This window comes from Passer domesticus, chromosome 3 (genome assembly GCF_036417665.1).
Source record: "Passer domesticus isolate bPasDom1 chromosome 3, bPasDom1.hap1, whole genome shotgun sequence".
NCBI classification, from domain to species: domain Eukaryota; kingdom Metazoa; phylum Chordata; class Aves; order Passeriformes; family Passeridae; genus Passer; species Passer domesticus.
The window spans coordinates 108571035-108713159 of record NC_087476.1 but is presented as its reverse complement, the minus strand read 5'-3'; the positions used below and the strand labels follow the sequence as shown (position 1 = coordinate 108713159).

The 142125-nt window shown below is 44.6% G+C and overlaps 3 protein-coding genes and 4 long non-coding RNA genes across 16 annotated transcripts; 5 read left to right on the top strand and 2 right to left on the bottom strand.

The window, feature by feature from the left end:
• Nucleotides 1–9254: 9254 nt before the first annotated feature.
• LOC135298231 (uncharacterized) lies at nucleotides 9255–10473 on the top strand. Its single transcript, XR_010360243.1, has 3 exons — nucleotides 9255–9304; nucleotides 9917–10035; nucleotides 10266–10473. It is a non-coding gene; the product is annotated as an uncharacterized LOC135298231 (long non-coding RNA).
• A 25060-nt stretch (nucleotides 10474–35533) lies between these two features.
• On the bottom strand, nucleotides 35534–69921 carry LOC135297432 (uncharacterized). Of its 7 annotated transcripts, none has more exons than XM_064414953.1 (11): nucleotides 68605–69921; nucleotides 47526–47685; nucleotides 45753–45821; nucleotides 43360–43446; nucleotides 41593–41704; nucleotides 40818–40962; nucleotides 40029–40142; nucleotides 39292–39436; nucleotides 38751–38899; nucleotides 38128–38267; nucleotides 35534–36825 (listed from the first exon to the last, which is right to left on the bottom strand). In XM_064414953.1, exons 5-11 carry the CDS (start codon nucleotides 41696–41698, stop codon nucleotides 36704–36706), a joined length of 921 nt encoding a protein of 306 aa, XP_064271023.1. In that variant the 5' UTR covers nucleotides 41699–41704; nucleotides 43360–43446; nucleotides 45753–45821; nucleotides 47526–47685; nucleotides 68605–69921; the 3' UTR covers nucleotides 35534–36703. The 7 variants fall into 7 exon arrangements, with proteins under 7 accessions (XP_064271023.1, XP_064271021.1, XP_064271022.1 ...); XM_064414951.1 differs by lacking the exon at nucleotides 68605–69921 and adding an exon at nucleotides 48158–48455; XM_064414952.1 differs by lacking the exon at nucleotides 68605–69921 and adding an exon at nucleotides 48191–48455.
• On the top strand, nucleotides 39495–40272 carry LOC135297434 (uncharacterized). Its single transcript, XR_010359453.1, has 3 exons — nucleotides 39495–39561; nucleotides 39669–39775; nucleotides 40043–40272. It is a non-coding gene; the product is annotated as an uncharacterized LOC135297434 (long non-coding RNA).
• LOC135297431 (uncharacterized) lies at nucleotides 58135–62828 on the bottom strand. 3 transcript variants are annotated; one of them, XR_010359451.1, is made up of 4 exons: nucleotides 62386–62631; nucleotides 61018–61761; nucleotides 59529–59716; nucleotides 58135–59291 (listed from the first exon to the last, which is right to left on the bottom strand). It is a non-coding gene; the product is annotated as an uncharacterized LOC135297431 (long non-coding RNA). The 3 variants fall into 3 exon arrangements; XR_010359452.1 differs by lacking the exon at nucleotides 58135–59291 and having other exon boundaries at nucleotides 59535–59716; nucleotides 61172–61761; nucleotides 62386–62828; XR_010359450.1 differs by lacking the exon at nucleotides 58135–59291 and having other exon boundaries at nucleotides 59535–59716; nucleotides 61611–61761; nucleotides 62386–62820.
• LOC135297430 (uncharacterized) lies at nucleotides 62838–64314 on the top strand. Its single transcript, XR_010359449.1, has 2 exons — nucleotides 62838–62993; nucleotides 64082–64314. It is a non-coding gene; the product is annotated as an uncharacterized LOC135297430 (long non-coding RNA).
• A 195-nt stretch (nucleotides 69922–70116) lies between the features above and the next one.
• Nucleotides 70117–76524, top strand: LGALSL (galectin like). Its single transcript, XM_064414958.1, has 5 exons — nucleotides 70117–70287; nucleotides 70417–70488; nucleotides 70682–70770; nucleotides 71234–71411; nucleotides 74146–76524. The coding sequence occupies exons 1-5, from the start codon at nucleotides 70255–70257 to the stop codon at nucleotides 74287–74289; spliced, it is 516 nt and encodes a 171-aa protein (XP_064271028.1). The 5' UTR covers nucleotides 70117–70254; the 3' UTR covers nucleotides 74290–76524.
• A 22982-nt stretch (nucleotides 76525–99506) lies between these two features.
• AFTPH (aftiphilin) lies at nucleotides 99507–141925 on the top strand. Of its 2 annotated transcripts, XM_064414948.1 has the most exons (10): nucleotides 99507–99733; nucleotides 108587–110372; nucleotides 119992–120143; nucleotides 120650–120776; nucleotides 121089–121145; nucleotides 122723–122845; nucleotides 129276–129336; nucleotides 130993–131076; nucleotides 134945–135068; nucleotides 140700–141925. In XM_064414948.1, the coding sequence occupies exons 2-10, from the start codon at nucleotides 108597–108599 to the stop codon at nucleotides 140842–140844; spliced, it is 2649 nt and encodes an 882-aa protein (XP_064271018.1). In that variant the 5' UTR covers nucleotides 99507–99733; nucleotides 108587–108596; the 3' UTR covers nucleotides 140845–141925. The 2 variants fall into 2 exon arrangements, with proteins under 2 accessions (XP_064271018.1, XP_064271019.1); XM_064414949.1 differs by lacking the exons at nucleotides 99507–99733; nucleotides 130993–131076.
• The last annotated feature ends 200 nt before the right edge of the window (nucleotides 141926–142125 follow it).

Here is a 142125-nt window from a genome sequence, read left to right as displayed (position 1 = left end):
CACGTGCAGGCACGTGGCAGATGGGTGACAAGTGACAGCAGTGTGGAGGCACGGGTGGAGAAGCTCCAGGCTCCAGCTCAGACATGGAAAACCTGCTGAGTCCCGCCTGCCAGGAAGTCATGTGTCAGGCCAGGGAGCAGGCACTCCCTTTCCAGAGATGGTGGGAAAAATCTGAAGGAAATGGGATGGGGAAGAAGGCAAGGGACAGGTGGAAAAGGGCTGCAGTCGTGGGCAGGCATCCTGCTGGAATGAGCGGCTGCCGCCTGACCCCTGCGTGCCGCCCGCCGCGCTCGGAGCTTTGCCTGTAATGAATCACCCGCCACACGTGTGATGTAACACGGCAGAGGCAACAGATCTCATTATTATCCAATTCACATGGGGAAACTGGGGTGTGGAGAGGTGAATATTGTGCCTGGGGCGTACTGAGACCAGATTACAGAGGGCCTCACGCCGCCATCCCATGCTCACTTTACTAAGCTATATAGGAATTAGGTGCAGCTGGCAGAAGCAGACATGGAGCATGCTGTGGAAAGTTTGGGGGGAGAGGATGAGCTTGGCATTCACAGTACAGAGCCTTGCCCCCAGCATCTGTGTCCTGCCACAACAAATAGTCCCTCTTGCTGTGTTGAATGGGGTCCCCTTCAGCTCCCAAGAGCTGCTCCAGGTTGCTGCCCCACACTGTGCTCTTCTGTAGCATCTGTTTATCACTTTGGCCCTTGGGAGGCTCTTTCCTGATTTTCCCTGGCCATACCACCCTTCTGCAGAAGATGAAAGGACAATGAGAGATTCCCAGCATCCCAGCACCCCTGCTGCAGCCTTGTCCCAGCTGCCTGAAGGATGAGTCCCGGGTGCCGGCGATGCAAGCACTGACCTGGCCCTGTACTGGGAGAGCACCTGCAGCCAGACCAGGCTTGTGCCCCATTGTCCTCTTTTATTTAACTCTAAATTACCACCTCCTTGATGGATTTCTGTTTCATGAATTGGCCCAATCCCTTCTTATATCCATGCAAGCATTTATCCTTTGCACAACCCCCTGGCTCAGCACTGCTCCCAGTTCCCTTTTCATCTCGATCCTGCCTCAGGGTTCATTTCTTTCTCAAAGACGTTTCAGAGGAAGCTTAAGAGACAAATCAGCATTACAAAGCATTCCTCTTGTAGGAGAAAAAAATTTCAGAAAGCTTTTCTCTCCTTACTATTAAAAAAAAAAAAAAAACCAAAAAGGAAACAGCTGAGTTTGGTGACTCTTTTTGGTATTTCCTTATATTTAACACATGTTCCTTGCTATGGAAAAAGGGCAATCACCACTGACAGCTTAAAGTCCTCCAGAGGTCTGGAGAAGCTGGTGCTAAAAACTGGGCTTCAGAACTCAGCTCCTTGCTGGCAGGAAGCCTGGGGGCTGCTTTTCCCTCTGATCTTGCCATGTACCCTTATACCATAAGCTTGTACCACTACATGGAGAGACAGCAGGAAGTTAAAATATAAAATACTCAACGTTTTGGGGAAGTCAAGCTGGACTGAGGTGACCCAGTACCATGGATAATTCACTGGAGAAAGAGTAGAAAGTAGGTAGAGCATCACCTTTGCTGTCCCATCTCATTTCACACCGGTTTTCCCCCCTCAGTACTAAAACTTGGAGCTGCGACTCAGACAATTGGAGGTCTGAAATAATCTTTGATATTTAAACAGCTATTTTTTGTTTTCTGACAGCCACACACTGTTCCAGTGTTCGTGTGAACAGAATCTCTGAGTCAGATGCAAAATAAAGTGACACATGGTCCCCTCTAATGTTCCCATCAGAGCACATATCGTCCTGTGATCTCACTGCAGCAAGGAGGAAACAGGGAAGGCTCTTGCCCAGGTTTCTGTGCTGCTCTTAACTGCATATGGCCCCAACAGCAAGAGTTAATTCACACCTCACTGCCCCTGTCTGTATTATTAAATAAAATGATCCCCAGCCAGAGAGGCTTGGCTGGGCTCAGGACCATGCTGCTAAACGCTGTATCCATGAACTAAAGTACCATGACCAGACCAAAACTTCTCAGTGCATCTCCTGGCCATGCCCAGATCATTTTCCAGACTCAGGCTGCCAAGTTCAACCAGCCAGGATATTCACCAAGCACTCTTCAAAACCTTGGAGAGGCCACTCACTCCTGGGGGACAACGTGTGTCTCCAAGGGGTGTCCTCATGCATCTCTAAACCAGCTGCCTCCCTGGGTTACAAAACTGAAGCTCACATTGCCTTTCTCACCCAGCCCGTAGGACTGCAATGATTCCAAGGGATTCCAGCCCAAGCAAATTTCACTGGGGACTGATGCTGCTGGGGCTGAGCATGATGACAGGGTGCTGGGCAGGTGCTGGTGCCACAACATGCTGCAATTCCTGCCTGCGTGGGTAATCAGCGTGGCTCAGTGCCACGAGCTGTGATTAAGTCATTAGTCAGTTGCGTGAAAATATTTGAGATTACAAGTCGATGCTGAATTCCTTCTTGGAAGGGTTGAGGAAATTAATATTTAGCTCTGGTGGACACGAGGTCAGAGCTTGTCAAACACAAGACATGATGCTGTCACCCCGAGCGCAGGTGTCGGCCTCATCATCAGGTGTTGGGCTTTTCCAAAGGATCATGCTAATTCCTTGTCACAAACTCAGCCTTGGCTTCATCAAGGGCTAATCATCAAATCATCGTGGAAAAATTGAAGCACCCTGAGCCTGGCAGGTGATTCTTTCTTTCCCATGGCCAGTGGTGGGCACTGGCACCTGCACTGTGCTCAGGCAGAGTAAAGGGGGGGCTGTGCAATCATCCACAATCAATCAGGCCGGGCGTGTACACCAATTAAATTACGTTCTTCCACCAGTTCTTAGAAATGTAATTTGCTTTAAGTTAATAAGCAAACATCTACCCTCTCAAAGTGTATTTACAGAGCTGTAAAATCAAGGGGCACTTCATAACGGCAGCGAGGAGGGAGGGAGGGAGCTGTGCTACCAGCACAGTGTTTAGTCAGGATGCTGCTGGAGTGTCACAGGTGTCAGACACCTGGATGGACATGTGTCAATCTCCCTGACACAAATGAATTAATTATGTGGAACAAAAATCATAGTCCTTTCAGAGGACCTCCCTTTGAACTGCAAAAGGGGAGGTTTAAGCAGAACAAGAAGCCTCCTGCTGTCCCTTCACTGAGGACAGGATTGCACCCCATGGGCTCTGGGATATATTTTATGGCTTGTCTTAGAATGTGAGGATCTAGAGGGAAAGTTTGTTCAGCACGGGCAGTGATTTCTCCACCAACTGTGCCCTACTTGGTGCAGTAAGCAAGACCTCCACCAGCAGCTCCCAGGTGCTCTGGGGCTGCTCAGGTGGGAGAAGGTGCTTGGCTACTGCTCAGCATCACAGCTGTCCTCCCATGGACCATGTGAACACACATCCCAGCTTTCCCAGACACCCAGTCTCAGAATTAAAGTATTTCCTCCCCTGCCTTCATTTTCTTTTGTTCTTCTCTAAAACACGATCTCCCAAGATGTTGTGTGGAAGGACACACACATTTTCCCAGGGAGGGGGACATGGCAGCATCTCCCCCTCACCCAACCCACAGCACAACCCGAAAAATGGAGGAGGCAGGTGTTACTTGAGCAAGGCACATTTAAATGCCTTTAATGAGGCGAAATGAAAACACCACACGTCGCCTGTTACAGCTGCTGCATCAGTCTGGGGGGTGAAGTAGTAAGAAAATCAGTACATAATCAGCATGAGTGCCCCCAGCACCCACAGGATGTGTCCAGTTTATAGGACGGTTGAAGAAACAAAACAGATTTTGGGTCCTTAAGAGCACAAAACCCCACAGATGTATATATGTTTTTGCTTGCATTCAGTACACGCAGCCACTGCTATATTTTTTTCTTTTTTCTTTTTTTCTTTTTTCTTTTTTCTTTTTTTTTTTTTTTTTGTCTTTTTTTCCCCCCCCCCTGCCTGTCATGGGAAAAATCCTCTGCTTTCTGCCTGAGAACTCCTCTGCCAGAAGGCCTGCTTGTTGTAGCTATGATTTAAGCCACATGAGCTGGCTGCGTGGTAACAGAGTAATACTCCTTCTTCAGCTTTCTCACTCAAACAATCTGATTAACACAGTGTTTTCTGGATGGCCTAAGTCTGTCAATCCAAGGAAGAAGTTAAAGGGAAGGAGGCCACCATGGGCTCTGTCAAAACAAGGCTTGTTTAATGATTGCTCCGGGGAGATTTGCAGCCAGGACCTGATTGAAAGTCCCCCTGAGGCCAGGCTGGCACAGCCACCTTCAACCCTTCATTTTGAGGGTGGTGAGATGCCCACAGCAAGTCCCCCAGTGGCCTGGCTGTGGCTGGGCTCACCAGGTCTTTCCTGGGCAGCTCCAGCAGCACCCAAAGGGAGGCTTGGACACCACTGGTGACATGGGTGACATTTTTGGGGGAGGAACTGAAAGGCTCCTACCAACTACACAGGTGTCGGGCAATGAGCTTCCAGTGTTGTATTCTGAGCATTCAAATCTCTAATTTTCCCTATTTAACTGGGGGTTCTATGGGACAGGGCTACAAGCAGCTCTTGATATTTGTTCTCGAGACCAGTCAGTGCCCACTGTGTTTGCTCCTCCTCTAGGGCCTGCGTCTGGATCCTACCAAATGATTTGGGGTTTCTCTTTGCTTTCAAGGGTACTGCTGGATTTTGGAGTTCGTTTTTGGCCATTCATAGCCATGTTTCATTCCTGGACTAATATGACTTTGATTTGATAACAAATCCCCTTGCTCTCAGCTGAAGGATCAAAATATTTCCTGGCAATGCTCTTTAATTTGTATTTACAGTCACTGAACTTCATTTGGCATGATCTTGTCCTTTCAGCTGGGAAACCTTCCCTTCTTCAGCCCCTCAGTTTTCCTTGGGCTCTCCTGAAGGAAATCACTGGGGTGTTGTAGAGGAAAAAGTCCTGTTCTGAAGATGCTTGCAGGCTTGGGGTATGGCAGCCTGCTGCTACCCTGAATGAATCAGAGCTGTGAAAGCACACGCTTGCAAGCAGGAGCCAGCATCCCACCTTCCTAGCAAGTGCTCAGCTCTGCCTGCCCACCAGCCACGACTCTGGGGGCTCCACTGTGTCCAGCATCATCCTGAGGAAGATGCAACACCATCCAACCCACTCCTGGTGGTCTTTGCCAGAACCCCACCACCACCAAATGGCCTCTAATGGCTTGGGGATGAATGGCCCCTAATACACACTGGCTGTGTCTGTGACAATGAAACAACCCATTCCAGCACCTCTTTGAGCAGGCTGGTGAACTCAAGCACTGACCAGGCATGGGTAGGAAGTGGTGTGAGCTGGACACTACTCAGAGGCAGCACTTTGGATGGGGTTACCTCGTCTGGGGCTGCAGCAGGCTTTGACAGCAGTAGGACATTGCCAACTGGACTCAGGACTGAAAAGCCACCCACAACACACTTTATTTATTACTATTATTACTTACGATATGTTTTGTCTTTGGGGCTTGATGATGGCCCAAAAGCCACTGGTGTAACCCAAGCTCACGCTCTTCCTCAGTGCTGACAACGCTGATGCTGCTCAGGAGGAGTGACCAATGTGATGTCCACCAAGCCATCAGAAACAAGCCTTTCCCAGCAGGGAAATTAGAAAGTGGGGGGGCAAACATGTTGTTTTTTAAAACCTCATCCCCTAGTTGAGCAAAAGGGGAAGAGAAATGGAACGGCCATGGAATGCCTCGTGAGTCACTGAGACATACTGAGGTGTGGTATCACAGAGCTCAGCAGATCCACCCTTGCCTCGCTGCCTCCACGGCTGGAGCCAGGCAGCTTCTCAGGGCTGGGTGTTGACACTGTTCCTGGTACAGCAGCCCAGCCATGCCAGGACCAGCTGCTGCCCACCCTGGCCTCAGCACATCCCATCCCTTGTGTTGCTCTGGGATGGGGCACCCAGAGGCACCCGCTGGTGTTGTCTTGTACTGTCCCACAAACCAAAGGAAATGACAAAAACTGCAGAAGCAACAAGCAAAGCATCAGAGAGGAGAAAAGGATGATTTTTTTTTTGATGCAGACTCATAGCAAAGCTGGGCTTTGACCCCCGTGAGGCCAGGAAATGTAGGTGCGGTGTCCACGCCTGGTTCTGGTGGCAGCAATTTTCACTACATAGCAACAGTTGTTATGTAGCAATAATACTTGGCAAATTTCAGGGCACTTGAGAAATATTAATTAATCTGCACATCAGCCTTGTCAGGTAGGCAGCTAAATATTTTCACCTGTGCTTTATAACTAGGGAAGTGAGACCACAAGAAAACAAAAACACCAGCATTTTGTCCATAGTCACAGCACAAGCAGCTGCCAACATGAGGGTAGTGCTCAGCAACTGCCTCAGAACAGGAGAGCTGATGCAAAGGAAAACCAAAGGAAAACCAGACAGTGCATCAGGGGATTTAAAGGAAGCACCAAGTTTTCAATCCAGTGAAGCAAACCTCAGAGGGACTTCTCTGTTGCTGGCACTGGCATTTCACAGCTCTGTTTAATTATACTAATCACTTTGATGATGACTCCTGACATTCACCTTCATTAGCCACTGGCGGCCACGCTCAGCTGCTGCGACTTCAGAGCTATCAATGTCTGCTCTAAATAACCCATGAGTAAAATCAGCTGGGAGCCAGTGTGTCTGGGCTCTCCTCTGGCATAGCCTGCATGGAGGTGGCTGGGAATGCAAGACTGAAGCCAAAACTGCAGTTTAACTCTGGCTGAGCATAGGCACGATCTTTCTCTGCATGTCTTGGGGTGGGGAGCTCTTTCCTCTTTGGCACTGAGAGCAATGGCAGAGGGGAAGTGGAGAGTGGGGGTGATGTGCAAGGAAGGACTACGTGAAGTCAAGAAGTCCAGACCCTGGCACCATCTTCCCAGTTGCCTTGGGAATGGTGTCAGTGCTACACCTTCCGTGGCATAAACAAATAGCTCATGCCATAGCCAGGCTTCAGCCCAAGGGTTTTCTTGCCCCAGTGCCCGTTGTCCCCAAACAAACAGCAATTCAGGTCACGCTGAGGGTAGTCATATCCTGAAGGCAGGGGACAGGACAGCTGGAAGGGCACAGCAAAAGGCAGGAGGACACGTGGGGCCACAGCCATCCTTCAGAGCACAGGGCTGCCCAGCCAGAGAGCAGCTGGACCCTGTCCCACAGCTCTGAGGCCCTGCTGTGGCCACGCTGCCCTTGCTGGCAGTGTGCTTTGCCTGCCTTAAACCAGGATGAAATGTAGGAAAATCACAGGCAGATCGCAAAGGCAATTAGGTGTTGTGATGCAGCTGCTTCGGTTTTCCTTCCTTATGATTTGTTGTGCTGCTTCCAGCTTGTGATTCTCATTTTACTAGGAATGTAAATGGAACACGGACAGAACTTTCAGTGATCCCATTTGTCAAAACACAGGAATTTGAGCTTTGCAAAATAAAAACAGAGAGAGAGGTGAGATGTTATTGCTTTGTAGTTAAAGACGCTGCAGCAATGCTAAATGCCATTTGTCACTTTTATCTGAGAGATCTTAATTATCAGCCCCAAAAAGCTGAACAGGATGATGATTTCAACCTGCTAGCAAGCAATTTCCCCAATACTGACCCTGCAATGTTTCTTTATGAAGGTATTATTTTGCAAACTAGTGCCCACAATAAATCCACTTGTGCAGATTTTATTAGCAGGGACCTGTCACTCATTAACTGCTGCGGCGTGCAACGTGTTCAAAACACAGGGAGGCACCTGTTTATAATTCAGAAAAAATAAAATGCATAAAACTTTTATGTTGTAAAAGCAGCATCGTTTTAGCATGAGTGGAGCTGTTTGAGATATGAGACAGGAGTAATGCTCTCTGTGCCTGCATCCCTCTGAAACCATCGCTGGGTTTATGAATGATGCACTGGGCATGGCGCTCCTGCCGTGGGGTAGTTGAACACTTAAATGCCATTATAGCTTTGGTGCTTTGTCATGAGAGGACTGATGCTTTTTAAAAAAGAAAATAAGGGAGATGTGAGGCACTTCAAGGGATTTTAAGTGTTCCTTCATTCAGCATTTATAACTGGCATTTTCCTGAGTGTGAAAGTGCATTGAAAAAAAGGGTAATATTAAGACCCTGTTCTTTGGAAGGAGATTGCCCATGGCATGTCCTGAGTGCTTCCCTTTTTCCCTGAAAGTCCTTGCTATACATCAAGCTACATTTCTCAGTGCTGGCTCTGTCGTGCTGTATCTGCTGTATATTTTGGCTGGTTTCTCTGCTGCACATCTTGGCTTTTCCTGTGACACGCATCTCTTAGGAACACAATGGACTTTTGCACTCTTTGGTCAGAAGGATGTTGTCACTGCAGGCCCTTCCCATGCAGCCACAGGAGTGTTTCTGAATGCTCCTCTTGAGGAGCACACACCCTCCTTTCCAGAAAGGCCTTTTTCCCACTGCCAAACCACATGAGCAGAGCTCCCTCTGCTTCAAAGGCAGCCTTGGGCTGCCAGCGCAGATGCTGGTGAGCAAAAGCCACCCCAGCACTGGGCACGGGTGCCTGGGCCAGGCTGGCCGTGGAAGGAGGCACTTCTGTCCCAGCAGGGTCCTGCTCTGCAGAGCATCCAGCTTCCCGAGCTGGCTTTAATGCAGATTCAAAGGCAGCAGTAAACTTCCCCAGCCCTAAACCCGCAGAGCTCACGCCCAGCCCGCGGCAGGGGCGGGCAGGATGGCAGCCCCTCTGCAGCCTGTCCCGCCGCAGGAGGGCAGGGGGCCGCGGTGTTTGCCGTGTCCCCGGGGCTCTCCCGGGGGAGCAGCGGCCCTGCGGGTCCCGGTGGCACAGCGAGCCCGGCCAGCCTGAGCTCGGAGCGGCGGGGACGGGAGCACGGAGCTCCCCAGCCCCGCCCGATGGGGCTGCTGGTGTCGCGGTGGGCAGGGGACACGGCATCCTGCCGGCCTGGCACTGCCCGGGAAGGGCTGCGACGGGATTGCCGGCGCTGGGCACACCCCGCCCCACATTCTGCCGCCTGCCTTCAGAAACGGGGGACGAAACACGGGGAAAATTGAAAAAAAAAAAAAAACAAAACAATGGAGGCTCACAAACTCCTAGTTTCTGTATGTCTTCCCGAATATGTATACAGATTTTGATCCAAGAGACACACTATTTTTAGTGTCCTTTGGGGTATGTTTGGGAGCAAGCCCTTAACTGTTGCTGTGCTGCTATAGAAACCGTATCCATGTACACTGACATGTTTACAATTGTTTCAAACGCCATAAACTTTCAAGGGCAAAATCAAGCGGCTTATTTCCATTAAAGTAACTGCCCTGGTGTGGGTTCCTTCTACTTTTACATTTATTAATTTAGGACCCTTCTCAGCTTCACCCAGCCCCACGGAGCTTTTGTTTTGAGAACGGTTTGCCAGCTCTTGCTGCCATGGTGCTTGGCAAACCTGGAGCAGAGCAGTTGCAAATCTGGATTGAGGAAGAGAAATTTTTTTTTGCTGGCTCTGCTCGACCTCAGCCATAGGAGGGGTGTTTGGCAGATACCAGGGTGTCCGTGCAAGGCAGAGCCTCCTGCCTGCCCAAGCTCCATCCTGGTGCTGAGGAGTTGCTGTGGGAGGTTGTTCAGCCCTTGTGGCCAGCTCACGTCTATCTGGGACAGAGCAGCTGCTTAACTTAAAACAAAACAAAACAAAAAAACAACAAAACCAAAAAACCACCCCACTCACCTCCCCCCACCAAAAGAAAAAAAAAAAAAACAACAAAAAACCCACCAGCAAAGCATTTCGGTTTAGGCTCTGGGAAGAGAAAACACTTAAAAAATTATTTTAAAGGTTAGGCTTCCCCATCCCTTTTTTTTTTGGAAGTCACAATTTTTCTCCTATGACAAAGATTACAAAAGGGCAGAGAAAAAGGGTGGAGTTTTATCCAGCACTCCAGGTGGGCAGCAGATGTGTGAGCAAGAATTCCCTCCCGAATGTGAGATGGATGTGTCATTTCAGCTGGATGAGGAGCACAGAGCCCATCCCATCCTCCCAGTGCCAGCCTCCATCTGCAAGGTGGGTTCAAGTGCACCTTCCCTTGAAGTACCAGTCCCAAGACAACCATGCCAGGGCAAGGCAGCTCCATCCATGGATGGATGGCTGGGGACACCTCAGAGTGGCCATCACCCACATTCCCCCTGCCTCCTGCTGCCTGTATGATCCCCATCACTTGGCTGTGTTCAGCTGGGCACTCTGGCAGAGACACTCACAGACCCAACCACACCAAACTGGTTTTCCCTGTCCAGGAGCAAAGTCCAAAGAAGGATTTGGCCTCCAGGGTCCATGTCTGCAATGAGCACTCTGCGATTCTGGAGGTGTGAGCTTGGAGATTTCTCCTGTAAAGACCTGTGCATGCTTTGCTAAGGTTAAGCTGGGTTTCCCTGAGTTACCTGAGATCAGTGAAAATCAGGTCCACGTGGAAATAAAGGAAATAAGTGGAGATTTCTGCTGAGTTTGTTCCTAAACTGATTTAATGCCTCCAACCTCGGCACCACCTACTTTGTCTCTTTCTTGTGCAAATATGCCTATGCTTACCTGATTATTATTTGTCATTCAACCCTGCAACGGTCAATTATTTGTGTTTGCTGGGTCATGCAATGCAGAACAAAAAGGCAACCAAATAAGTAGCATCTGCAGTAACATCCAAGCAGCTGAATAGAGGCAATGGCTGGCTGTGGGTGGCCATTTGCCTGAGCCAGCAGTTTCACCCTCTGTGTGCCTGCAGAGAAGGAGAAAGTGGCCGTCTGACCCAACCCCTACCTTGGTGGAGGATGTTGTGCTGTGCAGAAAGCCCCAGGTGGAATACCCAACCCCCATAAGATGCTTGTGCAGCAGAGGCAGTCGCAGTCATGATGCTCTGGCCCCTGTGAGGTAGAAACTACAGTATGTAAAACTCAGATCTTAGCCCAGTGGCCAGTTTCTGAGTGGCTGGGTGGTGACAGGTTACCCTTTATTGATGTGCTCACTGCAATTAAAAGTCAGCAGCCAAAAAACCCCATAGTTTTTGTCTAAAGAACATATTATTTGCCTGCAGCTGAAGTTCCTCCTCCCCCAGAAGTCCAGGCAGAGGAGGCTGACAAAGCCTTGCAGACCACAGAATGTGCTACAAAACTCATCCTGGGAGCTGCTTAGAGAGGTAAAAAAAGCACATGGAAGGGGATGCTCCCAAAGGTCCTGTCCCAAGATGTGGTGCTGTGGGAGTCCCTTTACACACATCAGGCAATGATCTCAGCATCACCATCAGGACAAAACCTGCCCCTGCCTTCCTCTCCCTCTTCCCAGCTCCCTCCCCTGGCCCAGAGACTTGTCCTACGTGACCCTGCTGCTGTGTGATCGGGAACTCAGCAGCACTGCAGGTAAAACAGCCTCAACCTGGGGAGTTCTGGCTCCATTTCTGTTACTACCAGTGAGCACAACCTCCTCATCACCCTTTCCTGAGCTGCTTGGGTGTTCAGGCATGAACCAGTTGGGTGACAATGCATAAACAGACTTGGTGCTGCTCCAAGGATTAATTGGGTGTCCATGTGTGAGCAAGCCAGGCGCTGCTGAGTGACTCATTTGGGTGCCCATGCATGGACAGAAGGGCTTCCCATGTGGGAACTGGTCAGGCAGTCATGGGGCACGGATGTGCTGCCATGGATGATCTGGGCAGGCATTGTCTGGGGACTGATGCATGAATTAACAGGGTGCTCATGCAGGCTCTCATCAGCTGCTCATGCACGGGCCTGTTGGGAGCTCCTGGGTGAGATCACTGGAGCCCATGGGTGAGTGCAGTAACCCTGCAGTTCATGCCCAGCTCTCTCCTCTCCTTGAAGAACATCCTTAAAAGCCATTTGAACACAAATCCATTATCAACTTTCAACGTCATCACAATCCTAACACCAAGATCCTCTCTTGCTTTCAGCACAGCAGACAGAGGGGTCAATACTGAAACAATGTGTGCATATGCACTAAAATTTCACCCCTTGGCCCTGGGGACCAGAGATCCTGGGAGTTATCAGCATTACAACCCCAATTTTTTGTATGTTATGAACTCCACCCCTTACACCATGAACTAGAATACCAGGGTCAACATTACCAAAGGCCAAATATATGTACTTGTCGTGACTTCACCCATTGTCCCCGAGGACAAGGATGGAGGAATTAATGTTGTAAAAACCTGGATGCAATACTTATTGCAAACACTCATACCTGCAAAACACTTAGCCAGGAAGGCCACAGCAGTCTGAAAAATAACAAACCCCAGCCCTTGCACTATTACAAATGTCAGACCTTGTGCCTGCAAGAAAAAACCAAACATTAGGGCAGTTCAAATGCAACACTTTTTCCATCTGTGTTCTCGGAGCTCTGTTCTCCCAAGTCACCAACTTCATTCCTCCAGCTCTCCAGCTCAGTGATGGGGAGTGCTGGTTGCCCACTTTCTGCAGAGAACACTTGTTAATGACTCTTTATGCTCATGTGTAGGATGTTCAGCTGCTCATGTGTAAGTGAATTGAGCACTCAGGTGCAAACTGCTCTGGATGTGAAAGCAGGGGCTCACTGGATGCTCATGCATAAGAGAAGTGGATGCTGTTGCATGGGGGCAGGAGACCTCTCTGCACACACAAACACACACTCTGTGGCACAGCCCAGCACAGCCCATCAGCAGTGGGTGAGCTCTGACTTTGGGCTGTTTGGCTCCTCCTTCTCCCTCCCCACAGTGCTGCATCTGCAAGCACAGCCTGTGCTTTAGGTCATGCTCCTGGGGTTTCACCAGCTGCTTTTGAGTCCCAAAGCTCCTGAAATCCTCACAGACTGGAGAGGGAGGGACAAGAAGGGATTGAGGTATCTGATTGTGGGTGATATTTTCCATGGGCACATGACACTGGTGAAAAACCATTCTAGTCAAAGGCAGAGATTTGGCAATCCCAGGGCCAGCTATGAATTCCTTTAGTCATGTTAGTTAGCGCCTTGCTTGGCAGCTGTCATTGCAGGTGCTTGCAGAGTCACGACATGGAAATCCAGAGGTGCTAATGCAGCTCCAAGAAGCTGGAAGGGGGCAGGAGCTGGAATGATCCAAGTCACACCACTCACATACAGCTTCCTTCTGGAGCCTGTCCTCCATCCTGGAGCACACTCTCTAAGGGGTTTGACATGTGAGCCTCTGTCAGTGTGACATGGGGACACTGATCTTTGGTGGCTCCCCTCCTGCCAGCCATCCAAGAGTGGAAGTGTTGGGGTTGAGACACCTGGTGCTCACTGGACTTCAAAGGTGATGAATTGTCTTGCTTACCCAGAGATATCTCTGGTGCAGATCTGCCTGGCTGGGGAGGTTTGAGGGTCCTGGAGGCTTAGTCTGTTAGCAAAAGCCCGGTGTCCTCTCAGCAGGATGAGTGAGCCAAATGATGGCAGGTAGCTGCTGATGCCAAGCAAATTTGGGGCTGCAAATTTGGAACCTCCTCAAGGCTTGGTCTGCATCTTCTCATGAAATGTGCAAGGTGCCCAACACACTGTTCTCAGTGAACAATGCAACCCAACACTGATGCCCTTAATCTCACTGAGCTGAGTGCGAGCTAGGGCCTTACTCAGGGGGCAGCATTCAGCTGGCATCGAGCTGGGCACAGGGCACAGCTTCCAAATTCATCCCTCAGGTGACAGCACCATCAGGAGACACTCAACCCACCCCATCACAGATAGAAACACAGGGAACGTCTGTCTGAAAACTGGAATAATTTCAAAGGCAGGATCACTGAGCACAGCAGGAATGTGAAATTATCACCATGGAGAAGTAGACTTCGGCTTGAAGCATCCCAAAATTATTTCTTCTATGGCTCTGAAAATGGTTCACAGAAGCCATAAATACACCACATTCACAATGACACCTCGTGGCAGGGTAACTCCATGGGAATGGCCAGGGATGAATTCCTGCAGGGTGAATTGCTCAACAGGCTGCCTGTATTTATCTCCACACCTACAAAACCTGCAGGCAGAGTTTGCTCCTGCCTGGTGCCACCACCTTGTCCCCAAACCCACGTAATTCTTTGGGCAGTTTCTGAAAGCCCTGTGACACCACTGAAGGAAGTCACTGAGCAGCCTCAGACTGCCTTGAGGAGCACTTGGTGCACCGTGGCAGGACACAGCACGTCCCTTGTCCCGGGCCACCATGCCCTCCATGGAGCAGCCTCTGATTCCCTGGGAATGGGCACTTGGGGAAAACTGAGCATGGGGGATGGCTGAGCCAAACACAAAGGGCTTTTTTCACTGCGTTTAAAGAAAACAGCTTTAATGGGAAGAGAGGAGTTATGGTAATAGAGGGAAGTCTGAGGGCAGGCAGGGATCTGCCTCCCATTGCAAAAGGCAGCGGGAGGGGGTTGCTTTGCCTGAAGACAGGATTAGCTGGCATTTCAAGAGGAGGTGGCTGAAGAAAGTATTTGGTAGGAAAAATCACATGTTTCAAGTGTGCACTGAAGTTTCAGGAACCATTTTCATATGCTTCTGAAATATTTCCTGCTTGACAAAGCCACAGAGAATCCCGACAAGGACCAGAAGAGGAGTCTGGTGCTGCCTCGTGTGGCATCTCTTCAAACAGCTCTGCAGGAAGGACTCAGAGGTTGCCAGAACAGGTATTTCTTGCTGCACTTTCTTCTCTGAGTAAGGAGGCATCTTCATACACATAAATATACACAAGCATCTGGAGGCCAGGCAGGCCCAGTAGTACTGCATGCACAAGAAAGTCTGATATGTGTAAAGTCCATGAAAAGACTTACAAAGCAGTGGTGGCCTCTTACTCAGAGGCCACCAAACTCTAGAAGGTAATAGGGCTGTGGATGCCAAAATAATTCATCAGGTAGGAGGAGGAAAACTTGAGTACTCTGAGGAAGGATTGAAGAGCTGTGTAATAATAGATGAGACTTAAAAAATTGTCTGTGGCCCCAGGAAGATGGTCCCTGCACAGGCTGGTGGGTCCTGAGAGGGCCTTGCTGCTGCTCCAGAACTGTATTTAAAGCTCAAACCATTGGGGTGATCTCAGCTGTAATAAAAGGAGAGATGCTTCAAATGACTTTCACAAGAAAAGTTATCACAAACACCATCCATCATTTCACCATGGATGGGGTGTGATTGATTATCATCCTGCCCTTTAGAGAGAGACAGGATCAAGATGAGCTTTGTTCTTGCTCTTAGATCTTAATAGACTTTAAATAGATCTGTCCAGCCATGAGATGTCCACATGTGCAACTCTCCCATTCCTCCTGCCTTTGCTGAAGACTGAAACCATTCCAAAAGAGCATTTCCAGAGGAAAGGCTGCAATTCCTTATGGATTTAAGAGGGCTCATGAGCACGTGTTCCCCCTTGCCACAACTGCTGAACCACTCAGCTGGGGATCTGCTCAGCAGGAGAGGCTTCAAAACATTTTTACAAGAGTTCTGGCAACAAAAGATGCATGTCAGGACAGCAGATAGAACACTTAAAAGGCGATTGGAGTTGAGTTGATTTTGCAACCACTGGAGTTTATTGCACTGGAAAGCAACCAGCTGTGGCTGGGTGAACACTCCCTGTCTGCAGAGAAACTCAGGGTGCTCAGAGCCTCTTCTTCCTCTTCTTCCTCTGGTGCTGCAGGAAGAGAACCCACAGTTCCCATCTTGGGCTTTTTTGTTTCAGCTCAGGCAGTCATGTTCCTGACAACTCAAAGCAAAGTAATTTCACTCTGTTTCCAAGTCATTCAACTCCTGAAAATCAACTTACTCCTCATTTTCAATTAGGACTGAAGTAATTTTTAAAAGCAAAGACAATTTCAAAAGCAAAGTTATTTAGAAATATTTTTAATGTTTCAACTGTTTAAAAATGTTTTTATTTTGATGATTTGGGGTGGCTTTTTTCCAAAATTATTTTATTATGGAAATTATCAGTATAAGTTGTGCAGCATTGGAAAGAAGGCTGCTGTGCCTGTGTGGCACAAATGACAGGAGGAAGAATTTGGAGGTTTTGTGGGAGTCCTGTGCAAGAAGGACCTGCTCAGTGTGGGGTTTCCTCTGCTCCTCCAGCCCTCTGACCCCAGATGGCTTTTTCCTCTCCCACAGGAGGTATGGGCCCATGTGTACATGGTACATCACTTCACTGCTTTCTCATGGTGAGAAAGATTTATTTGTAGACAGCATTTCTGAAATTTTGGACTGAATCCTATGACCTAACTCTGGTTGGGAATGGGGGGTCTCAGCATTCAGTGGGAATTCATAGGTAAAGATGCCTGTTAAGGAGTCCCACCTAAAGGAAAATACACCTTTGCCATAGGGGCAGCTTTGCATCTCCTCAAACACAGCCCAAAAAATGCTTTTTGTTGTTCTGATGCAGGTGCAAGTCCATTTCCCCCAGACCATGGAGGGAGCATTGGAAACAAGGCAAGATTTGGACTCATGCAATAGAGTTCTGGCTATGAAAACATCTCCAGTGCAGGCTGCCTTGTGCTTCCTTTGTCCTCAGAGACCAACCCAGCCCAGCTAATACTGAAGGGATTTCAAATGGGCCGTGTGCCCGGTGCCCCAGGAAATCTCCACGGTTGCCTGGCTGCTCCCACCAGTCCATGGCAATCCCATAAAGGCTGGGTAACACAATAACACCATTCCCTCAGGCCCCAGCTCAGAAACACACTCAGACACTTGTAAAACCTTAGGCCTATACTTAAATCCCTGAGCTTTCATTCCCTTAAGCCACGTGTGCTTTCTCCACATGCTGAGCCAGGATGCTCGTGCACAGGGTAGGAAAATGCTGCTTCAGCCTGCTGAGAGCTCTGACACAGGATCAATACCTGAGCAGAGCACCTCTCCCAGAGGACACTGGAATGGATCTCCCACGTGGAAGAGAGCAGAGCAGCTTTGGCTCAGCCCTTCCATTGACACCATCCATCAGGTAAGATCAGATCACAAGCTGCCCAGACAGATGTTACATTATTTATTAGGGCAGGCTACTGGTCTGAGGCCTGAGGCCAAGCAGGAGAGGGAGAAGACAGCACAGAAGATAAAAACACAGTATTTCTTAACCTCCAGAATAAAGGGCCTTGAGAAAGAGGGAGCACAAAGCATCTGTACAATTTATGCCTACATCACACATACGTTTTTTATGAGTGTTTTCCTACTCCTTAGTGAAGGAAGGACACCCCCAAATACATGGGATTATGCAGATTTCCTCACTCAGAGGTTCTGGGACTCCTCGAGAGACAAGCAGTGACCAGTGCCCAAATTTGCCAAGCACCGAGTCACAAAAAATGGTGGGCAGATACAACTATTTTAGCTGAGTTTTCAGGCCCAGTAGCAGGATGGGAGGTGGAAGACACCCAGAGGCAGATCCAAAGCCAGTGGTGAAGCTTTCTTCTGGATGCATTGCTGATGCTGTGGTCACTGGAGCATCTTCAACCCCAGCCCAAGCATGCACACATTGTCCCATGGGGACCCTGGAGGCAGCAGCTTGTCCTCCACAGCCATGCCCAGCAAGCCCTGCTCATGGCACTGCCAGCTCTTAGCTGAGACACCCCAAAAGCAGCTCCCAGGATCCACCAGCTGTGGCAGAGGTGGCTCACAGGGGAGGGGTGAGAGGTGCCTGCAACACCAAGATGCTGTGAAGGGACAGGTAGTGAGATAAGAGTGAAGTGACATCATTCTTGGACTTAATAGTAACAATAAATATTAATAATATGTTGTTATTATTATAGCTAATAGAAGCACTCAAGCAGGGGGCACTAATTCTCCATTTCAGCAGAGAATTTGCTGATTTTTCTTGAAGGTACAGCAGCTGCTGCTGCTGCCTCCCTGCTGCCACTGCTGCTACAGGGCTTGATTCCCGTGCTGCAGCCTGGCTGAGGAGGTACTGGGTGGGAATTCGGGGCTGCAGTGGTTGCTGCCTCCTCCCAGCAGCTCTGGCTGGGTGGCTGGGTGCTGGGGAAACCTCAGCCACCGAGGTGGAGGCAAGGACAAAAGAATAGGAGCACAGGGAGAAAGCAGCACTGGGAGGTCTCGGTGTAGGGTTTCAAACACTTCTGGAGCGGCTGGAAATAACCGGAGGGGGCTGTTTCTGAGCAACTTTGTGCAACTCTTTTCTTGCATCAGTGCAAACCAGACTGGGTTGGAGAAGGAAAAGCTGGAGGAGGTGGTGTGGAGCCGTGCTCTGCTTGCTGCCACTGAGGTGGGCTCAGGCAGGGGAGAAGCCCTGAAGGCTGATTAATTAATTACCCACCAGGGGCTCATGAATTGACCACTGGGGGCTGGAAACTGGGGCAGTGCTGCAGGCACAAGGAGCAGCAGGAAAGAGAGGTGTCCACGGACCTTGGTTGTTCTATTGACCCAGCAGCTCTCTGCACACCAGGAGCCTCAGCACAGCCAGTCAGGGCAAGTTCTGGTGCAGTGTGATTTTGTAGAGGGCTAAGGCAAAGTCTTGCTTCCCCCAGAGCTGCCCTTAGCAGTGATGGGTTCTCTGCCTCATCCCTCCACCCTCGAAGCTCCCTCAGACAATGTTTCTGGTGACTTCTTCAGGTCACATTTAATCTATCCCCATTCATTTCTTTTCATGCAACAATTTTGGTTTACTCTCCTCCTTCCTCTACATGCTCCTCTTTTCCCCAGTAAAGCTTCCTGTCCAAAAAACCCATGGTCTAAGCCTGCTGATGGCTGTCTGGAGGATGGTGTTCATGACATCAACCCAAACACAGGACTGTGTTCACTCTACCCGCAGCATCAACCACCCAGGTCCCTAAAACCTGTCACTGCCACCTCCCTCTTCCTTGTTCCCATTACATGCTCATCTTCTCCTACATATGGTTATGGGCTGTGCCTGAGGTCCCACAGATCCCATGTCCCCTTGGGCACGCACAACTCACATTCTTTGTGGCCAAAGGAGTTATCCCTTCAGCTGAGACAGATCTGCTTAAGTCTCCTACCCTGCTGGGGAAAACCCTGAGTGCTCTCAGCATCCACAGATGGCATTGCTACACACCCTGAACCCCTTTCTCAAGGGTGTCACCCCCAAAAAATCACATGTAGAGAGATAGGAGGCATGTTTCAGAGGAGAAATTGCAGGAATCATGCACAGAATGGTGTGGTGGGAAGTGAAGGGGAATAGGGATGGTGCAGCCTTGGACTGGTGGCATTCCAGCTGGGATCACCTGCTCCTCCATCCACCAAAGCAGAACCTTCCCCCAGCTCCCTTTTGTCCACCCAGGGCTGGTCACCACCAACCAACTGTGCAGGAATTGCACCCACCACACCCTTTAACCAAGGTGGGATCCCTTTTATGTGCCAGAGGTTCTCTCCCTCCCTGGGTGCCTTCTCTCCATGCCTGGAGTGGTTCCAGGGCAGCAGGAGCAGGTGCAGTCCTGTCCAGGCACGACCAAAGTGCTATAGCAGAGTTATCTCTGTGCTCACTGAGGACCAGACAGCCCCACTGCACAAAGGCAAATTCTGGGGCTTTAATTAGCCAAGCAGGGAAACACTGCTCTGTCTTTAAAGCAATCCATGTCTGTTTAAAGGGAAAAACAAAGGCTTTGAAATCAGAGATTTAGAAGGAGGGAGAAAAAACTGAGCTCAAAATTATTTCATTGCTCAGCGGCATTGCTTTGAACCAGAAGTTTTTTTTGGAAAAAAATTCCATCCCTCTTGTCCCTCCTCTGAAAATCAGTCCTTGGGGGTGTCAGGGCTCCCTTTCGTTGGAGGCTTCATCTTCCCAAGGCATTGGGAACTGGAGAGAGGGTAGGAAGGGTGAAGAATCATGCCTCAAAGGAAAACTTCCTGGGTGCTGTTGGACCACTGCCTCCATCACCTCCCAAGCTCTCTGGCACCCAGATGTCTTGCACCAAAGCCATGACCAGCAAGCTTTTCTTTTTTTTTCATCAAGCTTATAAGGTAATAACTATATTAAGATCTGCACCCAACAAGACACACATCTAAAACTGAAAGCTGCACAGCAGAGGGGCTCAGGAGATCAAAGGTTTTTCTGTCTTCCTTGAAGTTGTGCTTGAAACAAACAACTATTGTTTTCAAATCCTGCATTTTATTCAAAGCTCAGTTGGAGCTGATGTCGTGCCTGTTTATTTTCAGTTGCTAGTGGTTTGTCTGCAACCAAAATAAGTCTTTTCTTAATGCTTTCTTTGCAACATCACTCGAGGAATGGGAGCCATACGTGTCCCCATGCCAGACCCTCAGGGTGCCACGGGCTCATCCTGCCCAGGACAGCCCTGAAGTCTTTCATGCACAGTCCCACACTGCATTTTGGAGATGTGCTTTGAGGTTTTGCTGCTGCAGTGTCTCAGTGCTGTTGCCAAGTGCTCACCACAGAATTTCCTCTGTTTGCAGGGCTCTGCCAGCAGTGGCTCAGCACTCACGGTGACCTTCTGCAGTTTGATTTTTAGTACCAAGTCCCATTTTATGCAGAACCCATTAAAATCATTAGGTGTTACCATATAAATCTCCATCTGCCACGTCACAAGGTGAGTGACATTTCCTGACAGCATGTTTCATCGTCACAGGACCTATTTTTAAAGCACTGATTTAAAGTTGTAATGAATATCATGAATTAGCATGCTGCTGAATTCACATCTGCCCAAAACCCCTAAAGTTTTGGACTCTTTTATTCTACTTTTCCTAGGAAGGACTGTGGCACTTTTAAGATTTGTTTATTGGCGTGTACCTGCTGGCACAGTCCTGCAGTCTCCATTGAGCAGGGACACTTCTTGTCTAATTTCAGCAAGACATTTCAGAGGGTAGAACCCTCCAAGATTGTTACTTAGACTCCATAGTTTTCTCACAAAGAATGGTGAGTGGTTATAAAATTAAAAATGTTGACGATGGCTCTGGCTGTGGGTTACCCCGTCCCATATCAGACATCAGAGAATCCACATGAGAGAGCTGATAAAAACCAGGCTTTTAGGCACACTGAGCAGGTCACTCCTGTAAAGCATCTCAAATTCAGATTCACACTTCTCCTCTGTTTTCTTTCCAAGATCAATAATAAAAATGATGGAGGATAAATTGAGAGAGGCTAAAACACAACTTCACCCAAGTGCACTGTGTTCCTTCACTCTTTCACACTCTTCACGCCAGGTCTTCCTCTTGTGTTCTTCTTCTCATTGTTGTTGCTGTTCTTCTCCTGCTTTTTCTTAATCTTCTTCTTCATTGTTACTCCTACAACTGATTTCTCTTTCAGATGCAGACCAAGCTCCAGCCACACTGGTACCACAGTGTAGCCTCCAGGTGCCCCTATGGAGCAGAGACGTGGTGCAGATGCAACAGGAGAAAAAAAAAGCAGAAAAAGGGAGCTTGTAGGATGCCCCACATAGCAAATCCCCTGAAACAGGAATTGGTGAATTCCAGGAGGACTCATTTTACATGAAGATATCACAGAGGGAAGCCATAAAGGAAAGTTTCCTCCTTGTGCAAAGGAGCAAGGCGAGACATGGAGCACTCACGACTTTCATGCAGACAGCTGAAGATGAGGGGGAGCTCTCTGTATGGGTCCCAGCCCTGTCTAGATTCCATAGGCATTCCCAAAATGAGGTTAACAGGCAAAAGAGGTGAGCGGGGCAGGCTTTTCTCCCTGAAGCATCCCAGTAACTGAGCAGAGACTTTGCTAAACCAGGGTGCTCTGACACCTCCAGGCTGCACCAGCGCCTTGTGCTGACCTGCCGTGTGGGAAGCAACACTCCTCTGGCATAACCCAGCCTGCCTTTGCCTCCAGCCTCACAGGACACAGCCAGAGGAGTCTCTTGGTGGTGTGTTAAAGTGAGCTGACACTAGATAGCACCACGGGTGTGGCCCAAGGTGCAGGAGGCAGCCACCCAGGGAGGCACCGGGGTCCCCCCAGTTCTCTGCACCAAGCTCAGCCCACAGCAGCTTCAGGCACCACAGCAAAGAGAACCAAAACTGATTCATGAGGGGCAGGTAAAAGAAATTAGTCAGGCTAAAGAGTCCTAAACTCTTCCTTGACCACCACGTTCAAGCGTGGCCTCTCCTGAAAGGCTTGCATGGGAGTCCCCTCTGGCACAGGAAATTCTAGGGGATGAGACCTCGGAATGGGGTGAAACCTGCTGCCTTTGCAATTCTGCCTAAAATCAAGGAAAATGTTGAGAGCAGCCTATTTAATGTGGTGGAAAGGCTGACCAAGAAGGAGGCTGCACCAAGAGAGGGCAAGGGTGCCATGGTGGCACCCCACAGACCTGTCCCAAGCATGGGGGGGACAGCTTGGGGTAAGGAGGAGAAGTAAGGTCATATATCCAGTACATATCAAAGCTTTGTCAACTAGGAAAATTAGAAAATTATGCTTTCCAATTTCCTCCAAATGCACTTATTGCTGTCTCAGCAGATTCCTGTCACCCTCTGGGATGCAGAAACCTATTAGTCCAGTCTGAAAGAAAAAATCAAGTGCATCTTTTGCTGTTTTGTAATATGACAGACATTTCTGAAGTTACCTGGCTTCAAATAGGCATCTCCATGAGCAGAAAATGCCCAGCCTAAAGGGATGAGCAGCCTTTGCCTTCAGTCATCACTGACTGGTGAGATTCATCATGCCCTTAACAATTTGAGGGCAGGCTCAGCTGCTAACACAAGACTCCTACTTCTGATTCAAACCATGATGTAATTTAAGTATCAATCATTGTTCCTAGAAAAAAACAGTTGAGTCTGCATGGCAAGGCTGTATATCTATGCTGCCACAAGACTTCCCCTGCGTAAAACAGGGAGGCCTTTTGACCCAAGGGACTTTGCTTCCTGCAGAGGAACTCAAGAGGGAGCAAAGTTCACCACGACCAAAATAAGCCTTGGCACAAGAGCAGATTTCCACACACTTGCCTGCATGCAAGAAGGGGGTGCACAGCCCCAGCAGCCCAGAAAACATCTGGTCCAGAAAGATATTTTCACCATGACTTCAGATGCACTCTGCCCCAAGGATGTCTCCAAGCAGAACAAAAGCCACTGTGGCACTCCATTTCAGTGTGGATCACTGCAAATCCCCAATCCCAACGTAGCTGTGGTGCCTTTGAGTGCCACCAGCTAATGGGATTGGTCAGAGTTCTTGTGGTTGGTTGGTTTTGGGATATTTTAGGAAAACTGCCTTGGTCCCTGCTGTCCTCAGCCAGCTCCAAGGCTGTGCTACCCTCAGGAGTTTCTACCATGCTGGAGTTTGGTGCCTGGGTCAGCATCTCTGCATCCCCGTATCCATAACTGGCCAGATGGGTGTCAAAGGGAAAAAGTCCTGGGAAGAAAGAGGTTTGGGGAGGGGGAAACCAGGATGTGCTCCTGTCTCTTTCCCACCCTGCCACCGACAGAGCAGAAAGCAAAAAGGCCACAGGGCGGTGGGAAAGGAAGTAAGTTTGAGGGTACTTGTTGCATTCCAGTGATGGCTGGAAGTGGGAGAGCAGCAGAACATCACCACCTCTGGGGAGAGGAACATCCACTCACCCCCCCAAAGTGAGGGCAGTTACCCAGAATTTTGGGAAACAGAAAAAAACGTGCAGGGTATCTGGCACTGGCAAGTGACTGGGGGCAGAGGTTTGTGCCCGAGTGACAGCAGAGCCCTGAGCAAAATGGGAGGGAGAGCAGCCCCTTTTATCAGCACTGGCTGCTCCATTTCTCACTTTTGGAGAAGAAAGTTGAGCAGCTGCTGTTGCTGGGACTGCAGGAAAGCATCCCTGGGCCACTTGGCATGGAGAGAGAGGAGCAGGTCCATCCCTGGGGAGTTCTGGAAGGAGTCTGGCTCTCCTTATTGACCATTTTTATTTTGCTTCCTTTAAAGGCTGGGAGGAAAGAGGGAGGGAGGACCTGAGCAATGTGGTCTGAAAGAAAAAAAGAAGAAGAAGAAAAAAAAGGCAAGTTAAAGATGTGAAGTGCCTGGCAGAGACCCAAAGCACAAGAGCACAGAGACCGTGAGAAAAATGTAAGTTTGCTGTCCAACTGGATGGAAATCAGATGTCGCTTGGGACTTCACAGGACTTGTAAATGAATAAAGGAATGGGCAGGAAGGGGAGGAAGATCCTGCCAGGCTGGAGAAGGCAAACCAGCAGGGCCTTGATCCCAAGATGGTTAATATCCGTGAGACATTCCTACAGGCAGCAGTGCTGTCCTATCACAGCATAAATCCTTCACTAACTGCTCAACCAGATCTCCCGAGAATGGAGTAGTGCAGACTTCAGGGCTTTGATGCTGCAAGTAGCTGAGGAGGAGGAGGGAGCCATGAGGATGGGGAGAGAGCCACGGCAGCCCTTGCTGGAACACAAGGGAGCACAGCTGCTCGAGTGGCACTTGGCAGCTTCCATTGCCATTCCCAGCTCACCCAGGGGCTGCTTGGATACCTGGCCTGGGAGTGCCAGGGTGTCTGCTGGGCGTGGATGGCCCAGAGGAACAGTGGCAGAAGGAGGACAGAGGGGTGGCAGAAGAGGTGGGATACTCCCTTGGGAAGATCTGCAGCAGGATGGACACAGCTGCCTTTGGAGATCAAGTGACTTTTGCTGTTGCGTGTGCAATCAGACCACAGGATATCCTTGGAGACTAATGGAAGGGGCTGCCCGTGCCCGTGCCTTTATTATACACATGCACACGCAAATCCTTGAGATACCACCCGACCCAGCATCTCCTGCAGGACCTCCTGTTTGTACCCACCTGCTAAAAGGGGAAACCCACGCAAGAAGCAGCAGGGTCAGCTAAAGAAGCCTTTGTGAGCTCTGTACCACCCATGCCAAATAGGGGAAGGCTTAGGGAGAGACTTCTGCTAGAAACCACTCAGAGCTGCTCTGGGCTGAGCACCTGGGTGGGACCTGCCCCTCCTGCACAGAGGCTGAAGGGCTCCATGGTGAGCCTGGACTGAGTGAGCAGGTCCAGGACAGGCTCTGGTTGGAAGCACAGTGTTCCTAGTGTCCCTTGCCATGCACCACGCTCAGCCTGCCAGGCAGGCACAAAAGGCCTGGCCTTGCCATTTCCCAGCAACTCGCTGTGGGAAGCTCATTCCTGCTCGCCCTGGGCTGGGAATGGAGCCCCCCCCCCCCCCCCCGAGACCCACAGGGCCCTTTCTGCAAGGAAACAAAGTTGTGCTCCTTGCACAGGAGCCTGGGGACTCCCCAGCAGCCAGCCATGTCCAGGGCACTGCTGTGTGAAGAGCTGTAAATGCCAATAAGGACGGCTGCTGCCCCAAAATGCTCCCCACCACAGCTGGCTTTGTGAAGTGCCTGTCCTCTGTAAGTGCAGTGCCCTTGGAGGCATCGTGGGAGGAGATTTCAACCCTCTTCAGGGAGGTTTAAGAGGGACAGATGCTGGAGGTGGGTGAGGAGGCATTTAGGGAGATGGGAACATGCAGAAATATTCATATGACAAGCAAGCCCACAGCTGCAACCGATGACACCATTAAAGCAGTGCGGAGCCTTGAGGAAAAAAGCCCAACGAGCAACAAACCCCCCCCAAAAGCTCCATCTGAACACGCTCAGAGCAGCTTTGTGACCTGGTGGGACCTTGCCTGGGGATGTCTGGGCTCGGGGCTCCCTCTAGAGGGTTTTGCACAGACAGCAAATGGCCACACCACGGCCTTGGGAAGGGGGAGGAACGGGATCCAGGGCTCAGCCCTTCCTTCCCTTGGGGTCCTGCTTTGCATGGGGGGGCCTTGAGAGCATCCCCAAACTGCGCTGAGCCGGCATGAGCATCTTCAGCTCTGCCGAGGGCCGTGGCAGGGGCAGACATATTAACAATAATAAATAATGTTTACACATTATTTCAGCCAAGCAGGATTTGGGGAGAGGGACACTGGAAGTGACTTTGTGCTGTAGGTGCAGGCAGAGCTGAATCCAACCTTGGAGATCCTGTGGAGGGGTTGGAATGATTCAGGACCGATATCCTGAGGTGAGGGCAGGGCTGTAACCAGGAGCTGCATAAAGGCAACTGGCTCTCAGCTCTGGGCAGCAGAGCTTGGAGCAGGGGCTGCCCCAGGAGACACATCCCACCAGGAAGATCCCAGACACCAGGATGCACTCCTCATCAGAGCAGTGCTTGGAAGAAGACCCAGCCATGGAGCAGCTCATCACGGGACAGGCTGCTCCTGGCCAGGGGTGCTGGCAGGGATTTGCTGTCACAGACCTGTCTCAGACATCTGCAACTGCTCTGGCACCAAAAGGCATTTTAACTTTCTAAAACACCTGCTTGACAGCCTTCTGAGATATTTTGTCATAAAGGGTGATTGTAAAGCTTAAAGTTTTCTTGCTAATAACTTAATTACAGCCCAGACTGCCCAAAGCAACGAGGCACTTCAAACACATCCAAACAAAAGAGATGTTAGCCATGTTAGCTCATCCCTGAGGTTTTAATTAGAGCAGCTGCAGGGGCAGGCTGGGAGGTGGGCAGCATCTCACAGCCTTTGTGAGGGGGTCTTGGCTCTCCACCTCTCAGGCCAAAGTCACAGAGAGACAGAGGTCACACAACAAAAAAGAGCAACAGGAAAGAGGTTTTGGGTGCTTTTAAGGTTTCCTAGAACAAAACAATTTGAGGTCTCAACACATGGAGCTGTAGGGAAGCTGAAATTCTCCCCAGGCCCTTTGACAAAGGGCTCTGCTCAGCTGTGGCAGCAATGCCCAGCCCAGCTGTGCTCAGCTGTGAGCAAGACTTTTGCTTTTTGTCTGCATAACAATTCCAGCTGCCCTGTTCCCTCCAGAAGGGACAGGAGAAAGCTGGAAAAAGAGCCACCACAAGAAGTTGCACTCCTTTCTAATCTCCACTGTTTCTGCTGGTGATACAAATATTCTCTGTGCAAACCCTGGGAGAAGACAAGGTCCTGCTCAGTGCCTTCCTCAGCGTGCAAGCACCTGCAGTTAAAGCCAGAAAGGGTTCTTGAAGGGAAAATCGTGTCTTAATAATTTAATATTCCCCACTGAAAGGGTGGTCAGACTCTGGAACAGGCTGCTCAGGGATCTGGGAGAATCCCTGTCCTTGGAAGTGCTCCAAAAGCTCGTTGATGTGGCACTTGGGGACACGGTTTAGCGGTGGGCTTGGCAGCGCTGGGTCAATGGCTGGGCTCGATGGTCTCACAGGGCTCTTCCCACACAAACCATCCTGTGATTCTCTGATTCCAGGACGCAGCTGGTCTCAGCTGGTGCCCAGGCTGGCTGATGGTCCCCTCACTAGATGGTGCTCTACGCCCTCCCAAGAAATCCCTCCAAGAAATCCCAGAGCCCGTTTGTCTTGTGCTGCATTTCCAGCTGCAGCCTCAGGTGGGAGGAGAAGGGATATTTTCCTGTCCGGGGGATGCTTTCCTCAGCAGCAAAGCGGGATGGGCAGTGGGCTTTGGAGAAGCCCAGGTTGTGCTGAAATGCAGTGGGAAATGCATGGAGGAAGAGGAGGCTGAGCAGATGGAGCAGAAGGCGCGATCATTCCCCCCCTGCCTGGAGGATCCTTGTTTGCACTGATTTGCCCCCACAGAGGAATCACATCCTGGCAGAGGATGCCCAAATTTCCCTGGCCGGGACTCAGCTGAAGGAGGACACTTTTCCCCTCTCCAGCTCTGTGGGCACACGGTTTGTGGGCAGACTCTTCCAAAAGCGTCCTGGGATCTTCAGCACCCGCGGGCACAGCGAGAGCCCACAGCGCTTGTGGCTCCTCCTTTGGAGAGCCGGGAGCCAGCCCGGGCAGCCCTGCCCTGCCGTGGGCTCAGGCAGGCTGAGCCTTCAAACAAAACAAAATCCACCCTCAGCCAGAGCGTGTGGAGCTCTGGGTGGGCTGGGTGACAGCTCTGCCCCTGGGGAGCACCAGACACGCTCCAGACCCTGCTGGCATCGGGAGCGAGGATGCCTCTGTAGGACTCGGCAAACGGAGCTCTTAAGCGGCGCTTGTCAGCCAAGAGATAAACACACTTCGAGTTAAAAGTGTGTTTATCACCCTCTGATGGGGAATATGGCATGTGTTTATGTACAGCTTGGAAGTGGAGAGGCTTTCTAACCGTGCAAGAGAGCTACCCAGGGACACAGTCGGGCTGCTTTGGCTGGAAAAGGGATTTTCAAGGTTTTCTTGCCTGATTATCCTGTATTTTCTTTGCAAAGTGTGTGTGGGGGTGTCATCTTGAAGCCTCTGACCTATGAGTTATCCAATGGGTTTTTGCATTTGTTGCTCTCTTTGAAGCCTGTTCAACCCCTCGTGATGAAGACAGAAACCATTCCCCAACAACAAGCCCCTCCTGAAATCCAGTTTTGCAGGACAAAACCCCCAGAAAGACCTGTACTCTGTGCCATGGATGCCTTCAGTGCACACAGCCTCTCCTTTGACAAGCTGTCAGGAGCTTCAAGAGGATCTTCATTGCTTTGCACACCCTGGTTGGGAAAGCTTGAGCAGAGAGCTTGGCTGTGCGGGGGTCAGAAGCCAGGCCTCTTCTAAACGCGGCATTTCATGCACTGCCACCCTCCCAAAATTCACTAGAATAATTTCAGTGTAACAAAATAATCAGGCCCAGCCTTAAAGCCAGATCACTGCTGCCCACAGGGGAATTGTTTTCACAGGGTTTCAGGGAGATGTTTCTTCCAGAGCAACAGGCCCCCAATATTTCCTGGGTTAGCCACGTTCTCCATGCACTCCCTTAAAGCCATGGCACCATCCAGGACTCTTAAAAAATAATTTCCTGGACATGCAGAGGAGAAACAAACGAAGCTTGGGAACCACAATCAGGATTTCAGGCTGTGATGTCACTTATCCTTGCCCAGCCACCAGGTTCAGCCCGAAGCAGATCCTGGATCTGGTGCAGAGATGGACAATGTCTGCTGGAGATGCTGCTCACAGCAAGCACTGTTCCAGAGAGTAAAGACCCAGCACTGCTTCAATTTGTGATCCATCAGTGTTGAAAGACAGGAGATCCCATCATGGCTGAGGGAAAGAGCTGCCTTTCTATCAGAAGAGGGAAGGGGTGAAAAAAAAAGATTCTTGTTTCACCAGCTGAGTTGGAGTAATTTCCCTGACCATTTCCATCCCAGTGCTGTGGAAGGCAGCGTGCTGGCAGCTGCTCCAGTCCTGCCTCACACCGAGTGTTTTTGCCTTTTGAAAGAAGTTTGAAGATCAAGAGGTTTCTAGAGGGGTGTGAGGAGATGAGTAACGAGGGAACAGCCCTTAGCAGGCTGCTGGGGCCAGTGAGGAAGCCCAACCCTTTATGCCAAGCCTTGCATCTTTCCAGAGGCTCAACCACTTCTGCATCTGGACTGCATCAGTGGAAGAGGGCGAGAAATGGAAGCTCCTTTACCCCACGGGCTTCTCTGAGCACACATCAAAGGCAACACCATGGGAAACCCCACAAGTGGGTCTCATCCTAGAGATGCCCTGGGGCCTTCCTAATGTGGACTCTCTTTTTGCCAGCCCCAAGCCCCAGTCTTGCTGGGAGTTGTTTTCCTGCCCTCAGGCGCTGGATAGCCCCACGGGCTGGCTGAGCTGCTGAAGTTGTTGCCTGCCCATTCAGCAACACATCCGCAATCCCTGAGTGGGTGGGAGCAAAGCGTTTTTAAAGTTAGCACTGGAGCTTTTTGGTAGGGCTAAAGTTCATCTCTCAAGAGCTTGAGTTTCATGTAGCATGGTGTAAGCCAGCCCCAGGACACCTCGTGCTGCTCACTTCCTCCCATTTAACAGAATGAAACATAGAAGGGTTCATTAATATTGAAAAAAAAACCCCATCTCACTGCACCCTCATGCCACTGGAAATCATCACAAATGACTGCAGCAAGCTCTCTGCACTCGTCAGTGGATGCCTACGTGCAGGCTGCCCTCAGTATCCAGAGAGCAGATTAAACCTTGGCCGGGTTTTTGCTCTGGCTCTGTGGAGTGGTGCTTCGGGCACACACCCCAGGGCCTGGGCTGCAATTCCTGACTGCTTAAGGAGCGCCCATTTGTAACTCATCACCATCTCTGCCGGGTTTATACCCTCGGGGGAAGCCCCAGGGACACGTTTTCAGGCAGAGAATGGGTGGTGGGCAGGGCTGGCATCCCACACAGGGACATGGGCACAACATCTGAGTGAGGTCACCCGGGCAGCTCAGCAGCACAAGGGCAGTATCATGGGCATTTTTGGGATGGATTTTTGCTTTTGGGATGGATTTCAGCTTCTCCCTGCCCAAGCTGATAACCTGCAGCTGATACTGCACTCAAAAACCTGCTGCAGAGAGCAAAGAAATCCACAAGCAGCCATGGCTGGCTCTGCAGGGTTTGGATTTGCTGCAGGATCAGGCAGCAGGTGCTGCCTGACATCAGCGTCCCCACTGCCACTGAAGGCTGGAGCAGCCCCAGCACTGGGGACACCTCAGTCTGGTAGCAGCTGTGTGACCAAATGTCCCAAAGGGCAGCAGGAATCCTCCCTGCCCTCAGCGGGGAATATGGGCAGGAGCACCACGTTCACCTCCTCCACACGGTGCCAGTGCTGGAAGAAAAGGAAAAAGGATCAGATGCTGCTGAAGTCCTGACCTCATTCCTACCCTGCCTGCATATGTTTTGTGGTAATGCTGTGATAATTCTCAAATGCTTCCTTTACATTTTCCCAGCCAGGCACCAACATCACTGCCATCACCCGTCTCCTTGTCTCTGCAGGAGTGTCCTCAAGGAGCACCTTTGCATTTGGCTGAACAAGATGTTCTTGTCTGAGAAACCACAGCAGTGTTTTTCCTGGTTTTCCATCCATCCATCCCACTAAACCACCAGCTTTTCTTCCTACTATTTTAGAGGAAGAGTAGAATGCATTCCTCTGGCTAGTGTTATGTGGACAGTATGTCCTTCCTATCATCTTTTGGCCAGGTGAGCTCCGGGTAGGAGAGATGGTGTTCCTGATGGAGTGATAATGCAGAGAGACATAAATACAGCGTCCCAAAGCATCTCCTTGGGCAGTGACTTCCCAAGGAGATGTCAGAAGCATCCAAACAGTGGTTTGCTGCATCAGGGTAGGAATGTGCCTGGCACGACTGGCGTGTAGGGTCTGTCCTGGGTATCAGGGAGCCATCAGACAAAAATGCCTCATGGAACACTTCCACCTGCTCCAGCAGTGATGGGGGACATGTGCAGCCCTAGGCCGTGACTTTGCCCTTGCTGCTGGTATCAGGCACACAGTGGGTGTCTCCTCATGATTTCTGGTCTTCTCAAAGTGCATCTGTGATGAGCTTCTGTCTGATGGGACTTTTCTTACCAAATACTTTGCTGCTCCTGGAGGGAACTTTCTTATACCAAAGGTAGTAGGATTGGGCAGAAACTTATTTGCAGGGTGAAAGGCACCCCATAAACAAGGGGAAACACAGTGGGTCTCCCAGGAGGCTGCATTTTTGGCCCAGACCACAGCCCAAAACAACAACAGCATGCAGGTGTTTTGTCCATGCCATTTTTAATGGGCTGAAGGTGTAGCACTAGGACAGGGAAACTCGGACTCTGCTTCCCAGGCTGGTCTGACACAGCTCTCAGATGTCTTTGCTCAATCCCTGTGCTCCTCTCTCAGCCCTGAGACCATTTCACAGCAAAATATTCCTCTATTCTGTTCCTGCAAAATAAGTGGCAAAATATGCATTGCCACCAGGGTAAGCAATGCCAGCCACAGGCCTAAACACAATTTGGTTTTTTGTGTGTCATAGACCACTTAGTCAAGCTAAATACTTTTCAGTAATGACCATTTTTTTTTAAGCTCATGTTTTAAATAGAACAGTGTTGAGGCAACCCAAGTTACCAGCTAATGTCATTGTCACTTCCAGCACTCCCTAATCAGCCCCACCCTGAGCAGGCAACAGTCAATCTCTTCTTGATTGATTAAACATCACATTTTACCAGCTTCTTGGCCAAAGGCCTTCAAGACCTTTGCTTCCCAAAGAGAAGGGAGAAAACACAGCATTCTTGTGTGCCATTCAAGGGCTTTGAGTCAAATTTCCCAGCAGGGAAGGTCCATGGTGCTATCACACAGGCAATGCATGTCCTGAGCAGTGCTCCAGCTCTGCTGGGAGCAGGGTCAGGCTCTGAGGCTGCTCCAGCAGTTTTTTCCCACATGTTCAGCCCATGCATGAGTCCTGCTGTCCCGGCAGATAAAATAAATATTTAGCTGGAGAACATCTAACAGTTTTCAAAGAGCCCGGGAGGGCCCAGCGTGTTTAGGCTGTGTGCATAGCAAAGGGCGCTGCTGGCTTTAATCATCCTCGCATGTGTTCCACGCTTTTATCTCCACAGAGAGGTTTGTCCTGTTCATCTCTGCATCACAGATAAGGAAATGGGGGCACAGCCAGCCAGGGCTGGGCTTGGGGTGCTGGGGGTGCCACCTTTGGAGCCACCTTTTGGTCTTTGTGCTCTCTGTCCGAGGCCGGAGCTCCTCTGACAAGAAGACATGAGAAGAGTTTTCCAGTTTCCATGTTTTCCTGCTGGTGGTGGCCCTTGTGGCTGGTGCCACTTGTGCCCATATCTCAGCAGCAGTCCCAGTATCCCACTGTGCCCCTTGCCCCTGGATGCAGCCAGGAGATGGGTTTGCAAAGTGGCTCTGAATTGCAGATGAAAAGCAATGCTGCTTTCTGTTCCGGTGCTTTGCATCGTGGAGTAACATCTCCTCTCTCTCAGCTTTATTTATTTATTACTCCATTTCACAGATGTTTTAATATGAAGTAATTAGTCCTGAGGGTAGCATTAAGCCAAGAACAAATTAGTCTGTAGCACAATGTCTCCCCTGCCTGGGTGCTCTGTTTTTTGGGAGCCCAGCAGGCAAGGCTCCTGCCTGGACTCTGCCTGAGCTCTGTAACCAAGAGCATCACGAGGAGGTGCAGTGCTCTGGGGTTGTGGGCAGGATGAGGTACAGGGAGCTCTGCTTGGAGCAAGCTGCTGCTGGTGGGAGGTGTCAAAGGGAAACTGCCCCCATCCCAGCCTCCCATCAGCTCCCACCATGCTGAAGAGGAGCCAGCTGAGTCCTAAGGCAAGAAACGAAGCATGGTTTTCTCTGGGAGCTGTGTGGGCTTTAATGAGAGCCTGACCCCAGGGTCTTATAGCTTCATTTTTTAAAAAGAACTCCTTTTGAATTAACACATTTGTTTTCTCCCTTCAAATGCATATTTGCCTTGCCCCACAACTTCTCCCATACAACATTCTTTTGAATCAGATTTTCACAGAAACTTTTGCTGAAAACAACAGCCTAGTAACCTCAGAAATATCCAGCCCAGCCGATATATCCCTATGGAAAAACTGTGATAAACTGATGGGTCATTCTCAGATGGAGGCTGCCTGAGCAGGAGCTGGCCCCGGGCTGGGGAAGGAGCATCCCCACACATCCCAAGACACAGTAATGCAGTTTTCTGCCCAGTGGTGTTTTATAGATCACCCTGCTTTTCCCTATTTCCTTGTAGAGGGAATCTCTGCACAGCATGAGAAGTCTAAACCCAGATTTTGTATCAGAAAGCAAAGCAAACCTTCATGTCCTGGGAACCTCATCATGCCTGGCTTTGCCAGCCCCATCCATCTTCCAGCCTCATGGATCTAGGGGGCTTGGGTCACATCCCAGCCTGGGCTACAAGAGACATTAACGTTTTCAGGACCACATTTTCACAAACTAAGCTAATTTTTCAGGCCTTGCCTTCTTCAGGCCACCAGCTTTCCAAGAAATTTTAAATCCTGTAAAATTCACCCAAATCCCATAATCCCTCATGGAAACAAAGGCTGGGCTGATTATTTTTTGCTAAAAGGTTGGCAGGCTTCCAGCTTTCTGAAATGCAGCTCTGCCGAAAGAAAAATCTTTTGTGGGCAAAATCATGTACTGGTGGTTTTGGAAAGACAAGTCAAAATAAGGCATTTCAAGAAAAACAAAAAAGCCTTTAAAAATAGTCTTGAAGCTATCTTTGTCCCCAAGTCTGGAACAGGAAGGGTCACACTAATTTTTTATCTGCTTTCCCCCCTGCCCACTGAAAGAGAAAGGGGCAGGTGGTTTATTTTTAGGCTCCTGTTCCTGCTGTAAATGCAAGAAAAGCCATTTTTCCCAAAGCTGGCTGGAGCTTTGTGTGCTGGGACTGCTGTGGGAACCTCTGTGTGCCCCAGCTATGGGAAAATGGGGCTTGGAGAGGGTTTTGGGGACCAGGAAATTATTTGTGGGTGGCCAAATGAGGGCTGGGGTAGCTCAGCATTATCATTGCAGGGCAGTATCAGGGGCTTTCTCACAGGGAGGTCTGCAAAGATTAAATGGGTGCTGCTGCAGCACCTCATCAGAAAAGGGCCTTTGGGTCTCCTCACAGCTGGTTTTGGAGTGGTGAGAGAGGGGGAAGAGCCCTGTGCCACCACATCAAGGTGCCCGTGGGGAAGGGGCTCACATTCCTGAGCTGCTCCTGAGCTTTGGGGAACAGGGATGAGCAGGGAGACATCTCATCTCACTCCCTGATGCCACTGCTCTTCCCAATCCCATAATAATCTCCTGGGAGTGCAAGGACCAGTGCTGCACAAAGCCCTCAAGATGTGGGTGCACAGCAGCTTTAGAGAGGCAGGAGGGTGTTGTAAGTTTTACTCCTTTTCTGCCCTTCCTGATACATGATTTACCTCTGCTGCTGCCAGTGTGGAAATGTCTGGGTGAGAATGGCTGCCAACACCCCAAACCCTGTGCCCAAGTGGCAGGGGCCAGGTGTCACTTGCAAGGTGTAGCACAGCATCATTTGGGACACCCCTGCAATGACTTCTGTCCTCTCTGTTCCATGACAGCTTTTTGCAATTCCCCAGTCTACCTTCTCCTTTACCATCCTAAACAGCTGTCCGTCCTGCAGCCATCCCCTCATTTTAGTGACCACCTTATCCAGCCCATGACATGTGGCTCCAGCAAGCTCCCTTCCTGGAGAAACACCCCCTCTGCTTCCCAGCTGTAATCTCCAGTGGGAGAACTTTGATTTTCTTGGCAGCTTTTGTGCCTCTGTGGAGGCCAGTGGCAGTATGGGACAGCTCACCCTTGCCTGTGCTTTTTGAGCCCTTCAGGTTTGTGAGACAGGACTTGCCTTTGCAAAAGCCCTGTCAACTCTCCCCAGATAATTAAGTGCATTCTTTGATATAGTTTCTGGTCATGTGGCCAGCACAGAAACGAGGTACAGACACCAAGAAACCTCCTGAATGCATTTTTAATGTTCTGTGGAAAAGCAGTGCAGCTGCCCCAGTCCAGGAGCTGTTTGCAGCACTCCTGCTGGGGAGGATGCAAAATCTTCCTGTGCATTAAGTGCTGCACAGCCTCACAGCAGCTTCTCACCTTGCCTGGACCCCTTAATCCCCATGCCAGTGGATTTAATACCCCTGTATTAAAGAAGGCAGCTTATGGAGAGGCTGCTGGGAATTTATTAGCTGGGCTCTTGGGAGGCAGAACCTATAAAATAGAAACTTAACTTTGACAGCATGCTGGTCAAAGGAGTTCAAATCATACCTAGCAATCTACATCCTCCAACCCTTCACCTCCACGGCTAACAATCAGTGGAAGCAGCTACATCCATGAGATCCCAGCAAGGGACCAGAGTCACTCTGGAACCCTGGGCATGGGTGAGGTGGTGGCCAGGACAGTTGCTTTAGATGATTTACAGAGTTAGTGGCAGAGTGGTAGAATTAGCTGATTTATTTGAAAATTAAAAAAAAAAAAAAAGAAACACCAGAATGATGAGAGGAGTTGCATTACACTGCTTTTGGGTTTTGCTAAATGTAAACAACAGCACGTTATTTTAGAATTTAGTTTTGTTAATAATACTGCAAGATGCACTGAAAGCACCCTCCTGGTGCAAAAACTTTCCAGACACCTGTGAGGCACCAGCAACTCACAATTAGGCACAGGAAGGAAAGGCAGTGGTCCAAAAATTCAGTCAATCCAGTTTTAGGCTTCCTAATCCCAACTCAGAAGTGGTGAAGCCACATGAGAAGGCACTGATCCAGGATGAACTCGCTCTACCGGTTCAATATTTCTCTTTTTTTTTTAAAGGCTTCCTTTGAAGCATCAGGCTTCACCCCAGATCAGGCACCAGCTCATCTGTACATCTAACCTCCTTCCAGAGTAGCCACAAACCCTCCCCCAGTGAGAGACATCCAGCCAGCCCAAGCTGTGCACAGCTCAGGGAAAGGCAACGCATTTGTGTCAGAAATCTTCAGTCACTGCCCCTGCCCCCTTGAATACCAAACAGCAGAGCTGACACTGCAAAGGTAGATGTCAAACTGTAGTGTCTGTTCCTGTCATGCCAAAGAGAAGCAGGAAGAGGAGCAGTGGCTGCCTGCAGGAGATCTGCTGACAGCACCAGGGCTTGGAGGATGCTCAGCACCAATGGCCAAGGGAATGACAGACCTCCCACTGCTCCCCTGGAACCCCAGGGACAGATCACTTGGATCTGCACTTCAAAGAAAGTGAGCTACCAAGGAAAAAACAAGAACAACTGTGAGTGCAAGCCTGCTGGGTGCCTGTTGGCAGCCCTCCTTGCACTGGCAGGAGAAGAGAGCCACAGCCCAGGCATCACAAAGGTGCACAGGGCTGCTCAGGACCTTTTCCTGAACTTTTCCAGGTAAAATCAAAGGAATTCAAGACAGGGTTGTGAGTAGCTGATCTGAGAGAATGTGGGAGCAAGACACATTTGCAGACACAAGACATCTGCATTTGGAATAGAGAATATTCCAAATATTCCTTCCTGTATCCATTTCCACGAGGAAATGGATACAGGAAGGAAGGAACCAGCACAGGCCCAATTCTTTTTTTTCCCTTTCAAGTATCAGCCACAGTGTGCCAGAGGTCTCAGGCCGCTGTGCCTGATGGACATCGGAATTCTGATGTTTCCAGTGGTCTCTTCCAGTGTCTCCATGTGACTAGTCCCAGCCGAACAACAAAGATCAAGCATGTCAGTGCCAGAAGAACAACTGGGGAAAAAACACAGAGGCATGTTAGAGCATAAAAAAAGACAGTGCCTCTTGTCATACTTTAGCTTCCAGAACAAGGGTATTCAGGGAAAGAGAAAAAAACCACAATCGTCTGTACAGGATCCATTAACCCCTGAGTTGTATCTCTCAGAGTTTTACTGCTATACAGTGAAACTTGCCCAATGCTTCCAGGTCAAGGAATGTCTAAAAAGGGGGAGGCTTCCTGGACACAGGAGTTAAAATCCATTACATTAACAAAACACTCCAAGAATAGTTGAACTATATAAAGAAACACGTACTAGTTTGGGAAAAGCACACTCGTCCTACCAGCCAAACAAGCTGAACCACTAAGAATGAAGTTTTGCTGGTAGGAAATGTACCTACTGCAGGAACAGAGCTGCCTGCCAGAGGCACCTCCACATTCCTGGTGGCCACAGCCGTCAGGAGACGAGCCTCCAGTGCCCCCATGGCTGTGGCAGACAAGCTTTGCCAGGTCCTGCCAGGTGTTTTCAGACATGGCCGGGCTCCAGCTGCACTTACAGCAGAGAGAACTGTACTAGAGCAGCTCCAGTGGTGATGCCAGTCCAGAATTTAGCTTTGGCCACTGGTATGTGGCAGTGGGAAGGCTGAAGGGTGGGAACGTGCTCCCTTCTGCTGACCCCGTGATGGGAATAGGCATCTCAAACTGTTTCAGCAGGATTCAGAGTTCACACAGCTCAGTGCCTTTCATGCCAGCACAAAACTGCTCATAATGGTACAGCTTCTGCCAGACTGTGATTGTACAGAATTTGGACAGCTTAAGCCCTTTTACCATGGATGACTACACTCAATTCTGCTACAGTGGCTGGCAGCAACCAGATAATCCCAGGAAAACTTGTTAAGGCTAGCCTGGGCTCTGCATGGGAGAGGAGAATGTGAAGCCCTCCGTGGGTCAGAAGCTCATGCCCTGCTCCAATATGTCCAACAATACAGGGCAAATGGAAGTCCACAGCCTTCATCCCAGCCCTGCTTTTCCTTTCCTGTCCTACATCAGATGGAGCTGCTGGAGGAGCCAAGTGGGTGATGGAGGATTACAGGACAAACATATTGCACTGGGAAGTGACCTTGAGACAGCACAAGCTTTGGGTTCAGCCCTGAGGCTCATGGGCAATGATTTCTGCTCTACTCTCTCCTTAGCAAAACAAATACTTTCAAATATGTCCCTAGTTCTGCTTTTAACAAATAATGCTTTTCAAGTGGCAAGTCTCTCTGCCCTCGATACAGAGGGAGATGTGTTTACAGGCCTTCTTTTACAGGACTCACCTATAAAAACATCGTTGGTCATTGGGGATGAAAACGAGCCGCTCCTGCACAGGCTGCCAGTCAGAGCTGCTATCACCACTGGGTAGACTGTCAGGTTGTAGCGCACATACTTGTCAAGAAGGTAGTTTTCTAGATAAAACCTGTGGAGAAAAAGAGTGACCAAAGTAAGATTTTTTTCTGTATTTTGTTTTCCATTCCCTAAGAAAATAATTGGACAGAGAATGAAGGGTTTTGTGGGCCAGCTGGGACAAGAGTCCAAAATTTTTCATTTACTAATATTCAAAAAGTTCATAAATAATTTATTTAAGGTAACTTCAGGGAAAAATAAAGCCATGTTTCATATGGTTTCTGTATCACACCTTCAGCTGTAAACCTACGGCAGGTTGGGCTCATGTAAGTCACAAAAACATGTTCCTGGTCCGCAATATTTATTGGCATTGCTGAGGTCAGGGGATAAAAGCTCTGGCCAGACTCCCAGTTCATCTGCCATGAATTATAACAGAGGCCTTTGTACTCGGTGTTGGGAGAGGGACAAGTGATGAGTGAATTGGAACAGCTGGTCACCACTGGTGACTGGTGGAAGGGATTTCTGAGGCTTGGTGGGGACCCTTGGGGCTGCTCACCATATCACCAGGCCGAGAGCCAGGATGCTCAGGGAAGCAGTGGTTGCTTTCTCATTGGGCACGTCCCACTTGTAGATCAGCACGACGGCGAAGTTGAGCAGCGTGGCGATGCTGGTCCATGTCAAGTACAGGGCCAGCCCGTTCTGCACCTGCCATGCAGCACAGCAGGAGGACAAGAGTGACACACTCTGTCTGCCTTTGGTGACCCCTAGGCCCCGGTACAGTTAAGCCAAACTCCTTTCCTAGCTGCAGGAAAAGTCCCTCAACACAGAGAAAAGGTGAAGCCTTGGAGTCCCGAGGGGCAGGTCCAGCTCAGATATGTGTTACACTGGTGTTTCAGGAGTGCCAAGAACAGAGCCCACTCCAGCTTGTGCCAAGAGATGTAGATGTCTTTCCAGAAGGTTTGCTAGGAACTTTTCCGTGTGTGGCAGAAATCTTTCCTTAGCCATGTTCTGCCACTGGATCTTTCACTCGATACCTCAAGCACTGCACAGAGGTTGTTTTTATTTATCATTTGCACAGCTTCTCAAAATCCACCTACCAGAATGCGGATGAGCCAGAGGTCAGCTTTGTGAGCCTTCACAAACCACGAGGAATGGATGCTCAAGGCTCGGTGGGAAACAAAAAGGGAGGCACACGTGGTAAGAGAGAGGACTGCCAGGAACACCAGGGCTGGAAGGAGGTATCTAGGACAAAGAACATGTACACACACAATAGACATCACATTTTTCCCAGTGGTGTCACAATGCCCTAATTTGTAGCTTTAGTGTTTGGCCCTTACTGGCTCTAAGTCGATCAGCCTTTAATAAAGGTAATACCACACATAGCCCTCATTTTGACATATTGCTGCTGCTGTTTTACTCTGTTAATCATGAAGTTGTTTTCCTAACTGCAAGTGATTTCTTCACCTCTTGACAGTGGTGCTCTCAAAAGCCCTTAATGTGACCATCATTATGGAAACCATCCAAGGCAAGGAGCTTAGCTGCATTAATGAAGGAGGCATGGCTCCTGTCTTACCTGTGCAGGTAAAAATGTAGAACAGCAGCTTAGAGGAGATCTTAGACTTCAATGACCAATCTGTTTCATGGGCAAGATGACAACATAATGCAAAACCTCCAAACTTATATGAAGGCTACATTTTGTCAAAGCCTGGCATAGAGTTTTACAGGCGTGATTAAGTGTTCACACACAAAGGAAAAAATCCATAGAGTTAAAAAACAGTACTGGGACGATCCCATCAACAGTCTTAAAAAGTATTTGTAACAGAAGACAACTTACTCTCGGTCCCACAGAAAGAGCCATCCAACATTGAGGCCATTATTCAGACACCATGCCACATAAAAAGGTGTTGGCAGCAAGTCTGGCTTTATGAAGACATATCCAAGTTCATTCCTGCCAGGAAAAAGTGGGTATGGAGAGAGGAAAACAATGCCTGCATTGACCAAACAAACCTTTCTGGCCTCATTTTCGTTATATTAGGAGGGACTTTACATTGGAATTAAACATTTTGGCTTAAATCAGACTATTTCTCCTCTGTGTCCTTCTCTGCTACAATACAGAAATACCTGTGGCTTTCCCTGTCAGGCAGTTATTAATCTCATAGCCCCAGGAAAAGTTTCCAGTCCAGTTTAACAAACCAAGAGACTCTTCAGTGCTGGTTGTTTGATCTCTAACAGAAAGTAAAGCCAAAACATTAGCTCTGTAATCCATTAATTTTGCCCCTGTGGATTCACAGCCTCTAGCAGTGGGTAAGTGCAGGTATGGGGTAAATCTGTCAGATTCCCTGAATTGCTGGAAATGAGGCCTCATAGAGAAGTTTACACACTTTGATAGCTGTCCACACTTTAGAGGAATTCATGTACACCTGCAACCTGCTTCCCAGCTTTGGATGCTGGACATGAGAGATGCTCCAGCCACAGAGCTTCAACATGTCAAGTCAAGATAGATGGCAATGGGCTTGCCCTTGCTAGAAACCCCTGAAAGGAAGGTAAGAGACTGAGCTACTCCAACAGAGAAGAGTCACTGTCCCTTGTCATTTACACTCTAAAGAATAAATAGGGAAAATACCTTCGACAGATCCCTGACAAGGCGTAGAGGAGCCAGGCGAGCTGCCAGGCGTAGATGACATTCCAGATGAGGAAAGTCCAGCCAGCTGGGGTGAAATCAGTGCTGTACTTGGCCGAGATGTTTCCAGGGGTTGTCCTGAACAGACCTGTGGAATGTTATTGCAGGCAAAAGTGTTATTGCATCCAGAGGATGGGGAAAGACTTCTGGTTTTCCTTAACCTTCAATATTCCTCCCTGCCTCAGTGGGTTCAAGGATGATGAGAGCACACCCTTGGTGCAAACCAGTCACGTGCTGCAGTTGGTTTAGACATCCATTTTGGGATCATTGTCCCTTATTGTGAACACCATGCACCTACTCTCTTAGACAGAACCAGAACAAACAGCTGTCTGTGTAACCCAGAGGATGGCATGATGGCCCTTCCTGGCAGATTCAGCCAGATTCAGTGCTCAAATGCAGCACCAGTGTCATCTACAAACCCACAGCAGCATCCTGAACCTCTTCCACCAGGGATTCAAGGGTGTGCAAAGACTGCCTTTCAACCACCATTAGATCCAGGTTCAGCAGGGACATTATTTGGATTTCAAGGGACTGGATAGGGTTCATTTGGCTGTAAGCCTGGAGGATGTGCCAGCTACTGCCGCCTTTCACAGAACAAGGTGTATTTGGAGAGTTGATGAGGCAGCAAACACATCTATCCCATCTAAGCCACCTTGTATCATTGCATGATATAAAGCATGAAACCCACCTCTGAATGAAGGAAATTTGCTTGCATTACCTTTGAAAGTCCCAGTGGCATTTCCAGCATTCATTATCACCATGACCGTGAAAGTAGCCAGAGACAGAAACATCACCAAAATCTTCAACTTATGTAGAGCATCCATCTTACTCTGAAACACATTAGAGATATTGTTGGCTTATCCTAAAGGAAGCCTGGATTTGTTCCACATCCCAGAGATTGTTTTAGAAATAATATTGTAAATTCACAAATTTTAACTGCCAACTTCTATTTGTGGAGTTTTCATTAGAACTAAAAAGTCCTTTGCATGGGCTAGGAGCATCTCCCTTTGACGAGATCTTGTGAGGCTGCAGAATGGAGATGAGAAGCTTTGGGAGAGCCACCTGCTCTGCCACCCTGCATTGCAAGAGCCATAACTTAGGTTTGCCTAAGGTTTTCACAATGGCCTAAATAATTAGCCCACAAAATTAGCTTATCTGGCATCACTGTTTTACTGAAGCAAACAGGCTTATCAATTTTGCCCACTCTAGGAAGCAAATATGAAAATCTTGAAATCTTCTCTTAGCAGCCAAGTGTCTTTTAGTTCAACATAACTTTTCACATTTACCTCTCTAATCCTATAACTCTGACAAATTAACTTCCTTTCATGGTGGTATTACCCCCTCATCTACTGCCTGCAAATAAGCTTTAACTGCTTTAGCATGTCTCAAGAACTTTATAGACTATAAAATCCACATTCTACAATTTTTCAAAGTTAGTAAGTAGTGGCTTGAGCTTTCCCAAGATAATGCCATTAGTCCAGCATTTATTCTATGCCAGAAAAGTTTAGTGCCACCTCTAAGAGTAAGCACACATGCACCCAGCTATAGGCAACAGCTTTATTTCTCCTCACAGCTCAGCACTTGAGCTGCTTTCTCTCTACAGTGGCACTTCAATGCTTTCCAGGGTTGGCAGGAGTAACAACTGAGTTGTTTCACATTGCTCAGTCTTGAACAATAAATTCCAGTTCCCACTTCAGTGAATTGTTTTATAGTTCCAGGCTTTGTTCACAGAACGGGCTGCATCCAGACACGTCACAAGGAAGTGGGAAGGGAGGTTCTGTTTTCTGTGAGTCTGTACAAGTTTTTTCCCTTTTCAGTTCTATCTTAACAGAAAAAACACCCTTTTAAAAAGTAAAAATTAAAATCCTATGTGGAAGAATGCAAGATATGAAATCCCAACTAGATTTATGTCAGTCAAATCACAGAACAACATGTTGTGTTCAACAGATACGCTGGATTAGCAAATTCTGAAAAGAAAATTCCACTATTGTACTATTGTATTGTACAGTTGTATTGTACTATTAGAGACATAATTTCTGGCTCAGGAGATAACTGACATGCAGATTTCTGAAAGCCATGAAAGCGTAGAAGAAAAATATCACTGTACACTTGCCAATGATCAAGGAAAGAATATAAAAATATAAGAATGGGACATTTTCCTGCTCCAGTATATGGGACTAGCTCGTCCTGTACTTCCCCGTCAGGCCAAAACTCTGACCTCCCATAGTCTTGTAGTTGACTTCAGCATCACATTTCTTTTTCATTAGCATATTTGGAAGGACCTTGATTGCACAGCTTCAGAGAAACCCGTGTTTGCTTACAGAAGTCTAGGAGGAAAGCCTTATTAAACAGGTCAATAGTTTCACTAGTGTCTCTCACCTCCTGCCTCCCTGTGACTTACTGCTTGCAATAAATGTCTGCAACATTTCCTGCCTGCAGTCTCCAGTCACAAACACCCATTAGAAGAATCAGAAATATTACTCACAGGAATCCACACAGGCTTTATGGCAGCGTTTTACAGCTGTGGTTCAGCTTCAAACAGCGCTGGGGAGTCTCCGCTTCCTAACCTTATCTAAAGAGATTTCATACAACTCTCAGCAGATTAATAATCACTTACTAGTATTAAAAGAAAAATAAAAACTCACAGAAGTTAGACATGCTTTCTGCCTGTGTGCTGCTGCAGCCTCCAATTGGCCAAAGCCTCCCAAAAACAAGCACTTATGCAAGAGAAATGTGATTACTTAACCAAAGCCTTTTATAACAGCCAGACATTTCGTATAACATTGCATGTTCCCAACTTGTTGGCAGACAGTAGCTAATGAGTGCATGCTTTGTCCTTCCTCATCCCTGCCAGGAGGAGGGAAACTGAGCACTTAAAGCAAAATACTGCACCTCCAAAATCTTAATGCTCCTGAGTGGGAAATGCTGGCAGGGGGTGCTGGAGAAACAGACTGGATTTGGAGTTTGGGCAAGATGGAGATAAAAATAGTTTGAATTGGAAAGGGGCTGAAAGATCATGTGGCTCCAACAACCCCCCTGCAACAGGCAGGGACACCCCCCACCAGACCAGGTTACTCAAAGCCCTGTCCAGCCTGGCCTTAAACATTTCCAGAGATGAGCACACAGATATAATACACAGAACCAGGAAAAGTTGGAAAAGAACTCTAAGATCCAGTCTGACCATAAACAACATAGATCCATAGTCTGGATCCTGTGAGCATCTTCAGATTTTCCTACAGCCCCAGACGGAGATTGGGTCATGAGTAAATTTTTGTTCTTTGATATAGAAAAGGCTCCTGCCCTGCAGTGCAAGCCCACCCCACAGAAGCAGTGCAAGCCATGCAAGCTGATCATCACCACCTTCACCTCTGTCTGCTACAGAACCACAGTCTCATCACATCCACTCCTTTCATTTTATATTTCTGCTTGTTTCCTCTCAAATTAAAATTTTATGGCAAATTTAAAATATTCTTCAGCATCACAATGTTATTTACCTTGTGCAGCCACAGTGCTTACCAAGCAGACAGTCTGGCTGGGAACTGCCCCATGTCAAATATAAAGGCAGTGAATTAACTAGCAACTATCTTCACCCTTTGGAAACAACATCATGGGACTGGGAATTAACCCAGCTGGAGCCTCCTTGACCACATTGAGATAGGGGTGGAAAGCCCACATGAACATGGATTTTGCCAGCTGCGGGAAGTGCAGGGCATCCAGCCAGCACTGTTGCTGTCTATTTATCTGTGTAGGTGTGAGGTCCACCCTTTGAAGGCATTCTGAGGTCCACCCCTTGGAGGTATTCTGATGTGGAAACCAGTGGTTTAAGTATGATTATTTCTTATTAGCCAGAGAACATGTTGTGCTCTACACATGGATCAAAACCAAGAGCTGTTTGTGCATAGCATGTTCCTTGAAGATGACAGAGGCCTGAGCTCACAGCATAGTGGCATTGGCATTTTTCTCTCCTTTTTTCACTTTGTGAACCCCCCAGATATGTACACAGTGACTCTGCCCATGTCCTAGAAACTGCCTTCAAGTCACAAGTTTATAAGCACTTGTTGCAGCAAGCCTGGGCTGAAGTACAAGCAGAACCATTACAAGCACTGTGTGGCCTTTGCTCCTAGTAGATAAAAACCTACAATGCACCTTTTTCCACACTGGAGCATGTCTTCTTTATGGCCCTCTTATACAGGTCTAGTGTGTACAGGCATATATATGTCTTTACTCATCAAATAGTCCAAATGACCTCAGCATGATGTCAGACATTACATTTTCACCCAACAAATGGGTGGCCTGAAATTCTTCACTGAATACAGGCCACTTTATCAAATATGCACCTGTTAGGCACAGCTGGTCAGCCAGCTCCATGCCGACCTAAATCTAGGGAAAGTTCTGCATGCAGGAAACACTGGAGAAGTGGAAGAACCAAAATACACCCACCTCCCCCCACACACACCTTGCTGTGCCATGTTCTTGCTGGTTATTCCAGAATGCATCTTTTGTTGCAGGGAGACAAGTGGAAGCAATGCCACCACAGTGGTGGCCTTGTCCTCTGGCCACACTCTGCAATCCAGGCAGAAACTTAAAGCCCACATTCTGGGTTTCAGAAGATTTTGGGGTTTTTTTTCAGAATAAATCACAGCACAGGCCTTGGATAAAATATTCAAAATTATTTTATCATGCAGCTCTACAAAAATCCCCTCAGGTACATTCATAAAATACAGAGCAATGTACTTAGTGCTTATAAAGTTATTAAAATTTAATGTCTCTTGCTTCACTAAGCTGCACAGCATTCCCAAAAGTGGGAATGCTCAGGACAGCTATAGCTTTAAGATACCAGAATTAAACTCAAAGGAAGCTTTTATGGAAAGTCCCTACCTTTCTCTAGTGGATTTTCTCTGAGAGAACTTTTAGGCTTATTTCTTCAGTTTGAATATCTTTGCTGGCCTGTTGAGGAAATAAAATTATATTGTCACAGGAGTGGCAAATGCAGTTATATTAATTTCAGACAAGAAATGGCTGCTAATGTTTGGATGCACAAAGAGAAGCGTAATAAAATCCATATTTACAAGAGGATATGTCTTGAAATCCAGATAATGCTGCTGAATGAAATCACTGGAACCAATTCCATGACACAGACAGTGGTTGGTACTTTTCAAGACAAGTTGCTTTGAATCAAATATAAGTTTGTATTCATTTGGCTCATGGTAGAGAAAAGCAGTTCCCAACTAACAGTTATTTTACTATCAGGACAGTTTTCCACTGATAAACAGAGGAAAATTCAGGCTTCTCCTATATTACCAAATATCTTTAAAGGGACTATCTTTAGACTCTTCAGAGCCCTCATTTGTTTTAACAGAAGAAGAAAATAAATAGGAAAAAAAGCTGCTTTTCAAGAAGGAGAGCTCTACCACGCCCATCCCTCCCCATGCACACTCTCTGCAGCACCAAGAGGTGCTGCACAGCACTCAGACACCAGCATACACCAGAGCAGGACTGGATGCACTGGGACCACAGCTCCACTGTCACTCCCCCATGCACTGGAAAGCCATGTAAGCATTTACAAGGTGATGACCTAGCATGAGCAGACTTTGTGCTGTATTAGTGCCCTGCTGACAAGAGGAAGATCCTATATTTTAAAGAAACCCTCGACATGAATCCTCCTGCCAGCAGCTGAAATAAAACATTATGAGCACAGACAGTTTGAGTCCCAGAACAGAAAGTGGAAGCCAATTGCTTTCTACCTAGAGATGCCTCTGTGGAGGCCCTGTCCTCAAAATAAACTCATTTTGCACTGTGCAGGAATTGAGAAAAGTTCATCTGTGGGCAGCTCACCCACCTAATGGCACACACTGCCATCAGCAGGAAACTCCAGAAAGCAAAGCCCCAGAAACACCTCCCCAGCAAGGCAGGAGCTCAGATATTATGATCAGTCTGCCATAGCATCCTGTCCCCACCACCAGCCACGACGGGTTTCATCCTGAAGATATTCTGCACACTCAGTGCTCCAGTTTAATCCTCACAGCCACTTGCTTTAACTCCAGGGCTTTCCCAATGTGCTGGGCAAACTGGCACCCATGAGTCAGTGACCTCTTTGGAAATCATTTTCAGGCCAAGTGTTGACAACCAAATATACTAATCTTCTAACAACAGCTCAAGCATCCTAATCCTGCAGTGGGTTAATCTGGGTGCCCTCAATGCCAGGGATTTGCTTTTCCTTGCTGCTAGAAGGGATGGGATTTGGCTCTGCACATGAGGATGGGCACACAGAGAAGAGGATCTGTGTTAGCAATCCCCTTTGGGTATTTTAAGAAGGAAAATCATCTGCTTTTTATTGTTGGAGAGCAGAAGAGATCCACCCTTTGGCAGCAGGGAAATATCCCTACGTCTGAGGGAGCAAGAAGAGTAAGGAACTCACTACCCTCATATTTTCAACTTGACTTTATGCTGCCATGTTAAAAATCACTGACTGATCTCCAAATCTTTTCATTGAACTCTAGACTAAGGACATTATTGCAAACATTTATGTAACTCAAACTAAGCCCTGCCAGCTCTTGTGAGAGAAAGAGGGTAAAAGACAATGCACTGTTTTCTCTAAACTGAACTTCTAAGAAGCAATAAAAAATATTCTCCCCAGATGTTCTCACTTACTGGTTAAGGACTGGTGAGTTTGCCTTCTTCAAAGGCAGCCCAAGAGTCTGCCTGCAGCAGTGTCCAATGTCTGGCAGACAGCATCCACAGCATCAGACCAGGAGCATGGCACAGGGAACCAGAAACTCCCCTGCACAAGCCACTCCTTCAAACAGGATGGCTGTGAAGAGATGAGGAAAACAGCAGAGTTGAGCAGCAATTAACAAAGACACATTTATATGGCTGGGTATCTTCAATTTATAAACTTCTTAATTGCATAAAGGTTATTTTATTCAATCCCATGGCATTACTGCTGCTCACAGGACACTCCCATGTCCTCCTCCACCACTGAAGGAATGACATAACCAAGAGCATTCGTTCAGCACCCTGTTTGCTCAGTGTCACTCCTCTATCCTTATTGATTTTAAGAGCACAGACATATTATCCTCCTGGATACCTAATCACTATCACCCGGGAATGTTTCACAAGCAATTAATTGTTTCTCTCCCCACAATTCCATGAGAAAAGCAAATGCCAGCCCCTTGCACTGACAGCAGTGGAGCTGTCCCCAAGCCCTCACTGGGTACAGGTGGCTGCTTTGCACAGCTCACATGGCCAGGAACAGAGACAGGGAGGAAAGGGAGAAAAGGCACCTGGACCGTGGTCAGAGCACCAGTTTTTCTTACTTCTGTGGGAGCAGAGAGCTGCCTTCCTTTATAGCTGCAGCATCCAGGTCAGCCAGAACCTCTCATGCAGAAAGCCTGCTTGAGAGGTAACTCAGGTGGCCTGATTTCCTTTATGGTGCTTTTTTTGTGGCACTTTATATGCCTCAGTGCAGTGGTGTCACCTATAATTGGCAGCATTCAATGCACCTCTCAAGCCGAGCATTTAGAAAATGAGAAACATTTGGATGGCAGCAGCTTTCCTACAAGAGGGCAGCATGAAGATTAAACAGATGACTTCCATTCACAGCAGCTGAGTGCCTCACTTTAGTAGGAATAGTCCTTTAACATAGCAACTATGCAATCTAATTATCTAGGTATTTTTTAAAGGCAACTGGGGTTTATATTAAATGTATGTGGATATATATCACCTCCTACATGAACTACTAGAAGAACTAGAACATTTAGTCTCATTACTGTGGGAAATTTGTGGAACAAAACTCATTGCAAGGCCTTAGAGGTAGGGAAAGTGACTTTTTATTACAAAGATTCCAGTAAGTTGATCCTACCCACTCCCATTCTCCCATCAACATACTCACATGCACAGGACTGGGATGGGCTCTTCTTCATTTTTGTATGCACCTTTTATACCTTTCAGCAGTGGATATGATGATCTTGTGCCTCATCCTTCAAGAGTTTCAGGCAAAACTGAGTCTTTTGTTACCCTTATCTGGGCATTTCACAGTTTTTCTGCTGTGGGTCATAATCTTGTCACCTTATCTCTAAGGCTCCAGTTTGGGTTTTGTCCTCTGCTTATTTCTTTGCATGAAACGCATGGTGTGGTTCTGTAGCAATTAATACATGCCACTCCTCTAGCCCTTCATCTGCTGTTTTTCTGGTGTCTTCAGGCAGGCGTTTCCATTCGCACCAGTGTTGGTATTTCTGCTACAAAACCTCCACAACAAGCATGTCAACCACGTGAGATCCTGGCACAATTTGGAAGCTGTTAACTTCCTGTGAACCAGGGCAGGGAACAACTTTGGCAACAAATTACGCAGCTTCTGGCTGGCCATAAAGAAATGCAGAGGCTGGAAATGTCTGTGTGTTGAGGGAAATTTTAGGCAGCAGTCCCTTTAAGTGATTCTCTTGTTTATATCTTAACCACACAAGCTTCATTCACCCTCCTTTCCACATCCTTATCCTTGCTTCTACATCTGCTCATCTGTCTCGTTCTCAGTATTCCATACATTTGCTCCCATCCCTTTTCCCTTAGAGGAAATACCACTTCCAAAGGCTGGTTCTTGCCAATGTCTAACCTCTCCTCTCCCACGAGGATGTGCAAAAGTATTTTCAGACCCATAACTCAACAGAATCATTTGGCTACTTCCTGAAGGCAAAAAAAGCACACCCTTCACTCCATGTGCATCTTCCAGACAAATTTCCAGGCTGCCTTTCAGAACGTGGAAGTGTTCAAATTATGAAAAAAATTATTTCAGACAGAAGTTTAAGACAAAACATCAGTTCCGTTCTAAACTTAGTCAGAACCATTGAGACCTCTTTTACTGTAACTTCATAGAAACAAACCAAGCCTGAGGCAAGAAAGAAACAATGGAAAATTGCAGCAACAAGGGAAAACTGCAGCCAAAGTGGAATTTTGGAGAAGTCAGAAGAGAAAAAAGGGAGCTCTAGCAGGAAGAATAAGGAACTGCAAACAATGGTGTAATTCTTGCCTACAGTAAATGCATGTTACTGAAGATGTGCATGCACACCCATATATCCAGATCCACAATTTGCGGCCTCCCCAGAGTCATGCAGTAGGTGTTTGTATTCCTTCAAGCTGGAGACCAGGTATGTCCATGGAAAGCCAGCTGAACACAAGGGCTTTACATCCCAAGAAGGTGAAATGCAGTTTCTCACAGAAGCCTTTTTCAACGCACAAAAGCTCCCAGGCCCTGCCACCCACCACTGGAGTCCTGCCTGCTCCTGCAGATGAGGACCTACCCCCAATGCAGCTGGTGATTTGGGCTACCTCTGTTTTGGACCTGAGATGCTCTATCTTGTCCTTTGGCTTGTTCTTCAGAGGGACTGGAATCCTTTCCTTGGGCAATGTAGAACATTAGAATTGTTTAGGCTGAGAAAGAGCTCTAAGATCATTGAGTCCAAATGTTAAGCCAGCACTAAACATGTTTCCAAGTGCCACATCTACATATCTTTTAAATACATCCAGGGATGGTGACTCCATCACTTCTCTGGGCAGGCTATGCCAGGGCTAGGGCAATGCTTTCAGTGAAGAAATGTTTCCTAATACCCAATCTAAATCTCAGAACACCAGAAGCATCCAGAAAGGTCAGAAGCATGATCAGCCCCCTCTTTCAAAAACTATTAGCAGCAGATTGATGAGGACTGAGCTCCCACGAGTGTCAGAAAAAGCCAATAAGAGTCCAGACCCTGTGCACATTGGGAGGTGCCTCTTAACATATTTTCCACATATTTCCAAACCTTATGTTGTTCTAGCCCAAACACCCTTCAGAGTTATCATGGTGCTACTTTTTGCAATTCAATCATCAAAGCAGTGTCCGCCCTTCCTCCTTTTCCTCCTTCCTACTAATTAATTTTTAAGCAAAGCTTATGGTGTTAGCAGTTTTGATCTGGTTATTCTGTTGAGGCTTGCCTGCAGTCAGAATCCACAAAGCCTCAGTAGTGCCATCACTGTCAGCTTGCTGTCATGCCCAGGAAGCCAGATGAACTATCAGCTCTCTGGATAATAGGACAACAGCCTTTTCTCCTGCATTACAGCTCTCAAATGTGTGAAAGTGCCATCAGCACAGGGATTTGACAGACTCACAGACTAAGGCACCTTACTGGCACGGAAAGTGGGCTGTGCAAGACACAGAAGACTGGCCAGTCAGCCCCCACCCCTTTCTCATCAGCTTTAGAAGCTCAGACACAAGTTGAGTTATATCATGACTCATTTTGTTTGAAAGTTTGTAGAAGTGACAGAGTCAGGTCCTACAGATAAACAGAGGATCATTCTCACAAAGTGTATTTTTTTTTTTAAGATACTGGTTATTACTGCAAAAAAGGTTATGTATAGGCTACATAATCTGCCTGTGTGCCACATGGCCCTCCCTGCAAAGCTCCTGTCTAAAACACCAGCAGATCTGAGACCCACTTAGAAAAACTCACCGGCTGCAAATCAGAGAGAATCAGGGCTGGTGCCAGTTGCTTAAAGACTTGCTCTGACCACAGATACTTCCACACAGAACTCATCAACAATGTGAGAAGAACTCAGGAGTTTCACTTTCAAAAATTCGAATACACACTGAAAAGAGCAAACTCAAACAGCAAAGGTTTGGGGTTTTTCTTTTGGCTTTTTTCCAGCAACATAAAACATCCACACCTTACATGCAGGACAGTTTTTCTTGAGTGGGTTTGAACCACAACAACTCCAGTGTTATCCTTCCTCACACGTTCATTCTTTGTGGCAAGTGTAGATCAAACCTACCTGTTACAGTAGTAAATCAGAATAATAACAACAAGATCCATCAGTCATTATGATGAAAGGACTGTCATGGCTGGATCACATTATATCAGTGCAGGCTATAAATCTCCTTGTACTTTACTCCCCACAAAAAGAGCACTTTCCCAATCAGAGAAAGTTGCTGAGCCAGAGATGTGCTCTCAAGGCACGTGAGTGCTCTGCAGGAACACATCTGTCACTTGGCAGTGTTCACCCAAAAGGAGAGCCCTGGGTGATACACCGCAGAAGTGAAAGCTTTTTTTCTGCAACATGCAGTACAGCAGAAAGCATCTGAAAGAAGAGAATTTTGGCTTTACTGGGGGAAGAGGCATCATGGTCACGTCATAAAACTCCTAATACTAAAAACTATTATGCTGTACTCACACCCTAAGTACACTCTACTGAAGAAGTTCCACTTCAAAAGGCTTCTCCACATGCAACATAAATATTTTATACATCAACTTCTACATGCAACACAAGGAAATAAGTATGTAAAACCAAAAAAACCCCTCAAAGTCCCAGTAGCCTCCCCTACCTGACCATGAGCAGGAGGCTTTTCAGAGAAGACAGCAGGACCTCTACAGGTATGGATGGTTTACTCAGACCATTGGATACACAGCAGCAGAACAGTCCTCCTCAATCACATTTCTGCCTTCCCAGTCATCAGTGAGCATCAGATTTATGCCCAGAAGTTCACTGGTCTCTTAAAAGAAAAGCTTGGAAAAGAGCTCAGACCATTCCAGAAGGATGAGTGCAAAGCCAAGGCCTCCCAACTAGACTATCTAGAGATCTTTGTGCCTTGGGTAAGGCTAGAGGTTGAGTGCTCAAAACTACTCATTCATGGCAGTCACAAACTGCAGGATTTCACCATCATTCAACACAGTGATTTTCAGAGAAACCATTTCATCCACAGCACTTACTAAAAGAAGACTTGTGAGACCATCCTTAGAACAGAAGACGACTATAGAAATATATATATATTTCAGGGACCAGCCTTGTCCCATGAAGCAGGACAAGGAGACCCAGCACAGGCTGTGCTCTCACCCACAGCACAGTCTCTGAGCAGAGCTGGGTGCTGGTAGCAGCTTCCATCAACAGCCCCAGACACAGCAAAGGGGTGGCCCAAGCCCAGGGGTCACCTGGGGGTGCAATCATTGCAGGGGGCTGGAGAGAAGCTACAAGACATCCCCTCAAGGGCCCATCCTGACAGCAAAACCAGAGACCAACCCACCTAGGAGGCAGCCCAGGGCTGGCCTCAGATAAAGCTACTGGGTAGAGGGTTGGGTGGAGGTCCCCTCTGAGGCTGCTCAGAGCACTTGGGACCCTCTGGGTGCTTTGGGAGTTTGTTGAGGGTTTTTCACTGGAACCTCAAAGCTGCAGCAGGTTACAGCCAGGAAGCTGGAGGAGCAGCAGGATGGTGTCTCCTTGAGGAGAATGGCAGCTGGGAGGTTTATTCCCATTGCATGCAGCAGCAGCATGCAGAGCTCTGCCTGCTGTGAATGAGGGTGACTGGTCACTACGGGCCTTTGTTCTTTGCTTTGGTCTGGCTGTCGGGACTGTCATGGATTATAAACATCAGCACTGCAGATTTTGGTGTTAGTGCCAAAAAGCAGAGCAGCCAGAAGCTGTGCCTCCTCTTCCTTTCCAATTTAAAGTGTTTCAGCTAAAAACTAAAAAGATGTTGGTGTTCTTTTAAATCGCTGTCATATAAATTTTGATGGAAAAAGCAAAATCATGGACTTAAATGCTCCTTTTTGAGAACCATCTAAACTGGTGCCTGATGGAAGACCTCATTTATCCCTCACTAGTCGTGAAGACTTTTTTCTCTCTTGTTTTACTTTTTTCCTTGTTTCTTTCATCCACATCCATTCTCATCCCTTCTTTTGGCACCGGCATCCCCTTTCCCGGTCCCACATAACAAGTCCCCCCCCTTACATAACTGGACTTTTCACAGGGCCTCAGGGCAACCTCTGTCCAAGAAAACAAGAAGGACATTCACTGAAAAAGACTGAAAAGGTCAGCTTAGTCTCTTTGCTTCCAGGCTTGGGATGTGACCACACAAAAGTTCATCTCTAGGGTAGTTAAGAGGAAAAATGCCAGCAGGTGGCATTCCAGAATAGCTTCTGGAATCAGCGATGACAGCAAAACCTGAGCTACATCCTGGGCTCCTCTTACAGCTGTTGGCATCTGCACAGTGGAAGGGGATGCAGGAGATCTGCAGCAGCATCTCTACCCACAGCACCTTCAGGTGATGGCTGCTGCTGCTCCTCTCTCCCTCCCTCCTCCTTGCCTTCAGTCTTCAGGATGTTTCTCAGAAATAAGCACTTTAATGACATCTGTTTTAATTTTTTCCTTGGAAGAAAGTATCTGGGTGATGGATCAGGCTGCCACCCAAACGCTGACTCAGAGTCTCCATTTCTCTCTTTCAAGCACTTGAGTATCTTTAAGTGCCATCTGACCTGAAAGCCATGAATATAAAGTCCCACTGGAGAACCTTCAACAGAAGATACATGCACATGCATGCATTTGCATGTAGCATCCAGTGGTCTCTTTGACTCAATCTAGTGAAGACAGCAAATTTTCAAAGGTTTCTTTGCTTGCCCTTAAGCTTTAGTGGGATAAAAATAACATTGTCCTGCAGGAAGCTGAGCAAATTATAAATAGGTCTTCTGATTGTGGCTGGAAGTAAAAGCTATGATTCCCATTTACAGGTTTCCCTCTGCCATCAAAGTCACCCCTTGCCACAGTTGTAGCTACTTCCACTCTCAGCAAAAGCAGGTATTGCCCAAGCTGTGAGCAGCAAGACACCTGCTGGCTGTGCTAAAGCCTGTTATTTCAGCCTGGAGTAGAAATACCTTCTTGTCTTAAAAGCTTCACTGCTGCAACGTAATAAGTCACGAGTAAAAGCCAGAAAAAACTTGTTCTGAGCATTTTAACTTGATTTGCCTCCTGGAGTTGGGTAAATGGCTGCAGACACACACCAGCGTGCTCAGAAAGCCTCAGCGAGTGGAATCTGAAAGCTTTAGGTTACATTTTGACCCAAACAGGAAAGTGATCTCAGTTGTGTAGCAATGAATTCTCCTCATTTGCTGAGACAACTTCTATCACAACCATAAGAAAAGAAAACCCTGAGACAAACAGGTAGATAACCTCCGGAGAGCCTGTGGAGATGCCGTGAGCACCTTGACTTCCAGAGCTGTTATGACAGCTGCGATGCCTAAGGAAGACACAGCACCCAGGCTGTGCAGGCACTGAGGAAAAAGAGTTTGAATATTCCTGCCCCAAAGTCAGAAAGAGGGGTGAAAGAGAGATCTCTTCCTCTGCTTTGGCACTGTTTATTCAGAACAGAACACTTTAAAGCTATCCTTCTCCGTCATCAGCCTTTTGGGAAAACAACAGCTAAGTGCTGGCTTTGAGGAATCAGTGCCTGGCTTATCTCATCTCTGCACCTCCTAGTACAGCCTCTTCTTCCAGGAGTGTGGCTCAGTTTTCTGGAACAAGGAGTCTCCCAGTGCATGGCTCAGTGGCCACAGGTCCTGTCTGAGCCTGCATGAACATTCCTGCCATTGGAACAAAAGCGACAGAGGTTGGAAACCAAGAGCCCTCAGTGGATGGTGTAGGGTGTGTATCACTGTGGCTGCATCCCAAACCACTGACTTGGATAATGCCAGGAGTCCCTGGTTAGCACAGCTGGAGTGGTGGAGCAGCAGAGAGCAGCCAGGTGGGCAATGCCTCAGTAGGTATCTCTTTCCCACTAGTAAACTTTAGGACTGTTGGGAGGGCAACACTATGTCAATCAAATGGTCTCTCACACATACAACATGCAGGTCCCTCATGCCAGGATGTGTTCTCCAAATGCCAGACCAGACCATAGGCAATAGGTGTATCCAGAGACACTGCAGCTGGGTTTGGGACTGTCTGTGGTCTCAGCTTTTACACGGTGGTATGGTCTTCCTTATCTCACTGTGGTGTGTACCTGGCAGAGGTGGCACTGGGATTCAGGTGCCAGAGGAAGTCAGGAAAACTGGTTTCTGTTCCCATCTCTGCTACTCATTTGCTGTATATCCACGAGTAGTTAATTAAGCCTCATCTTTCCTCACTTTAGAACTGTGATAATTACATTTATCTCTCTTTGTGAAGAGCAAGGGCTTAGAGGCATTTGAATAAATGCCCTCAAAAAGCCAAGAGTTGTTATACTTAGTTGTAATAACCTTGGTCCTCCCTGATTTTTAAAAGCTCTCCTATTCCAGTGACTCTGCTTCATAGACAAGGCAGAAAAAACTGGAGTATAATTACAGAGTGACTGCTGTGGGCTCCTTGCTTATTTGGCTCCTTGTTTATTTGGCTGAACCCAGCTCACCTCCAGCCTTCTTGTTACCTTGCACAGGTCCCAAGGGAGCTGTCAGTATTGCAATGATACAACCATCACTGCAGAGTAAGTAGGATTTTTGTCATGCTGTGATGGTGATTAAAAAGCAGCATCATAGCTTTTAACTTCTGAAATAATATTGGGAAGTAGTAAGCTACAGGAATTCTGGCATTGCATAAATGACCTTTTTTCAGAACAAGGGAGAAAATAAGATCTTACTCTTCAAAGGTGTTTAGCAACTTGTTTTTTTCTTTAGGTGCCTAAATGTGAAATTAAATTGTGAGCTCTAATAAGCAAATAGTTCGAGTATGGCTGATGTTTACAGTGAGGAGCCACTCCAGGTTTCATGAGAGACTTCATTTATGGTGCCAATGGGGAAATCCTAGCCCTTAAGCTCTGTATGAGCTTGTTTTCCAGACTTGCAAGGTCCAGTCTTAATTTATTGCCTAAGAATACTTCTGAAGGCTTACAAAGTCTGAAGTAGAACTCACTCCTTTTGCTGCTAATAGATAGAAAAATGAGAGTAAGCTATAACCTTTATATCAACAGCAATATTTAATAAATTAAACAACACTGAGGAACAATCCTGGGCACTGGGAGATGATCAGTGCTATTTAATTCCTTAGAAACATGCCTGGTTTGATTCAGGCCAAGCAGCAGCTTCCAAGATGGAGCCTGAAATTACCACTTCTGCAGGAGATAGCATGGGGCACACAGATCTTCCTTGCTGTTTGCATGTGCCTGCTGAGTGCAGGAAGCTCAGGAAGTTTAAGGTGTGGACAAAAACCTACAGGATGAGCCCCACCAACCTCAAAAGCTCTGTCTTGCTTTTAGACATAAATAAAGGAGACACTTAGCAGAAAGGGTTAATTGTACAGGTCAGATGTGCTGCTCCAGAACTTGAAAGCTCCAGAAGAAGAGGGAAGTGTCTGCATTTGCAAATGTGTGTGAGTCTGTGTGGGTGTGAGTGTAAACATGCACATTTAGAGGGAAAAATCTTTCAAGAAAATCACAGAATATCCACCACCTTTTTTTACAAGGAAAAGAGATGCCGAGATCTTTGAATTAATTATTCTCTGTGAATCACTCTTGCAGTTAAAAGCCATACCAGCATTTCCAGAAAAACTTTCAGTTCGGTAGATGTAAACAAATTTAAAGAAAACAAACAAACAGACAAGAAAATGGGAAGATAAAAGGCTTGAGATAATAAGATTAAAGATGTTAAGTGGAGACTGTGGCTTCTACAGACTCTGACAGTGGTAGCTGAGTTCCTACAAAAGACTCCAGCTCTGCCCTGCCTGTCCCAGTCATTGTGAGCCTGTATCCCAGCACTGCTCTCGCCAAACCCACTTCACTGTGCAGGCTTTGATTCACAACACAGGCACATGTTGAGGTGACAGGTTTGGAGTTTTAGGTTTGTGCATGTATTTAAGATCTTCTGTGTTTAAATACATCATTACAGGCAAGTGTCTGTGTGCTTTGAACTTGGGCAGGGATCCCCAAAGCCCGCATGTGCCCCCAGCCTGCCGCTCTCCGGCTCACTTCATTCCTCACCAAGGATGCCAACATTTCCCACCCCTGCTTCAAATCAAGACCTCAGTGTCCCCTGCCTGCATATCATCTTTGCTCCCCACGTAGAGCCCATGATTTTAAAGTCTTGAATTAATAAGCTTTCCAAAAGAGATGAATCGTCTAAAGAAGAGGTGGGGAAAAAAACAGGGCAGAAATTTTATGATGTGTTTTTTTATTTTACACCCTGGATTTACAGCTGATGAACTCACAGGGAGTCATCTATTATTCTTACTCTGGCTGAATGGTTTTACTTGAAAAGGGAACCGATGAATTAAAGCATTTGACTTTAATTATCCCACAATTTTAAGTGTTGTTAGAAAATGCCTATCAGTTTTAAGCCTCTGTTTTCCAGGAGACCGCTGGGTGAGCGTGTCTACAAGGAAAGCACGCTCAGGGAAAGGCAATGACCACATCAGGAGTCGGAAGGCATGTCAGTATGATTCTTTCCCCTTCAAACAATCGTGTTTACATGCACCAAGCCAACATAAGTGTATTGCTGCACTACTGCTGTCGTAATACTGTGTCTGCAAGAGATGGTGTCAGCCAGAACAACAAGCCAAGAAACACACTAAGTCTTTCCAATTAAGCTTTTTTACCTAACAAGTGTTTATTCAGGTTCACTCCAAATGCTGAAAAATATTAAAGATTCCCTGAAAAAGGTTCATACTTCCTGATACGGCCAGAGCAGATGAGGGAGAAGAGAAAAGCTTGAGCAATAATAGAGATGGGCTAAATGCATTGCAACAAAAACATTTCAGCCTGAGAATCTGCTACTGCGACTGTGGGCTGCCAGCAGGGCAATGTGCCAAAACGCTTCTGAAATGCGACTGCGGTTGTAGAGAGCAATAAGAAAATGTCTCACATGCCAGTGCAAACCTCTGCTATCCCAACAGAAAGCACAGAGGAAATGGGAATAAAAACAGAAGCCTGTAGTCAGCTGCAAGACCAGCTCTCACTCCCTGACATACTTGTCACCCAGTGAGGTGCGAGACAGGAGGCAGAGAAGAGAGCTCACCCCCTGCTCATAAGTAGCAACAAATCCTGTCTGTGGTTTCTGTAGTTCTTCTGAAACTGTTGCTCCAAAAGTGAAAATCTGGCCTGGTTACATAAAGGCTTCTGCTGTGTCAGACCAGCCCTGCTTCGGATGAAGCAGGACACGACTGTGCCTCTGGCCAGAGTGCAGGGGTTTAATTGCTGCCTCTGCTGCTGACGTCCCCACCAACCTCACACCAGTCATGACGTCAGCTGCTGAAATCTGCTCTGAGTCTGTAAAACTCAGCTGGGGACGTGCTGCCTCCCAGCCCTTCTCCTGCCTGTGTGGATGCTACACCTCCCTGGGCAGAGCTGCTCTCCCACGAGGTGTGTATCTACAGTGCTAAGCAGAGGGGGGGAGCGACGGGCTGAAATAAAACCCTCACTGGAGAATATTAATTGCTTGGGTCTTCTTCCCTTGTTTGGTTTCATGTTTTTCCCTTGCAGGTTTTCCATGCTGCCTTAGCCTTGAAGAACTCCTCTGTAGCTGGCGCCCACACCAGCCAGCAATGCCTGAAAGGGAACCTTCTGAGGCAGAGCATTTCTGGCATATTTTCTGCCTGCCATCTGCTTGCAGGGAACCATCCTCAGGGCAGCAGCCTTCTGTGTCACAGGTTATATTCTGTTGGTCCCTATCAGATAATAAAGCTGTTATTAATTAAGACAGGCTGAGCAGGGACTGGTGCTGTATCTACACAGTGTGCACTGCACCCAGGTGAGTGGGAGGTAAGACTGGGAGTCTGGAGACCTACTGGGAACCTCAGGGGTCAAACACAGGATTTATCTAGGCTGATACTGGGTATTTACACTCTAAGTGGCAGTTCTGGGCTCCCTTAAAACCCTGTGGACAGAAATAGACAATTGTAGACCTCATGTTTCCACAGGAACCATGATGGCTCATTCCATCCCGAATTTCAAAATACAGAGAGTCTCAGAGTCAAGTTGATGGTGCTGAATTTGGACACCTGAAGATGGTGAGATAAGTCTGACTCCAACACACTTGACTTCTCACAGCTGTCCTTGTTGATGCAGTGAGAACATTTCTCAATTGGGTGGCCTATGTGTGAAAAACAGTACCCAGGTTATTTTTGTTTAGAGTTAAATTCAATGGCAGCACTGGCTTTCCCAACATATGAGTAAAACCCATGTTCTAGCTAACATAATTTCCACAGATTCCCAGAACCCAGCACACACATGCATTTTTATGCTAGAAAAAATATATGTACCGTTGCTAAGAAAAGACTCCAATATCTGAACATCATAAAACTGTAATTAAAATTATCTTTTTTCCAAGAAAACCTTTTACAGAAAAAAACAATTCTAAAGATGTACTCTCAGCAAAGAGGCTAGACACATGGAAGAAACTGGAACTAGTATCACACAGACACTTCCATGCTGTAAAAGTCCGCCAGGTTAGGAAGTGGATTTACAGAGAGAAAAGCTTCCTAGTTATTCTCTGGCACAAATCAATGTCACAGAGCTGCTCTGATGGAATGGAAGCTTCATACAGCACCACTGTTATTACATATTGATTCAGAGTGTCCTCAGGGTCTGTCCATTTAATTGGTGCACTACTTTCAGAATGGGTTTTGGTGTGTCCCATTATGCTGCATTCCTGCTTTTGGAAAGACCTGATGGAATGGCAGAATTGTTTTCCATAAGGATGCTGAAACCATGGCAGTTTCTGAAACAGGTGGCAGCAAACATGGACACCTTAGGGCCAGCCACCCTAATAGGACACCAACTTGCTATATAGGTCATGGGTTCTGGGAAAATACGGCAACCTTGGCTTTGAAGGACAAGTGGAAAGGTCAATTCTGCTGCAGATGGTTTGGTCATTGAATGCCCTTGCCCTCCAGCTCTGCTTGTTTAAAAGGCATAGTGCTTCTTTAGGGAGAGGAGTGGCTGCTGACCTCGATATTTAACTAATAATTAAATGTGATCATTGCAAAAAGGCAAAACCAACACTTTTTGACACAGATTATTTTGGGAAGGGGGTTGTATGGGGGCATTTGGGACATTCAGGTTGCCCTTGGAATGCCTTCTCTCACCCTGGGAATTGACCACCAGAGCTGAAACAGCAGTAGAAAGTCACAGAAAAGATGGGGAGATTAGGAAAAGGGAGTGGGGAAGTTGGAAGGAGCTGGGTGAGACTTGGAGGAGGAAACAGCTGGAAAATATGCTTTATTTATTCTGTGAACAAACAATGCAGCTCCTCCATCATTAACAATTAATCACCCTGGGCGCTCTGGCCCAAGACTGACAAAGGGTTTAGGTGTGGTGACAGAAACTCCTACACCTCCCTTCTGTGTGCTTGGATCCAGCAGGGAAATAAATACCCAAACCCCAGCTACTCACCTCCAATATGAGGTGTCATAATTGCTGGGTAATTGTAATTAACACCTGAAGTGGCCAACACAAAACACTAAGAAAATGCACCTCCTGCCTCCTCCAGTTGGATTTTGAATCCCACTGGTACATGGGAACAAAGGAGGATTGTTCCTTGCTTTACCTCTCATGTTGTCATGCTCAGATTCAATGCCTCATCCAAGGGCACTGTGACATTCACCAAAGACAAGGCAGACACAGAAATGTCACCTTCAGTCTGAGATCAGTCCAGCACATTCTGTCAAAGCACCCACACTGGCTGGAGGGAAGGAAAGACGTCTTGGCTCATCTTGACATGAGACCAGTGGTTAGCCAATGAGGAATGTTAGGTTCATGACACAGAAGAGATGGAGGACCAAGACCACATAGCCCAGAAAAAAGAATATTCTTCTGGTAAGGTGTGAAGGAGAGGGATCTTCAGGCATCCCTCCTTGACCACCATTTGTGTATGGTGTCTAAATAATTGTTTTTGAACAACAGCCAGTAAAGCCTCACTAGTCCAAGGAACATATTGATAATCAGCAAAATGTCTTGGTATTAAGGGAAGAAGATTACTAAAGCACCTGGGGATGTAAAACATTCAGCAGACAGCCAGTGGACTAGAAGCTAATGGGTGAGGCCTTTCCCCTTCAGATAAACCATCCTGCCAGGAGTAACCAGACACACAGGGATCCCACCCACTGCAGCAATCACTGGAAATGTGACTAACAGCACCTGCAAGGAGAAAAAATTCTGTTTAGAAAACCTACTCACTTGTAAACTCCCATTGATTTTTCTGCTTCCTAAAATATGAGTAGAGTGGGACAATCTCCCAAATTGTGTCTATGCTTCAGAAGCAAATCCCTTTATGGAGAACACTCCAGGATCTTCAATGAACTTATGGCCATATCGCACGACGAAACTCATGCCACTTATCCAGCAGCTATCATCTAGTCCTCAGAGAGCACGATGCTCTCTTCTGAGCAATTAGCAGCACTCCTAAAATACCAGGGGTGTTCTTTAGAGCAAGTGCCTTCACTTTTTGGCCAGCAGACCTGTGGCACCCATGGCCTACCTTTAACAACTCTGTTAAAGTTAAGAAAACCAACCCCTTATCAGCAGATTTCAATTTACCATCAAGGAAGCTGAACAGCCCCCCCAGAGTATTTCCAGAGTTTACAAATCAAGACAGCTTATGGCTTGCTATGTTAGATCTTCCCATTAAAGTTCCCATTGAACCTCTCCCTCTCTGGGTAACAAGATGTGAGAGGACCATGACCCAAGGGGGCATGGCTGCAGGCAGGAAGAAGCCTTCTCACTCAAGTTATTAATCAAATGAATAACATGAATGAGTCTTACTGTGTTGTGAGCCTCTCAGGTCTCAAAGAAGTTGAAGCTACAGAGTTGCAAGTCCAATTTTGTCTCTCCCTTGGGAAACATTTTCCCATAAGTGGTTACTGAACCAACGTTGTGAACATCCTTGCTGTGCCACCCTTTATCCACTTCCAGAACTCTGTTACAGAATAGAATATTCAAAGCCAGAGATGTGCAGCATTAAAGTGCTGACTGATTGAGCAGTTCCATAGGCTAAGGCAACCCCCAACTGCAATGCCGAGACAAACATGCCTGTGTGTACACACAAGGATGAGTTCTTTGTGACTCCACTGCCTCAGTGATCACACACAACAGGAAGGCTCAAAAATTCTCAAGTAGCCCAAAGTTTTGGGAAAACAGACAACAAAGCTGAGAAGCCAGGCTCCCCCAGTACCCTTGGTGAGAGAAAAACAGGTGGAACCCCATTATTGTGACATCAAAGGCCAGCAGCAGACAACCCTGAACTACTGGACTAGACACAAAACTGGAAGAAACCAGGCTTTGCTGGCTCTATGGCTCATGGCATGATTTGGTGCTCTCCCTGCAGTGTCACTTTGCCTTCACTGCACCTGGGACTCAGCTGTCCTGATTAGGTGAGGACAGGTTTGTTCTCCTCTGCTCCCTCACCTCTGCCTGCAGTACAGGCTCAGGGGACTCTTGCTCTGCTTTGTCACTGACCTGCTAAGCCACTTTCTCTCTCGGCACCTCTATTTCCTCATCTTTGAAATGAGGATTATGACCTTTATGAGACACTTTGATGTCCACAGATGAAGTGTGCTGAGGCACATATGAGCATTCTCTCTATTTTAAATACTAGGTAATATATCGCTGTGGGGCTTTTTTCTTTTGTTTATTCACTTTTATTATTAAAAATGGAAATCAATGAACCACCCTAAATTTTATATATATATAAAGGGAAACATTTTGGATCAGATTTCTCCTTTGAAGATAATTATGGGAGAGAAAGCAATTTTGAAACAAAAGTGGCAAAGTGCAATGCTGACAAACTGAGAGGCAGAATGTATCTGTCCACCCCTCAGTTTGCTGTTGCAATATTCCTCTTCTCTTCCATCTTCTAAGCCATGTAGAAAACATTCTTCCTAGATAAATTATTTAGCTCTGAACTGCTGCAATGCACAGCAGGATGCCTGTAAGAGCAAAGTGCTGCTCACGGAGGGTACCTCACATGACCCAGACAGGAAGAGGAGTTCAGACTGCAACAGGTGCTGGATGGGAATGCAGGACCTGAAACCCCTGTGCACAGGCTGGGAAACCTGGCTGGGAAATCAGCCACTCAGTGCAGTTCCCAGCTCTCCTTTTCCTCGCTGGAATGGCCTTGTTCCCAGCTTGGGCAGATGTGCTGACTGAATGGGGTCTTCTGAAGGCACTGTTGGATGATAAAGAGAAGTTGTGAGTCTCACACTGTACCTGTAGATGTTTGGGACTCAGTCGGATGCTGGCTCTGCTCCTAATGCACCAAAACCAGCAAACCACTTTGGACAAACCAGTGGTGTCCAGGAAATCCAGCAGGAACTGCACTGCCCACATATGACTAAATGTAGAATTTGCTCTGCATATAACCAGGACTGCTGGGGCCACCATGAGATTCCCATGTTCCACATTTCATTTGCAGAAAGTACTTTAAAAGCAAGAATATTAAGGCAGGTTTTTTAAATTACAGGTGAAGAATATTCCCTGCAGAGGTTTTCAAAATTGTGAACAGCCCCCACCCTGTCCTGCAGACAGTGAAAAGCTACAGCAAGCCTCTTCTGGACTGAGCAGTGTCATGGTACATTTGGATACCTCATCTTCACAGTACAAGTATTTACTTCATAAATTCAACTGTATTTTATGAGCTCATTAGGAAAGCAAACAGAAAACCCTGGCAAATAAAGGCTCCATCCCTTTTGTGCATAGGAATCTAACATGTCATTTCACTCATTCACCACTTAATTCATTAGGTTTCCAACACCCAGGTTCTCTAATCCATAACAGCCTTTCCTGGCACCATGCCCTATGGGTCTATGTCCCACCCCCACTCTGACCACATGGCCCTGCTCTATGGAGATCCCCTAAACTCACCAGGACATGATCCTGGCCAGCCTCCTCTAGGGAATCCTGCTGGGGCAGATGTTGGACCAGAAAACTTCCACAGGTCCCTTACCCTCCACCCTTGGGTGGAATACTCTGCTTCGGTTTGTCTCCTAAAGCACCTCAACTCAGACCAGCCTGTTAGGAAGGATGCTGGGACAAGCAATGATCCCAAACTCATTCCTCCCTCAGGATTTATCCCCAAACATCAGCTCCCCGCTCCAGAAAATCCTGTGGCAACACAGTCAGAAGAGAGAAAAGACCATTTATTGTGGACATGAGCTGGGGGAGGGCAGGAGTCACAGTGCTTCAGCTGATGAACACAAACCAGCACCTGCAGCAACAGAGTCACGGAACTCTGAGAAAACCAGAAGGCAGAAGGAGGCAGGATTTTGCTTCCTTTGGGAGAGCAGTCCCTCAGCAGAAAGGGCCACTGGTGAGTTGTCACCTGGCACCAGCAGGCTGAGCCTGGCAGAGCCGAGACTCTCTGTGCTCCCAGGCTCCCTGTCCTGCATGACAGGATTCTCCCAGTACTGCCAGATAGCACATACCAGTGCTGCTGGTGGCTCCCCAGACCTCTCCATCTCCATGACTGGCACCGTGGGACTCCCCTTCCCTCCCTCCCACACAAGCTCACTCCACTGGCTGCACATCCCTACATCACAGCACAGCCAGAGGCAGCTGAAAGTCTCCCACTATCATCCCTGCTGGCCTCCACCAGTTCCTCCAGGATCCCAGCACTGGCTGGACTCCACTGGGAAAGACAGGAGGAGGAGAAGGTGTGCAGTGATGCCTCTACTGCTTGGCTGGAGCACCAGCACTCAGTGACTGAGCCCAGAGCAGAGAGACTCAATGGCACAGAGGCAGCTCAGCTCCAGCTGGGTCACCCAGGCTCTCTTGGCTCCTTGTGGTGTCCTGTGCAGCAGGAATGGACATGGAGTGAGCTGAGCTCCAAGCCATCTCTTCTCTCTTGTCAGGCAGCTCCTGCTGCAGCCACAGGGACACCTCTCCCCAGCTGGGGAGCTGTGTTCCCCTACCCAGCTGTGTCTGGAGCACCCCCCAGCTTACCCCAGCAGTGTGTCCACCCACAGCTCTTTCTGCTGCAGAAACACAGCAGAAACAGCCTCAGGGCCTGCTGACCCCAGAAGGAGATCAGAGATGGGTCTCTGCACTCATAAGGAAGGGCATGGTGGCAGAACAGAGGTGCTGTCCAAGCTCTGGCTCCCCCCTCTGCTCTCTGTGTGGCATGGGCACAGTTGGGAACCTCTCCTGCCTGCCTCTTGGACGTGGGAACCACGACTCACCTGAAACTGGCAATGCAGGAGCCAGTGGGAAAGAGGCAGGTAACGAGTGTCATGTTTTCATGGTGACCTCCCTGCTCTTCTTCCCCAGCCAGCTCATTCCTCCCACCCGGCACCCACAGCTGGTCCAGGGGACAGAGGCAGCTGTGGGTGCAGTTTGGTGCCCTGTTTGCTATAAGAAGAGGCAAGCAGTGAGCTGGAGGTGGTTTCCACTGTATCTGACATGCATTTATGTACATGCCCTGAGATCCCGGGGCAAACTTCAGTAAACAGTCTTCAAGACAGATATTTGCGATACACACACGTTCTGCACCAGACAAGCAGCAGTTCTGTGTGTGACCAGCCAACTCAGCCACCAGGACCACCCACTTAAACATCAGTTTACACAATCTGTTATTGGGAGCCCCAGAAAACCAACTTCTCCTGGGGGTTCACACACAGACAGAGCTCAAAGCCTAAGGGCAAAACCCTTGACCGCAATAATTCAGGGGGCAACAAGAAGCAGTGAAGCCACATGAAATAAATGTCAAGAGGAGGATGATGCTCCTGGCCCTGGGTTTCCTCCTCCATCCACGGGGATGTGACAGCACAAGTCTGTGAAAGCACACAGGCTGCTGAACACTCCCTCCATGCTGTCCGTACTGATAACTGTCACTGTGTTTCCCACGGGTGAGCGTGGGAGGGCAGGCTCAGGGACATCTCCCCCAGAGCACAGCACCCCGTGGTTTGGCCTCGGTGCACGGTGCCAGAGGAACCTGTCCTCGGAACGCTTTAAAGGCACTCAGCAAGAGGGCACGTACGACATCTCCTGCCCCCTGCCCCTTTCAAACCCCTGCAATTGTCAGTACCATCCTCTTCCAAGCCCTGTCTTGGACACCCCATCCAGGGTAAATTTATGTGTGAAAAAAAACCCCTCTAACTGAGGATTTGCAGTAGCAAGGCTACAAAGGTAAAAAAAACCCACTATACAACCCAAATAATTGTTTATCAGCACTGCCATTCAGGTGCAATCCTGAAAATGAGCATTTCCTCTGAACTATTAAACACTTGACTCCAACCACTGAATCACATTTATTCCCAGACATTCTCCTTTATTGTATTACTCAGCTTTTTCCGAGTCTTACAAAAACCAGGAATGAGGTGCCTTGCCACCCAGAAACCAAAGGAAGCTTCCATGAAACCAGCAAACACCTCCCATCCTCTCAACATTGTCATTAAAAAAGCAAAACAAACCAGAGAGGTTCTACAAGTCAGCCTATAAACCCAGGCATGAGGAGAGTAATGTCAGTGGTAATGGGGCAAGAAAGGCAGGGTAATTATACCACACCAAATTTGCAATCGTGCTGCATTCCTTGCCAGTGAAGGCCAGCTAAGAATTAGATACACCTTTTTAAATCATCAAAGGGAGTGGCTGCAAGATACAAGGTGTTGGGATTAAGATGAAGTTCTGGGTTTGCCAGTTCTCAGCTCTCAGCAATGGCTTTGGTGGCTGGGCTGGGCATGTCATTAACTGCTCCCAAATGGTGTTCACGCCATGCCACTTCTTTTTAATCTTTATATGGTTCTCTGCATTTCAAAAGTCCCAGGCTCCCACTGAGCTAAAGGCTGTACAAACCCAAAAATGGAAGACAATACCTGTCCACAAGGTTTTTTGCACTTGGTCAACCAGACAAGTTTGGTAGCTTGTGCTTCAGCACCATTTCAGTGGTGCACAAATATTTATCATGTTGCTCCAGCTACTACCACAAGGTCTGCAAGCTCAGGCCCTCAAGTATGATAACTCAAGAGCTTCCCTGCCAAGAAAGGTGTTAAAAATACTGAATGGGGGCTATTTTCTACACATGATTTAACAAGTACTACATGGGTGAGGGAACAGATTTGGCTCAGACCTCTCCTTTTTCAGCAGAAGAAGTAGAGGAGCTTAGGTGCAGCACTCACCCTGCAGCTCTTTGCAGAGGGAACCCAAGGAAGCCCTGCCATGGGTGAGAGGCACAGTGCTGCCCAGACATGGAATCCTGTTCCATGGACTGCTGGGCAATGCAGGTAATGTTCTGCTGGAGAACACCTCCCTCAGAGAAACTACAGGAGTGACCATCACGCAGGCAGGACAGGGGCACACCAAGGCAGAGCTCCTCTCTGCCTGCCTCACGCTGTTCATGGCATACAGAGGATTTCAGTGTCCTCCTGCTCTATTACAGGCTAAGAGGATAACATGGCACAGAAACAGACAGGCACAGGCCACCAGAGCTTTAAAAACTCATGAACGTCCTTTTCCATCAAAATTTCATAGCGCGGGTTGTTCCAGTCAATCCATGGCCAACAAAATAAATGCTGCATTTGTACTAGTTTTGGGAAAACAAGCCAAAAAGACAAGCACAAGGCAAAGCAGCTAGCCAAATGGACAAGTCTTGTTATTTAATTATTTTGAAATGAAAAAGTTCATTTAAAACCAGCTACAAAACAGATACATAATGATGGCCTCTCCCTTCATAAAACATCATGCTTTGGCACAAACAACTGGCTGGCCTGATTTTATGTCCAATGAATTTAATTTTATTAAACAAAGTGTCTCTCTGTACAGCAAAGAAGACAAACAGTTCTGAAAAGAGCTCTTTGGACAATGTGTAACACCATTCAACTAAATTAAAAAAAAAAAAGCTTAGGATGATTTCTGCTCCCTCTTAGGCCAACAGAAAAAGAAAACATAATGCAGTTGGCATCATCATCATGGTGAGTTGAGCAGCATACAGGAGGTGAAACACATCAAGCTAATTCCAGTTCCACTTTGTGGTAAACTTGTGAATGCACTCACCTGACCACTGTAAAGCTAGCTGTTTCTGATGTGTGATGGGTTCGTGTTACTGCACTATTTACACATTCAGTCTCCAGCAAGATGCTTTCCCTTGTGGTGACGAGACATCCAGTGTTTTGGCAAGAAGAAAACAGTCCAGTGGTTTTCCCATGCCGAGACCTGGGCCACAGGGATGCTCACTGCCTCTGTGCCCAGCTGCACTGGTACACCCTGAAGAAGTCACTACGTGACTTCCAAACATCAGCTTCTATGAGCCATCTCCAGCTGGGCATCCAGAGAGGAAAACATGCCCAAATTAGTGGGCACTACTGAAAAAATAGCCAAGCGTCTAAACACTTGCACAATCTGTTCTTACACTCAGTACCTCTTGATTTCTCAAATGGCATCACCTACTGATTGCAGGTGTTTCCCAATGGACACCATCATACTGAAACCCTAAATATTGCAGTGACTTTGCTTCTGCCACTCCACTTTACTCAATGTAATTAATCCTCGCAGTGCCTCGGAAGAGGAAGGAGAGGGACATTCACCAAACCAGCCCAGTGTGTAAGCAAGAGGCACGAAAACCGAAGGCCCCTGTGTGAGGTCCTGCAGAGCACAGGCCAAATCCAGTTGCTGTGTGACGTTCCTAAAGGCATGCTCATGCCATCAAACCCCAGTGGTGAAGAAGCGACAGGAAAGCCTTCCTCAGTTCCCCACACCCAAGACCCTGAACTCATCCAAAGCACCGTGACAGCACGTTTGGCGGGTCGGGTCACTCCTGCTGCGGTTGGAACAGGCGAGGGAACCCCGGCGCGGCACGAGCGGGGCCGGCGGCCGCGGGCGGAGGTCGCCGCGCTCCCGCGGAGCGGGACACCCGCAGACACCGCCGCGTTGCGTAACCACGGCCACTGCCTGTCAATGGGAGCTCACGGGCACGGGCCGGCTTATGCAATTACCGCGCCTCGCCGGAGGCTGCAGGGACGGCGGGCCCGGGGCGGCCGAGCCGCACTCGGCCGGGAGGCTCCCCTCACCCTCGGAGCTCTGCCCACCGACCCCGCTCGGGGTCTCAGCCCCGTGAGGGGCCTCGCCACGGGGCACGGAGGGCAGAGGGGTGGAGGTTCATGCCGGAGGGGCCGAGCAGTGTCCCCACCTCTGGAGGAAGGGAGTCACCCAGGACGCCCGGCTCGGCGCATTCCCTTCGCCGAGGTGTCCAGGCTCGGGCATAAAGTGATCCCTGACATGATGGCCGCGGGGCTGCTGCGGCCCCTCCCCAGGCACCCATCACCTGCAGGCGCCAGGTGAGGGGCCCGGGCCCAGCGCCGTCCCTCAGCGGAGCCGCGCTCTCCCGCTCGCCGAGGGCCGGCCCCGCCGCGGGGCTGCGGAGCGGAGCAAGCGGCGGCAGCCCCCGCCCCGCCCTGCCCGGCTCCCCCTCGGGCCAAGGGCTGGGCTCCCCGCCGGGCGAGGCAGTGCCAGCCGGCCACCTCCCCTCCTCCTCTTCCTCCTCCTCCTCCTCCTCCTCGCCTTCCTACTTCTGCACCGGCACCGCTCCGGCTCTGCCGCTACCTCTCCGCCGCCGCGGCTGCCACAGACCCCCCTCCCTCCCTCCATCCCTCCCTCCCTCCCTCTCCCCCGCCCTGTCCCCAGCGCCGCCGCCACCGCTTCCACAAGATGGCGGGGACCGTGGCCGAGCGGGACGCGCTGGTGAGTGCGGCTGTGGGCACCGGGACGGGCACCGGGACGGGCCCGCGGCCCGAGCAGGGCACCTGCGGAGCGGGGCGGGCTGGGGGGCTCCGCCCGGCCCTGCCTCAGCGCTCTCCTTTTTACCTGCAGAAAATAGAGGACGGGCATTTAAACAACTCCCTGGGATCTCCGGTGCAAGCTGATGTATACTTCCCTCGCCTGGTAAATCACCTTTGTTTGGTTTTTGGTTTTTTTGTTTTGGTTTTTTTTTTGGGTTTTTTTTTGTTTGTTTGTTTTTCTGGTGGCGGTGGTGGTATTTTATTTTGTCTCCCGCCCCCGCTCAGCTCGGGCTGCCCAAGGGCGGCCGCTGCTGATGCCGAGCTGACCCTCGCCACCTTCCCCCTGTCCTTTCCAGATCGTCCCCTTCTGTGGGCACATCAAAGGAGGAATGAGGCCGGGAAAGAAGATCTTAGTTATGGGCATAGTGGACCTCAACCCCGAGAGGTAACACCTGGACAGGGCTGCCGGTGCCGGGGGCGCCGGGCCCGGGGAGGGGGCGAAGGGGGGCGGCCACCCGCACGTACACACACACACATCCGCACGGATCCCTTCTTTCTGGAAAGGATTATTTTTATCATTTTAAATATAGCATGCTGATTTCTCCTTTGACCCATAGAGGGGGCATTTCTTCAAGGGATTCCGTTTTCACTTGGGAGTCAAGGAGCGTATCAAGCATATATATCTGCATATATGTACAGATATATGCCCAATGCACACACACACACCTATGTATTCCATAACCACGTTGTTGTCCCTGTTGAGCTTTCAGAGAGCTCTGAACGATCTGAGCTGTCTTCCATCCTGTGCCACTATACGGCTTTAATAAGATGAGAAATAAGACTGGTGGCATGTGGGGCTTTTTTGCTTTTCTTCTGGCTGAATGAGAGCTGTTCTGTTTGTGTTGCAGCTTTGGCATCAGTCTGACTTGTGGGGAGTCAGAAGATCCTCCTGCGGATGTAGCCATAGAACTGAAAGCTGTGTTTACAGAGAGACAGTTTGTCAGAAACTCTTGTGTAGCCGGAGAATGGGGGGAAGAGCAGTCGTCTATTCCTTACTTTCCATTTATACCGGACCAGCCTTTTAGGGTGAGTACCAGGATGGCAGTGGCCTACACCATGTCTGATAAAGTGTCATTTGATACGAGTTGCAGCAGAACCTGACGTGCCTTTCATGAAATCACAGCGCAGCCCGCACTGCTCTGGTTGAGACACCAGTTGCTGGTTTGTTTGTATCCATCCAGTTGCATGGAGATCCCGCTGCTACGTGCAGCTGCAGGCAGTTCAGATGGGGCTGTGAACACCTCACCTGGGCGCTATGACAGGTTGGAGGTTGTAATACTGTGTGATGAAGCGCAACTTCCTGAGCTTAGTTTTATAACCATAAATTAAGAGGTACCTCTATGTTATTAGTGCATTACAAGTTATTACTGGAGAATGTTAATATTCAGTGGGGCTGCTGTATATATTGATGGTTTTTTTAATGGACGTACTGTTTGCAATTTAGTGCAGCTAATAAGGATCACGTTCATCCTTTGTCCCCAGGGATGTTACGTTAAGGTTGACCGTAGCTCTTCGTGTTAGCAGATTAAACAGCTAAGCAATAGTGGTATTCTTTGCTGAACCCTGGGATTAAACCTTCCGTCAAATTTAAATCTGTAGTCACTTGAAAACAGTGTACATGGAAGTGCTGTGGTGCTGTGGATGGACTGGGTTGACCTAGAAGCAGAGTCCCATCTGTAGTGTTTATGGTTATGTGAAGATGTCTTTGCAAATCAGGACTAACAAAGTATGCAGCTGCAGAGGGCTGCTTCCCTCTCACTACATTGAGGGAAAAAGGCTGCGTGCCTTTTCCATGCAGCTGACCCAGAAAACCCCTCCTCCTCCCTGTCCCTCTTACAAAACCTCACTGGCCCCTCTGCTAAATGCCAGTGCTGTGACCAGCTGCCAAACTCTCTTAATCCTTCTTGCCCCCAAGATAATCTCCCCCAACCCCAAAAGCTCACCATCTCCCCAGATGCTTGGTGTTAAGAGGGTGTTTATATGACTGGTTTTGCTGCAAATTGGTTGCGCTCTACTTGTTTCTACAAACTCACCCTCCCATCAGAACTGGCAACACCCTTTGGTGGTGTGGGAAATGTACTTGAAAAGGCTTGGAGGCTGGGTCCTGCTCCATCTGAAAGGGATCCACTGCCTTCTACACTGGGTGGTGACTGGGCCCTCAGACGAGCCAGACAAATTACCCAGAGCAAGTTTTGTGCATGTCCCACTAATGAGAGATGATGATACAGGACAGCAAAATTGCACATCTAGCATGGGAGACTGTAGAAGGGGAGTTATTTTGCCTTTTTTTCCTCCTTTTTTCCCAAATGCTCAAACAGAATTGAGGCTCCCAGTTGACTTTGTACCTTTGATGGTCTCCATCTCAGTGAATAAATTAAGACTATTAAGTGTTCTTGCCAATTACTTGTGATCCAGTCCAATTAGTGCTGTGGCGTGGCCGCAGGTGATGTGAAAAGCGGACCGTGAGCAGTGTTAACCATATCTTTTACATAACAAGGCCTCAGGCAGGCACTGCTGCAGTGACACAGGAGCTCCATGGCAGCGCAGCCGCTTCCTTGGTACCTGGTGCACTACCAGGGATCCAGGAGTTCCAGCTCTCCTGGACTGCCTGCTGCCACTTCTCCTGGTGCAGCGTGCTCGAAGTCACTGGGGCTTTGGCACAGTCAGTTTGTCACGGGCCCTGTTCCCATTTTTATACACTGTAATAGCAGCAGAGTCAAGTGTTTGGTAGCAGCACTTCACTCTGGACTTCCAGCTTCTGGAAATGACCCAGGATTTACATGTGGCTTCCCTGAAGATTTTCTCCTTAGTGTGTCTAGACCTGGAGGTCTCCAAGAGCCTGTAAAAGTGCATGTTTTGTGCCCTCATGTCCCAGCTTCCTGCTGGGGCAGTTCCAGCAAAGCTTAACAGGGCACCCTCTCAAGCCACCCCAAACATCAGGAATCTCCCAACATGTCCAAGCTTGTTCAGCTACAGGCTTTGTTGCTTTTCCAGAGCATTTCTGCAAGTCTCTCAGGAAGAGGGGTGAGCTGTGTCCTCCCTGATTCTGTTTGTGCCTCCTGAGAGCTGTCTAGCTGAATTCCCAGCAGTCCTGCACTGCATTTCCTTCACTGCAGCCCCAGGATGGAGTCCAGTCTGACAGGGACTGTCTGCAGCCACAGGAGTGAAAGGGTTTTAGTTCTGCAGCAGCTGTGTGTGTGTGGGAGGGAGGAACAAACTTATATCCCCTTTCCGTGTTTACTCCCTTCCAGTAAATTAAAAGTAGTGTGGGAAGCATTGCAGAAGGAGCTGTCTCCTTATGCAGGAAAAAAAAACCCCAAAAAAATCAAAAAACAAACCACCACCAAAACCAACAATTTTGTAGTCTTTTCTGCCCAGTTCGAACTGAAACCGTCACACAAGGAATGCAGGGTTTGGGTTGGAGGTTAAATTTTCTCCTGCTGTGATTAGCAGTTTGAGACTGTTTCTGGCATTATTCCAAGACACAAAACCTCCCAGTAGCCAGTGGACTGGGTTGCAGCGTGCTTACTGCTAGGACAACATGAGATTTGAGATTGGATTAATGTCCTTGTGCAGTAAGAGCAGATCCATCATAGCGTAACTGGTGTCAAGGGGCCAAACTGGTCTCACCTTTGTCTCTTGCGTGGCACATAAGTAGCACAATGTGCAGCTGTAGCTCTTTGAAGTGCTCTTTGTGTGCTGTGAAACAACTTCCCAGTTACACTGTGAACAACATGCTTCAACATTTTATCTTTTGCAGGTTGAGATACTTTGCGAGCATCCCCGTTTTAGAATATTTGTGGATGGACATCAGCTCTTTGATTTTTACCACCGTATTGAAACACTGTCAGCAATTGACACAATAAAGATAAATGGAGATCTGCAGCTTACAAAACTGGGCTGAGCTTGTTAGGACTGCAGATTCCAAACCAGCTCAGGTGCCATCGTCCGTTGGGAGCAGTGACAGCCGGCTCTGGACACAGCTATGGTAGGAAGGCTGCCCTGTTCCTTTTCCGCATGCAGTTCTTCACTCCTGTGCCGATGAACCGGGCTGTGTTTTATCCTAACGAAGAGCACTGTTGGTTTATAGACACTGAGCTGTTTTTCTTGGATCAAAATAGCCCACCTGTGCTGGATAATCAAATTGGAATGGATTCAGAAAGACTTGCAGTCTCGTTTCAAATCTCACAGAAAAGGCAATCTCTGAAATGCAGCGCTAAAACCGGTTACTGAACAGTAGTGACGACAAAAACAAGTTTTTCTTTTGCAAATATTGTTTCTGCACTGAAGTGGAGTAGTGTAGCACAACATAGGGCCATGTGCTGACGTCCTTACCCAGGGCCTGAGCCTGGTTCCATGGAAATCAATGGCAAAACTCCCACTCACTTTAATGGGGTACAATCAAACTGTTTAGTCCTTAGTCAAGCACACTTCCCACTGATTTCTATGGCATTTTTGCACAAACCCTGGGGCCTGCCCTTCTGCTGGTGTAAATCAGCATTACTTCCATAGCTCCTAATGGAATTTTGCTGATTGCCCTCAGCTGCTGGTTTGGCCCATGGACTGTGCAAAAACTGACTGAGGGTGCGTGGACACAGCCTGTGTAATTTAGTCAGGGTATTTGCATAGAATGTAGATTGTTATGAGTTTTTGCACAACGTATTGTTAATACAATTTTTAAAACTTATCTGTAGTTTATTTATTTATACTCATTGTATGTATTATTAGTAAAAATGAACAATCTTAAGATTAAGAACAGCAAAGTGTAAACATTTTGAATGTACAAAATGTCTTAGGTTCTTTGGGTAAACTTTACATATCGTTCTTGAAAAACCATTTTTCCTATCGCACATTTAGTTACATTTTAATGGAGCCCTCTAGGCCCTGGGAAAACGTGGGCATGGTAGTTGGTGGGGGGTAACTCTGCATATTCACTAGAATCTGTTTTTCAGGGCTTACTAACTTTGCTGCACAGGATAGGTTTGAGATGAAGTCATTTTAAAAACTTAAACAGTAAATTTTTGGGTTTTACTGTGCTTTCATAACCTGAGAAAAAGTTAAATTTGGCAATCTCTTCATTCTGAAAGAGAACCAGCCTCTTTCCAAGGGAGATGGAAGATTCTTTACACTTGTTTGAGAACATATTTGGCCTTTGATATGACAATTAAAACTTGTCTAGACAGCCAAGTTATTAATGCTTGAAAATCAGCTACTGCACATGAATAATAACTTTTCAAGTAGCTTTTTAAATAGTAGGTATAGCTGTATAAACACAGTCATTGTGCTACACTATAAATGAACACAGCCACTTTTCTTGACTTCTTTAGGACTAAATACACTTTTTTCCTTGGCTGCTCACAGTGGACTTCAGTGGGTCTTTCTGAGTAGCTGCAATCATGATATAAACATACATTTAGGCAATTTTGAAAACACATAATATAGGGACTAAAAACCAGACTATAAAAACATCCTCTGTAGCACAGTATTTAAGAAAAAGCAAAAAAAGTATCTCACAAACAGAACTATGTTAAACCTGCAATAAAAGTGTGGTTTAAAGCAACCAGAACTGGAATATCCAAAGTTAAGGGTAGAATGCCAATGCAAAGCCTCATTTTGTGCTAATTTGGCCTGCAGTTAAGAAGCCTTAGACTTGCAAGCTGAAATTCCAACTGTGGCTCTAGTCCAAAGCCTGTTGAGGTCAATCAGAGTCCTCTGAGCATAGAAGCCTGATTCTTATTTCTTGCAAGTGCAAATCTGTTTGTAAAGCAGGGGGGTTGTTGCTGCTGCTGCAGATGAATTAAGAATCAGGCTACCACCTGTAAAATACAAGTAAAAAATTTAATTTTTAGCCTTAACATTTGATGTTCCCTGACTTTTCTTTCTACTTCCAAAATAAAAGAGAACCTGTTGTTTTCCAGATTAACTTTTTATCTGGCGTGTGGCTTTTAAGCTGTACATCAGATTCTATTTGTACTCCATATTGAACTGAAATGTTCCTGTCTTGCTCTGTTTTTACTCTTTTACATGATACATAATGACTGTGTCATTTTCCATTGTATAAAGAATGCTGACAGTGTTTCGGTATAAAATATATTCTTAAAAATTATTATAATAAAAATCCAAGGGAAAGGTGCTTCTACATGAGGTATTTTGGATTTTTCTCCAGCTTGGAAATTCCCTGTGGGTCCAAAGCTGATGCAGGCAGGAGATGAATTCTGTTTGGAGAGAAATTTAGCACCCTCTGTGCCTAGTGCTTTCTCCAGCTGGACATCCAAAGCCAGGTTTGCTGACGCAGGGCCGGTGCCTGGGCCTGGCCCGCTGGGCCAGTGGCAAGTGTAAGTAGCACCATGACCCTACAGTAGCACAAACCCAAAGGGAATCTCCCTGACAGCCCACCAGTAGAGATTCCCCCTCCATGCCTTTACTGTATCCTGGAAAAAGCATTTTGGCTGCCTTGGATTTTCACAGCCCCCACGCATTCGCTCTCCCGCGGGGGCCTGGCGCAGCACAGTGCCTACACCAGGGATGCCAAGGTGAGCTCAGTGCAGTGTCAGGGCATCTCTGGTGGGAGCCAGGCCTGCTGTTCCTGCCTTGCTCCTGTCCCCACCTGCTGTGCTGGGCACTCCCATTTGTTCCTGCTCCAGGAGTTTGCTCTCTGGGGAAAATGCTCTTTTGACCCTCATTCTGGTTTTGCCTTTGCATAACTCCACCACACGATCCTGCCCTGCTGTGGTTTCTGAGCCAGGCTTCGAGCAAGAATGGCTGTGAATCCTCTTCTGATGGGTTATGGCTTGGCTGAGAGCTCAAGAAAGGGCAGAAAGTCACAGATAAAGAAAGCTTACACATCTATCTGTCGATCACCTGATTGGAAGCCTCTTTATTTTTCTTTTGCTCTTGGCACTACCAGGCAATGGCAGGCGAAAAAAGGATGATGTCTGTGTAACCAAGGGCTGTTCCACTCGTGCTTGACTTACACTGGCTGATCGTGTTAAAATGCAACTGCAGAACACTTGCACATACAGTGTAAGTCAGAGAAAACTGAGGCCTTAATTGTTTCTACTTAGTTGGACTTTGGGTCAAATCCAAATGTTTCAAATGGGAGACTGCACTGCAAAATTTATACCTGAATTTTTCACTCTCCACAATTTAGGGATTACTCACATCTTTGTTTTGGATGTAAGCCCTAATAGGCATGAAATAAAGACTGTTTTCAAATTAGGTCAGGTTTATAAAATGCTTTTCAGTAGGGAGAAGTAGTCTGTGAGCCTCTTGGAAGCTGCAATTCTTCAGGACTTCAGGAGTGAATGAACCAGCCTTTGAAATAATTTGCTAAAATTTATTAGCTGAATATTTCTGTGGTTTCCTCTGAATGAGGAAGTTGATTCTGCAATGAAAGAAGTCTTGAATGGGTAAAACCCATGTGGAGTGGAAACACTCAACTTAGCATAGCTTTATTTTTCCAAAGAGGAAAAAGAAAAAAATACAACTAATGAAAAAAATCACAACCAAATTATTTAATTATGTTTGGGATTGGCTGTGATAAAGCTGATTTGATTTTATAAAAACAAAACTAGGTTATTGCCTGCTCAGAAGGAGCCTTGAAATATTTCAGTGTCATGTGAGGTAGTCTGTCTAAACATATTTCACACAAACGCTTTTTCACAGGCAACTTGTTAAAACTGTTACAAAATACCTTCTTTTTGTGTCACAATTAGAAATGTTTGCCCCACCTTGAAAGAACATTTTGTACTAAATATTAATATGTTGTCTATGAGAACTTGCACTACAATATTATATTCTCCCTCCCCTCCCTGGCTAGTTTGAGCAGAAACAGGCGTAATATTGCTAAACCGGTTGAATGTGACATGTGCTTGAGGCCCAGCATCTTTCTCAAGGGCTGTTTTGAGTAAATAGCCTGAAAACAAAAAGGGAGGGCCTTAATCACCATTCTGCTGTGACAGCTTTCCACCCTTGTCACTCTCCTGCTGTGAGGCTGAGACTGAAGCCCAGAGATTTTCCACACAGTGTACACTACTGAGATTTTTATCTTCATCTTTGAAACTGTTCACTGTGGAGGAAACAAGGCCAGAGTGGCCACAGCACTCAGCTTGGTAGTGAGGCTGGGGTGGCATGATGTGCTGTAGTCCTAAGGGAGCAGGAGTTCAGAGGGCATTAGAGGGCACTTCAGGGCTAGACAAGGGCACAGGCTATGGAGATGCATGGCAGCTTCCCAGGGATGGGCTTTTCCCACATTTTTAGCTGCCACCTTCTGCAGCTCCCTACCAGGACTTGTGGCAAAACACCAGCATTGCTTACAAGCTTGGACAGCATGGATTGGTTCATGTTCCTACTCGCCTGATGTAAAAGAAGCTCCCAAATAAATAACAGGAGAATGCTGGAGTAGCCACACCACTAAGGTATTTTTTCCCCACACACATTCAAGCAGGATATCTGACGTGGGGCTCATTTGGCCTCCTGTCCACAAGAAGTGCTTCCCCCAGAGAGCTCCAGCACTGTTTTTTGTACTGAGGCTGCACAGAGACCTTTCCATGCAGAAAACTGCAGAACAACAATTCTGCTGAGTCAGTTAGCAACCTCTCAGCACGCCTGGAGTTGACGTGACAATGTAAGGAACAAGAGTCAGGGGCTGAAGGCAGCCTCAGATGTCTGCTGTGATAAGCACAGAAGTAAGGAAGAAAAGCTTATACCAGTGTAGGAACAGTAAGTGACCTGGTGAGGGGTTTTGTAATTGTGGTATTGTTCTGATTTTCTCACACGGATCAAAAAGCACACAGGTGAAAGTCACTTTGCAATGAATGGTGTGCAGGGTTAGAACCAATGCCAACCCAAACGGGGGAAAAAAATGAGCTGCAGACGCCCTATCTGGCTTTGATACACCCTCCCAGCTCCTCCCAGCAATCACTGCTGCAATGAACATAGACAATTACTACAACAAGGAGATTCAGCAGCATGTGCAAGATCAAAATAATAAACTCCTGTTTGCCACAGGTCCTCCCTAGCTCCTGTTGCTAGGCCTCTCTATCTGTCTGTCAACAGATAGCTATGTCCTTCTGCTTTAAAATCCATGTCAAAAATCCCTTTGACTTTCATGGAAATAGGTCCCTAAGAAAAGAGTTATTTCTAGCTCTCACTCTCCAGTTATTTTCAGCTGGGGCATACTCTAAAACTGAGTTTATTTTTAAGTGTGAATAGAGGACTATTTCTGACTGCATTATACATTGGATAGAGTCAACAGGAAGCACAGCCTCTCTCTGCTGCAGGAACACTGGTTTCACAGTTTGCTGGTGAAATGTCTTGTATTCATTACCTTCTGATTTTAAAAAGTGAGAGTGTGCACAAAACGACCGGGCAATAACAGTAATATGTACCATTCACCACAGATCTATTTTTATGTGTTGTGCTGATTTCATAATGAACTTTTAATAACAATAAAACATGAAATCTTCACTAGGTTGTTCAGTCTTTTTTCTGAACTATCAATGCTCATTACATACGCTCTTGACTTCTTTAACTTCTGGCTTGTTTTATCTCCTGACTGTGTTTCAGACTCTTCTCCTCATTAGACTATAGTGTGGAACTTCAGAATGAGATGTGCAGCTTTGGTAGCAGCTTGTACAAAACTGCTTTATGGTTTAAATGCACCATGCAGAACAATCAAATAACTTCATTAGAGGGAAAAACAGCTTGCTGACTCTTGCAAGACTCCTGGTGACATCACTGGGCAGTGTAAGCCTCAGGAGTTAACAGGCAGACTCAGAGCCAGAGGCACAGGTCACTGATCACTTCTGCACAGGGTGAAACAGCAGTGTAACTCACACATGTGTTTCATCTCACTTTGGTGGGGCTGGATTCATGGGTGAGTGTTACGGGGTGAGTAAAACCACCAGATCAGTTCCAGAGGCACATTATTATGAGATCCAGTGTTTCACTTTTTGGCGTCACCTTAAGTAGTGTTCATATTGGCCTGACTGAATGCAAGAGGAAACTTTTAGGTCTCAGCTTCTCTCAGTTGAAATTATTGGAAAAATTCTGCGTGACCCAAGTGGGTAAAGGGTTATGCCCTACAGCCTCTTGTGGTTGTAAAACACAGGAGTTTTTCTGAGGGAAACCTCAAAATTCAAACAGTACTAGAGCAGCAGATGAACAGGATTTGAATACAGCCAGTTCTGTGGGTTTTCTGCCAATAAAATGACTGATTCAGATGCTGCACAGGAAGTTCATCCTAGCTCTAAGCCATAAGTATTAATCTGTGGCCATCCCTGCTCAAAGCCAGACAGAGGTTGGCCCTTTGCTTACTGCACACAACCCCAAGAAGGAATATGTTGACATCTGGAGATTCTGAGATAAAACACGGCATTTGGTAACCTCACTGCAAACCAGAAATGGCTGTGAATGGTACAAAAGCATCATCTAGTCCCCACCAGACAGCAGAAGCACAGCACTGCAGAAGTGCATGGAGGGATATACATTAAATTCACCACTTGCATGGGCTAACTCCTACAGAGGCCCTTGGAAGGCTCTGGTTTGACCTGTAATACTAAAGCGAACCACAGGCATGTTTTGGGGGGAAGAGAAGGGGTGAGGAGGACACCTGATGTGGCAAGAGCCATGTGTACTTCTCTCTTGTTCAGATCAGCACTACAGACACCTCACAGCTGGGCCTTATTTTGGTGGAGTGTTTCTGAGCTTCAAGTGAAGCCAATTCATGCTGAGGGATTTACACACAGGAATACCACCAATATGACTCTTTGCTAGCACTTCACTTGATTTTATTTTTAAATTATGACTTTCCCCACTTTTCTAAGAATAGAGGCTGGCTCTGAAACATCACATTGGCTCCAACATGCTTCAGAAGTTACACATTTCTTATCCTGTTGAAGTTTTGAGGCTTCAGTTTCCTCACTGGTGCCTTGCTAGACCAGGGCTGTGATGCCAGGAGGGGTCATTCTGTGAAAGACCCTGAGAAGGAGGTGTCTTTCAGCAGCTCTCTTCCCAGCAGGCAGAAGGCTGCTGTCTCTCCCAGGGGTAAGAAGTGACAGCAAACCAGAGCTCTGCTGACTCCTGGTTGGCAGAGCAGGGCTTCCTTGTGACTCTGAAAGGCAGGAACAAAAGCCTGGTTAATCAGAAAAACTCCGCTGAAGCTGAACAGTAGATCTAAGCAGCAGAGAAAAGTGGGATTTCAGGACTAAGCAACCTGATACTAACAGCAGAACCATGGGCAGGAGTTGCTTCGATGGAGCAGAGAAGTAAAGCTCTGTTCTTGTGGAGCAGCCTCTTGCCAGGCATGGATGGAGATGCTGGAGGTTTCTGACAGTGCTCAGTGGCTCTGCCTTTGCGTGGCTCCAAAAACCCCTTTGATGGGCGAAAAGCCAGTGCTGACAGTGTTGTAATGTATGACCAGCTCCAGTAGCAGCTGCAGCACTGTATGCTCCAAGAGGCAAAGAGGATTCTTTCCTGGCTGCTCTCTAAGTTTTCTGTTCAGTGGGAAAGATAATGGCTGTCTAAGAGAGATCCAGACCAGAACTAAGGACAGAATATGGCTCTAGGTAGAAAAAACACTCTCAAGAAAGTAACAGATGACTACAACCTCTAAGGGAAAACAAAATATTTCAAAGTAAAAAGCCTGCAGCAAGGATAGAGGGCTTCCTTTTACACCCAGTTTTTGGAAGAAAGATACAATGAGCAAAGTGGTTATTAAACAGACTCTGAGGGGCAAAACTGGGAGCAGCTTTGGGTTATTGTGTAAGTGCAGAACATGGCTTTCATGCATTCCCCTCTGTTTCCATTGCCTTTTCTCAGGGATGGCCAGTCCTCTCCCTGCAGGAGAACCACAGCTGGAAACCCCACTGCCAGAAGAACTCTTCTGTGGCTTCAGACCTTTATGTGTCTTCTAGCAGACAACCAAGGTGTACTACATGTAGCACAGTTGTTCAGTGAGCTACACTTTATGTAGCTCACTGAGCAACTTCAAAGCACTGACAAAATCTAAAATTAGCATTAATTCATGAATGCCCCTTGCCATTTCCAACATCATTGCTTTTATTCTATGGGCAGGGAGAGGGAAGAACAGAGATGCAGCAGCCATACTCAGCAGTCAGTGGTGTAATTTGGAATACACTGATTTCCACACAATGTCTCATCACTGTGACTTTTGGCTGCAACACTGACATTCAGGCTCCCAAGCCTCCCCTCCTTTTGCTCACCAGGCAGACATTATTTGGACAAAATATACAATGGTGAGGTTGAGTAAGGCTATGCACTGAGTAGATCCTCTGGAATCAGAGGCGCTATTTGTAATGCAAAATCCCTCCAAAACACAGCTTTTTATAATAGTAAAATGAATGGCATTCCGTCCGTTTTTTTCACAGCCTCCACTGACTCACAGCGCTTTCAACTGCCATTTAAATAATGCAGAAGAGGAGATAGAACAAGATCAGGGAGTTTGCTGCACCTCAAATTTAAAAGATGGTGTGCTCACGTGTTTCCCTAGACAAAATACAGCAATCACAACCTGAGTGATGCAAAATCTCTCTCAGTTTTGGTGGAAGTACACTGATAGCAACACAGTATCTGCTGCAGTAGGAGCTGGTTTAAGGTTCCCATAATAAACCTTAGACTTTGAGCTGTTCCAAAAATGCTCTCAAGCAAAATAACAGGATTTTATCTAGCAAAGGGAAGCCCATGATTGTTTTAATGCATTGTAAAGCTGAAGTTGTGATAATGCAGGCTAGAAGATGATGTTTTTAAGTGAAAGGGAAATTAGTTGTAATTACAATTTTTGTAGTCTTTCTGTATTGCCAGCTGTATTGATTTCCTTCCTCCTGTGTGTGACTGGCAACTGAGGATCCATTACCTCATGCTTGTGTTGGAGAGCAGCAGAGATTGGTGTATTTTTAGAAACAAGATTCCCACAGTGTAATTGTAGCAACTGGGTGATCGTACACATGCATATTAAAATACCAACAGATGAATTCCTGGACAGTACCAACAAACATTTCACTGCTTGGGGTAGGAGGAAAAGGTGAGAATGCACAGCTCAGAAACTCAACAACTGCAAGCACAGGGGTTTTACCTCTGAGAGTGTCCTCTGAGGTCACAGGGCCTGTATGTCTCCTGTCTTACCTGATCCCATCCTACATGAAATTATCTCTGTACCAGTGGAGAGAACTGATGGCCATCCCTAGGTATCCTTCAAGGGCTCAGTCCTGGCTCTCAGCTACCAATGGGCAGTGTTTGGGGTGCCCATATTGCACAGCCAAGCATGGTGAAGAGGTCCCTGGCTCTCTAAACCTTGCCAGGACTGCAGAGATGCAAGACCTGGGAAGAAAACTGTACAGATGTGGGCAAACAGCTGGGAGGGCCAAGTTGACTGTAAGCAAAGCTGGTTGTGAGGCAAGCAGGAGCTGCCTGTGCAGGGCCGAAGTGTAGCAGCATCTGTCAGCAACTTCCAGGTCTCATGAAGCATTTATATGTCTCATGTCAGAGAAGCTGTTCCAGACTTTCTGGAACGATATCAGCCAGGTTAACAGTCCTGTCACTGTGCTGGTTTAGACAGGACTTGTACAGGACCAGAAGAGGTCTCAAACTTCCCACTAAGAGCCAACACAGGCATCTCTAAGTAGAGCAGAATATGAGTTCACGTGTGGAAGAAATAGCTGAAGTACACTTAAAGCATTCAGCAACCACTCAGGTAGTGTCAGAATGCCAGAATCCCAGCAGGCTGTTATTGTATCCAATACAAAAAAAGTGATGGTCACAGACCATCCCAGGAGCATGGTGACTATTGCACTTGATAAATCGGGCAGAGCAAATAGCTCCCAGGCTTTGAGTGTGTTAACTGGAATGTGTTTTGGTGGACAGCACACGGAATGCTGTGACAGACAGCTACAGCATAGCTGACCTCAGAAGCCCACTCCATAATCTTGAAATTTATATTTTTATCACTGCTATTGCAATTGGTGTTGGAGGATATTTAATGCCTGACCTTTTGCAGGATCCTGTTACGTTTATGCGTGTGGATATTGTTCAGGAATGGCAACATACTACATGCAAAGAAAATCCCTGTCTGCCTTCAGTGTATCACTCTTCTGTCTCATTATATGCCCTTTCATCCTCTAATAGGTGGATGAATAAAGAGAAGACCATAACCTAACTTCTTAGTATCACTTAGCTTTCTTTACACTTTCATCATGCTTATTATCACCTCTTTAAAGGTACACAGACCTTTTCAACTTAATGACCAAATAACAAACTGGAAACTTTTCTAAAAGAAGTCTTCAAAATCCACGCTGTAAGAATTAACAGTTACCAGAGTCAAAGTAAATTGCAGCTGGTGGTGAATTGCCTAACATCCTGATGTAAAGGTAAGATAAAGGCCAAATCTGGAGGTGTAGCGCAACACGAAATCCAAATGTACAGACTTTGCATATCAAGTTTTATCTTCGTGTCAGAAAAGCCTCTAATTATGCTGAAATGTGTGCTTTCAAGCTTTCCTACGCCTGGCCTTAAGAAAACTCCCTCCACCCCAAACTGACTGCAGCCAATGACTCCTTCCATGTCTTTCTCTCCCCACAAGGGATTTTAGACAGTGAATCTACATATCCATGTCACCAGACCAAACAGACCTCCACCTTCTCAGCCTGTTCCCACCTGCCTCTGGCCAGCCTCCAGATAATTTTTGTGTCTTCCTTTATGTTAAAGCCATCTTCTTCTACCTGCAGTGCTGGAAGGGAGCAGTCAGACCTGGCTTTTCAGAGCACACGGCTCCACAGAGAACACCTTGTTCTGGAGAGGCATGGCAGGAAGAACCATCCTTCATAACATTCGGGGTGATGTGGGCCAGGTTTCAAACAGAAGGTCACAGCTTTCCCTGCCAGAGACTGCCACCCATCTCAGGCATGGAGCAGCTCCGTTTGCCATCCTCCAAGCTGCTTAGTTTAGACCTCAAAGAGATTCAGAGGGAGATCCTGGTTACCTTCACAGGTGAAATGCCTTATAGGGCCATGAAGCCACAGGCTGTGCTGGCTGGCTTGCAGGTCTAGATCAGCATACCAACACCTCCACAGCAACGTGTAACCATAGACACAAGTACAATTACAGACGCATTTCTTAGGAGAAGGTGGTAGAGTGACTCCAACATGTGTCAACAGCTTCCTGGGGAGAGGATTTAAAAGTGCTGTTTGGTGCAATAAAGACTGGTGCTTAATTCACAATTTTCTGCAAAGATGCACTTCTAAAAAAATTTTGCTTAGGTGAGCAGAGTGACTACATTATTGAGAAAACTGGAAGCCTTTCAAGCCTTTCAGTGGGTGAATAGTAGCTCAAACTGCAGGGGTATTTATGGCACCTTCTGCAGCATCTTATTTCAGCTGTGGTAATTCAGTCTGGTCTCTGTGGGTTCCCTATACAGGCAGTGGAAAGAGAGATGCTTCTCCAGAGGATGATTTAGCAGGGATGATTTTGATGTCCTGAATGGTTTTCCAGAGGCCTTAGCTCCAGGGATTATAAAAGAACCTTGAAGACACTCACTTCCTACCAAACACCTAAAGGTAGATGCCTCATCTCCTTTTCACACACATACACATCCTGTGTTTGAAGTTCAAAAAATGAATAAACCAGATATGGAAACAGCAGACCAGAGGTAGGTGGCTACAGGTGTTTCCTTAAGTACCTATTAAGAAAGAAACTACAACCCTAAGAAAGCAAAAAACAGCAAAAGCTTTCAGTGCTGAAGGCAGAGGGAAGGTTATGCATAACTAACATAATAAAGAAGACACTTGCCATTTTGCTTCTGCAGAGATTCACCTGTCCTGCCAGGCTTGGAAAAAGATCTGAATAAAAGGATCTTGAAGAAGCCAGAGCACTTAGGGAGTGCCTGCACAACATTCCACATGCAGTGCAAGCATCTTCTACACACAGAAGTAAGAAACAATACACTCTATCAACTAGAAATGCTAATGACATGGGAAGGGCTCTGTAAACATGTGACCTTTATTTACTTTCAATTCTTTTCCATATTGCTGAGAGTGGAGTTTCTCATTAGTGAGATCCAAAGGAATTATTGGTTACAGGAACTTTGGGTGGCTTACAAGCAGGGCCTGCATCACCAGAAATAGGTGGCAATAGGAAAGCACTCTGTGTCTCCCCTTCCACTGAAAGTAAAGCCAGGTAAAGTAGAACTGTGTTTCAAGGGAATTGATTTATCACTTTTCTTAGACTGAGCAGGGTAATTTTTTTTTCACTCTTCTTTTCAAACTGTTCAGCACTGGCACACAAAGAAAGACACGGAACATTGCCTTCTTGGAATTCAAAATATGCAATAGCTCTTGGCTGAGGAGTTTATTTACAAACAGCACCAGAAATGACAAATGTCTCAGTATTGAGCCTTCATTCCTTGGTGGTCTCCTGCACTTGAATGTAGAGGAAACAATGCTGGTATTCCACAGATATTGAGGAGGTTACAGCAGCAAACAAATCTGATCTGAGCTGCTTTGGATTGCCAGTTTTGTGTGTAGCTAACCATTTTTTCACAGAACCATAGAATCATAGAATATGTTGAGTTGGAAGGGAGACATCAGGATCATCAAGTTCAACTCCTGGCCCTGCTCAGGTCATCCCAAGACTCACATCCTGTGCTTGAGAGCATTGTACAAATACTTCTTGAACTCTGTCAGGTTTGGTGCTGTGACCACTGCCCTGGAGAGCCTGTTCAGTGCCCAACCACCCTCTGGAAGAAGAACCTTTTCCTGACATCCAGCCTATACCTCTCCAAACCCAGCTTCATGCCATTTCCTCAAGCTCTGCCACTGGTCACGAGAGTGAAGAGATCAGTGCCTGTCCCTCAGCTTCCCCTTGTGAGGATGTGGAAGACCCAGTGAGGTTTCCCCTCAGTCTCCCCTGACTCCCTTCATCACCTTCATGGCCCTCCTTTGGACACACTCTAATAGATTAATGTCTTTTTTATGTTGTGGTGCCCCCAATTGCACACAGGACTAGAAATGAGGTCACACCAGTGCAGGGCAGAGCTGGACAATCCCCTCCCTTGATTCCAAAAGGCTGAATGCCAGGGATGGGTGAATGCTCAGTACCTACACAAAGCCTGATTCAGCCCAATGGGTGTTTCAGGGTACTTTGCCAGAACATACATATGTCAGAGATTAAGTGATGAGCTCTGGGGGAGTGGGACAGAAATCACTTGTTGGGCTCCATCTCAGGTCACACCAATGTTGTGTGTGAGCGTGCTCACCCCCCCTGTAAGGCTGGAGATTTACAAAGGACAGGGAATGGCCAGAGTGCCTGAAAACAGAAAGGGACAGGTCTGTGGCTCTGCAGAGACAACACCCCTCCAGCTGTTTATTTAGCTATAGTCAGAATGCATCCTATTTTGTGAACCTGCCAGAGCACAGAAAAAAACCCATGGGATTGAAAGCCCTTGCTCAGCAGATGCAGGACACAGCCTTTTTACTTTCTAAGACAATATTATTTTTATATGCAGTCTTAGCTAGACTCAGCAGTCCTGATGTGTTCTAACACACTCTAAGTTCCTTGTCCACGTTGTCCACCTAAAGACTGAGCAAAGATTTGGGACTATGGATTCTCAACAGAGGGACAATGGCATTTTGTTAAACCTGAAGGCTTCAGACGTACAACATTTTGCATCTTCAAATATTTTTTATTGCTATTCCCATTTATTGGGGTTCAGGATGGTGAGGTCTTCGCCGCATAGAGAATCAGTGCTTGAATTTTTTTTTTAAATTTAGCCTATTTTATAGTCTCTATATCAGATTAATTTGTTTTAATACTCCCTAGTGAAATGAGGAGAAAACCCTCAGATTCCAAATCAGATTAGGGCAATACTAAACCATGAGCAAAGATCAAGGCAAGGGTGATCCTACTCCGACAGAGTGACAGCACTGAGATGTAATTTAAAGATAATGTCTGAAGTCAGACTTTAGACATTGGAACAACTGGAAGTCAAAAGACTTGGACATGTTCTTCTCAGTTTTAATTGCAGCTGGCTGCTCTGCAGTATTCTCTGGAAGAATCTTACAGGGAAGCAACCCAGTAGCTGTAAAAGACCATGCAGCAAAGCCTAAGAGAAAACAATCTTCATGCAGACAAACAATTTTAATCATCAAAAAACCAGGCATCTCCTTTCTTTTTGTCCTTTGCAAGAAAAGTGTAAATACATACAGGCAATCACACACAGCATTATTCCTGATCTTCAAAATTATTTTAACACCAAAGAGTCCAAAGCCTATATGTGTGTTAGGTAGATGTCAACACAGCTTGTTGCTTTCTACCAACAGAGCAACGTACCACCTACAGTCCCTTGGGAGACCACTCTCATCTAGTGACCATTTTCTTGTTAAAAACAGTGATTCTGGTTTTTCATAGCTGAGCAATACCAGTGCAATGGGAAGGACAATGAGCATCTTTGTGCACCAGTGAAAGTCCTCTGGTGGTCATGCTTGCTTCCTGAGAGGTGAGATGGTTGAATTCAACACCAAGGTGTTAGATCATCCTAAAAGAATTCACAGGAATACAAGTGGTACTCAATAGTTCTCACAAATGCTGTATGTTTCCCACTAGCTGCCACAAGGGCAGAGATTATTTTCTGTTCTTCATGAAACTCACTCATTCAATATCATCATTTTTGACTTCCAAGAGAAACTTGGAGACCTCTGCAGAGGCTCATCCAGGCCCAGCAGTAGACTGGGGTCCCATACAGCTCTGACCTACCCCTACCTGCTCCCTCTTCCCAGTTCTAATGCAGAAAAAGAAATGGCAAGATGCAGCTTGGGGTGTAAAAATCCACCCCATCCCACAAGGAACCTGACACTTTTCACACATGAAGCTTTCCCATAGGCAAGAATGAGCTTTGAAAAGCTACAGAGATGAGTTTATAATGCAGTGATGACTCCTTCCATACAACCAAGAGAGCAAAACACACACACACTGAGCTGCACCAGGCCTGGGGCACGCTTGCAGCTGTGCGATGCAACCAGAACACTTTAGAGAGCAGAGCAATAACAAGGTAATAATTGTGAAAGGGAAAGAAACCTATCTGTTCCACTCTAAAACGGAATTAAAGGCACTACAACAGTGTGTATATAACAGGATTGGACTCAGAAAAAACTGGTCTGTAAAAGCAAACCAGCTCCAAGGCAAACCAGCGTATGCAGTGACTGTCATGTTTTGTAGAGGTTATCACCCTGGTTTTCTTCTATATAGCGCAGGGTTGTAGCTCTGTCTGCCTGCATCTCTGTCAGATCAAGAAAGGGGGACTCTCCAGAGAAGTGGCCTAGCTAGGGGGGGTGCATAAATTGTCAGTCAAAACCAGAGATGTGTAACTAACCCAGGCCTCTCTGAAGGCATGGCCTATAGGATAATTTAAGCATGTCTTGATAGAGTAGAACTACAGAGTGGAAAAATCTTCTGAGTGCAAGCTGCTGTCAAATTGCATCTGAAGGCATTTATACAGAAAAAAAGATCAAAAACTCATGGCTCAGCAGCTGTGAAGTGGATACACCAACCATCCCTGACTGGCTGGCCAAAAGCAAGAGAAGAATAGGCCAGTTTGTGACAGCTGCCCCAGCATGTTCAGTCTACATTTCCTTCACCCCTGAAGCAACTCTGCAAAGGGCCATCTGATAGCAATTGGATTCCATCAGCACAATTCAGACAAAAAGATCCCAGAAGGTACAAGAGGACATGTTGGGGGCAGTCACATGTTAAAATGCTGACGTTGTTTTTGAACAAAAGTTGGTTCACATCCCACCACCTCTTTGAATAAGAGGAACAAGCATTTGACTGGTGGGAGATCTCTGCAGTGCTCCTGAAACTCCTTCCTGCTCCACATGAGGATGTGCACAGGAGTCTTTGCTCCTCGAAAAACCTTGGAACAGGTTTTGCACCAAGATTTAATTGCTGCTTAAAGATCTGTGAGTGATCCCATAAACAGCAGCATCAGAGACAGGCTGCCAAGGAGCCAGAGGCCTCATTCTGGCTGCATGCCTACCAAGGGTCATGGGTTTTGGCCTCTCCACAGAGGAGAACTTGTTGGAAACTCCACCCAGCATGGAACAGTGGTATATACCCAGTATAAGAACAGTGAGTTACTAAGGATAAGTTCTCTGCCCATGGGATGTCTTGCCAAAAAAGACCAGGCCATTTGCAGCAAAATATGGATAAATATGGATATAATATGGATTGTGGCCAAATTTGGAAATAAGTATATCTCCTTGGCTCCTACAACATTCCACAACTGGGCAATTGGCCCAATGCCATTTCCATGCAAACCAATTGGGAGTTGCTATCAGTCATTTATTTGAATCCACTGAACTGCTGACCTACATCTGACCAAACAGACAGAAAAGACCCTATGGCCTACATTATAAACAACTCAATAAATGCAGGGAAACTGAGACAAAAGATTCTCCTTCAGAACAACAGCCTGTGCTGGGAATCGAGGCTCCTTGCAAGAAGAACTAAACCCTATAAATTAAAAGATCTATTATGTGTATTACACTTTTTTCAGCTCAGTAGTTAAAAACTGAAAACTGTGAGCCAAATTCACTGCTGACACACATCCATTGAGTTCAGTAACTTTGGAGATGGGGTGACTGCAGCTCACTGCTCCCCTGAAGTGCCACAGGCTGCCCTTAGATTACACGTTTGGTGTAGAGATGCAGAGAACAGTGAAGAGACACATCTTGGCAAGGGCTCCTGCAGACCACACCAGTGACTCCATGTAAGTGTGATGGGACTGTATTTGCTTCCCAGAACCAAGAAGCTGACTCAGAGACAGCATCCTTTTCCCACTGCTGAGACCCAGTTAACCATGGTTTAGAAAGAGGAGCCTAATGACCTTAAACAGATTGCTCAGGTACTTGGATTTACCTAATCTCATCTTTCCTAGCTCTTTTCATGGAAACAGAGCTGGTTCAGCTGCTCTCCAGAGATCTCTGACTGATCCTGGATACAGAAGGGGTGGAGGTTGGACTTCTCATCTCCTCATCTGCCCCATTGTCTGTGCTTGTCTTTGTCACCCTGCTGTTTCCCTCCCTGCTCTCCACAATCCTCTCTGCCTGCTCCTTCCCCCGCTCAGCCCGTTCTTGGTGCAAATGTCAGGTGTTCACTCTCTCTTCTTTCTGCTTGTGAGACAACAATGACATGACACAGAGACCAACAGATCCCTCCACCTGAAGGTCTCATCCTGACTGCTGGTGCAGCCAAAGATTGTTGCAATGCAGGACTCTGGCAGCTGGGGCTGACATTCTGTTAGCATTCAAACATTTTTTCTACTTGCAGCATGGTATTTCCTCTCCTGATTCTGTCTTCTTGCTTATGACAACAGCCTCGTCAGGTAGTTTAGGGTCAGGTACTGCCAATCTCACACATTTCTTGTGTAAGAGCTTTCAAGGAAGAAATGCTCTTTTTTCTGAGATTTAGCCTTCTCATGTGCCTACATGCCAGATGCTTTGCATTTCAATGAATGTAGATCAAGAAAGCAAACCTATTACAGAAAAATATGACAGAGGATAAAATTGGAACGTATGGCTCTGAAACAAGGCATCAGATATGAGCCTGAAAGACAACGAGAAGGATTTTGACAAATAAACAAGGCAACACATATGAGTCTGAAAGGCAACGAGAAGGATTTTGACAAATACCTATGAAAGAGAGCACTTTCCTTGCACAGCAGTTGCATTTGAGACATAAGTTGTCATTAACCCAGAAAAACCTCTGCCATTTCCATTTTAAAACCTGGAACTGAATGCTACTATCACTCGTGTTTAATGGACATTTTGTCATTCACTGTAGAAATAAAAGGACATGATCTTTGCAAGAAAAATTTTAAATTATTTTTATTGATAAGAATCACTGCCAGTCACACAACATTAGTTTATTAGGAAAACTTAATCAAAACATCTACATGACAGCTGAATTTCAGTGACTGTGTTGACATACAGAAGTGAAATGAACTTGTGTGATTGAAACAGGATATTGCAGGCCTTCTTAAATATATGGGGAAAAAAACCCAGACAGTGGTAGAGGTAAGTTTCAGTGATCCTAAACCTCAAAAAAAACCCCAACCAAACAAAATATCCCCAAATTCAAAAATGTCTTAGAAATGAAAATGTCTTCAAATAGATGTTACTGGAGAACACAGGAATGTATGCTACTACCCTGCACAGGCTGGTATGCAAGAAACTGCTGTCATGGTGCCTATTACACACATCTTTATTACACACATAGAGTGAATAGTTTGTACCTTGGAATTTCCTATCAGCTGATTTTCCAGGGTGTTGGAGGCTCTTGACTCCTCCCTCACAGAAAGGAACTGACGCAGCAGGGAGGAGGATGACTTTGGAAATCAGCTCACCTTTGCCCAATAAATTAATGCAACCCTTAAAACAGAATAATGGTCTTAACCTCTTTTAAACACTTTTCATCTTAAATGTAAAAAGGTCACAAGCCACACCTCTTAAAGGCAAGGGACGGACATGAAATGAATAGTTTTGATTTCCTTTCTTATGGGCTTTCTGCATTTAGAGCCTGCACTAAAAAAAAAAAAAAAAAAAGAAAAGAAAAAAAAGCCAACAAGAGCCAAACTGAAATAACTAGTTGCACTGGAAAGCTTTGCTGCTGTAGGCATGAGAAATCTTGCTTTCCTGCTGACAACTGAGGTATTCAATACCATCTTCTAGGACAAGGAAGTATTGTCAGACCTGGGTTAGTTATGGACTCTGCTGACAAGCCTCGTCACCAATAATATGTATATACACTAAAATACACTTTGCACACCTTGCTGATGAGTTATGTATGCAAATATGTTGAGGCCAGGTGCACGTGTAGCATTGCCACACTGAAGTCATTAACTGGTGCCACTTGGAGGATGTGGTGTAGGCCACAGCAGGTAAAAGGGGGCTCTTTAGACATTCATGATCTGGTTAATCCACTGGGTAAGCCCTCATATGGCAAGAATGTGAGCCCTCATTAAGTGCTCCAAATCAGCTGCCGACATGGTTAAAACTCAGAAAGAACCTCTTTAAAAGAAACATACAACCAAACCAAACCAAAGAGCCAATCCAAAACAAAACACACACAAACACACCAAAAAAAAAAAAAAAAAGTGCCACCACACGAATCCCCCCCCCGAAAAACCCAAACCCTCCCAACAAACACTGTTGAATGTCAACAACTGTATTCTTGCCCAAATAAGCCTGAGTCAAACCCCAAAGAACCTACATTCAGATGTAAGAGACTTCTAAAATAACTGTTATTTCTGTTCTCTGTAACTACACTGGGTTCTTTGTAGTTAATATATTCAGGCCTGTTGAAGGACAATTCTGAAAATTTTAATGGCTTGGTAATCACAAGAGCATGAGCTGCTGACATAACAATGCCTTCTCACTTTTGTACTAGAACTCCAGCAAAGATATCCAGGGAGACTTGCGAAAAGTTCCAACAAACTTGCACTGCATCAAACAGAATACTTACATGTTGCATCTGAAACATAGGTTACAATGTTTTATATTTTATGCCATTGCAACTGGAACAGAATGGAAACAGTCCCTTGCTTGGGGAGCTGGGGAAAGCTAAACCACCTTTGCTGGATCCCCAAAACCAGAGAAACCAGGGCCTGGTCATTCTGCACGCCCAGAGGTCAGTGCTAAAGGGAGTAGCAGCGATGCAGGAGATGTGGGGAAGTTTGCAGACCCGGATGGGCTCTTCACAAGGGGTCTCTGATGTGGCTGGGTGATGTCCTGGGGCCAAGAGAGGCACTCTTGGCTCCCTCAGCTCTAACAGAGGTGAGAGCCCAGTACTGCCCTGGGGAGGAGCCAGGCAGTGTGCACTGATTCAGGGTGGAGCTCAAGGCACCAACCTCTCCCAAAGAAACAAGTATCCACTGCTCATAAATCTGTTTTACACCTTCCCATGCCAAAGGACAGTGGGGTTCAGCAACAGGCTGCTTAAGCAACAGATCATTCTCTGCTCAGCTGCAGCTTTAACTCAGCTAGCAGGGACTGCAGAATTTTTCTTTTATTGACTGATGTCCATCTAGAAGCCAGCAGAAAGCACAGATCGTTCATTCAAGTAGCTTTCATAATGCCCACCTCATGAAACCACAGCCACAAATACCTTTCATATAAAGCTTTTGAGGCTGACTGGTGAATTCAGTCAGAAAAGACCTTCTGCTTGATAATGCAGTTGTAGGGTTATTTCAGCTATAAGGGTCTAAAATAAATGCAGTTTTACTGAATTGAAAACATTTCAGAGAAATGTGCCAATTCAGTTTCATGTCAGAATGAGAAAAAGTCAAAACACTCTGTAAAGATGAATTGCAATGATTTCACAGAATATTAGAATACTAGAATATGCTGAGTTGGAAGGGACACATCAGGATCGTTGAGTTCCAACTCCTGGCCCTGCACATGACATCCCAACAATCATACAATGGGCCTGAGAGTCTTGTTCAAATCTTTCTTGAACTCTGCCAGGCTTGGTGCTGTGACCACTTTCCTGGGGAGCTGTTCCAGCACCCAACCATTCTCTGGGTGAAGAACCTTTTCCTAATATCCAACCTAAACCTCCTCCAGTTCAGCTTCAGGCTGTTTCCTCAACTCCTGTCACTGGTCACCAGCAGAGATTTGTGCTGCCCCTCTGCTGTCCCCAGTGAGGAAGTCAAAAACCCCACTGAGGTCTCCCCTCAGTCTCCTCCAGGCTGGACAGACCAAGTCCTCACACAGCTTCCCCTCCAGACCTTTCACCATCCTCGTGGCCTCCCTTGGACACCCTCTAATACCTTTGTGTCTTTTTTATATCACAGCACCCAAAGCTGCCCCCAGCACTGGAGGTGAGGCTGCCCCAGTGCAGAGCAGAGCAGGACAATCCCCTCCCTTGCCTGGCTGGGGATGCTGTCCCTGATGCCCCCCAGGACAGGTTGTCCCTCCTGGCTGCCAGGGCACTGCTGGCTCATGTTCAACTTGCCATGGACCAGGATCCCCAGGTCCCTTTGCATGGCACTGCTCTCCAGCCTCTGGTTCCCCAGTCTGTACCTCCAGGGCTGCACCACCCCAGGTGCAGAATTTGCCACTTGCCCTTGTTACCTTCACATGGTTGGTGACTGCTCAGATTTATAATTCCTCAGGGTCTCTCTGCAGGGCCTCTCTGGCTTTGAGGGAGTCAACAGCTCATCCCAATTTAGTGACATCAGCAAACTTAGTATTCCTTTCAGTCCTGCACCCCAAAAAAGATGTTGAAGAGCACTTGGCCGAGGATGGAACCAATAGCAGAAATGAAAGCATAAGGCATTAATGAAACTAAACTATTTGGTATGTTAAAAGACCATTTAAAATTAATTCTATGGATAATATAAAATCTTTAAATGCCTGATTTGATTGTGAATTATTAAAAAATAATAAGGAAAACCAAGGATGATAATTTCTCAGGACACTGACCAGGTAGTTTCTGATCAGCAGCATTGCCACACACAGCAGAGAGGGAAGTACACTGCCTGAATTTTGGAGGCTTATCTAGCCTTTGATTATAGCAAATTTCTTCCTCACTCAGTGGGAAAGCCAGAAACGTTTGCACTGGCACAAGCCATGTTGCACTGTATGTAATTTTGAAATTAAAAAGAAAAAAAGAAAAATAACTGCACTATCCACTCCCAGCAGTACAAGATCTTTCAGAAGATTTTCTGCATCACACAACACAATATACGGTACAGCTTATATAAAACCAAAATTTACTAAACCAAAATTCAGTAGCCATGTTGTAGTCTTCAAAATGAGAAATAAACCCTATATTTCTTCTATGTAAATACTACATCCTCAATTTTTTTTGAGAATTATGAATGGCTAAGTTTTATGAAGGACATGGATGCAGACCATCGCAGGTTCTTTCCACCCTCCTCAATTCCCAAACCAGGAGGAGTGTCTGAACGTCCAGACCACACAGGGTTTTGGGAGAGCCTTTCTGAATCAATCTGACACACCAGAATTCCTTTTTCCGTCTGAGTCTTCTGGGAAGGCTGCGCCCTCTCCTGACAGTTCAGGACTCGGTAGCAGTGACTGATAAAGCCACTTTGCTGCAGTCAACAAGCCAAGGCTCAGCCTCGGACCTACCTAGACCACACCAGCTCGACTTAAAACCTCTATTGCACGGTGAAGAAGGGCTTCACGTTGAGGTGGATATATCAAAATTATAAATTTTATCACCATGCTTTAAGAAAACAAATGGCTTGAAAGTATTTGCTTTAAAAACACCTCACCATTTATTTGAAAAGGGATAGAACACCGTGCTAGAATCATCTCCAAATAAGATACAGTGATTACAATCCATGCAATTCTGTAAAGGAAACATTCATATGTTTAAAATATAACATTGAAATTACTGTTGTAACCCATGAATTCCATTTCACAGAGCTAATACATGATATGGCTAATGCTATTATAAAGAGTCAGTCTGCCTTCACAAGCAAATGTAATCTCCTTCAGCCAGCAAAGCTTATGCAGGAACGACTGAAGAAATCCCACACATCTTGTCAATCACTCACACTATGCCTAAGTGAATATTAACTTCATTTTTTTGTGTGACATGCTTACCTCTCATCTGCTCCTGCATTCAAGTTAAGTGAATTTTATGGACTCACAACTGCATACTGATTAACGCTTCTGCTCCTGGAAACTTCTGAATGCCACCAAGAAAGAGAAGGAAATTTTCACCACATCAGACTGGCAGGGACTATTTGGAGGAATTTTTTGCCTTTATAGCTTAGGATATGAGTCACTTCTTCAAAGCATCTGAAATTTTACTTAACAAATTTCCTTCTAATCTAGAACCTGATTACTGACACCATTTATCTTCCTGGATTTTCTTCTGAGATACATGGTTGTTCTGCAACTGTGGGCTTTTGCACAAGAAGGGCTTTACTATCTTGTTTTTCTTTAGGGTGCCAGTGGTGCAAAATGTGTAACATGTAAAATTTTCTTAAGAAAGGATGTTCTTTAATGTTTGGTCTTTATATACTTTCAAGCCAAATCAACAAGAAGGGAGATTTGAACAGGGAGCAGCCAACAAGGTCTGACATACAGGTGCTAGAAAAACAAATTACTTGTGAGTGGAATTGCCTCATTAAAATTTAGGGCTGGACTTGCTTCAATGATCTCAGACCAGGGGGAGGTTAACCAGGCTTGGGGAGAAGGATGCACCACTGATAGTGGACACAAAGAATGCAGAATTTATGGGCCCCAAGGACACTGAGCAGAACTCCCAATATAAGAAAGAGACCAATAAAGACAACTCAGTGACCGTGCTGAATCAGCCCTGCCTGGGTAAAAGGTAATTCCAGCAGGGACAGATCACAGCTGAGAGCCCACCTCAGAGCAAGAGAAAGCCTGAGCCTGCAGACTAATCAGCATGAGAGGCGAGAGAGTCATCAAACAATAGAGGAGAGAATACCAATTAACAAGAGAACTGTGTAACTTGTACCCAATGAACACTAATTCCTTTGTTTGCTCAAATGTATAAATAGTAAAAAGTTTTTATAGTTGGTGTGCTTGATTTGTGGAATACCACAGAGGACCCAGGCTTGTGCAATTCTGGGATAAATAACCAATGTCTCTCTCGAGTGTGTAATTATTGGCTTGTTGCACTGGGTAAAAAATCTGATTTTTCTGGACAACACTGGGGCTTATGGTGCTGTCTGGGGAGTTTACAGGCAGCATGTTTATTTCATGTATCATTGAAATGATGGGTAAGGCAGGCGTAAAAGAGAAGGTAATTATTATTTTACCTTCTCCAATTGTATTATTTACAACAGGACGATTAACAGTCATAGCCAATGACCACAAATTAAACATAGATGGAATGGAAAATGATTATTCACGAAGCTGCACCACACAGTAAGGGATGCTTTGGGCTTTTGGAACTTCATGGCTACTGCCAGATATTAAGGGGAGAGGGGGGAAAAAAAGATCTCATTCCTCTGTTACTTTACAGCAAAGTCACGGTTTTTACACGATCTTCTCTATAGCCTTTCGATTTGTAAATCACATTGTTGTACACTGGGTGAAGGTCAAAGAGCACTGAGCGCTAAATTTCCCTAATTCCTGTTCCCTCAGGCTTCTCCTTCTGTCCTGCCGGGTCAGCACAGCTTCACTCTGCGCTTCTGACACTAAGCTGTAAAAAGAGAACAGCCACCAGGAGGCGAATAGAGCCTCATTAATAATCACCCAGACTCATTAACAGCCACCCATGATTATCTGCAGCTATTGCAACAGGATTCAGAACGTCACACAAACGTTGCATTAACAATGGAATTCCCCCCTGCTTCACGGAAGCCTTCTATTGCTGATTAAATTAGCAGGTTAATTATAATTACCCTTAAACGCATTTGAGGTATTTTTATTCCACGAACCTATCTGAAACGTGCAAAGTTCAGTGTTTTAACCTTGTTTTTAAGCACGGTGTGTATGTATCCAGGCTCTGGGGTGACCTTATCGCTCCTACAAGAGGCTGCGGCCAGGTGGGGTCGGCCTCTCCTCCCAGGCCACCGGTGGCAGGACAAGAGGCCGTAGTTGTAAGCAAGAGAAGGTTTAGGAGGAATTCCTTCACAGAGAAGGTGACTGAGCCTGGAATGGGCTGCCGGGAGGAGGCAGAGTCACCGTCCCCGGCACTCGGTCACCTCAGAGGTCTTTCCCAACCCCGTTCATGCCGTGACAAAGCTCTAATGTTACACTTCGCTCGCTGTTTTATTAACGCAATTCGCACCGCGGTGTGACCGCCGCACGGAGCTCAGTTAACCCCGGCCGCAGGGCGAACGCCAGGCTTTGCACGCTACTCCTTTAAACGTTATTCTTTACAATTTCAACACACGCTCGCTCGGGCTTGGAACTAGCTGGCACTTGGGGTCCCTTCCGACCCCAAGCCGCTGTGGCACCCTGCGTCCCGCCGGCACAGCGGGCCCCACGGGAGCGCTGCGGAGCAGGGCTGAGGGAGCGCGGCGCTCCGCACGGCGGGGCGCGGGCCGGGCCGGACGTGACGCGGGCGGGGGCGGCGGCGGCGGCGCGGTGCGTGCCGGGAGCGCGGTGGGCGGCGGCGGCGGGCGGGAGGCGGCGGCCGGAGGGGGCCGGGCCGCAGCGACGCGGTTCCTGTCGCCCACAGGGGCTCCCCTCCATGGCGGTTGCCGCGGGAGGCCGCAGATAACCGGCCGCGGCCCCTCTCCCCTTCCTCCCTCCTTCCCTCCCTCCTCCCCTCCCCCTCCCCGCCCGCCGCCATGCCCGCCCGGGCCCCGCCGCCCCCCGCGCAGCCCGCAGGTAAGACACGGCGGGGGCCGGCTCCTTCCCGCCGGGCCTGGCCGCCCAAGGGCGCCGGGCGCCCCGCGGCGCTGCCCCCGGGGCGCGGCGGCGGCCGGGGCCTGTCGGGGCAGCGCCGTGCTCCGCCTGGCCCGCGGGGAGGGCGGCGGGGCCGGGCCGGGCCGGGCAGGGCAGGGGGGAAGCCCCCGCTCGCCGGGCTCGTCCCGCCGCAGCCGGGGCGCGGGGCTCGGCTTTGTCCTGCGGCGGGGCCCGCCTTGTGCTGGGGTTCGGCGGCGCCGCGGCTCGGGGATGTGGTGCAAGAAGTTGTCCTGTGCGTGCGGCTGTTCCTGGCGAGCTTTCTCTTTCGAGGGGCGTAAAGCGTGCCGCTAAATGCATGTGGACGTGACAGGCGGAACAGAGTTACGGTGATTTAAGTGTGGTGTTTTTCTTTTTGTAGAAGAGGTAATGTCGTTCTGAAATGGGGCGAAATTGCTCAAATGCTGTTAGGTCCTGACGCTTCAGTTTGCTATGAAAAGTGTCTACTTGATGAGCCAAAATATAATTTTTTCTTTAGAGAAGGCAATGCCTTAAAAACACAACGGTTAAACCTTGGGATTCCTTCTAAGTGTCAGTAAATTGGGCTCTTAATGGTGACAGCCCTTCTTTCCATCTTCAGCACAGAAATGGAAACCGGCAGTTTAATGCTCCTTAAGCAAACATCTGTTCATAAATGACTGGAGTGAGTAGAGAAACATTGTTGACAGGAGCTGCGCTGGGTTGGTTTCACAAGTTTTGTTTCCATGCATGGTTTAGAGCCAAACGTGCTTCATTAGAACTCATTTTTCAGCTGTTGAGCCCGGGTAGAGTGAGTTTGATGGATGCTGCTTTTTAGCTGGATTGGTCCTTGGAGATTGAACAAAATTAAAAGTATTTCCTGCTTGTTTTAGTCTCTGGACATATGAACTAGACTTGGAAAGGCAATTAGCCTACTTTAAAAATAAAAATGGTCTGTTGTATTGTCAGCACAGGCAGAGGTTTGCTCATGCAATGCACAGGTAGTAGTTTCTCCTGTGACATTAATTGTGGGAGCCTGGGGAAGAGTTGGAGTACCTGTGACTACTGAGGACTTGTTTTGTTTATTTTAAACTGTCATGTCAGTAAGAGTAAAGAGCATGAATGTGAGAATGAGACTTAAAAATACGTAGAAAAGGTAATGGAGCTCTGGTGTTTTCTTTCTGCGTTGATGGCTGCATAAAGTACACATTGTATGACCTTTTAAGGTCATGTGAAAGTATGACCTCTTGTTTTTATTTCCTTAATTTGTTTATAAGTAAGCAGTTGAAGGATCTCAGGCTCATTTGTTTTTTAATGTACTTTGTTTTTGCTCAGATTGTGTTTTTGTTTAGTAAAGGATTTAATAGACTATAAAATCTGGAGTTCACACGGTGAATCATACTTGTGTTACATATTGCTGGCGATGAGGGCTCTGTGTGATCTCCACATTCCTACTTAAAAACTCCACCAGTAGCTCGCTAAGCTAACACAAGCCTTTTAACACCTTAATTACCCAAAGTAATATTCTGAAACTCCCGGTACTTTGAAAAGACTTGTCTTTCACAGTGGAAATAATAGAGCACCTTAGGTGGACCTCAGTCAACTCTGCCTTTTCCTCTTGAAATATTCATTGAGCTGTCCTTGCAGATCTGTGGTGGTATCAGTTGGAAATCCAGAAACTGATGCTCGATCGAGTTGTTTTCACTACACTCAGCAGCATAATTTTCTTGCAGATACCATTATCTATCTCGACAGAATGTTCATTCCTCTCTGTGCTATTGTGCTGTTTGACAACTTAAACTGCTTCTTTGTGAACATTTCAGAGCAATGACATGCTAACCCTTTCATGGGGATTCAAAATACTTATAATTTTTCTAGATAGTCAGAGAAGTGCCTTAGATCCTACTCATTCCTAGGTGTTAGAAATTTTGTCTGTTAGATTTTCTCCTTTGTGCAAAAAAAAAACCACCATACTGAGTAAGCTGCTGCTATTGCACTCACACACACAGAGAGAAAAAAAAGCCTTGGAATATGCCTTGTTTGAAAACTGACAGTTTCATTTTCTGTAGACTTTCATGCTAATGGCTTAGGCAATTAAAGTTTTCAATTGCAAGGAATATTTCTGTATTGGTGCTACTTGCAAGGTGATCTAAGAAATCTGCTGTAAAGCAAATAATTTGGGTTTTTCAAATCAAAGTGTCCCGTGTTGGGAGACCACAGGGAAGGGCAAATCCTCTCTTCACTTCAGTATGTTTGGAAGTAGGGTGAAGGAAACATGAAACCTCAAGTTCATATGTCTATTGATAAGCGATGGAAAATAGATTTTATTCTTTGGAGTATTAGGTGTCCCTCCTGTACTGTGTTTTTAATATGAGGTAATGTCTGTAGGTGGGATAAATGGTGAATAAGTAAGCCTGCTCACTGAAAAACAAGCAGCAAGTACATTTGCAGTAATGGGAAGAAGACCCATGGTTGTTTTCCTTGTGCAGCTGTATTTCCTCTGCAGGCTGTGGGAGAAGCTGTCAGAGCAGAGTGCAGCCCTGGGCAGTTCTGTGTGAACTTTGAAGGGTTTGTATGTGGTGGAGATCACACTGCTCTGTGAGGAAGCCTCTGAGAACATTTGACCCTAGGTAATCTAGTTCTAATACTTTCTAATCTAGCATCTTTTTATCCTAATTTAGAACACATTCCCAGCTAGTATGTTTGAGGGTAACATCCAGAAATAGATTTCTCACTGAGTTGAGCACTGTTTTGAAAGGAATTTAAGAGATCATAGGAGTGAAAACATCTGAGTTCTGGGTTACTTACGACATCTGTCTTTACACATTGTGTGGCTGTGTGTTAGATACAAATACTGCATTCCACAGAGCCAGATTCTAACCTGATTGACTGTCCCAGCCAGTTGTGTTTGCCCATATGAATTTAAGATATGCTTGTTCTTACAACATTTTCCCCACTTTCTGTTTACAGATTTATGTATAGGCAGCATCTTCATCTGCAGCTGTTAAAGCACATCAGTAGACTTTGAATTGAAACATTTTTTTGCTTATAGTAACTTTGAGGATAACCTGGTCTCTTAGGTTTGGGGAGTAATGCTATTCTTGGTTTAAAAAAGGAGTTTAATGAACCAACAGAACATTTAGATTAATATTTTCCAACAGCTCCTCTGATTCTACAGCTAAGCCAAAATGAAACAGGGAGAAGTGAAGCAGCACAAATACTGAAAATACATGTTTGCTCCTTTATATAGTTTAACATTTAAAATGAAAATGCTTATATCCAAGATCTGTTCAAATTTCACATTTGTGCCACCTAGCTTGGTCTTCCTGCATTGTCAGTGATGAGAGGAAGAGCAGGACTGTCTGAGAGGTTGGAGTATTGAATAGGCTGGATTGCCTAGGGGTTCCTGATGTTTAAGGCCAGCCTGGGGAGTTCAGGAGAACAGGAAGAATGAGCTGCCTGAGATTAGTGCCAGATTCTTGGTGAAGCTGTCCCGAGTTCTGTTACTTTAACGTTCATTATGCATACAACACTTTGTAATAGAAAGTGTCCAGCAAATTTAGTGTTTGAAACCACAGTAATGTGTGGTGGAATTGATTAATTCCAAATGTTTGGTAGTGAGAAATAAGGCTTAGATAAGTTTGCCTTACTGGAACTGAAGAACATTGTTTTCCTCACCTCATGCAACTCCAAGAAAAGGTGCTCTGAAAGTCCTGCTTTGGGTAATGGACCTTCTGGCTGTAACAGCATGAAGTTCAAAATCGAAAACATTGATTTCTTGGAGGCTTTATGAAGTAAACATTTTCTTGCTGTATTTTGTTTGCTGGTAACTATTTCCAAAAATAAAAATAAGCTTATTAAACCAATTTAAGAACATATTGACTTCAGCCTGGACAGACACTCTCTCTCTAGAGTGGATTTGGGTTGCAGAAATGGTGTTCTGACAGACAGGCTCTCCTCATTTACAACTACCATTCTAGAAGTAGGTTCTCAGGTGCAGAAAGACTGGGAATCTGGTTTCCATTGTTCATAAGACAGAGAAAAGGCAAAGAGATAATGGAAGAGGACAGCTTTTCCTACTGAAAGCAAACACTGTGCTGTAATAAGAAGTCTAAATCTGGTCCATACTGTGATATTTTTGGCATTTGCTGGAGGAATTCCCTTGCAGTAAGAGTTAAATGTTCTTGGAAAGATCAGAGGCTAGCAGCTAATGACTTGAATCCATCTCCTTGCCATTGCAAGGCTTTTACTGTGAGGTATTTCAGTAACGTTGTAATTTCTGTCATGGAGATCTTGATTGTGCCATTTCTGATTATTGTGTTTCCTGTATGCTTTAAGGAGGTGGTTTGCTTAACTCAGCTTTTCTTCAGAATAATCCACAGCTGAGAGGTTATTCATTGCTTTGCTTCCTCTCAAGTTAAAGGAAACATTCTGCTTTACAAGGGATTTCTTTTGAATTTACATGCCTCAAGTATTTCTTTAGAGATACTCTTAGCGACCTCCTGATTTTTTAGGTCTTTTATAAGAGCCAAACATGCTGTTTCAAGTTTGGCCTTAGAAGATACACAGAGAAGGAACTATTTATACCTGCTTTTGTGTAGTGTAATTGCATTGTTCTCTATGCTGCCTGGTCTTTGTTAGGCTGTTGCTATTACTCTACAAAAAGGTAGTGAATAAGGATGTGATCTGTGTGTGAGGAAAGCACATATTGTTCCCTCTTTACTGCAAACAAATAATCAGATAGCCTGGTTTTGTTGTAAATGTTTTGAAAACCTAGTTAGTGATCAGACAAGGAGAATATGCATTTTCTCTTTCCAGTTCTTTGCCTAACAGAATTTTTCTGGCATTACTGATTTCTGTTTTCTCTCTTCTTTTAATGTTTCAGATTAACTTGAATTGCATTCTTAAATGCATGTGACTTGAGAACAACATTTGAACCTTGAATCTTAATTAATTAATCAACATTTTTCTTGTTTAGAGTACAATGTCAGTATGTATTGTGAGTGTATTGGTGAATTGCATTTATAGTATGACTTACACAGTGGTCTCCTGTTTGTGGTACTGAAACTTTTGAGAAATTCCTTGATGGTGAACGTTAGAATGTGAATATAAAGAAGCACATGGAAGCAGGAACTAGCACTTCCAGTTAATAAAAACCCAACAAGCAAACAGGTAAAAGAAAGAAATACAGAAAATGGTATCTGAGAGAGAGAGAATACAATTCTTTATTTTTCCTAGAAAACCTTGGTACAACCGCATGCCATGAGCAGTTGATAGAAATCTGACTTCAGTCTAATCTTAAACTGTTGAGATCTGCAGAAGTTACTGGAATTTGTCAACATAAATCTGTGCTTGTGACTAAAGCAATGCACTAAACATGAACACTTTAACTGTGTCAGATTCCTCACCTCAGGGTGTAAGGTCTGGTGCCAGAAACCTGGGATGTTACTTATTACAGATCACAGAAGTTAGGCAAGTTATGCTCTGTTATACAAGTAAAGACTGTTATAATTTCCTTCAAATCACAATCCTTATTATATAGTGTACTGAAAAATTGGTGGTTTCTTTTAAGAAATATATGTTTAAAGAATCTATAAGTGAACAGAGCACATTAGCTTTATACTTGACTTTTAAATTTGATCACTAACTGGCTCAAAAATAAGATGATAAATATTATTTATCATATCCATATTATTGATCATAGATCTTGTTCCAATTATACTTCAGGTTAAATCACATTGTAAACATCACTTGAAATACCAGGTTTACAAAATAATGTAGCAGAATGTCTTGACCAAGAATATGTCTGAGTTGGGTAAAAGGACTACAAAAGAGGAAGCCACGGTTCCAGCTGTATTTGAAATGCCAGACAAAGCAGGGATTAACTAAATGAAATAAGGAACAAAGTAGTTGTTCTGTCAGACCTGTGGGTTTTCACCACAAGTTTCAATGGACAATAACTAATTTGGTTTCTAGCTGGCAGATAGAACACTTCTGGAAGTCATGAAAGAGGACCATAATGAAATTCTTTCTGAAGAAAACTACATTACGACTATAAAATACCCATGCTGTTTTACATTGTGAGGAGAATTGGGATTATGCCCAGTTTAAAAATTTATCACTGATTAGTCAAGAGGAGGGGGAATACTATTATGGCTTTCTTTCTTTTCTTACAGCTTGAGTTCTGTCAACAACAATTACATTGTGTCCGTTGTAACCTTACACTCATTTATAATGCAGATTCATACATTTTGGAGCTCTGGGTGTTTGGCTTTTAAAATGCAGCAGTAGCATAACTGGAAATACCTGACATTTAAAAAATAAGTGTACAGAAGTCCATACAGTTGGTTATGCAGTGGGTTCTTGTGGGTTAAGACTATAGTAGACTATCAAACCTGTGATCAAATTTTTAAATATACAGTTAATGTTCCTTGCAGATCCTGTTTTGGCAACTGTTATTGAAATGTAGCTGGAGCATTGTGCTCTGCTGCTTTGTAAATGATCCCTGTGATGTTTTAAAAGTGCTTTGAAATGAAAAATTGAAGGAAGTTTTTTCTGCTCTATGTCAGAAGTTGCAGGAGAGAAAAATTTTAAATGGTCAGACATCTTCCTACATGTTCAATTGGATTTTGGGTGTTGCTTCAGCTCCCATGCACTTATCTTTGTCCTGTACTTATCCTTATCATTCTTGTTCCTTGTCTCCCCTTTTTTAGGTTAACTGGAAAGAAAAGGAGTGTTGTGGGTAAATTCCCTGTGATTGTGATGCTTACTCTTCTCACATTATTCAGTTTGTTTTCTGAAACTGCATATTTGGGTTATTTTAGATCATCCTTGCCTCCAAGGATGTTCTCAACTCTGTTGTGATTTATTTTTAGCTGAGGTTAAAGTAGTCATACAGTAAATGGTCAACAAAAAAAATGGGTAGAGTTGTTTTGATGGATAGTATATGGATCTATGGCTTCTGTAGGTTAAGAATTAATTTTTCTTGGCATGTCTTGCCAAAATGAGATCCACTAATATAAGGTGATGTAGTTATTAATACAGACCTGAATGTGATATTTCAAATTACTCAGGTGAAAACCAACCTATACAAGCTTATAAATCTGAAACTACTTAAAACACGTGGGTTTTGGTGAACCATACAGACAAATTTTTCTTTTAATGGGAAAGTTCAGAAGTTTAGAGCAAGTGAAGCTCTTCTCTCAAATACCTTGTTAAGCAGCTGGTGCTGAGTAAGCCTATGTGGGAGCTTGTTGACAACTTAGGCTTTATTCTAAACAAAATTCCTTTGCAGTTCTCTTCAGTTTGCATGTTATGTTACAAATTACTTCATGGTTTCATCTGATAAGCATGATGTACTTTTGTAACTGCAAACTACCCTTTCAGAAAGAAATTTTAAATGTGTTAGTCAGCTCAAGGATGCCAGTTTCCTGGCAGATATCAAGTGCTTGGTATGTTGCACTTGAGGAGAACTGCAGAGCTTCATTTGTTCCTTTTTTACCCTTTGTGTGCTGCTCTTAAGATGCTTTTACAAAGTTGTTTGCTAAAGGCACTGGATAGAAGGATCATGCTTTATCTGTGCTGCATAACTAGTGTTGTCAAGTCTGCACTTATTCTGGTGGTTAGAAGTTCAAATATTTCCCAATTTGTATAGGTTGTTTCCACTCTTTTTCAGTAGGTGAGGCTTAGTGTTATTATGGTTCATTCATGTCAAGTGTCATTTGAAATGGAGAGAGCTTAGTGTGAGTTCTTCTTTGAAGGGTTGGAAGGTATGAACTAGTTCAGTGGTATGTACAACTGTGAATTTATACATACTAGTAGTTATTTCATTAATTGCACACAGCATTGAAAAAGTCAAGATCATTCTTTAGGAAAGAAAACTTTCCATCCATACCTGGCTTGTTCCTTTAATGGTTTGCAGTGTTAAGACAGAGAAAGTCCTTAATCTGTTTCTATGTAGGCCATGGGAATACTTTCTTCTTTTCCCCCTGTGGTTTAGTGATTTGTGGTTAAATATTTTATGAATAATCGTGCTCAGCTCTCTTTTTGAGAATAAGTTTTTGATGAAGTGTGTTTGGCTCTTGGCTTTACTGGTGGCATCATGATGGCATTTCTTATTTCTCTTACCAGATAAGAGAAATGCAGAGGCATTTCTAAGACAGAAGCAGGCTGGTGGCAGCAGCTCTGGAGGCAGTGTGTTGGCTTGTGGGTAGGAAATCCAGAGAACAGGGCAACCAAATAGAAACTCATGGTCTGGTAGAAAGAGAGTAGGGCAGCAGATCATAGCTAGTGGTTCTAACAGCAGTTCCTTCCTCCACTCCTTCACAATTTCAGAGCTTATGGCAACACTTTTTGAAGTCCTTGACAATGGTGAAGGTCTCTTATGTGTATGGCTGTTGTGGCATAGGCCGTGGAGTGGCTTAATTCCTGTCACACACCTGAGCACACAAAGGGGTGTGGCAGAACATGGACCAGGGTCACCGGCAGTTTTGTGAACTGCTGGTGATGTGAAATAGAGAACTGATGAGTTAAAACTGAATTTAGTTGTGCCAGTGTGTTGCACAACAGCTCAAGACTATAATTTCAGCACTGTCTGCTGACAGTTTGATCATGTAGTTTAGAAGAGACTCGAACTGTCCCAGTAGATTCTTTGTGACTTGTGAAACACATGGGTTTGGGGAATGCTTCTTTCTGATATCTAATACAGATATTGACCTATATACACACTTCAAAAAAGAGGCACGAAACTGTAAAAATGAAATATGTAAGAACACAAAAGCTAGCCAAGTTCTAACATAGCTCTGTTTTTCCCTTGTACAGAAATACATTAATGTTGAAGCAGAACCAAACAATGGAACCAGACATTATTCGAATGTACTCCTCTTCCCCTCCACCACTTGACAATGGAGCTGATGATGATGATGAAGATGAGTTTGGAGGATTTTCTGGTGTGAGCACTGCTGGTGTAGCTTTTGCTGATTTTGATACAGCGGACTACAGTCATCCAAAGGAAGAGTTTATACCCACAAATCATTTCATCCCACTCCATGATTATTCTGACAATGTAGCTAGCATTGCAACTTTCACATCTGTTAAAAATGGTAAAGATAAAGACTGCATTGCAGAGCTTCCTACTCATACTAAGGAGCTTTCTGATATGTCAGCTACTAGTACTATCAAAGAAAAATCTAAGTTTAGAACTTCAGGTACCGCTTTAGAAGATGTAAACAGAAGGGGGGAACAAAGAGACAACACTGGAAAATCAGAGGGTTTTTCTTCTTGTGTGGTTAGAACTGGTGTAACAGTTGAGAGGCAGGAGGAGCAAATAGATGCTTGTAATGGTGAGAAACTTCCATGTCTAGAGATTCTAACAAATGGATTTGCAGCATCAGACCCTGTAAATCCTCAGGGAACAGAAGATCTAGACAGTATTGGTGACTCAAAGGGACTGAAAACTGTTGGCACCCATACTACCGAGCAAAATTTGAACTCATTGCCTAGCTCAGGTGAAGATGTTGCAGATTTTGCTACCTTCTCAAACAAAACCCCACCCCATTTAGAGGGAACAGGGCCTACAATATGCAGTGTTCTTAATGAAAGAGACTCAGTGAGCATTCAGGAGAACAACAGAATAAACAGAGTAACTCATAGTGAAGAAGAGGTTTGCATTTCAGAAATTAGTTGTGAACAGGGTCCCTCAGCACTGGAATTCACAATTTCTAGTACGTCTCAAACAACTGGAAGTTCAATATGCACTACAGAGAACGGAGAGCACAGTGGGAGAAGAAGACAACATCACATAGAGAATGGCAAAGATTTTAGTAGGCCTGAGGATTCTTCAGAAGCAGCAGACATCAAGGCTGATAAGATCCACAGCCTCAGCTGTGATCCTGCAGGAGACAAACTGGGTGGTGATGAAGATCTCAAGAATGGTGGAAGTAGCACTGAAGGTTTAGCTTGCAGTGACAAACATGATGATGTGTTTGGTGACTTTGGTTCAGTCAGCAGTGCACCTCCCACCTTCAGGATTGCTCAAGACTCAGTAAATGCTCTTGATTCAGAAAGAACTTCTGAACAGCCCGCACACATTAGCGAACCTAACGAGGAATTTGGTGAATTCAGGGACACGAGTACTGTTTGTAAGCAGCCAGCAAGTTTGGACCAAGCTGAACTAAATCAGGCTGCTGACACTTTAGAATGTGATACTACCAGTAAAACTTCTGGGGTAGACTTCCAGCATACTACTGAGGTAGGAAATGGTGATGATACTGAATTTGGAGACTTCGATTCAGTGCCAAAAGCTCAAGATGAGAGTGTTGCTTTCCAGGACTCGGATGACTTTGCAGACTTCAGTTCAGCAGGTTGTAACCAGGCTACAGACTGGAATGCTTTTGAAGATGAACAAAAAGACAGCTGTTCTTGGGCTGCCTTTGGAGATGAGCAGGCTGGTGAATCTCATCACAGAAAAGAGACGTGGCAGTCACATAGGACAGACGTGTCTGCCAGGAGTGATGGCCCAGTGTTACACAAGACTGACAGTGTTGCTCTAGCATCTTTCCAAGGGACTAGCAGTAAGCAATCACAAGAGCTATCACCTTCAGTTCAGGTAAGTGCTTACTTTGTTTTCCTCAGTCTTGTTCTGCTCTTATGCATACAGTTCTTCCTGGTTCCTGCATCTGCGTACAACAAATATTTGAATAGTCCTTGTTTGCCTTTTAGGGGAGATTTAATGTGCTCTGTGAGATGGGCTGATAGGAAACATTATGCTGTGTTTGGATCTTGCAGATCTTTGCAGCACTGTTACTTCCCACAGACAAATGAGCAGGGTGTGCTGGAACTTGTAGGAATGTGTTTTGATGATTACATGTGATCCTTTACATAAATTGATCAAAGGAATAAGCCAACATGAACATTTCAGAGCCTGTGATAGCTTTTCCTCTTGCTTCATTATTTACTGCCTTTTGGGGAGGCACTCTGTTGCCTTTTTGTAAAATAGTGGTATGACCAGAAGCTGGGATTACTGGTTCCCAAAATTTTCCATCACCATTCTCTATCAGGTTTTGAAAACCTGATTAAAAATGATTATTTGATTTGTAAATAGCTGCACTAATTCACTTAGAGCAGACAGCATGATAAAACACAAGCTGTGGAATTCTGTCTTGGGTATTCAAACTCCTGGGAAGTTAACTCTTTAAAAATAAGTCTCTGTTAGGTATTAATTATGGGAAGCTGCACATTTTAGCAACATCAGAGGACTGGTGATTTGTTAAAGCTGCTGCTATTTCTAATTAGAAGTTTCCAGGAAGGGGAAGTAAATAGGTTTATTTCTTACCACCTCTCCTATGTTTTCTGCTTTCGTTGCTAAATATTCATTAATTCCTAATTAGTTATTTCCTAAGTACTTTTAACAGTAATTTTGAGATCTGTGGCTATTCACACAGACTTTTTTTAAGCATTTAATAATACTTTTGCAAAATTCAGAACAGAATTTTCTTCAAAGCTTCTTTTTATTCATGTCATTCCATGTGAGTAGTTTAGAGCGTGCTCTGTCTTTCTGAAGCGTGCAGCAGCACCAGCAGTAAAGGATGTTAGTGGTAATATGTGTCTGAAAGGTTTGGATCTTCTCTGGCAATAAAAGGAAATGAGGTAAGTCCTTTCTTTCAGGACCTTGCTTGGTGACAGCCCTGCCTCTTCCCATTTCCTACCAGTGACAGGTGAAATGGCTTTTCAGAAGGTTGTGCCAGCTGGAGCTCTGCCAGCATCAGCAAATGGAATGGAGCTTTTGGGACTTAGCACTGATTTCTTGTCACGTTAAAAGCTGTGAGCCTCAGGTCCTTACTCTTCCTGCTTGCTGTTCCGTGCAGTGACTAACACTCCAAACCTCAAAGAGATTTCACAAGCCAAAAAAAAAAAAAAAGGCTCCTGAGTAAACCTGCAGGCAGATTTTTGTGTCTGTGTAAGAGCTTGCTTATCACCTGAATGTGTTGGTCCATTTCTTATGTTGAAAGCACAAATCTATTGTTACCTATTCACCCATAATATTGGAGAGTGCTAAGATTATTGAAATTAATCTCAGTTGTTTCTCTTGCCACTTGAAAGACTGTCCAGAATCTGAGAAAGAAATGGGGTAGGGAGATGATTCTAGTAAATCATCCCATTTTTCTAGTAAGTAATTAATATTAAGGAATAGCCTGAAGGTTTCAAAAAGTTATTTTCACTTGAAGTTTCCTGTAATTTTATGATAGGTTTTCAACAGAAAACACTTCTGAATGTAGATGTTTATAAAAACAGAACCCTCAGAGGCTCTGTAATTAAGTTTTCCCTCCCCAATCCTGCCTGAAGATAAAAGTCAAGTAAATTGGAAGTTCCTTACGTAAAGTTTGCCATGAAGTCTTAATTGTAAAGCAAACTTTAAGACTTTGAGTTTTTTCATTTCTTCTCTTTATGCTACAGTCAGTTGTGACTGAATCTAAAGTGATGTTCTCCCTCCTCTGCCAGAGAGGAAGTATAGCTGAGAGAATGTTTTACACAAATAAACTGGAGAGGAAGTTGAGCTGGACATGCTTTCTCTGTTGCAATTGTTTCCTTAGCCCTGTAATGTCAATTGCTACATTTTTTTTTTCAGTTGACTCTTAAAAACAGTAGTTATTTTGTAAGTGCTTTAAGTTTCAGAAGGATCTGTTAAAACCTTTTTATATTAAAAAAGATTTGTTTTAAGATTAAATAGTAATTCTGCTTATAATCCATTGAGCCAATTTTGATAAATTGCTGTTAGAAACGGAGGTTAACTAATGAGTCAGCATGAGCCAGCAGACAGCCCTGGTACTCTGAGTGCAGAATCTTAGTAAAATTAAACTCAGATTTTGATCAGCTTCCTTGCTGTCATTTAAGAGGTTGTCACTGAGGTCAAAACACAAAATATGGCATTTTAAATTAATTGCTAATCTTCTGTTTGACATGTATTAAACTTGGTTCTGCAGCTGTTTGATGCAGGAGCAGAAATACTGGCAGGCAAGATAAATCTGGTGAGAGGGAAGAGAGCAAAGTTTTTTATTACCCAGCCTAAAGAGGGATAGGGAGGAGGGGATTACTTGCATCAGTGTATTGCTGGCAGATCTAAAAAGCATTTGCTGTAGCAACCCAAAGGGAGCAGGCTGTGTGCAAATACTGCATGTGTTAGACACTTGAGATAGATGGGAAAACTGAGATCTCAGCTTAGGCTAAAGGTGAGCTGGGATCATTTACAAGATACTGAATACACTTGATCAGTGATGGTGAGGCTGGGAGAGTCACTGTAATGTGGTGATGAAAGAATCCTGAATGGTTTATAAACAGAATGATCCTAATGGAATTCTTTGCAAAAGCAGAAAATTGAAAAGGATACTTAGCCAGCAGCACTGCTGTTTAAATGTGGAAATAATGTATACAGCAATTTTCATCCATCAGAATGCAGCATGAAAGCAAAGTTATTTATCAGTAGCTCAAGTTTCCATTGAAAAGATCTCTGTGTATTTTCCTTTGTTTCTTAGTTTGTAGATTCTGAATGTGGAGATGGCAGTAAAATATTGTGCTTTCTGAATGCAGTCATGATTGCACAATGCATGTATGATGGGCAAACTGTTTAAAGACTGTGGATTTGGTATAATCTTTAATTAAAAATAGGCATTGCTTCATTCAGCTATTTAATCCAGTTTTTATTAGAAAATATACAATATAAAGGATGAAACTAAGAGGCAGGGAGTTCACAAAATGACCTTATATAGCCACATGTAGTGGCAGAAAGATCATAGTCTTTTCTTCCTTGCTTTTGGTCTCGGGCTCTCTGAATTCTGCACACAATTTGCAGTGCAGGATTTGTAACATGCTGACCTCTTCTGTCCAGTAGCTCTGTGTAGAGGGGAGAGGAGGAAGGGCATGGTGTGCACACAGACTACCACCTGAACCCATATTAATGCTACATATGCCTTAATCCATTTAGTTTCTGTCTGCAGCTGAAAAGATCTAATGCTTGGTTTCAGTATGGCTGCACTTTGCATTAGAGATGTGCCTTTGTGTCCAGTAACTGATTTAGGGTGTAGTTGTGGGTGAACTGGTTGAACCAACAAGTCTTGAGCAAATCTGCACAAGCATCAGTCCCTTCTATGAAATCTCATTGCACACTACCAAGTTTTGTTTATGATGAATATAAGGCTTGTAGTGCAGCTTTTTCCATGAGATAATGCTGAACATTAGTCAGCTGAGGGGGTTACTCTGCTGCATTAAGAATATATGTACATATATATAAGTATATATCTATATATATATAGAATTCAGCAGTGAGGCACAAGAGCAGTAATAATCCATGGTAATCGTGTGGGTGGGGAATATGGCTGTGCCTGCCTGTGTGCAAGGAGCATGGGCCTCTCCAGAGCAGTAAGAGCTAAAGAAGGGCTTGGTTGGAAGGCCCTATCTTACCTGATTTACCTGAAACTTAACAAATCCTGGCAAGGGATGAAGGAAAAGGTGAACAGTCCTCCAAGTGGGTTTTAAGGTTCTGCAGTTATTAGAGAGCCTGTGCTCACAGGCTCTGCCTCTTCAGATTAATCAGTGTGGGCGAGGCACAGTTACTGAGCCATGAATAGGCACCCAGACAAAGAAAACCCTGGATCACTGTCATTTGGAGTGTACTCTGTCCTGGGCAATCAGCATCCTTTTGGAGAAAAGTAATTGTGACCATAAAGACTTCAGCCCCTCAGTTCAGTAAGGTAAATTAAAATAGTATTGGCTACTTTTGTAAATATACCCTTTTGGAAAGGTTTGGGGGTTTTAAATCCATAGCACAGTTCTGAAGTATTTGCAGCTGAATAACAGTAAGAATCAGCCTATTAAAAGTAGCCAGTAATTGCTGGTTTTCACAACAGACTGGCTGAGGGGAATCTTACAAAAGAAAATAGTTTGAGAGGGGGTTGTTTTAGCATTACTATTTATGGACAAAATTATTTTCCATTTTTTCACGACACGTAAGTGTCATCTGCTGTACTTCCTCTCTGGGTCTGACTGAAAAGTTAGTACAACACCAGTAGATAATAACGTGACAAACTGAAATGGTCAGTGAGTTTTATGTAGTCACAATAAATAACTTTAAACTGTACTTTGCCTGCATGGAAGATGCAATATTTGTTGCATTCTTCAGCTGAGGGAGAATAAATGGTGAAGCTTCCAGCAGGAAGGAGAGAAACAGCTTCATATTCCTAGCCTGGACTTCCCTGCAGTTTCTCTCAGATCAAGCAGTAAAAAGGGCAAAGAAGTCTTAACTTTTTTTTTTTCCCCTTAAGCCACTACATTTTCAGATTTGCTTTGCAGCTGAGCTCAAAACTTGTATAGTTACTCTTTTAAAATAGATTTGGGATATTTAGGACTAGCATTGCCTAATTTAATTCTTTAAATTATTGTTTTTAAAAAAATCCTCATTTTATGTTGATGAAAGTTTTTTTAGCTTTTTAGCTCTGGTCATTGTGGCATCCTCTTTCTGCCTTGCAAATCTCAGTTTAGGACGAATGTTTCCATTATAAATTTCCCATGTAAATAAAAACTTGTATTTCAATTCAGTTTTTTACATCTGAGAAATATATGGCACTACCTTCTATTAACCTGCTTTTAAACTGGGGATGGAGACAAGCCATCACATTTGAAACATGAGAAGTTAAACTAGTGTTCTTTGTAAGCTTCTGTACTCAGGAGTTTTTCTGCCTGCAGCTGTTGTCCCATTGCTTCTGAGAGGTGTTGCCTGTGCTTCAGACAAAGAAACAAATTGTTGCTATGTGAAAAGGAAATGGGTTCAGAGTTTAGACAGTCCATAAACACTTTCAAAAAAAAAGCTGTCACCATTTAATTGAGAACTTAGGTATTTGTTTGATTGCTTGTGTGGTTTTAGTTAACCATTTAACTTTGTTTAATGCTTGAGTCCAGAAAATTTTGAGGAAGTTGATTGTGTGTTCCCCGTGGTGAGTTGCATCCACTGAAACTGGTTCTTCAGCTCCCTTGTGTTAGCTATATGGTCATGAAGTTTAGCTCTTCAAAAATCCCCAAACCCACCACCCCAAAATACTCCAAGAGCATCACTAAAACCGACCAAACAAAAACCCCAAATTCACCCATCCCATGCACACACATGGTGAAGGTAGAAGAGTAAATGGCTACTTAGCTCTTCACAGGCAAATGTGTTACCAGAAAATGTGGTTTGGATGTTAAAAAACCCCAGCAAAGGGAGTTTCTCATTTAACCTTTATTTTATTAAAATAGTAATAAAAAAGCTGTGCTAGGCACTCTGCAGAACAGTGAGTTCATGATTTAAGTTAAATAAAATCTCAGTGGTTAATAATTTTCTTTTCTTGGCCCCTGAGCTTTGTTCTGTCATTTTTTGAGAGCTTTCATTCAGCTTCTGAGTTCCAACCAGAAGCCAGTCATGTCCATATGGGCTTTATTCCTTTCCTACTTTATATGTTTAGTATCTTGGATCTTTCATAGGCTCATTTCCATCTCCTTTAATGTTTTTTCTTTTATTACTTTTCACATAAGCTTGAATATCTAAACATGCTCAACAATTTAATTATTACACTGTTTTTATTTATTCTTAGGCCTTCCAGTTTTGTGTTTGGTAGAGGCAAGCAGCCCAGAGTTTGTGTTGCTCCCTCTGTGGCCACTTTTCTTGGCAGCAGGATGAGGAGGGTTGAAGGCATGCTCTGTTTTTGACTCTCCCCTTCAAAGCACCTCTGGAGGCTGCCAGAGCAGTGATGCTGTGGGATGTAAGAGATTTCCTAAGGGAAAATGAGGGCTTAAAAAACGGGGTTGTGCCCTCCGGTGGAAAGGGCAGAGGATGGAAGGACAAAGTGCCACTCCACTCTTTGAAGGGGAGTTCACCTGGATGAGTTCTTGTAGCTTATATGGGACCAGAACCATGGAGAGAAGCAAGACTGGGTTTTTTTTTTTCCATTCTTGCACACAGAATTCCCCAAAACTTCACCCACAGAAGCATTACGGCAGTTACATGGTGAAAATTGCCATTTGTGTCCACTGTGTCCACTGTTTCTGTAGTGGGGCTCAAGTGTGTTGTTTTTATGGCAAATTTTATTATCTCCTCTTTTCATAGCTCTGAAGAAAGGCAGTGACCTGTCACTGTTGGGTTCATGTGGGGGCAGCTGTGGAGGATTTGGTGTGCTGGGTGGTCAGTGAAGAATTGCTGTGTTGAAGGAGTTTATGGATTCTGTGACCTTGTGGTGGAGAAGAAGAAAAAACAAATTGTGTCAACCAAGTACTTTGGGCTTTCAGCTCTGAGGGATGGATCTTGACCCCTGTTTAGTTGCCACAGAGATAAATTCTAATCCTGTGGTTATGCTTATTTTTAGAAAGTATATCTGATACTTTGTTTGGTTCTGGTGGTGCTTACCACGTATTTTAAGTGTCTACCAAAATGCATTTACAGAAACTATGAAGCTTTAAATTTGTCAATAAATAAATACATTTATTTTTCTATTTATCAGCTGTTTGGAGAATCACAGATAATGTTTAAAAGCAGCTGTACTCTTTCCACATCTTCTGTAAGTGCCTTCAAGAATTATTCTTCTTAAATGGCCCTGGAGAACAATCATGTATCAAATACTTTTAGTGACATGAGAAGTGAATAAAAATTCTTGGTTTCTGTCTTTTTTTTTAAGAAAGACAGACATGACATTACTTCTGGTCATCCACAGTATTTTCTTGCAGTCTTATTTATGCAACAATAGATTAAAGTTTGTAGGAGGTGGACATTTACACCAGCTTTAAAATCTTGGTGATGCCCTTAATACCTGGAAGCTGTGACCACATGATTTCATCACCAGTTACAAAAACAAGTTCAGCTGCTTCCATTGCCACTGCGTGGAGATGTGTTTGTGCACTCATCCCTTTGTCCATTTGCACATACAGAATTAATTATTCTGGTTTGCTATGGAAACCATTCTTTGTCATATAGAAATAAGGGCTAAGCATCACTGGGAATTTAGAAAAGATGACAGGAAGTGTAAAGAATGCTATAGTTAAACTGTTCCTGAAATTTTGGCACAATTCTTAAACTCAAATTTGAAATGTGACATTGACTGAGATTCTGCTTGGTTCTTAGAGATCTTCTGTTAATTCTTTCATTACCTAAGCAAGCATATTTTTAGTTACTAGCATGTTCTGAAATGTTGATCCTTTTCAAGAAATGTGATGCCTTGCTGTTTCCATGATCCAATGCCATTCATCTGCCTCTTGCTTTTCCCTGGGGATTTGTACTCTTGCTGTATTACAGAAATGAAGTAAGCATCACCTGTTAATGTAAGATAAGGGAAAGTTATATACTCTAGGCAAAGTTAAGGTTTAAAACTGGAGCAGAGTATGCTTTTGTGTGTTCGTGTGAAACATCAGGCTAGAATGTGGAATACTGTTTAGTTTTACTTCCTAAAAATGTAAGGTAGTGTCTTAGTTCTGGTCAGCAAACAGCAAACAGCCTACGAGTATTGCAACTTAGTGTATGGCCAGAATGACTGAGCATTGAGAGATGATTAAAAGGAAAATTATTTACTGTAGAACATGGCTCATTATGATCAGAATTTACCAGAGAGGTAAAGAAGAAGAAACAAACAAACAAACAAAAAAAAAAGGGTGAGTCAGGTCTGCTCTGAATTCAGATCTTTGCACATTTTTACATTATGGTTTGCAAGTGACTGTACCTGGTGACTGTCCCTTTCAGGCATTTCTTTCACAGGCAGTAAAACTCAAGAGCTCATGCTTTAAGCCAATTAATTTTCCTGTTTTTTGCAGTTAGTGGCTGAACAGAAAGAATAGTCTGGATAGAGTCGATCCCAGTTCCTGACTCATCACCTCAGCTCCAATGCAGAATGCAGATATTCTGATGACATGTTTACCTCTGTTATGTTTGCTGATGTACATGGTCAGTGAGTTGCTTAGCTGAGATGAGAGACAAGGCAAATTTTCAGCTAAAAGTTCAAATAAGAAATGTTGCAGATAATTCTTGGAATTGTGAAGCAGATATTTTGCTGCATTAAGGTTTGTCCCAGTTGTATTGATTGGCCTAACTAAAATAGGTAACTTCCTCCTACAACCTTGCTTTTTTGAACTTTAAATCATCTCAGTTGTAACAAAAAACCTCTGTTTTGAGGCTTATGTGTGTAAATTCAACATTGTTACTGGAATATGCTGCATCTCCACAGGAGGGCTCTGCTGGCACAGCTAAACCAGCACACGCCGTGGGATGCTCCTGGGATTTCCGCCTACACTGTTTCTTTTCCATTTCCCCAGCAGAAAAGCAGGTGCTGGAGCTGCTGGATGCTGTCCTGTGTGTGTTGCAGCAGAGCACTGGGAAAGTGGTTGTTGAGGAACACTAAACTAGAAAGATGGAAACACTCCACTGAATGTCAGGCTTGTGCCTCCTTTCCTTAGCAAGAAAAGAGATTCGGGTGTTTCTGGCAAAAATGAGTACATTAAAAAAGGCTTTAATTTAATTTTTACAAGCATACCTTGCAAAAAATACCATTGAAATTGGTATTTTAATAAATAATAAAAGCTTGATGTTTACCTGTTTTTAATGGGTTGGAAAAAAATTCCATATCATTAGTACATCTGATGTCCAAGACCAGTTAACAGAGGCACAAGGAGTTGAAATCTTGTCTATGTGGAAGTATTTAAGAGAGAAATGTAAGGGAAGAACTTGAAAAGAAGAAAGCATACTATGCTTGTCAGAAAAAAGGGGGGGGATTTTTTTGTTTTTGTGAGGGCAGGAGGTTGTTTGACTTTTGTTTTTCATGTTAGATCCATCTGCCAGCGCCCAGTGCATGCTCTGGAGTTAAAATGTCTGGAAAGCATTAGTTCCAATATATGCTGTTTATATGGCCGAGACATTATCCTTATATAGCATAAATTTTGTTGTGTACATTTTCTGCTAATTTCTAACAGAGTGACTTTGGACACTTCTGTAAGAACTCACTTTGCAGAGGGCAAGATCCTTACTGTTTACAGTAAGGATTCTGTGTACAGGATCCTAGCCTATGTTTGGTGTTTAAAGAATCTTGTGGTCCTCTGACATTTAATATTTTGTGGTAAATGAAATCTCATGTTAGCTATAAGTTGTGTTCCATCTTGTTGTTATATAGGACTTATCTTTATAGCAGTTAGCAAAACTTGACATAAATATTTTCTCTTTGGTATAGACAACATTGCTAAGTCGTCTGGAACGAATATTTGAAGTTTGTTTTCCTTCCATTCCTGTTGCTGAAATTGAAGAAGAAATAAGTTCCTTGAATCATTTGCTGGAAGCAGGTGAAAAGCAGATAACAACTGAGGAGACCTTAGGAACTACTGGGTAAGAAACCACAATACAACAAATACAAGATGAACTTGAAACATGTATGGCAGTAATTTAAAATGAGGTGCTTGCTTCACGTATTTTGAGAAGCCATCGAGTGAAAATCAGCTGTCTATTAGAATTCTAGTTTTCAGTGACTGCATACACCAGGAATACTTCACTTAGCAACTCAGCAGCCTATCATCTTCTTTTCAATTATGTCTCTGAATTAACCAAATATGTCTTATTAGTTACACTTGCTATAAATTACTGTATTTATTCATGTGATGATGAAGTCTAAGTGGGCTTTGTCCTGTCTGCCGTGGACATCATTTTCCAGTAAGAAGTCTGAGCTATAATTGTTCTGAGAACACTGTGCAGTTTTAGTTCCCCTGGGTATTGTGCTTGGGCATAAATTTAATTGGAATGTATGATAAGTCACTTGCATTAAAAACCAGAATAAATATTCCAGGCTGCTAAGCTGTTTTTCTGAATGATAACTTGATTTATGGTGGGTTGTGCAGGGAACTGATGGACGTGTGGACAGAGCTGCAGGACATCCACGATGCATACGGACTGAGATACCAGTGGGGTGGCTCCCACAGCAACAAAAAGCTTCTGTGCTCCCTGGGAATTGACACAAGAAATATTGTGAGTCTGCCAGCAAAACTGCCTTTCTAAATAAGGAAGCTGCCTTAAAAGTAGAATCAGGTGGAAGTGTTTTGTGTGAATGCCTTCCCCTAATTGCATAGTTGCACAGAACATGGTTGTTCATGACAGACCACCTGGCAACCTTTTACAAGCCCTATTAATATAAGTAGTTGCTTTAGTTTTTAACCACTGTGTTATAATAAACATAGTATTTATTCTGTGATACTAACCTTACCTAAGTTCTGTAGCATTGAAAAACATTTCCATCACTGACATAGAAGAAACTCTTAAGTAAATTCTTTGTTTTATCAGCTCTTTACAGGCAACAAGAAGCAGCCTGTTATAGTACCCATGTATGCAGCAGGACTGGTAAGCTTTTTTTAGTTGTTTTTTTTTTGTTATAGTTCCAGCAACATCATATAATGAAATATATTAAATTACATTAAACACCAAGTATGCTGAGAGATATTTTTGTGAGTACAGTTATGGCTTAGGCATCAGTAGAAATGCTAGAAAAGAATTACCAAATAAATAATTTTCATTATGTGTGCAAGCAGATACTTGATTTTAAGTGAAAGAAGTATTCAATAAAAACAGGGAGAGGATAAGGTTTGTGATTTTTGCTGGTCTGAGCAGAATAAATGTTCTTTTTTTCTCAAAAAACAGTGCCTGTATATGTATACACACAGACAAGCACACCTATGTTTTCATATGAACATCCACAAATGGAATAGTAAAAAAATAGTTTTCTTTGGTTTATATTAGGCTGATTTAATTATGTAGGCTAATTTTATAGAGTTGTTTCTACTGTTTTTTCATGCATCAAGGCCAGCTTGTGTACTTCTTTGGATGTCATGGTATTCTGATACAGATAGTTAAAACAACTCTGAGATATTGCTTTTTTCTTCCTGTTTGTGAGCAGGGCTATGCTTGCAACACATGCAGTTATTTTTTGCAACAGATTGTTTTTGCTGATTAATTGTCTCCTAAATTTTTTATATACTTATGCACACAATAAGCTGGATAACAGCAATAGTAGGAATAAAGGGTCTTGTTGCTTTCTGTTTCCACATTGCTTTCTGTGTTTCTCTGCTGTCCAAAAGAAATTATTTAACTGGTGGGTAAATTCGAAGCTCCCCTAATAGAGTGTAGAAACATTTGTGGAACAGTTGACCTTGGCAGGTGACTTTCTGAGAATGGTTTAAAATGCTGTAGTTGCAAATCCTGTGCTTTTATTTGGGGGTTTCTCTTTGTTCTCGGATGGTTGGAATGTCTCAGTGCAAACTTTGGGCTTTCTGTACATCTTCTGACCCTCAGTTTTTTTTCAATATCAGATTTCAGACATTTTTCATAACACTATCTGTGTTTGAATTGTTTGCTTAAAATTAAAAATGTGAGTGTATTTTCTTAATGCTTCGTAATGCGTTTGTTTCCATCTCAGTAATTATCATTCTTGGTATCATTCTGAAAACTGATAATTTGTTTTTTCTTTTGGATTACTTAATTGTTGAAATGGAATGAATGCAGTTGTACTTCTGTGATGGGTCATTTGATATTTCTGAAATAGTCTAGACACAATTGGGAGGAGAAGACATCACCTTATCAAATAACTGTTTTCTCCAGCTTAAATTACACTATTGAAAGTTGAAAGCAAGCCCCAGCTCAACACTTGGGTTTTTGTTACTAGCTCTAAAATGTTTCTTAGGCCTAAGGACCCATGATGATTTTCCCCTGCTCCATCTACTCCTGCCCCTCTCAACACAGTGAAAGTGTCCCAGAGATACATGGTTACCCCCAAGCTCTTAGTTGAGGGTAGTACTAGGTAGTAGTGTGTTCTAGTTTTTTTGCATCTGCAGTTCTTGAAATGTCTGTAAATGTGTCTGTGTGTGCAAGTAATTTTTTTAAAATAGATTATTTATTTACTTGTTTGTTGTTTGTTTATTCAGGGTATGTTAGAACCTACCAAGGAACCTTTGAAACCAATATCTGCAGCAGAAAAAATAGCTTCAATAGGACAGACACCTCCTGTATCACCAGAGATGAACACATGTGCATCTGATCAGTTCCAGGTAAAAAACAGGGACAGAAGGATGAGGAGAGGCAAAGAAAGGATGAGGGAAATAATGAGATGCCTTATCTCTTTATGTTGAAAATATCTGGATGGTGTATTCAAAGACATCTGCATGTAAAAGGCAGGTGTTGCTTGTGTCAGGTTGAAGTCCTGCTCTTGGATCTGCTTTTCATGTGTGACTGCGAGTCCCTGTGATGAGGCTGTAGCAGTTGGTGGCCACCATTTCAGAGTCCTGATGATCCTTACTGTTACACAGCAGTTTGCTCTCAAAGGCAGTGGACAGGTAGACAGATTTTATTTGTAACGTTAGACTCATCTGACCTCTGGCTAAGGTTCTTCATCTTTGCTTATTCTGGAGCTTCCTGTTGGAGGTCGTTCTACATGTTGGTTAGGACTTGATTTTCTGAATGATCCTATTTACATTTATACTGTTCATGTTCATTTCTTTTGCCCTTTCTTACTTCTTCAGGATGTCAGGAAAAGCAGCCCAGCTGCCTGGAGAGGCATTTTGGGTGTGGGCATTACAAGTATGCATGTCTGACTTCTTGATTCTATGAATTCTCTCAGCCCTTTGTGCCAGATTTTATTGAATTATCCATTTCACACAGTTGCTTTGCTGGCTTCTCTGTCTTTAAAGCCTGATACAAAATTAATTCAGAGGAGTTTAGGGGTGAGCTTTTGAATTGCACGAGTTCTTTGTTGCTGTTGTTTTGATGTAAGGATATTAGAGGAGCACTTGAATGCCATGCATGTTGCAGTGTGTGTGGTTGTCAGCAAGCTAATGGGATATGCAGAGATACTTCATTTTCAGTCTCATTACAGTGATGCTCAGTACATATTCAGCTCAGGAGAGGCTCAGCTGTGTCCCTCCTTAGTGCAGGTCTTGTTTAATCCACCCAGCATCTTCAGTTACCTGCTATGCTCGTGACTTCTGACTGAAGGCATTCCAGAAAGAATTATTCTTGGGCTACACCTAACCTTAACAGTAGGTGCTTGTGACTATAGTGATGTTCTTGCAGTCCTTGCTCTGCCACGCTGCAGAGCTCTAAATGTGACATGCTTGTAGCAGAGGAGAATTCTCTTTCATTATTGAGCAGCAGTTTGTCAGTGGGCTCAGAGCTCACATTGCTTTATAAAGCAATACACATTTGGTGCTTCCTGTGCTGCTCCTCATATGCAGTGGAACTGAGCAGCTGAAATGGATATAAGAAAAGGTAACAACAGTGATTACTGCAAACAGTTTGACCTGTAGAAATCTACTGTGTGGTAAGAAAGTAGGAAAATTTCAGAGTCTTTTTGCAGCATCCAAAGTACCCTTTTTTACAGAGGAGAAAACATAAATTAAGCAATACACTAAACAATGTAGAGAGCTGCGAGAGCCTGAAGTAACAACATCCCTGACAAGTGCCATTTTCTCAGTTTCTTGACAGTCATAGTGCTGAAAATAAGAACCTCTACTTACCAAAGTCTCTCTTTTCCTGTTATTATGAATTCCTACTACAGAATTTCTCAGTACTTGTCACAGTGTGATTATCTTGACCTACAGCTTGTTCTGATAAGGCCATCTCTGTTCAATAGTTGTGGTCCATGAATACGTCTGAGAAGCTTCTGTGCTCTCTGCACTGTTGGCATTAGGTTAGCTTTTCCAAAGAGACAAACACTAAAATAAGCTTTTGGTGAAGAGATGGGTTAGAGATTGTAACCATTCAGAACTCTAGGAGGCTACAGTTAAATGACATTCTGAAAGTTTCAGGGTGTGAACGATCAATTCTCCACTTCAGAGACCTCCTTTCTTTCTTGGTCTCATCTTCTGTCAATGATTGGTGGCTTCTTTTGCTTTGGGGAAAATCCAGTTTCATGTCAGGTTGTGCAAATGGCTCTTTCAGAATATTCCAGATTGTCGTGGTAATAAGATGATGTGCCCAAACATTTCATTAGGAGCTATGCTACAAACATCGTTAAAATCTTCAGTAGAAATACAGCCAGTTTTAGTGGACTCTGAAACTTCTTATTCTAAAATTATTCTTATTCTGAAACTTATTCTACATGCAAGTTATTTAGGTGCAGCAATTCAAGTATCTCTTTAGTGTACCTGGTTAATGTGTAATTATTTAGTTAAACTTCTAAATTTCTCCATTTTCAGAATGAAGATTTATCCATATTTTCAGAAACTTCAGGATATTGATATTCTCTTTGGAAGGAGAAGCTCTGGTTGACAGATTCATGTTCTTTGCTCAGGGAAAAGTTCTCCTCTGAGGGCTGGCATTTATGGCACTTGTATACAGATCAGTGTCTGTGCATGACTTCCTGCTAAGGGAATAAGACTTTGGAAGACTGATGAGGTGAAAGTAATAGTGGGAAGAACATTTGTAGAAACACAGGAATACCTCCAAAATGTTTCTGTTGTAGGCAAGCACACAAAAGCATGCAAAAATTTAAAATGGAGAACTTTAGAACTAATAGAATGAGGTAAAAAGAAGCAAATGAGGTGCAATGTTTCTTCCTAGTTATGACATAAACTCTGAGTGTTTTGCCTTCATTCTCTCCAGCAGGCTTCACTGAGTTAGGCTGGGGAAATAGAGTGGACAAATTTCCATCTGAGCCATTTAAGCTATAAGGACAAGGGTTTTGAAATTGAGTTCTCAAGCAAGTCACTGACTGGATTGTCACATTAGTTTATTGTATAAAGATGATTTTTGTAGAGTCATTCTCTTTTACATTTGAAGGTGAAATCTAAATTCATCTTTGATCTGTTGTTTATCTTGACAATTGAGGGGTTTATTTCTCTGTTCCTCTGTGCTCATAACTGTAAGGCAGTAAACAGAATATGAAATAATCCCCTGATTACTGTTGCCTTGATCTAAGCATGGTGTCTCAAGTAAAGTAAGTAAAAGGCTCTGTCAAGGCACATCAGGTGTAAGGAGTGGCTGGTGAAATAGGCACCCTTTGATTGTGAGACCCAAGACAGGGGCCCTTCTCTTCTTTTTTGTACAGCTCTAGTGGGCTTCTAAATCACAGCCAAGTCTTCAGGCAGTGCGTGCAAAATATATTCCAGTGTTTGTCTAAAGAGTTGCTGTCTGGACTTAATGATGACTGCCTTCTCTTGGTTTGATACTGTTTTCTGGTTAATATTGTTTTAAAGTTTATTTATCCGCTTCTGCATTTTTTGAGGAAAGTTGTCCAGATATTTCTGCTCTTCTGCTATTGCTTCAAAGCATTCTGTTCTCTGCATTTGGGACTCTGTTTCTTTTGCAGGGTTACCTGACAAGTTTTACTTAGTAAGTTTTATATGGGAATAAAAGTCTGCAGTGACCCAGACCTTTCTAGAAGAAAATTACCAGTGCTTCTTTTCTGCAGGTGCCCATTACAGCACATCTGCTTGCATTTAAGCCACTGAATTAGGGATCAAGTTATCATAGAAATATACATTTTACACTTGGTGGCTATTAGGGACTGAACCTTAATTAAACCCCATGGGGTGACAGTCTCTAAAAACACTTTTAATTACATAAGAGACCATCAGGACTTCTAACAATGACAGATGCAAACTACCATATTATTGGCCACCAGCCAAAGGCTCCATCAGGAACTGCTCTCCAGTTATACGTGTGAGAAAGATCCAAGAGTGTGAGAGTGTGTGTAGCTTTGTTGACAGAGTAAGAAAGAAAGGTTTGCAGGTAAGAGATGCTACAGAGCTTGCTGTTATTCTCACATGTGACAGCTGTGTAAAGGGGTTTTGGAAAAGAGCAATTTTCAGAGCTGATAAAATTTTGCCAATGAATATACACAATGAAATGTATGAATTACTTGCATGTAAAGCTTTTTCTGGAATGTGTATGATGCTCGTTTTTGGGATCCATCTGAATATTGACATTATATTTGTATTACAAGTCCTTTTATTCTTTTTGCTCAGCTTTAAGACAGCAAAATGCTTCCTTTTTTTTTTATTTTGTTTAATTTTCCTTGAGTAATTATTGGCACAGACACAAACATTTACATTTTACTTTTTTGGATTATGAGAGCTCTTACATAATACATTCTGAAATTATTGTATGGAAACATCTCTCACTTGTATCAAAGTGAAATATGATGCAGTAAAACAGGCAGGCATTTTAATTTCCTCTTTCCTACTTCCTTAACTTTCAGAGTAGTACTTTGACAGCTGAGTATATTTTTTCATTTCTGTACTGTGTCCTGTAATCTAAGATGGAGGCCTTGAGGAGTGAAAGCAATGTGCTCCATTTCTCAGTATTCTCCTAGACTGGGCACTTTTCCTTAAAGCATGTAACTAAAATAATAATTGCAATAACCTAACAACCTCACAGTTTCAGAAAGGCTGAACATTATATTCCCATTTGCTGGGTATGTTCCCTCTGGCTGAGGTTTCAGTGCCTGTGTTCAGGTGTTTCTTAGGGCTGAGGTAACGGGAAACAGAAAACTTTCTGTTTAATTTTGCTTTTCCTCTGCCTTTTCCTTTCACTTGGTTAGCTACTGTGTAGACTGGGACTTGCCAGCATCTGTATAGGTAGGGCTGCTTTACTTACCCTCTCTTGCAAAGTAGTTGAAGTCAGCAGAGTGGCCTCATCCCACAGAGCAGACTAATATACTTGCTATATTCCTACTGATTTGGAGTCAGACTTGTTTTTTCCCATTTTAGGAAGAATTCATCACATCCTTTGTCCTTTCCTTGTCAAATCTGAGAGTCAGGCCATCATTAAAGGCAAACACTTAGCAAGCCATTGCTGCCACCTTTTCCATGCAGCTCTGTTAGTCATCAGTTGTGATTCAGGCCTTTGACACAAAACCTACTGGGTGTTTTCCTCAGTTAGAGTTGATAGGAAGCCACTTTATTTCAATTTGAGTTCATTTTGCTCAGGACAGAAAACTACTAAATTGTCATACTCACTACCCTTTTCTTTTCCTACAAACTTCTTTTAATGTTAATATAGTTTACATGTGACAAAGTTTAAACAAGCTACTGATAATAGTGATCATTACTTCATCTGCTGGAGCTTCCACACTGCTGACATTATATCTACATGCAAATCATTTCAATGCCAGTAATACCATTCCCAAAGCAAAGTAAAAAGTGAAGAATCAGTTTATTAACCTCCATGGAGAGAATACTGTTCAAGCTGTGCTCAGTACTGAAAGTATTTTTAAGACATTCGATAGTAAATGTCTTGCTTAGAAAAATCTTTCCTACAAGTAAATACAGAAAGCTCCAGCTCCCTTTGTTTTGCTTCCTGCAAACATCTAGCACTGAGGAAATGCCTTTTACAGTGAGTTAATTGTGCCACAGAACTACCTCAGGTTACTACAGTCTGGATTAGTGAATCTGCATTTTTCTTCAGTGTCAGATGTTGGGAAGTTTTAAAATTATAAAATAAAGGCTGATTTTCTACAAAAGTAAAGAGAAGGTATGTCTCAGCCACTGGAAGATTAACAAGTACTGATGTGTTTTAAAGAGTATTGCTGAGAACATCCACTGTTTTTCTTCCATACTGTGATTGTTTCTTTAGAAGTTGAGGGCACATCCTTTCCCAGTGCCTTCCCAAATGACTTCACTGGGGAGAGAGCAGAGTGTAATGCACAGAAGTAGAAAGGTTCATCTTCTTTCAGACATTTCTGCTGCTGTCCCATCAGTTTGTGTCCTCAGAGTACAGGAAGACAGTGCTTGCAAGTCACACTGCCCCTGAACACACCTTCCCTGTAGAGCATGGTCCCTGCTGCTTGCTTGTGTCCAAAAGGCTTAGCAAGAGGAAATGAAAAGGCAAGGATGGGCTCCCAGAAGGAGTCAGTGTTTCCATACTCCTCTTGTTCAAGCATTGCTGCCAATGGTTTGTATATGGATCAGATGAGTTAACTGTGAAAGGATAATCAGTCACAGGACTTTTATTTTTAAAGGGGGTGGAGTGGAGAGGGTGTTGATAGTTTGTCCCTCACATGTGGGGATTGGGTTTCTTGAGAGCAAAACAAACCAAAAGAATGATTGGTTGTTTGGTGATAAATAATATATATGATCAAGACACAGACAACTTTCACTGTTCTGAATTTGCCCTGTAATTGTGTATACATAACTTTTTATGCTAAGTGCCTCATCTTCCATGAAAGTAATAGTTTAATTTTCAATGATGCCTTAAGGTTTGTTATTCAATTAATGTTTTAGTTAATTTGCAAATCCTGTTTGAGTTAGAAGCTACCTAATCTGTGCTGATCAGAATTTAATGGATTTCCTGTGGTAGCAGAAATATACTTTGGATCTCTAGTGCATATTATGAAAAGACACACCTCCCAAAAGTTGGGGCTTGATCATTTAGTTGTCTTTTTTTAGTGTTTAGATGCTAAAGAATCTGTTGTTTGAACTGCTTTGCATTGTTGTAACCTGAACTGACTATAAAATCTGATTTCTGACTTTTCAACTCTAGGAATCTCTACCACCTGTCCAGTTTGACTGGAGTAGCAGTGGCCTTACTAACCCTTTAGATGGTACGTCTCTCCGTAGAGCCTCTAGCACCAGAGCTAGAGATAAGAAAGCTACAAAGTTCAGACAAACATCTATCTGCTGATTATTTTTTTAAGATATACACACACACACATATATAAAAATATATATATATAATACTTATTTCTTACTCCTAACTTTGGAAATTCAGGCTTTCTTTCTGATTAACAGTTCAGTTCCCCTATGTGAAGTATTACATAGTTTGAAAAATACATAGTTAAGTATTATTTTAGATTCCTGCCATATGCTAGTGACACAGTGGCAATATTAGCACTTCATTACGTATAACTGCAGATTATAATGAAACTCTGAACAAATGAGCATTTTAGGTTGATGAGTTTTACTTCCTAAAAGTATTTTTCACCAGTCAGCTATCTCTTTAGACATCTTCTGAATGACAAACTTCTGTAAAGTGGCTACTTCAAAGCACAATATTTTATCCACAAACTGTTTGCAAAATATACACTTCCTGAGCTGAAAGTTTTCAGATTTAAAGATAATTTTATATTTCAAAAATGTGACTTCATTCATTATCACTTTTGCTTAAACTAAAGAGCTAATTATAGCTAATATATTAAAGAGGTAGCTACGAACTTGTTTGTATCTGTAAATGTATATAGTTATCACTTAAAAAACCCTTTACCTATATCTATTTTAATAGCAAAGTGAGTTGTGCCACTGCCTCCAGTGTCAGCAATGTAAGTGCATGCAAAGGAAATAAAACAAGTTCTGGAAACTTGTTTGATTAACAGACTAGAAACCTACTAAGAAACTCCTTTACAAGGAGCCTGCTGACAGCAACTGATTGATGACACACAAGTTCAAAGGCAGGCTCAGATAAAGTGCATCTCTTACTGCACTGGTGTTGCCACACTGTGTTGTTGCAGAATGTGTGGGGTGTAAGAGTTTGGATAGCAATATCATGGTGCTGAAGGAAAGCCTGGATGGACCCTTTTGCTGTTGTCTGGTGTCTTACTACTTCAGTCAATCATCATGCTTTCTTTTTAACAAACAACTTTAAAATGTATCTTGGTTTGATTTCTGTTTTAGTACTAAAGGGGAACAGTATAATTTGCCAGTGAGGAACTGGACATAAGAGTGGCATTTGTTACCCAGTGGCCACACTGCTTTAAGATAATGGTAATTAATAGCTTAAAGCCGCTAAATAAAATTTTGATTCTTTTTTTTTCTTTTTGTTCTTTGCTATTTGAGGATCTGCTAAGTTTTCCTGATGAAAGAATGGCTTTCAATTTCAGTGAGGGGAGGAAAAGTCCATTATTTTTAACTATCAATTGACCTATATATTGTTTCCCTTTAACTGGTCACATCTCTCTCTCTGGGTCGTGCTGGTTCTCTTTCATTTTTAGATTGAAATAAATATTTCTATTTTAAAGTTACTAGTGTTGATTTCCTTGCTGCATTGTACATGAGGAAATGTGCACTGAATTAAGTTGTTAACATATTAGAAGGTACAAACTAATACTGTAAGCATTGTTTTCATGTCGATTTTTAAATTGCGTACTGAGTACTAATTATAACTTGCATGTTCAAGTGTGTGTCTTACCCCTTTTTACACATAAACCCCTCCCTTGGCTTACCTTCTATATGGCTGCCTACCAACACGGTCACTGAATTTCAAGCTAGTGGAGGTTCCACTCTTCTGAACCTTGATTTCTTTGGGCCCGTGGATGACAGTAGCTCTAGCAGCACCACCACAATCCCAGGTCAGCAGAGTGTTCAAACCACAACTGTAAGAATATAACAACTTACTAAAAGCATGAGCACATCACTTGACTTTCCTACAAACAAGGAGAAGTTTTACATTGCGTTTCTCTAAAATGTCTCTCTACTGCGTTTTTCCTTTAATCTGTGTTCTGTTTTCTGATGTTTTGTATCGAGTACGAAGTATTTAAAAGGTACTGTCAGCTCTGTATTTGTCACCTGCTGAAGGAATGAATGGCTTTTATGCTCTTGCAAATAAGATGTTAAAACACTTTTTTCAAATGAGAAATTCAAGAAGTTAATTCTTCTAAGCACTTAAGGAAAAATGGTGTAGATGTGGCAATTCCTAAAAGATGAGGCTTGCTGTCTTCTCTGCATGTCTCCAAATTACAGGATTATGACGATGTTTGGAAGCCATGTATGAATATAAATTTATCAACCTTGGTACATGACAGCCCAAGAGGTCATGGACTACTCCTAATAAAACAGTGAAAAAGGTGTTTTAACAGCCTTTATAATAGAAAAGAAGGGTAGTTGCATGTTTGTGGGATATTAGAAATTCATTAATGTTAATTTTGAAACCAAAGCACTTTATCTGCAATTTACTCCCTTAAAAAGGAGATGAAAACACCACTCTCTCATTGTGTGAAAGTAATTGAATTCATTTTTCAAATGTTTTTTACGTGCTCTGAGTATTTTGCACGAGCTTGTGAAAACCTACACTTTGAATAAATTCCTGCAGGAATTTCAGGGAACACTTTGGGGATTTGTTCCAGTGCATAGGTTAAATTGATAATGCAAGTACTCCTTCAATACAATGCCTGAAGCCATGATAATCAGTTTCTTCACAGGAAAGATATTTTTCCTCTTAGTGATTTTAATTTTTAAAACCCATTTATAAGATGTTTGGGGTCCTCCCACATTTCAAATAAATGATGATAATTATTATGGTATTTTTTCTTTTTAAAAACATGCTTTTTTAGTTTTAAAATCTAATCACTGAAAGCAATTTTATGGCATGGCAATCTAAATGACTTTTTATTCCACCCTTGAGAAATACCATTATCAGATGAAAGAGGGCAGATTTGTCATGGAAGTGACAGCTAGCAAAGTCAAGGTGCTTGAGTCCTACAGATTCTTTTGTAAATGTGAGCCAAGTCCACTGACACAAGTCACCAGTGCCCATTACACGTATTATTGCTTGTGTGGTTGGGTACATGCATTATTGCTTGTGCAGAAGGTGTGCACTCTGGAAGGGCTTACTGGAGGAATACTCTGTTAGTATTTTATTGCATTTTATTTTTTATGTTGTTGTTTCATCAAGTTACAGGTATCACCTTCTATGGTATGCCCTATAGTGCTTTTACTTTTTTTTTTTCTTCATTTCTTTTGGTTTGGCTTTGGGTTTCTTTTCTTACTGACTTGTTTCTGGGAAAGTCATTTGTTTCATGGCTTGCAGCTCGTGTGTTTGTGTGTGTGTTTAGGAGCTTTGTGTGGGGTTTGGTTGGCTAACTTTCCTTCAATATCTCATTAAGGTTTTACAGTGGTTTCCTTAAATACTCTCTCAGCATCTGAATAAAATGGAGAATATGCAACTCTTAAAAAATACATAAAATAATTGAAAGACAAATTGCTTTTTTTTTTTGCTTAAAGAAGATACTTTTATCAGTAGAAGTTTATTCTTTCTTTGGAGATTTAGTTTTACTTGCTATAGATTGACACAGAATTCTTCTCAGTCTGATTTCATCAGTACTCAAAATAACTTTTTAATAAAAATTTTCATTCCACATTATGAATAGGGAGTTAGTCATTTCTAGTATTTTGCCACAGATTTAGTGTATTGTTTTATTTTTCATGTTAATGGTTTAACATAAATGCAGCTGAGTAAGAGGTGCCTAAAGAACAGTAAATTAAGCAGTGACATCCCAAGACAGGACTGTAAATGGGAATATCTAAATGATGTAATTTACAAGGTTGCATTTAATGTTTGTTGCAGAGTTGCATGTCAAAGGGCTCCTTCCTTCAATTAGTTTTCCAATTTGTACCTTAATGGGATTTCGCAGGCTTCTGCAAGTCAAAGTGTATTTCTTCAAGGCTTCCTCTCCCTGATTGAAAGTGGATATTTCATGGAATATTTAGGCTTTTTCCTATTTCTAAGTTCTGTAAACATCTGACATTTCTAGGAGTCTTGGTATACTGGTCTCAGGATAGTACATATTTTGATATTTTGCTTGGAACTGGATCAAATCAACTGAAAATCCAGACATAAAAAAACAATTATGTTAAAAGGACAGCTGATTAATTTCTAATCAACTGTGTGGAACAAATCTTCCACGTCCTGCAACTTAACCAGATGATTTTCTTTATTTCACATTTTGGTCAGCTTAGTTTCCTCACAATAAAAGAAGAATTAACTTGTCCCAAAAGGATAAATGGTCAAGACTCTGCTTGTGGAGAGCTCATGCAAAGCAGGTTTGAGGATGATTAACATCATCTCTTAGCACACACAGTGCTGCACTTACTGGTGGTAAAGGCAGGACAATAGGCACTGGCATTTATTTTTAGTAATCTTTTGGTGTTTCAGGAATACTTCTAAAAGCATCTTGATCCTGAGAATCACCAGCAAACATTAATAAATGCAGGTTTTGTATCAGGGAGCTGCACAGGACCACCAGGTCCCAGTATTTGCAATGTTTGTTCTGCAGCAGGATGAAATGCTTTTGTGTTGTCCACACCAACAGGCACAAGTGTGACACCTGTTTAGCACAGAGGTGTCTGTGAATAAACACAGTGCTTATGAACAAAAATTCGGTGCTGTCTTTGAAAAACACCTTGTGAATGGCATATGCATGCTTCATGAAACCTGCAAAGCATTAAATATCTGAAACTGTAACTAGAAAAGTATCAGCAATTTCAAATGCAACAAAACTTGCTGTAACAGTCTTTCCTCTTGATTTATTTTGGTAATTCTAATTCCTATATTTTTTTTAAGAAATGGTATGTAATATTTAAAAATCCTAGAGCTGCTGCCTACTGAGATGTGATGCTTGATACTAAACAGATAGAATTCAACTCATACATATATATTTTTTGCATACAGGTTTCCATTGTTTGCAGTGTTTTCAGAATGAATTTGCTGGTAAAATTTGAAATCCATTTGCAACAAAAGTGATGTCAAAATTCAGCATCTGACCTCAGATACCTGAAGCTAGAAATTCAGGGCTGAAATATTCAGATTCTTAATGCGTTAGAAATACTTGAAAGTTGAAAAGGGAGCAGAGACTAAAAGTTTTGGTGGTCCTGTGCATATTAGTATGTAACTTTTTTTTAATGCCATTCCACTTTTGTGTTTCATAAAAGCTTCTTTTCCTCACTTAAAATTTCAACACAGCTCCTAGTGAAAAGCCTGATACTAAATGAATGACAAACTATTGCATGCCAGTGTTGTTTGTAATCTCTAGGTGAAGAGTTGGTCCCTGTTAACATGCAGTGTTCTTTTAATACAGGCAGTTAAGTTGAAATAATTGAAACAATCCATTTCTGACACAGCTGACATTTTTATAGAGGTTTTACTCTGAAAAGTCAATCAGACTGGTTTTGTTTACTCTCAGACTGAGACCTTGTATGCCAGACTTGATCCAAGGCATGTGTTTTGTACTACAGCTAAAACAGCTGCTGAAAAAGGATGGGGAGAGAGGATGATGCTTCAGAAACACAAACATGTTCTGTCATGTTCTTTTCATGTATCTTGAAATTATAAATGATTCAGATGTTTACAGAAAACAGTCTCTAGCAAGTTGGTCTATGACTAATTATAGTTATGACTCTGCTTGCCTCCAACCATCACTGATTATTATTTTATACTATAAGGTGTGGATCCTGAGTTGTATGAATTGACAACCTCAAAACTGGAAACTTCCAATGCAAGCAGCAGAGTGACTGATGCTTTTGCAAGGCTCATGTCCACAGTGGAGAAGGCAAGCACGTCCACAAGGTAAATGCTCTTCATTGCACGTTATTCTTCTGTTTCTAAGGGTGGTGTGAAATGTGAGGTGTGAATGTGTGTGCAGTTTTAGGGCAGAAGTTCTTGAATGATCAAAAGGCTTTAAATTTTAAATCTGTAGTTCATTGTACTGTAGTTCTTCTTTCAAATTATCTCACAAGTCTAAAATAAGATGGGTAAGAGTTTATGAGCTGAAGGAAAAAGATCACCAGGACCTATGCTGAAATGGTAGGGCCAAAGACTAAACAGAAGGAAGCAACTTTCTGAACACCAGAGCTGATTCCTGAGAGGGGCAGGGTAATCTGAGTCAGCTCCGTGACCTAGGGCTGAGACAGAAGACTCTCCTTGGACTCTGTGTTGCACAAGTAAAATGATAACAGACTAATGATTATGACTCTGTGTCCCTGCACAAATATTTCTAACACCTGTCAAAACTTCAGTGAACAAACATCAGTTTAATTTTGCTGTTGCAGGTTAAGAATTGAGTGTGTAGTTGGTTTAGGATGTCATTTCTGCCTCAGTGGAGCACATGTGAAGTAATTTGTGCTTTTTTTATAGGTGGTATCTGTAGAAAGGCTTTAGACATCAAATGGCTTGCTTGAAGTCTGGGCTTTGATTGGGTCCAGAATCATCTCTCCATTTATAAGCTTGCAATCTTTGGGTTTATTTTTTTATGTGTATCTTAGCAGTAGGATCCTAGGCTGTCTTAACATATAATTAATGTCTGTGTCCTTTAAAAGAAATGTTGAGGAATCTTTTCCAAGTAAAACACTGGTTTTTGGAAGTGTATGCCTCAACGTGCAACAAGTACATGATAACATATCTTCACCCCCAAGTGAGCTTTAGGGTTTATTCAGCACTCTTAAAGTAGATGTGTTTTCATGCAACAGCCCTTAGGAGGAGGCACAGTAATGGTGGGGTGGAGCTGGCTTGCTTAAAATGACTAATTTGTCATTTTCAAGAGTTCTTTTCAAGCATACTCTTTTACTGAGAAAACTATCTTCCCAGTTTTCCTGCAGTGATAATTTTGAAAGTGAACATGCAATCAACAAGCCATGAAATTTCCAGAGAGAGCCAGTAGAGGGAACTCCCCACTTCGATGCTGATTTTTGGGTCTTTTGGATTGCCTCTTTTTCTATCCATGGAGTGCACATACTCTTCCTGGAGATACTGTAGTGGAAGTTTGGCTTTCAAGAATTAGAAAACATAGTTCAGTTGAAATACTTTTGTATTATATTCTAGCTTAATTTAAAAGTAACCATAGCAGGCCATTCAAACTCTAAATGTATCTTTGTTGTGTCTGCAGTCTTTGATTTGTACCTTGCTTTAAGTTGTCTCGGCTTTTTGTTGTCAAAGGAACTTTGCTTAAATGAGTGTTGACCCTCATTTTTCTGTACTGGTTTTTGATGTGAGGGGTGTGGGGTTTTTTTTCCCAGTGCTTCCACAATGCACTTGAAAGCTCTTACTTGTGGTCTTAAAGCTCTTTATCCAGATGTCAGAGCTCTTCCCCTGTTCTGGAGAGCATTGCTTACCAGCAGGAATTGGTTCTAGATCTGTGATGTAGCAATATATCAGACTGGGACCTCAGACTTGGAGGTTTAATACATTTTGCATGTTCTTATAAACTCTGAATTAAAAAAAAAAAAATTCAAGTGCTTTTTCTTCTTGATTTCAAATTCCCCAAAACAAAAGCAGTCTGTTCTTTCAGGCTAGAAGCCTTCTGAGAAATAAGAAGGTATAGCCTCAGCAGTATGCCAACTGGTGTGGCACAGTGTTAGCTTTTTGTAATAAATTTGTTTTTCTTTTCAGTTTTTTTTAATGCTTTTGTAATGAACTGGAGACTTTAAAATAGCAGTGGCTGGGTACAGCCAGCTCAATGAGAATAAGGTTCATAAGCCTGGAAATGTTAACTATTAGAAATTCGTGATAACTGACTGAGGAAGACCAGACCAGTGGATTAGGATCACTTTGATGGCAACTTCAGTTGTGCTGAGGCTATCCCATGTCTGTGACTTGGCTGAACTCAGGATCTTTAGGGTTAAGTTTAGAGTGAAAATACCACTGGTCAGCTGTGGGATGCTGTGTGAAGAGTCATCTTTGTCTAAAGTAGCCCTGTCTTTAGTGGCAAAGTCATCTCTTGAACCAGAAAGTCTGTTTCTCAGCAGGAAAGTATTGGGAGAGGAGGAAAACTTCCCCCTCAGCTTGAGCCTGAAACCCTGACAGCAGCAGTAAGTGTTGAAGGTCAGGGATCCAGAGCAGCATTCCACAGAGTCTCCAGCCTTGCCTAGTTCCATAGAATTGGCAGAGATCAAAAGTTTATCTGCTGTCTTTTTGAAGGAAAGCAGAGCACTGATACCTTTCCAAGAAATGGCCAAAACCCTCATTTAAACTGGAAATACTCCTTGGGGATGGTGTTGGATGGAGCAGGCTAACTCTTAATTACAGAGTATTTTTAAAGTGCATTTCTCTAATCAGCTCATTGTTGCTGATAAAACCTGGCCTTGCTGGTGCTATCCTAAAAACCCTTTGCAAACATGAGAGGTGACTGAAGCCCTGAAAGCCTTGAATGCTGCAGGAAGGGGTTGGAATGCAAAACAGAACAGTGACATGCAAGTGATGGATGGACAAAGCATTCCCTCTTTCTTGCCAGGTTTTCTTCCAACAACTTTCCTGCCTGTAAGTCTGGTTCATTTCTTGTGGCTTAGTGTTAACTTGCCTTTGAAAAGGAAATTTAGTGCCTACAGATAGAGGGGCTGGTACAAATGCTTGGGTAGGGGTATCCCTCCTGTCCTTCTTGGGAGGGAATGTGACCTAGTGTAAGAGAAGAGATAGATGGGGACAAAGTGTGCTGTAGAGGATTATTTTGAAACCTCAATGGGGCAGAGACTGTTTTGATCCAGAGATGGGTTCTTTCATGGTTTTGTAGTCAAAAGTTCTGATTCCAAAGCAGACAGAAATATGACAGCTGCCACTGATGGTCCACTCACTCAGGTACCTGTTCTTTAAGCCATGGCACCTAGAAATGAGGAGTGCTTGAGCAGGAGAGGCTCTGCAAGACTCCTCTCCACAGATCAGGGCTTAGCAAAAGAAGCTCTTGGCAACGGGAGCATCTTCAGCAAAAGTGGTGCCTGAAGTGAATGCTCAGTTCCTTCTCTTGCCTGTATTAAAGAACATCACAGTTAGTAGGCAGTTTCCTACCTTTAAAAGGTAAAACCTGTCTGCAGTGATGATGCTACTTTGTCTTTTAAAATTAGAGTTAATGAGTAGCTCCTTAGGGTTGCCCTGGTGATATTTGCTACCAGAAGTGTTGATTGTTGCCCAGAAAGGGTACTTGCAGTGTCCAGTTTTGTTGTATTGCAGAGGAACCTGCCTTTCTCCATGGAGGAATGGAGAATTTTGGCCATCTTATCCCTTTCTGTACTGAGATGATATCAAAAAAAGGGTTTGAGTCTCATTACCAAGTGTTTGTATCTATAGTTCTATCTTGGTCACAGTTAAGCAGTGGTTGCTGTGTTAGTGTAGTAGCTTCTCCTGCTTTAGAGATACCTTTTACATTGCATTGGAGTAGATAAATTATTGCAAAGGGGAATATTCCAGCCAGAAGGGGAGCAGTGGGTAACTGGGTGAGATTGGCACCTCGCTGGTGTGCCTGTTCTGCAGAGAGCAGCTGGCACAGCAGGAGTGATGGCACTGACAAAGTGCTGCAGGTGACCACGGAGTGAAAGGCAGCGCTGCCTCTGGGGCCCAGCAGTGCCATTTTTTAGCATGCTGTAGCTGAGCAGAGGAGGAAGAGGAATATAAATAGCAAGGAGTGTGTGAGCTCCATCTAGCCTGATGAACAATTACAGGAACATCTCCAAGGCAGCCCTCTTCCCTTGGCTTCCTCTGCCAAACACTCCTTTGTTAGCTCTAAGTCCTTGATCATCAGGAGTTGGTACCTTTAAGAGGCTTGTGGTAAGTGATTATTAATAGTGGCACCAGATACTGATAACACAGTGGTGGGTGAGAACCACATTTCAACAGCTCAGAGATAGTCCTTTGAGTGCAAACAGAGCTGACTGTGAAGTTGTTAGAGGAGGCACATATTGGCTCTCTGCTTCTTCCTTCAGTAAAACCAGCACACAGCTTTGTTTATCCTCCAGAATTTGGTAATCTGCCTAGTCAGTAGCTCGTGAAATTCCACTGCAGCAGAGCAAAAAAAGTATTGCTGTTCTGTGAAGGTAAGTCAGATTTAGTATTTAGGCTGCCTCATCTAAAGAACTTTGATTGAGTGGGGATTTCAAGTAGGAAACAGAAGTGATAGTTCAGTGTCAGCACAATGATCAGTGGTGGTGGTCACCACAATCATCAGATGTCAAGGATGCATTTGACTCCAGCTCTTTTTTTCTTCTAGATAAGGAATTCTGAGGCTTCTGTGGAAGCAAACTTGTGGCCCCTTGCTTTCCTCTGGTCTCTGCTCAGGAAGCAATCCTCATGGGGGCTGACAAAAAGTACATGCTGCTTCATGATTTGAGTGGACATGGCCCTCTCATGGGCTTGGTTTAAAGTTTATAAATAAGACCAGATACAGAAGGGAGATTTCTGAAGCGTTCTAGGGAAAGCAGTTTCTTTGGTTCAAGCATTTTGTCTCAGATTTTTTTCCCACAAAGGTGAAGGAGCTTACTCAGTTGCAATTTCTTACAGGATTTAACAGATGCCTTTTTGAAACTGGAATAATGTTTGATGGAAAACTGAATATTTCTAGTGGTAGGCAGTGTTCTTCAAAGATAAGCCAGATATGTGTAAAGTGTGGATGTTTGGGCAAAGGAGGGGGGTCTGTAGCAGTCTGACCCAGGCTTCATTTTACTTGGGAAGTGTGAATTTTTTGCATAATAGTGAGAACCAAGTGACATGGGATTCAGACTTCTTTATTCATTTGTGCTCAGTAATTCTTGTGAATAATGCAAAAGGCAAAGTAAACCCTAGTGATTCCCAAACTGCTGTGTGCATCATGGCTGCTCATACTCCTGCACTTCAAAGCAAGTAGATACACTTATTTGTGAGGCACCTTCTGCTGCTGCTGATTCTGAGGGGAAAAAAGGTTTAGGGATCACAATGTAGAGTGGCATGATAGGCAGTCTGAGAACAGTCATGTTGAAAACACAAGATAAGTGCTTTCTTATTTTAAAATGACTGAGAAGTAACTTAGGCGTTTCTTAATGTCCTTTTAAGATCTTTTCCATTTTATTTTCGAAGAATTGTACCAGATTTAGGTAGTTTAGAACTAATGCTCCAACTGTTTTATCTCTAGAATATGGGCATGATTGTCTCTTCAAGTGAGTCTCTTGACTCTTGAAGCTGCTTAAAAAACAAAGGAAAAAATCTGTAAAAATTATCATTTGAATAGGACTTCTTTTCCTTATTGCAACAATATACACAGGAACATTTTGCTGGCTCTCTCTGTTAACATGTTATTGGTAGGCAGGTAGGTATTATAACATTAGACTACCTTCAAGTAGCTTACAGAAGTGCCTGTCAGTGGGAGACAAGCTGACAGAACATTGCTTCAATCAGTGATTGTTTCAGTGATCCCAGGGCTATCAGGTACTGGATTAATGCACTTTGTTCTTTTCTTCCCAACAGGAAGCCTAAAAAAGAAGAACATCTTAGTGAAGAGGCTGCCAAGGTGATTTCTAGCCTTCCTGACTTAACTTTCATGCATGCCAAGGTGTTGATGTTCCCAGCCACATTAACACCTTCAACAAGCTGCCAAGAAAAGGTAGACTAAAGTGATGTGAATTGGACGTTTTCTATTGATTTTTTTTTTCTTCCCTCTGCGGGTCGTAAAAAGCAATCTTGCTTTAATTAAAAAATATCAAGTTCAGATGATTTGTTGGTAAGCAGCACTAGAAAGGTATACATAGTAATGTATATTTATTTACATACTGGAGTCCTAAATTTATATTAGAGAAAAATGTAAATAATTGGGGGTAAATCTTTTTGAAGATCTATTCTTTTTGTTGTGCTGGGCTGTATACATTTATGTCTTTGTGAAATACACTGGTGGTGTCCTTCTTAAAAAACTTTTAAAAGTTAAAAAAAAAATCCTATAAACACATAATGAAAACTTCAGTCTTCACAATCTGTGAAGTTCCCCCTTAAGACTTTCAGATTGCATTGAGCAACATTTTCTTTCCTGCATATATTAAAATACTTCTTGCTGGAAAAAAAAATCAAAAGGTAATGTTTTCCCTTTTGTGGGTTTTTCAGTTATTGTTTCTTTAAAACCCAGTAATTTCTTTTGTGTTTTAACAAGCTTAAGATGTGTTTTTCCTTTTCTTTTCCCTCATCCCCTCCCCCTGTTTGATTGGTTGGCTGATCAGTTTTTATGTTCCTGAACTTCAGTAGTATGGCTCTGTCATTGTATAGCCTTTTGAAAGGTATGCTGTCAGTAATTTCTTGTTCCAGTTATGGATTACTGTCTAAACACTTGATACTTGATTTTTATTTTTTTTTGGTCATTAGAAGGTTGTCTGCTCTTAATCAGTTTGATTTGGAAAAGAAGGACCAAAACAATATGAATGTCTTACAATGAAATTTACCTGTTAAAAATTTTTATGTTCTATTGTACCACTATTCCTGTTTGATTTTGCACAGTGTAAAATGACATAATCATAGATTGCTATGGTTTTAGGCTGTATATACAGTAAAAAACTATGGGTTGTAAATGTCTGGGGAAATTCCTATGGAAAAAAGAGAGCTATGTCGAAGAACCTCTAAAAAGGTCAATATGCATGCCCAAGGTCTTTTGAGATTTAAGTGTGTAAATTTCCTTTTAGCTTACACAAAATAAAATAATTTAAAAGATACATATGTATACAGCCTGCTATCTTTTTTTTTTTACAGAATGTGTGCATTGCTCACTTTTCTCTTAGTGGTAAAATTGATGTGCTGTAAGACCTTCCCACAAACCACACCTGGCAGGGTCCTGCAGATTTTCTTTCAATTCTCCTGTCTCTTATCATGTTGGGAGTCAATCTTTTACTTCTGTCTCCAATTTCCCTTCTGG

Coding starts and splice junctions, on each gene's coding strand:
- AFTPH (XM_064414948.1), top strand. CDS start 108,597: ATGTTGAAGCAGAACCAAACAATGGAACCAGACATTATTCGAATGTAC. Junction 110,373..119,991: donor AGCTATCACCTTCAGTTCAG/GTAAGTGCTTAC, acceptor TCTTTGGTATAG/ACAACATTGCTAAGTCGTCT. Junction 131,077..134,944: donor CAGCACCACCACAATCCCAG/GTCAGCAGAGTG, acceptor TTATACTATAAG/GTGTGGATCCTGAGTTGTAT.
- LOC135297432 (XM_064414953.1), bottom strand. CDS start 41,698: ATGGATGCTCTACATAAGTTGAAGATTTTGGTGATGTTTCTGTCTCTG. Junction 39,437..40,028: donor CTCTTTCTGTGGGACCGAGA/GTAAGTTGTCTT, acceptor TCTTTGTCCTAG/ATACCTCCTTCCAGCCCTGG. Junction 38,268..38,750: donor GCTCTCGGCCTGGTGATATG/GTGAGCAGCCCC, acceptor TTTTCTCCACAG/GTTTTATCTAGAAAACTACC.
- LGALSL (XM_064414958.1), top strand. CDS start 70,255: ATGGCGGGGACCGTGGCCGAGCGGGACGCGCTG. Junction 70,489..70,681: donor ATGTATACTTCCCTCGCCTG/GTAAATCACCTT, acceptor TGTCCTTTCCAG/ATCGTCCCCTTCTGTGGGCA. Junction 71,412..74,145: donor TACCGGACCAGCCTTTTAGG/GTGAGTACCAGG, acceptor TATCTTTTGCAG/GTTGAGATACTTTGCGAGCA.